Source organism: Electrophorus electricus, chromosome 10, assembly GCF_041902795.1.
Source record: "Electrophorus electricus isolate QZ-2024a chromosome 10, ASM4190279v1, whole genome shotgun sequence".
Taxonomy (NCBI): Eukaryota; Metazoa; Chordata; class Actinopteri; order Gymnotiformes; family Gymnotidae; genus Electrophorus; species Electrophorus electricus.
In genome coordinates this window covers 11898919-12043097 of record NC_137506.1, presented here as the reverse complement: position 1 = coordinate 12043097, position 144179 = coordinate 11898919, and the positions used below count along the sequence as shown (strand labels likewise).

The following is a 144179-nucleotide window of genomic DNA, read 5'->3' as shown; positions in this document are numbered from 1 at the left end:
TCAAAAATATGTGTATTTAACTGTCAATCCCCAAGAGCAGGATTTTTCTTAATTAATAGCATAAAACTTAGCCATAGAGTGTTAGATTATCACCAAACTTCAATGGTGTATATGAACATACTGTGAATGCAAGTACATTTGGGGTGAACTGACCTTCTGGGGGAACTATATTTCTTACTCATGTCAAATCAGAAAAAAATATATTTATATAAAGCAATTCAGCAGAGAAAATTGAGAGATTAGATTTAAACTACAACATTCCTGGGAACAAAACCTCAAAACCAACCACAGAGGCTGGTGAACTTAATGTGGGATGTGATCAGCAACCAAGTTGTGCAGCTGTGATAAAATGATTGGACCCCTTAATTGCCACCTGCAGCTATAATAAATGTAATTCTAATGTATGTTATGAATTCAACAGATAAAGGAAATTAGACATTTCAATAGCAACACACCTCCCTTGATGGAATGACTGGGTACAGAAACTAGTTGGAAGGGCAGAAAGGCCAGAAAAATAGCACAACCACCGCCTTCAAACCAGACAACAAATCTGTTTAGTTCTGACAAAGTTTTATTTTTTTCAATTAAAAAATACAGACTCACTCTCAATAAATAACCATTTGATGAACTAATGCAGAATATAAATTAAGACAGTGACACAAGCTTTACTGTAGTTACTAAGCATTTAGGTTTCAGTGTTTTTAGGACTTGGTGGGATGGTTACGAGAAAATATTGGCATATTAGATAAGCAGAAAAATACTACGAATGGGTTCAACACCTGATGTGCGGACTCGTTTGACTTTGGATCTTGAGTATATGGCACAGTAGATTTCACGCCAATAACTGTTGCAAAGAAAAACAACCACCTGAATGCTAAAACATTTAATGGAAATAAATGTTTTATGCAATACGAGAATTATGGAAATCGGATCATCTTTGGAATAGAGAGGAGCGTTAGGCACATACTGATAATACATTTTCAGAGACAAACATTATCCCTCATGTAGATAATACAAACTCGCTAGACCTAATGGTACAGAACCTATTATTAATACAAACCCACTAGACCTAATGGTACAGAACCTATTATTAATACAAACCCACTAGACCTAATGGTATAGAACCTATTATTAATACAAACCCTCAGCAAAATGCCATCAGAGGCACAGACCAAAAGGGTCAGGAAATAATTGGAGACAGCAACAGTACTAAAATGAAGCAAGTCTAAAATCAAAAGCAGACAGAGACAAAAAAAACAGGTAGCAAACAAAACACCGGGAAAAAAAGTTTCAGAAATGCCCACAATGAAAGGATGGCAAGACTCCACAAAGATAGGGGTTTAGGCCTGGGTAATGACTGTAGACTAATAGGTAGACTCACCTCTGAACCAGTTCTGGAAACGGTTAGAATTCAGAGGATCTTTGGCGGTTATAGCTGGTGGTGCATCCAGGTTGATGAATGAGGGCAGACCTGACACTGAAAAACTGTCAAATGGCTAAAACAAAACAAAAAGTTTTAACTCATCTTAAGTGTGCAGCACCAAACAACAATCACTTTCCTTCTATAAGCCGATTTATCATTATTCAGGGGTGACAAGCTACAGAAACCTCAATATAGTTTCATCACATCAAATTCATGTTACCTATCCTGCTTACACTACATGATTATCACTGTGTTAACTATCTGCTAGATAAAGTAAATTAATTCACCTGGTCACCAATTTAACTTGGGCTGATAAATGACATTATTGAATATTGTCATAATTTTTAAATTTGTGACAATATAATGCAAATGATTGTTCTGTTGATTTGTGTCACATATCAAGACCACTTTTTAAAGATTTTGCTTTTATTTAATCATTTTCTTGTACAAGCTTTTTCATCTGTGGCTAGTTAACATGTATACAGTAGAAAAGATTGCATTTGAATATAGCCCACACCAACACAAAATTGATACATTTCTTAAAAAGAAACTTAAAGACATAACAGATTTTTCAGTCTGGCAAAGCATGCTGCAGTCTGTGCAGATGAAGCAGAGACTCTGGTACCAGTGACCTCCTCTCCAGTAGACAGTGAGAATGGACGAGCTTGATCAGAAAAAGGGGATCAATATGCCAGTTAGACAGTGTTTTGGTTTCCAACCAAATGGACAACACGGCAAACTTGTTTAATTATCAAACTTGTTTAGTGTTACATAAAAAAAATAAAATAAAATCTCAACTCGGTGTAACTTCTTTCATTTAAATTCACTGGGCTTCCTGCTTATTTTCAGCCATTTTTTGGTAACTGCATTTATATTATGTCAAATGAGATTTTAATGCTTTAATTTCTGTGTATTAAGAAATGGTGCTTGATCAATTTATGTTATTTATCCTCATATGGAAAGATTTGCTTCCATATTTTCCATATTTCAAATTTTGTGGGAAAAAGATGTCTGGAGATTTTACACTCTCTTATAGCTTGCAAGTTATAGGACAGTGCCAGACCTGTGAAACAGTGCCACTTCATCCAGTGTTTAGATGACGTTTGATGCTTAGACCTCATTAGTCATATGCTAATAGTAACTTTGATACAATCTTCAATACAGTGTTGAATAAATGTGCTTTGCAATAGTGAGCTTTGATGCCTCAGTATCTAACATCCCATCACTACATTGGAGTTCTACCATATGTATTCTTGCTCTGCCTGTTCGTTTTCCATATTGTTCTCCGTTCCCGTGTTCTTAATATCTGTGTTATCTGACTTTTACCTCTGTGTTTTCTTCTTCCTGGTTAGCCTCTCTTTGTTTTTGTTTCTCATGTATTCTGGTAACCTGCTCTTGGATAATGTTTCTGCTCCTCCTAATAAACAAAGTTCGACAACACGCTTGTGTCTTGCCCTGCCTGTCTCAGCATTACAGCTAATCTAAAGGTCAAAGGATAAACTTCACTGGCAGATACACCTATTTTTAAGCATAACCACGTATGTACACAGTTTTCTAAATACATTTACATATTAACAAATAAGCAGACATCTAGCTTCTGGACATCTGAATATTTTCAAAAATTAGATTATTTAAAAGGTGGGTTTAAATGATACAGCACTACAAAAAGCACGCCAACCATAGGCAACAAGCAATCCTTGAATTAGAATAACTTAATATTTCTGTACGTGGGCAAAATAATAATATGATTCTTAGTCCACGTTATATTTAGGCTCCATGCATGTAAATATATCTTTTATTTAAAAATGAACACATTGTCTTTTTTTACCACTAGTCACTTTGAAACCATTTAAGCCCACTACACTCCATTTAAGATGACCTTAGAGTGTTTTAATGAGGAGTTCCTTCAAGTACAAACTTGCATCAGTTTTCACTGTACTGGCTGCAAATAAGAAATTATGATATGCAAAATAATTGCTGTTTGATGGAATAAATGAATAACAAATATGAAGTTACAATGTGATCATAAAATGGCTTAGGCTAATGTGTCCATGTGTTCTTACAATCCTGGCAGGTGATGTGTGACTTGTGGTTGGAGCTTCACTGAAACAGATGTTTTACATCTTGTTCTGGATTAGAATTTGGCTAGTGGAATTCAGAGCCCTTTCCCCAATGGGAGAAAATGATTTTATTGTTTTATGTGAGATCATCCTGAGCAGACCATTCACAAATCAGAACAGTTTCCTGTGGCTACAGTGAGGACCTCAGCTGATACTGGAATATTCACCCACTGCTTTGATATGCTTATCTCACAGATTTCACAACAAAATCCCAGAATATCTACAATGTAGATGAGACAGGATTTGTCACTGGTCCATGACAAATCCTGTAAGATTATGTACCAGACTACAGGTGGAAGTGGGAGGGAACAGATAACAGTCCACATCACTGGGAATGTTGTTGGGCAGATTCATCATCTACAAAGGGAAACGGTTGTACAATTCTTGGTGTCAAGGAGGTCCAGACCGCAACCCCATTTTTGGATGGAACATGGATGGTTGGACAAATCTCTTCCTTAAACTATTCACTCAGATCTCAGACTGAACATTTCTCAGGGTTTTAATATTTGATGGTTAAACCTCGCATGTGACTCTGGGACTGGGGGACTAGGGGGCTTCTTAACATTTTTTCTACTCCTGAACCTCTTACTGAATAAATGTTGGGCTGTTAATTCTTTCAAAACTATACATTTTTTTAATATTTTGTCAATACATCATGACATGATCTTACTTGGAACACTTAAATGGACTTAAATGGTCCAACTGTACCTATTAAGCTGATGCCAGACTTTTCACTTATTTAATAAAATATCTTTATTTATATTATAAAACAGACATGAACTAATGAGCACATTTTGAAATAAGACATTCATATTTAAATCAATTCAAAATCTATGAAAAATGCCTGGAAAATTATTTTGGCAGGCTTATTGCATAAAGGAAAAGAGTAAAGTTATGTTAATATGGAAAGGACATGAAATTCTAAACCACACAGCTATTTTTGAAAGAAAGACTTAATTCCTTTAAATCCTTTCCATACAATCGTAATACGAAATCTCTTCTTCTCACATTTTCTTGCTTCCGTGGCTCCATTCGCTTCTTTCGTTGTCTGCTCTATGTCTTTTTGCTGACGTTTCAGTTTCTTCTTCTCATGTGTCTCCTTGAACAGCTTCTTCTCTGCATTTGGTGCTGCCCTCACATCTGAGTGATAGGACAGGGGAGGCAGTAGTGGACGGCTAGGTCTGTAGGGTCTGGATGATGGGGCTTCTTGGAGCCAGTGGGGCTCACAAGGTGCAAATCTGGTAGGCTGTCTGAGGGAGAGTGAGGGAAACCTGTTGTCTCGTGGTTTGGGAGACTCCAGGGGGAAACTGGGCCTTGGGCTTTCCAACTGTGAAAAAGCATTTAATTTAGCATCACTATTAAATACATGCATGTGCACACACTTTGATATACTATCAAAAATATAATATAAGTTAGACTGTGATATTGTAGTGTCATAGGCAATCCATTTGTTGATTTGCCCTAACACATTTATGCTCACTATTTACCTGGATTTTAATTATAGTTCCTTATTTCAATCTAAAATCATCTCCTGTGTATAGCAGAACATTGCTTCATTGGATGTGCACTGCAGTGTAACTAAGTGTTTCACTTTTCCTACTTTCTCAAGCTGTGCTCTCAGCCTGCTCAATTCAGCTTTGATCATCACATTCTCCCTCTGCAGTTCTTGCACTGCTAGCTCGAGGTCTAGACCTCCAAGATACCGCCCAACACGTGCAGCCTTCCGTCGGTTGTCCTCCCTTGTCTTCCTCCGACATTCACCCAGGGTCTCTTCCTCCTCCACCTTATGGTTTCCCATTTGAAACATGCAGAGACATATGACTCAGCAACGTGTATTCGGTCCCTAGAGATCTTCGGCCATCAAAGATTCTATATATATATTTTTCAATCTGAGATGCTGCAGAGCCTCATTCTAATCCCTAACAGGCAATCTCTATCTAAAAAGGGCCTCATATCAAAATTTAAAGTGGTGTGTTAGTTGTAACAGTCGCCAGCTGTGTTGATAACTCACTCTACGATGCGCTGACACGGTGGAATCTTCCAGCTGCTTACCGTCCTCCTACAAAACAGAAACCTGCTTAACACACTGATATCCAGCTCAACAGGAGGATGTCTTACAATGTAGGTCGGAGAATTGTGTGAATTGCTGCAACTAACTTCAAAAGGATGAACGCTGTTCTGCCAAAAATGCATCTCACTTTTGTAATCTTATCTTTTTTAAATGTTTGTACTACTGCTTGTCTTCTGTTTATTCTGACTAGCAGTTGCTATCACACCACGCGACTAGAATGTTATACGTATGACGCCGCATGGTTACAGAATTCAAAAGATTACAGCTCGGACGATATTGAACGCGCGTTAAAATACGCTCATGAATGAGTTTAACAGACACCTGTTCATTTCAACACAAAGGGAGAAATTACTCAGCTCACAGAGCTTAGTAACGCGTTAGAGGAAAATTCGCTGCTGCTCTTTAAAACACACCAAGTCACTGCACTATATTGCACTATATTGGACTGTTTGCACTTGTGTAGCATGTTGTCTGTTGCACTGTTGTTTTTCTGTTGCACCATGGCCCTGGAGGAACATTGTCTCGTTTTTGTTGTGTACTAGTATATAGCTGAAATGACAATAAAACCTCTTGAACTTGAACTCGAACTTGATGATGACTTGCCAAAATTGCTTGATAGGTGTGCTCTGCCACGTGGCGTGAATGTAATCGTCAACTGTGATTTGAGTAAAGTATGTACAGATTGCTGAGCTTGTGAAACCAATTTTAAACATCCAATGTGTAGTATAATGTACTCTGTATTATTTTGTACTGAATGCATTGTAGGTTAGTGTTGCTGTCATGTGGTAATGATTATTACACATTTTAATCCAAACTGCGGCGTCGGGGGCTGGTAATAAATCTTCTTCCCATTGTCTCGATGGGAGGGTAACTGAGATTTGATTTCACTATTATTTTGTATATCTTAGATAATAGGTTTTTTGTATTAAGAATGTTTGTTTATAAATTCTGATATGGATGTAGGTATCGGAGTTGATTTTTGAACACAGGTGATCTTAGCTGATGGTATTGTAGGAGCTGTAGGAACAGACACCTAACTTGCTATAATTTGATGGGGAGGATGCAGGTCATCTGCATGCCTCTGGAATGGCTTCCTTGACCAATTCACACAGCGATCGAGAGCCTTACACTAATGCCAGAGTCCCTCTGATTTCATACTTTTCTCCGCAATATCCAAAATTTGTAAATAAGCACAAATCCATGGGTAAAGTTGTGTAATCAAGAACATACTCTCAATTTCCTGTACTTGGAACATGTCTTAGCAGATTGTGGTTTACAAGCAATGTTATAAGCAACACAAGTTCAAACAGGTGCCCTTTTTGCAACAGGTGGTTTGTTGACAAGGGGTCGTTCATCAGCCAAAACTCACATGGCCTATATGGGGATCGAACCCATGACCTTGGCGTTATTAGCACCACGCTCTGACCAACTGAGCTAATCGGCCTTTCGCAGGTAGCTTCACAGTTCTTGGTGCAGCAGTGAAGGGAACCTTTCCATAAAATTGTAGACTTGGTATCAACAAGATTTTCGACCGAGCATAGGTGAAAGTTGACACATATTGTTCCCTCTGACAAATGGTTATTCTGCAGCCAACTTTTGAATTAAACTTCAAAAGCAAATGTGCAGAAGCTTTTGTTAAAGAGCAATTCAGTGCAGTTGTACACAGTGAGAAAATCATCAATTGCAAAGTCCACCTAGCTTTATTGCTGTGAGTTACATAGTGCTGTCTATTACACCATGAAATCTGCCTTAACAACAAAAATGTCATGTCTGATTCTGTGAGCCAAGGAATATAAACCTTTTAGGGACATATTTGATGTATGGCTCACATTGCACAACTCTATGTCTTGGAATCTGGAGTCCTTAATTTGTGGTATCTCAGTGGCAGACATAATCAGTGATAAACCACTGATATGTCAACTGGTCTTAACGCAAACCAGATTTAACTTTCTCTGTGGAGACTGTGTCTAACTTAAACCTTTCCTTCAAATAGAAGAGATCCTTGTTGCAGAGGTAATGTTTTTACCTTTATATGGTTTTCCCACTCATAGTCAGGCAACACACACAAATGCAAACCTCTCACAGACTCTCTCACACACATCCAGAGCAGACATTAATATCTGACAATGTATATTTTACAGCACACTGCTGGCCATCTGAACACATGATGGATAGATATGGTATAGACTGTAGATATGGTATTATACAAAATGGATCTGTACATTCTGTAGATTGTGTACATATATACCCAACCATATACATTGTACATTGTGAATATAATCATAATATACATATATTGTACATACATTGTTAATATATTTTTGTACATACTTAGAATATATATATTTATCTGTATATATATATATATATATATATATATATATATATATATATATATATATATATATCTATATATATATATATATATATATATATATATATATTTTTTTTTTTTTTTTTTTTTTTTTCTCTATGCACCCCTGGTTGTCTTCCTCAGTTTGGATAGAGCACTCTCCACCATTTCACTGCGTGTTATACTGTGTATGACTATGTATGTGACGAATAAACTGAACTTGAACTTGAACTTGATATGATTCTAATCTGCACTATTCATCTAACACATTCATAGTTATTCATCTGAACACATGATGTTTCTGTCTCTGTACCGCTATTAGTTATGCAATGGTGCCTCAATACTAGCAGTAACTGAACAGGGTTCTGTATAAATATGATCTTTATAACAGCTGCCATAACAGCAAAAATGTAATGTCTGATTCTGTGAGCCAAGGAATTATTATTGATATTGTGAATATTTAATAACCTCCAATGCCAGCAGATTAAATTTTCACAATATTGTGAAAATTGTAAAGGATACTTTATTCATGTCCTCATTGCTAAAGATTGTATCGCTTTATCACAGAGATAAGCTAGTTAGCTAGCTAACAGTTGGGGTCAGCAAGTGTCAAACTCGGGGCTAGAAACCATTCCTTGTGGAACCATTTCATTGTTCAGCTTTAAACTTTGATCATTTAGGTGCTGGTAGTTTGTTAGCTAGCTAACTGTTCAGCAATAGAAAACCTACTTTTGTATGATTTAGAGACCCAAATTTACAAACCTGTGGGTTTTCAGATTTATCGTTCTCTCTAAATAAGCAAAATGAGTTATGCCATTACTACAGCTATTGGACTGTTTGAACTACAATATTCGACTGTTCATTTATTGTTAATTAGATTAAATTAACTTTCATAAACATTCTGTATTAATAGAATGTAGTTTTTGGCTGTGATTCATTACATTTTGGCAATTGTGAAAACAAACTGGATGATACTTCTAAAAGTAATTGTGTTTGCAGTTTATTTGCACAGGTACATGAACAACACTGGTAGCATAGTCAACAGGCTTGATGGTTTTCCAGTGCATGACACTGTGATACCAGGGCTGGCCCAATCCTGTGTGGGGCCCTATGAAGAAATTTGAGCTGCCACTGACATAACATAGGTAAAAAACCAAATAGAAATAAATACATGGTCTTTGGCACCCTCTTGGTGGCCTTAGCAGGCTCTCATTTTGCTTATATGGTGGGACAATTGTTCTGCTGTTATCCTATCTATCGAGCAGTCCTACCTAGATTTAATGCACTTATGTACATTAGCCTTAGTCCAGGTTTCTGGTGTTTATTTTAGATGCATTTTTGGTTGTATATATTATAATTAGGCTACTGTGAACAATTGTATACCATATAGCTACAGCACCTGTACTTCACACACATGTAGTAATCGGATCTAGAAAGTTGCCAACCCTATTAAAATATTAGGTTTATAGTATAATATTTGAATTAAACAGACAAAGCGTTAATCACAATCATTTGCATGATGATTAAATCTTGAAACAAAAATGTATCAGAGAGCTCTAGTGTTTTTTAGAGACACACACCCAATAAAACTGTGCTTGACCATTTCTTGCCCTCTATATCATTCTCTGCAGTTTACTGAGAAAGACCTGACACTGGGTAATGCCATTGTCTATTCGAAGGCCAAAACAACAACAATCTTGGTTATCAAAGACTCACTCCACCCTGACCACAGCCTCTTGTTTTAGAAGCCATGATAAAGCCACCATTGCAGCTTGAGAGCACAAATCTAGCCTCTTAAGAGGTGTTATGTTCCACAGGCAGTTCGATATCTCAATGCGGTCCACATGAAAGCAATTTTCTTTCCATGAGTGCAAATTGCACTTTTAATGCCTGATATTTCAGCCGCTCATTTCTCTCACTACATGACAAAACTCTCGAAACTTTTCTCCAAAAGCACTGAATGTTATTCTAACCATTTATGGCCTTTCTCCATTCATGTACACAAAGTCCAGTATGATTCCAAATGTCATCAAAAGGTATATCTGTTTGTAGCTGAACAACTTATACAATGTGATCTTTCTTCTTTCTATCAAATGAACTTAACAATTGAAACATACAAAACTGGCTGTGTTTCTTGCCAACATACTTGTGTTTGGACATGTGGGATCACTTGCATGACACTTTCAATAGCTCAGTTGGTAGAGTAGAAGTTAAAACTGTCATCCTTAGGCTGTCGGTTCAACTCCGACTCCCACAAACTTTATGTTTTAATGCAGAATCTGTCATTTTATATGAGCAAAAAAAGAGATTTTCCCTGACCGGGAATCGTACCCGGGCCGCAGCGGTGAAAGCGCCAAATCCTAACCACTAGACAACCAGGGACAAAGCTGCAAAGTCTGCACTGCATACTGGAATTGGTATGCATGAGTGGAAAAAGGCCATAAAGTGAGTTATTAATCTTTCTCTTTGTTCTACAAAAAAATGAAGTTTGCAAGAGTCAGGGCTCTTTTTTACCATCTGGGAAAAGAGGGAACGCTGGTGTCACTAACACATGGAAAGAGCTGTTATAGTATTCCCCATTTGTCCCCTTAATGTTTCTGACATTTTAGCCACTCATTTCTCTCTCTACATGAAAACACTCTAGAAAATTTTCTCCAAAAAGTACGGAATGTTATTCTAAGTACTCGGAAAATAGTCTTTTCCTCCCCCTTCTGACGCGTGAACTTATAGACGCCCTTGATTGCACGGTGTCTCTGTAATTGACAGGGGAGAGAGCGTATGCCACTCTCTCTCTCCCTAAGAGTACAGCCAATTATGCTCTTTTAGACTCCTGGCCACAAATGGCTGTGACACCATCAGTTTCAAAGTTAAACACAACTCCTATAGTACTAATAAAAGCTTCACACTCACCTCAGCTGGGACATGGCAGACACTGAAGGAAACTCCTCACTTCACTCTCTTTATCTGACCAGTCATTAAGCTCCACTGGTTTCTTCACTGTTTGGAGTTTCAGCACTTCTAGGAAGAGGGAGGTCTTTCTCTCTGAGGTCTATGTACCAGACTGCAGAAGCTAACTGGTAAACTGGCTGTAATGCTGGAAGGACACTCCTGCCTGTCTGAGTCTCAGAGTCCTTCATATGAGATTACAGATCCAGCAGGAAAACTTGTTCATCATATGCATATGACATCAGTTTCTTTATAGGTCTGTTAATAGTCTCTCTCTGATGAATAGCTGGTTGCAGACTCAGGTTCAGCAGAAATTAAAAAAAATAATAATTTTCCCACTTATAGGAACCTGTCTGATCCTGTGTTGAATCAAACCTGCAAACACAACAACCCATTTATTACATTTTTTTTCATTTAAGTTTGATTCAAAATAGCTTTATAGTCAAGACTATCCTGTATAATATTATGGAATAATTAAAAGGCAGGTTTAAAGTTTAATGCAAAGAAACAGCAAAGATCATTTGAAGATGTCATTTATCAGAACACTGGACATAGTGATTTGTAATATTAGAATAGAATCCCTTTATTTACTAAAGGTACACAGAAATGTACACAGGTACACAGAAACTTACTGTATGTAAGAGTGCAAGAGTTCAAAGCAGTATAAGTGCAGATAAAAACCACTACAGTGCCATTGCAGCTTTTAATGCTGTTTCAGTATCAGGGTCTTCAGGAAGGCTCCACCTGGCAACTCTGAAGTGCCTTGCTATGCTTAAAACTGCACACACACACACACACACACACACACACACACACACACACACACACACACACACACACACACAAACAAACACTCAACAAGGTGAGTTCTGCTTATTTGTTATTGGAGATTTGTTAAGAAGGCTGATCGCCATTTAAAATTAGATTTCACACACTGTAATTGTTACACTGGTGAGTTTGAGGTAGAGATGCACTTTCATTAATACTGCTTACACTGTGTTTCTTTACAACACGCATGGACGTGTTGAAGCACCTCATATGCATGGAACACTACTACTCAGAGCATTGGATGAATGAAAACAGAAGCTATCTGGCTCACACAATGTTTTAAATGTGCCAAGGGAAAGTCCAAGTGTGGCCATCCTTGAGTGGAGTGGAAGATAAATACGTTTTTTGTCTTTCAAAGCAGCTGTAAGAGTTAGTGGGTCTCATGCAAGAATATTTTCATTATGCTACATTTATTTTGAATTCTTATAACTGTGCCACATCAGATTAATCTTTTAAATTCACCAAATGATAATAATGTTTGTCCATTTGTTCAAAGTTTGCATATAATACTGTGTATCTATAAATTATTGTATTTGATAATTGCCCCCAAAATGCCCTATAAGGCTAAGTGCCTTCCCTGTTTTCATCTCTGGGTAAAAGGAGCCAATTTCCTAATCTGAGGGATTAATAAATGAAAACTTCACTATGACATCATTAGTAGTGGAATTAAGAGCTGTTAAAGGCAAGAAACAGAAAACCATGTTACTCTATTTGTTCATGTTGTCACATAAGATCCCCACTGTCACGTAGATAAATAAGATATGGTCTGATAATTATATTAAAACACATAAATAAGATATGGGGTGATAATTATAGTAAAACACATAAATAAAATATGGTCTGATAGTTAGATTTTCAAAAAGCTCTATAAACCTTGATAATTATATTCATAAAGAAAAAAGGTGTGTAGTTGCGCTCAATCCAGGAAAAAAAAAAGAAAACATATCCTGTAGGTGCATAAAGTAAATAGTAGAATGTAGCTTGCACATTACCAGAAGGAGAATCAAGAGGTTTTGTTAAGTTTTATTGCATTAGTGTGTTAGCTGTTGTGTGTGATATCAGCCAGTGAAACAAGAGCAAGTGTTTCATATTTCAAGATGTCGCCAGCGCTCAGAGCTAGTTTAAAACACATAAATAAGATATGGTTTGATAGATTCAAATACAGTCTCACTAAAGAATGGCCATAAATGACTATAATGAGGTGAAGGGGAGGACAGATGAGAGAACATTTGTCCTGACAGGTGATGTTACACTGACAAGTGCTGGAATGGAGCCTGTTAATTTGAACATTGGCTGTCAATATCAACATCACAAAGTATTAATATTGCAGTGTTTTGGGATTTTAAATAGCATTGACATATGGAGGCCCATGTATAATAATAATAATAATAATAATAATTAGAAACTGGATCAAAGTGACCAGTCCCTCAGGTTCGATCTCGTCCAAGTTACCCTCTGCCCTCTGTCCTCTGTAGCCGGATCCGGGGAAGTAAAGAGACACTGACACCAAGGTAGTGAATGAAGAGAGTTCAACTTTATTGAGGAAAGCACAGAGTATATATGTGTCCTATATCTACAATCTAAATCTACAGGATGACAGGGAAAAGTGAGGCAAGTTCTAAGGGTCTATGTAGAAAGGAAAGAGACAAGGTTAGTAAAAATTAGATGTTCTTTGCATGAACGACCCACGAGCTGTTCCCGTACCCGCCAAGAGGTACTCCTGTGCTTAAAGAGAGACAGGGTGAGAAAGAGAAAGGGAGGGGTAAAGCAGACAAGAAGAAGGAGTGGAAGACCTCGGGCGACCAGCTCGCGGTCAAGACGCCATGTCATGGCTGATAGGCAGAGACCTTGCGTTGGGTGCCTGAATAGAGAAAGGCTCCAGTATCTAACACTTCTAGGCATCAGCAGTAATCCCTGTATTTCTACAGTATTCTAGATCATTGCTATATTGGACTCTAACCTATTGGACTGGCTAGGATGTATTCTATGAATAAATAACAAAGAACTTTTGTAAGTCGCTCTGGATAAGAGTGTCTGCTAAATGCAATAAATGTAAACGTCCAAGGAAAGCCGCCACTAGCAGGCAAACCGAGCATTGCACAGGCCATACTTGAAATTCCCACAATGCTTTTCTCACCGGGCGTATGTCGGGGCAATAACGTCAGTTGGTCCTACCAGACAATTATCAGCATGACGAGAGTCTTTCATATCAATAAATTCTGACAACACTTTGAAAGTGATAAGCAGTGGTTAGCTCGAAAGTTATTCATAAACAAGCACATTGAAAATTACGAAGCAAGAGACTTAGATCAGTTGTCTCTATCGATAGTATGGGTGACCCATGTGTTCTTAGGATGCAGGTAGGGTCTAACGCCTTCTGTGCTGAGTTGCTGTTTCCAGATTTTAAAAATAGAACATTGTTAAACAGCATCTGTAATATTTAAGGAACATGTGTTATAAGTATAAAGTGTTAGAGTAAGTGTTTTGGCCCCTGACTGCCATTAGGATAAGCCAAGACAACCGCTCACTACATTAGCTTATCTACTTGTTAAATCAGCCTGAAATTAAGATACAGCTAAAAGTGTAGATTTTTGTACTAACATTTTAACAACTTCAGCCAAAGTATTCAGAATGTAAATGTTTGGTCTAGCAGGTATGGCCCACAACTGATGCAGAGAGTGCATGACATGGCAGAGGGGATTCATGTTGGCAAAATGCCCTCCTACAAATTAGTCTCAAATACTGAAGCAAAAAAGAGGCCGAATTAATCTGATGGAAGTAAGTCTAAAAGGGCTTCTTGATGATGTTACCCTGGTGACTTGCATTCTTTTCAGATGCTCAACAACCACTAAAAGTAGTGCATTGCTAAAAACTACTACTTGTTGTGCTGGAGGTGTTGAAAATATGGTTTCCTTGTCATTGTCAGTTTGATTTTATAAGGTTCTACGTGGGTATCGATAGGAGCTGAAACTGTGCATGTGTTGCCTCTCTGAGGAGATGAGCCAATGAGGAAGATGCCCGTGTTCAAATTTGGCTCTAGACCACGCTTTGAGCCGGTGCACTTTGTCAGCGGTTGAAGTTGCAGCAGCATTGGCGGAGTGGGACGCAATGGTGAGAAGGAGAACGAGAAGGATCTCAGGAGTGAGAAGCTGAACAGCGGCAAGCAGCGGGAGGCTGGAGACAAAGCCTCTCCTCTCCCTTCTCTGACACAAACACAGTCACGTGTTATATACTCACAAAATCCAGCATCTTTTATTTGCTGTTAGCTGGCAAAGAGTAATCAGTATAGTCAGATTCCTTTAATGTAAACACTTGGGAAAATTCCTGCCATGATATCACTTTGGACACAGGGAAGATCTGATAGTAAATATTCTGGCAGGGACGGGCCATGACGGCTAAGGAAAGTTTATAATGAAGGTTAATTACACAATTCCATAAAATATAGATTCAGTTAAAATGATCAAACTTTTAAGTCATTCATTTTTATTTTTATGTAGTTAACCCTTTCTTACCGACTTAGTACAATGACAGGAGTTCATCAGAAACGCTCTCAGTGGCATTTCTGCTTGAATTGGCTTGACTTAGAAATGGTTGGCTAGAAGATTCCTGCCATAAGATCACTTTGGACACAGGGAAGATCTGATAGTAAATATTATGACAGGGTGAGGTCATGACTGCTTAGAAAAGTTTATAATGAAGGTCATGAAAGGTCAGTTTTGACTAATTGCAAAAAACGCCATGTAAACTTTAGAATGGGAAAGTCAAGTGGTCTGAGCGAAGCGAACTGCGAACGAGGCATGGACCAGACTAACCAGGACCAATATTTTGAAAGGGATCAGAGGAGGATGACATCAAGAATCATTATGATGATCAAGTGGCGCACGGTCAAGCAAATTGCAACCAGATACAATGCTGTTGCTCCAACTAACATGTCTGAATGCACAGGTCATCGTCCCTTAGCACATTTGGATGACCTGTTCAGATGACCTGTTCGAGTGTCATTGCTGTCTGAGGCAAACAGAATGGCAAGGCTCCAGTGGGCAGAAGAGCAGAAAACTAAACAGGGGAACATCATCTTGTCAGATGAATCCAAAATTCTGTTGCACTATGATGATGGGAGGGTAAGAATTTGGCATAAGCAGCATGAATTAACGAGTCCTTCCTGTCAGATGTCAGCAGTTCAAGCTGGTAGAGATGGCATAAAGGTGTGAGGAATGTTTTCTTGGCACACCATGGGTCCTCTGAAATCAGTAGATGTTTGAAAAGAAGGGCTTACCTATGTATTGCGACCGAGTGCATCCCTTCATGCAGCTGCTTAAACTATGGCAGAAGGACACTTTCAACAAGACAAGAAACCCTGCCGCAAGGGTTGTATAATCACGGATTTGTTCCAGTATCAAGACAGCAAATTTTCAATGTTTCCCTGGCCTTCACAGTCCCCCAATCTTAATCCTATAGAACATCCCTGGGTAAAGGTATAACAGGCAGTTTAGAACATGTCAGTCCCTCCATGTAATTTGAGAGAAAATATCCTATGAAGATTGGACCAGGATTCCTGCAGGGTATTTTCAGCATATAGTGGAAACTATGCCAGAAAGAATTGCTGCAGTTCTGGAGGCGAAAGAAGGTCCAACATGCTATTAAATGGGTGTACTTAAGCCAGATACACTGTGTCCTATAATAGGATGTTGCTGGAATGTATGTGGATGTTGTTGGAATGGCCGCAGAGTTGCAGCAGCAGTACAGGTAGTCTGTGATCCTTTCCCCCATCCGAGTGAGTTTGCCCTATTACACGGGGTCGAGTTATGATGTGAATGTTTAATTACACAGGATGGATTGTGGGCGACGGAACCGAACAGCCTTCAGGATTCAAATAGAAAAAGGTGAAACTTCTCCAGCCTTTGAGTTAATCACAGGACTATTGCATAGCAATTAGGGATAACAGAACAGCTTTCGGGGGGTTTGGGTGGGTTGCCTTATCCGCCCCTTTAACAGAGTAGTCACAGTTCAAATTTCCCTTCTTCCATTGTTTACAAGGCAATATACATGTGTTTTATTTATAGTGCACGGAGTAATAAGCAGCAAGTCTGGTCTGTCTGCTTTGGAAGAGAAACATTTGGCCAAAAGAGCAAGACACAGCCAGGAGGATGATTGGTAAGAGCAGATTAGTATATGCACCTTAAAGCTGTGCTCTACGGCTAGGTCCTGTTCCATGACTGCATATATACATTTACTACTGACATTGCCATTTGTATCTGGCCATTTACAGTGCACTCTTGCTCAATGGAGCACTTGAAGCTGATTTTCCATTGTGTCGTTATTATGTTCAAGAGATGTTTGACCCGGTCAGGGTGACACACTTTAGTGAGGGCAGCAGTATCCTAGAGGACAGGACACTACAGACAGTGACGAGGTGAGAGGTTGAGTTTTTTGTTACTCTCTCTATGACATACTTTTCATGCCAGGTACTATTGTCCAGTTCAGCCCAATTTAATTTACTGCCTTGTATTATCATATATAAATTGCTGAACATCTTATCACTCAGTTTCAAACATCCCCTCAGCTGTTTTAATCCATTTCGGTTATTCAGAAGTACTGCTAAATGGATGTGGTGGGAAAATGAGAGCACATCAAACACAGACAGCTTTATGCATTGAGTAGTAAAGAGTAAAAGTTTATTGAGTTCTGTCCCCTGTATAACAGAGTAAGAGGACTGAACCGCAGTACGGTCCCCCTCCCCTTATAAACAGAACAGAAGAAAGAGAAAAAAAAGAAAAACGACTCCTACAGAGTATCTGCTAATTCATGTTTTGGTTAGCCTGAGCGCTGAAGGCTTCTCCTATCTCTATGGTTAGAACGGTATGTGAGCAGCTGGTGTCCCTGACTCACATGCTTATCTGCAGACTGTTATGCTGTGACTATAGAAACATAAAGCAAAGTAAAATAAAGCAAAGTAAATTTCCACAAAATGAAGCAAAGTAAATTTCCACAACATTTCCCCCCTTTATTCTAGATCACACATTATCACACATTTATTCAGCAAATAGCACTACGATGTCTTCATGTGGATCACCAGCACAGCCCATCTTGGGGAGCAGAATGTCTTCAAAGAGCTGGCGTTGGTCATTGGCATGGCCGCTGAGCGCTGGCATGGTGAACACACTAGAAAGACGTCTGACACGCAATGACAAAAAAGGAGGTAAACACAGAAGAAGAAGAAAAAGAAGAAGAATGGGTAGCAGAATGGGCAACGCTACAGCCGCTACTGGAACTGTAGGCTGCGGAGTGAAGGCAGATCACATATGATTCATATAATCAGTAATATTAGCGCTGAGATCTGGAATGTAAAAACAGCAGGAAGTGTTAATCATTTTGCACACTCCTCCTTCCTTCATGGTTAGGAGATCTAATACCATTCTATGTTGAAGCACTGCTGCCCTTATCGCTTGTTGTTCTATCTTTAAGGCACTTGCTGCTGAGGTGTCATTAACAACTTGCAGTAACTGATAAGCTAAGCCATTGATCTTTTGCAGGTCTGCTACTGTGCCACCGCCCAGGAAAAGGGACCAACCAATGGTTTCACCCGGAGTGGTCCATGGGTCCCTCAGAATTCTACCGCAAAAGTCTGTGCTGGTTATGTCTCTCCTCACCCTGTGCTGCTTGGCATGGGGAAGTGTATACACCTGCGTCCTTGGGCGCACTACAGCTGGATAACAACAACCAGTCCAGTTCTGTGGCAATTCACCATAGGCCACCGAACCACAGACCCACATTACATTCCAATACCCCTGCAGGGTTGTCATGGAGCAATTCCACAGGGAACTGCTATTGGAGTCACTGCAAGTGCCATTGCTGTGCACCTGCACATAGTCGACGCATCTGGACCAGCCTTCCGGCACCTGCTGCTTCATCTACTATACAAATATCTCACCCTTTCTAGCTGCCACATGCAGCATCATTTTTGGTGGTGCGGGGTTAGTGGGACTGGGACAGTTTGAGGTCTGGTTAATAACCTGGCACATAGAGATTGTCATATTCACTTCTCCTACGTCTGCGTTTTTCAGAGGGATTACAGTCCTTGGAACACTGGTGTGCTGGCACACCAGGCACTCTTGCTTGATATGTTGGGCATGCACAATGGCTGACATACACGCTGTATTTTGTTGGCATTTAGCTGCTAATCGTTCTGCCTCAGTGGCGTTGGGACCCTGAAATGGTAACAAGTCTTCTGATAAGTCATGGGATTCTTCATCCATATTAATATGCAGTCTATGTTCTGACTGTGTTAGCTGTGTCTGATTTTCTCTACCGTCTCTTGACGGTTCCGAGTGTCGAAAGGGTAGGCCTTGCCTTTAACACCCTACTCAACACAGTTCCGACCTAGTCTGTTGGGGTGCTGCTGCTTGGATTTGGTGCTGGTGTCGGAGCCTTCTTACAGTGTGTGTGATGTACCCAGGTTCCTCGTCCTTCTATTTTGACAGCAGTGTGGGTTGTTAACAGGAGGTTCTAGTTGTCTCCACCTGGTGCCTTCAGTGGCGGTAGCCCCTGACTGAATTTCCCGTAATGTGGCCTGCGGGGTAGCAGCGGTTTCCTTTATAGCTTGCACAGCGGTTTTAGTTGCAGCTGCCTTTGCTACTCTATCTGCAAAATTATTCCCCTTGCTGATTTGGTCTTCTGTAGTCCTGTGAGCTGCACACTTAACAACTGCAATTGGCTTTGGCAGCGAAATGGCTTCTAGCAAGATGGTGATGTCTAATATATTTACCCGAGCTTGTCAGGAATTGCCTATGTTTCCATATGGCTCCAAAATCAACAGTTTTGTCTGCAGCTAGTTTGCATGCTTCCGTCAGTGCTACTAGTTCAGCAGCCTGCGCTGAATAGGAGGATGGTAATACTTCTGTTTTAAGTATTTCATGATCTGTTACTACCGCGTATGCTGCCCTATTGACCCCTGTGTCGTCCCTGCTTGCTGACCCATCCACATAGAGGCATAGGTCTGGGTTACTTATGGCTTCTTCAAAGAGATCAACCCGCGGTATATATACTTCAGCTAAGACTGCTGTGCAGTCTTGTGGATCTCCATCCTCCTTCGTAGGAAGGAGTCTTGCTCGGTTCAGTGTTATACACCTTTTGACAGTTATATTAGGCATATCTAAGAGGGTGGTGTGGTATCTCAGCTACCACAGGGCTGATAAGTGTGACACTCTTTGGTCCTGCAGTATTCGGTGTACTGCGTGTGGGACTAAAACAGTAAGAGGGGAGTATGCCACTATGGTTTAGGTAGCGACATTATGGCTTGTGGTCAGTTTTGAGACAGCTTGTGTGTATTTCCCTTAATGATATGCCCCAAGAACGTCACTTCCTCCTTACAATTCTGTAATTTTGCTCTACTAGGTCAGTTACATGTATGTTACATCTGAAATATTTCCATGAGCTTTTACGCAACATACTAAACAAAGGTTAGGAACAGGCTAAATCAAATCAGGCTAACTCTCAGCAGGTCAAAAGTACTTCAGACTGCAAACTATGATCCAGTATTTTATCAAATTTTATCATAATTGTAACGCAGGGAGGCTTGGCAGGATACAAAAGAGGAGCAGTGATGCATAGAACGATGTTTATTTAGAGACATGGAAGACAACGTAGCACTAAGGCTATCGTGGGATCAAACACTGACAATGTTAACGTTTACGCAAATGACTTATATGTGCAAACAATAACAACACAACGAAGAGCAGGCATGAAACACAAGGGAGCGTGGCCACACGGAACACACACATAAGCAAACACACACACGGGGAGACGTTTGGGGGGGGGCGTACTGTGTTCACACATGCTCTCTCTCTCTCTCTCTCTCTCTCTCTCTCTCTCTCTTTCTCTTTCTCTCTCTCTCTGTCTCTCTCTCTCTCTCTCTCTCTCTCTCTCTCTCTCTCTCTCTCTCTCTCTCTCTCTCTCTCCATCCTTTGGGTTTCAATAATACCCCCAGGGCAGACAGAGCCACTATTCAAGCAATGTAATATTCTGTTCTGGCTCCTCCTACCTCTGCAATGACATCCTCAGCTTTTATTTCAGTGGGTGTTGCATAGCCACTCATAAGTATAAATATGCCCCTGCCTGAGCTCCTGAAATTACTACAGCCTATTAAAAAAAACCCTAATGAAATATGCAATTGCTTATAGTAGATTGTTCAGCCTTTTATATTCAGTTATTCATGACTATAGCTAGGCACCCCTGTGTGCAATTATATCCGCATTTCAATGATTGTGCTCATTTTTGAGTATCGTGTGAGCTAGTAACATCTCAGCAAAAGAAAGGATTTCAAATGTGCATTAGTCTTTACAGCAACCTAAGATAATCCTTTTGCAGGAAAGGAACTGGTAACTATGCACACCCTCCATAATGTTCAGAAGATATTTAAAGTGCTGGACAGTCGAAGCATTATGTGTGCGCGTGCGTGATGTTATTAACGTGACAGTAAAAGCTCACCATTTTTAAACGGGGGCTGATCGACTTTCCACTTATGCAAGACTTATGTCAAGAGTACATGTCAAAAATTAGAGATGGAATGAGGGGCTAAATGCAACAGTCATACAAGGCATACAACAGTCAAAGGTAATGTGGAAACACACTTAAAAACAAACTATAAGATCATGATTGTCAATTACATTAAGAAAACAAACAAACAAAAAAAATATATAACTGTCATATAGAAACAGAATACAAACTGTCTTCCAAGATTGCAACATATTTACATAATTAACAAAATATTAATTAATTAAAATTCTAATTATTCACACCAATAATGCTCGGTGACTAGAAATCGTTTTTGGTTGTAGCTTCATGTAATCCTGTAGCTACCAGTCTCTTTCAGTGAAAATGGTCAGGTACATGTATGTTACATCTGAAATAATTCCATGAGCTTTTACGTAACATACTAAACAAAGGTTAAGAACAAGCTAAATCAAATCAGGCTAACTCTCAGCAGGTCAGAAGTACTTCAGACTGCAAACCATGACCTAGTATTTTGTCAAACATGTTTGTTATTACATTATCAGTGACTTAGCCTTGTTAAAGTAGATGAGGGCTTGTGCTGGTGAGAGAGTGACAATAAGCAGCAGCATAACCTTGTAGAGCAGCACCTGCTCCGAGTTATGCATACGCACCAACGGGTCCGTGCATCTCTGACTACAGGTGAACAAACCGGTACAGTGTGCTAGCGTAAGAGCCATTAACCACTCTAAACTGGAGTTTTGAGTGTATATACGTGGAGGAAGGACAAGTAGTTAAAGAGGATTACGTCTCCACGTGTTGTGGTTGCTGGCGGTACTGGTCAGCGCAGGGCACGTGTGTCAAAGCTGGACATACTCCTGTCCAGCGATCTGGCAATGCAAAACAGAAAGAGTGAGCTGCAACAGAGTTCCAGAGTTTTAACAAGAATTTTGAATTATTGACAACTGGCATATAAGAACAAAGTGAAAGATTTAGGGTCATGCTTTTATGTTTCCAGGAGATTAACTCACCTGCCTTTCAGAGACGTGCAGAGCGGAACTTTCAAAAAGCTTATCAAGGTGACGAGAATGTGAGGTTTAGGTTCATCTATAGTGTTACATTAACAATGTGAAATATGGATATTGAGGTCAGCATCACTTAAGAGTGTATGTGTGAAACATCCTTGTCACCATAAATGTTGTGTTGTTACAAAATTAAGCAGTCCATCCAGTTTCATTTCCCTGATTTATTGGCAGCCTGTGCCCACGGTCTGACTCAAGTATTTTTATTTTTATTTCCTCCATGTTGTTTATAATAGGCCTACAGTAAGAAATCCTTTTAAAGGTGATCGCCATTTCTCCCACTGTATACTGTTGAAGCATACAAGTTTTTATTCAGTGAGAGATATGTCATTTATGGGGATTAGGTAAAGCGCGTTTTGTTCAGGACATTCGCGACGATATATGTGCTAAATGGGATTGTAAAATAACTAGCTAGCTAGCCATGTATTTAGACAGAACCTGAATTGTGTTACATGGGGATTTTTATCCCATGTTTTTAAGGCTGCGTTATGTACAGCCTAGCATAAGTAAATACGCAAGAATGCAGAGCACGAATAGTCATTGCTTGCAATCATTAGACAATCACTAGCAACTACATTTGCTAATCATTTTCTCTTTAAAGTTGGTGTAAATTGAAAACTATTGCAGACGTGACTTGTGATGTCATAATGCAGCCGCATCAATTAAGCGATTATGATGTAGTCAAAGAACAGATTTTTCAAATGAACAATTTCTGTGAACCATTTTTAGTCTACAGATCACAGATAACGGGTACACTTGGATTTTTAAAACTAAATTTATTATGGGTCAGTGCGGTAGTTACGATTGCAATCCAAGACGCAAGGAACATGTTCCTTCTGAGAAATATGAAAAGGAAAAGCACGGGATATTTGGTAAATATGGGAAAAAGAAGAAAGAAAAGACTCGAGCCCAGATCCCTGCCAGAATATTCACGCAGCTTGTGCTGTTGTTCACTTGCTGTTGTCGGAAGGGTGTTAAGAGAAGGAACACGACCTCAGATAATGACTTCTTTAAGGGTACGTTCTGACCACAGCCACCACTTGGATGAACTGTGTGTGTGTGTGTGTCTGAGAGAGAGAGATCTACGTAGAAGTGTTCTAAGTATCTATACAACGCTAATAAGACATTTTCTGTTACTTTTTAAACAGATACTAGAACAAAGTATTTAATGAAGAATGACTTGCCAACTCAGAGAACTGAATCAGCCATGGTAAGTAAAGTAGAACCAAGACAAATGATTTAAAGCCATACTGAGGCAAGGGACAAAAGCCACAAAAAAGGGAAAAACAGCTATGGTGAACAGTGATGCTAATTTAATGCTTGTACTTAAGTACACTGAAATGTCTCTGAATATAAATTACAAATGCATTTCAACAAATGTTCGAGAAATTAATTAAAAACACTAATGTAAATGTATTTAGAATATATTTAGGACACATACATTTAGCATATGCAATCTTTGTCAGTTACAGGAAAAAAAAATACTGTTGGTGGGTTTTTTGTTTGTTTGTTTTACATTCTCCTTACTATAGAATTAACAGTTGACTGTTCGGTGACTTTGCATGCTGAGTTGTAACACTGATTATTAGTATAATTGTGGCGAAAAACAAAATCAACACTAGCTAAAATGACTGAACGCATTGGAATTTATTATTCCACTAGCACAATTTGAATGGGTCTACGGTACCATAGTGTGTCAGGTCCTGTTATTTCTGTTGAACATTTGATGTTTGGGGGCACATTTTTACATCATTAGGCCTGCAGGCTATGTGATAACGGCTATGCGATAAAAATTGTATTTGTTTCCTTTCCAGTCCAATACAAATTATAAATTACAAATGTATCAAAATGAAATTAAAGTCATATTTCAATTAAATGTATTTAAATACTGTTCAACAATATTTCTACTCATATCTACAGGTGGAACCTAAAGATAGGAATTTCAATGAGAGGGATGAATGTATTGAGGACCTGGAAGCCATGTTTGCTAAAGTGAGAAAGTCTGCAGTGGAGCAGAGCAATCCTAACGCTTGTTTTCCATAAATTCTCACAATGCTATGAACTATGCATTTCAAGTAGATGTAATTAAATATTGCTTAACACTTTTTCTCTTCATAGTTGGAATTGAAACTGAATTCTATCATAAAGATACAACATGATTCCTGTGAACATGATATGGACCAATTGATTGAGGAGATGGAATCCACAGTTGTTAGAGTGAGAAAGTCTGCAATGGAGCAGAGCAATCCTAACACTTGTTTTCCATAAATACTAACAATGCAATTAAATATGCATTTCAAGTAGATGTAATTAAATATTGCTCAACACGGTATTTGTGTCTGCAGGTATTAGATGCCGTACTTGCTAGGGAGGATATGGCTGCATAACCTCTGACGACAGCAATAAACAGCATTAAAAATACTCTGACATTTTTCAGTCTAACCTTGCCTATGTTGTCTGCAACACAGTCAATTAAACCATGGATAGTAGTTATATCTTATTTTTTTTGTCTCACAAACATTCTGAATGTAACATTTCCTAGAGCTATTAAGATACAATCACCATACTTGGCACCCACACTATTTTTTCCCTTGATGTCCACTTACATCTATGTGGCTTAACAATCACTATTCATTTTTACACAACCAATTTCCAACCTCTATATATATCGTTTGGAATTCAATAGACACCTGTTGCTACTGCACCTTTAAGACGGATGTAAGATAAATGAGCTCCTTTATGATTGGCTGCCCTGTATTGTGCTTCATTCAAAAGGTACTCAGAGCTGGAATGCCTGAGAAAGGCAATTTAAGTGGGTGTGCTAACCCTCTATAGGCTGAATAGGCAGAGATAGGTAAATAAAGTGTTCTTGTGACATTAGAAATAAAAATTTCAATATGGGGGCATTTTTGCAGCTAACTAAAACACTGACCTAGTTAAGAATTTTAACATGTAAAATAAATAAATAAATATATATATATATATATATATATATATATATATATATATATATATATATATATATATATATATATATAATATTGTGTGTTAAATGGGATTTCCATCCCATGTTTTTAAGGCTGCCTTATGTATAAATAAATATGCAAGAATGCAGAGCATGAATAGGTCAGTCTTCCATTCTGTCTCACATACCTACCCTTGATAACACTGTGGTAACTGGAAAAAAAACAACCCTTTTTACTCAGTTGTCACTACTTCCAATAGACTTCACGCTAATCTCATAGAAGTCCACCCCTTTCCGTGTCCTCCGGAAACAGCACTTTCGTTGTGTTGTGACAGGATTTGTTGGGGCTGGTGTCGGAGTCTTCTTACAGTGTGTGTGATGTACCCAGGTTCCTCGTCCTTCTTTTTTGACAGCAGTGTGGGTTGTTAACAGGACTTGGTGTGGTCCTGTCCACCGTGCTTGGTTCCCTTTGGGGAGTGCTGTGCACAAACAAGACAGCTGGAACAAAAGTTTTGCGTAAGTATTATGAGTTCTGGCACAAACCAGTACTTTAATATGCTGTCCACGATTCCCCTTTGCTCATATGGCTACGCCCATGAGCAATTCTGATTAGGCCCTGCATGTATGATTCGGGTAGGCAAGGTTTGCACGTAGGTGTGTGCGTCCAAGCACCATCGTACACTGTGCAGTCTAGTGTCACACTGATAAGTGTGACACTCTTTGGTCCTGCAGTATTCGGTGTACTGCATGTGGGACTAAAACAGTAAGAGGGGAGTATGCCACTATGGTTTAGTTAGCGAAATTATGGCTTGTGCTTGGTTTTGAGACAGCCTGTGTGTATTTCCCTTAATGATATGCCCCAAGAACGTCACTTCCTCCTTACAAAAATTAAAGTTCAGTGTCAGTCAATTTAGCCAAAGAGGAACAGATTTTGTCGCATTTTGTGACTGGCTCTTTAGACATTAATGTGGCAGACTACCTGAACGTCAGCCCTCATTTGTTCTATTAGTTCAACCCTTTTAACAAGTGCCGTCAAACAAGAGAATGGGTGCATTTTAAAGTGGTCAGCATTGCTATCCATTGGAGCCTGCTGTTTGATTAGAAAACCAGCACACACATTGTCATGTATGACATATTTAACATATTTGTCCCAAAGGCATTGATCCACGGAATGCAAGGATCAGCATCGCATGTTCTAAACTATGCTTACTCCTTGCTCCACTGGAACGTTTAAGTGCGCGCGTGCCGGTAAAGGGGAAAAGACAGCGCGTGGATTGCGTTTGGGGTGACTGTTATATAACATCTGTAGCCAGTGTTGAATACATAATGGAATTTAAATGGAATTTAATTAAATGGAATTTAATAAGCCATGGATGTGATGGAATTTAATTAAATGGAATTTAATAAGCCATGGATGTAATAATATCGATATACCGTTTTTCTCCGCAAATACTAATTCCACCTTACTCTCTTCTGTTCACATTCCACTTGATCCATACAACATGGGTAGTGCATTGTCCATTCCAATCTGTGTTAAGGATTATGGTATCTTGGATTTGACAGCATCTCAGATAGAAAAGAAAAAGAAAACCAGAGTCAAGAAATGCCAGTTCTTTACCCTGCTCTTCCGAGGACATTCTGGCAAAGCTCTGTCACCCAAGGCAAAGCGGTCCATGAAGATTGCCTCTGGCGAAGGCATGGATGGAGTTACTGTGAGTACCGTTATCAACCAACATGAGGACAAAAGACAGGAAGGTGTTGAGCCCACTGTTATCACTCATAATCCGGTTCCAGTTGTGAACTGTCTTTTGTGATGTTTCTTTAACCCAGTCCGCCACTGCGAGTAAGCCTGAAAGGCTGGGCCAGGCCAGCACTGAAAGCATGCCTAGACTGCTCATGCAGTCCTCCACCAGCGAGCTGCTCACATGCCTGGGTGCGTTCTTGTGCCGGCGTTGCTGCCTGCTGAAGGACCTGACTGCTGACGAGCCCGTGCAGTGGCTGCGCATTGTGGACCGCTACGTGACACTGACAGAATGGCAGGAGCAAAGCTTCCTCATTCCAGGCACCGTGGTCTTTCTCTTCATGCTGTGCCGTGACATCATTTCAGCTGAGGTGGCCACCAAGGAGGAGCTGCAGGCCGTGCTGCTCACATGCTTGTATGTGTCTTGCTCCTACATGTGTGAGGAGATCAGCTACCCAGCCAAAGCTTTCCTGGTGGAGGAAAACAAAGGGGCCTTCTGGGCCCGATCCCTGGACATTGCTAACCGCATGAGTGGCAAGATGCTGCAGATTAACAATGACCCGCAGTATTTTTGGCAGGTCTTCACTGACCTGAAGAACATGATGCTTCATTAAAGGATTAAAGAATAAAATTATTTATTAATTAAACATTTTGTTAAAATTTAATTTAATTTTAGTTATAAAAAAAACACATAACTGCAAAGTCAGTTGTTATAATGTGTGATGTAATTTCTCCCCACCTAGCGTTATTATATCTCCTAATCTTACCAAAAATGTGCCACTTGATTTAGTTATGTTAACTTGATATCAAAGATGTCAAAAGCAGCTTTTAATGTCAGCTGATGCTTTTTGGCATAAACATTTATGTATGTTTATGTCAATTGTCATTAAGGGCTTATGTGGGAGTCATCTAGCACTCTGAACAGTGCCCTTCAGTAATGTTACCCAAATGTCTTATCTGCACCATCAAATGAGCTCCACTAGACCTAATCTGCCATATGACAGCACTCAAACACTGCCAGTTTGAAGTGGTTCTGCTGTGCCCCACAACTCTAGATATGTCTCCCTATTCTGAGGGAAAACATTTATTTTCACAAAATGAATTCTATACTCAGCTCAGCAGTGAGAATACTGTGAAGTAAGAACTGAAGCCTGAACCAGGCCTAAAAGCTATTTAACTTTGTGGTTCAAGGTGAAGATGCACTGACATGCAAAACAGCTCTCTGATGTATTGTGGTTGGGTGGAATGAATCTTTGATAACTAAGATTGTAACTAAGATTGAAACTGCTCACTGCACTACAACAAGTACACAAGGTGTAATGAACTTGCTAAGAGAATGATCTCAGTAAGTAACTCAACAAGGATAGGCTCATCATGATGCATTAGCTAACATTCGGCACTCATACACAAGGGTGAATGTTCAATTTTCGTTCAAGCATCTCATGGTCACAGTCTGTAGTGTGTACAAAAGGAATCTAAAGGAAAGGTGTGAGCAAGTGCATCTTCCACTGATAAGAGATGTAAATTAAGACTCGAATTGTAACGTTAGAAAAAAGATGTCCAGTTCTATCAATTTATTTAAGATGCCACACCTTAAACATTTAAAGTTATTGTTATTTACAGTAAATTTATTATAATGCAAAATAATTTTAAAATGTTATTACAATGACACCTCATGTACTATTACACAATTATTTTACAAGGGACAGACTGATTGACTAAATTTAAAATTAAGAAAAGCTTAAACCAATTTTAAACTATACAGAAACTCTACATATAGAATATAAAAAGTTAATAACAACAATCACAATAATAAGAAGAATAATAGTAATAATACAAACGAGGATGACAATAACAGTCACAATAATAATAATAAAGTCAGTGTCTTCGGCTTTTCTTCTTAGGCTGTTCAGGCATGGGTTCTCCACTCACGTCCATTTCAAAGTGCGGCACGAAGCTGTTGAAAATTGGAGTAGAGATGGTCTCAGTCACGTCGAACTGTCCATCAGGCTTCACTTCCTCTCGCAGAGTCGGACAGAAGAGCGCTTCCCACAGGCGCTGCTTGATCCTGCGGCCCGGTACAAGGCTGTAGGGCTTGGCCTGTCCGGAGGGACTTCAAGTTCAAGTTCAAGTTCAAGAGGTTTTATTGTCATTTCAGCTATATACAAGTACACAACAAAAACGAGACAATGTTCCTCCAGGACCATGGTGCAACCTGAAAACAACAGTCCAACAGACAACATGCTACACAAGTGCAAACAGTCCAATATAGTGCAAAATGTCATTAAATAAACATTAAATAAACAATAATAAATACAGGACAGGACAAATACAAAATAGAAAATGAGTAGACAGTGCAATTTAGTACAGTACACAGTACTGGGCATATGTAAAGCGAGTTGTGCATAGCAATCAGTGATATGCTACCCTGAACATAGCAGTCACCGGTAGCAGCCAGAACAGTTCAGAGTACAGTGCTGGTTTAGTACAGTACTCTAGCAGCAAGTAGGATAATGTGCAAGACTGCAACAGGAGTGCATAGTTTATTTGTGTGATGTTTGACTTCAGCACTAGTCCAATGCAAAACAATGTGTGAGCGTGTGTATAGATATGTGTGTATGTATGTATGTACGTACGTGTGTGTGTGTGTGTGCGTGTGTGTGTGTGTGTGTGTGTGTGTGGGTGTGTGTGTGTGTGTGTGTGTGTGTGTGTGTGTGTGAGACTGTCTATAAGCATGTATAAAAGTGCCCATTTTGGAATCTGAATTGGAATTGGAGTTAGCCAGAGTTCAGGAGTCTAATGGCTTCTGGGAAGAAGCTGTTGCACAGTCTGGAGGTGCGGGACTGGATGCTGCGGTACCTTCTTCCAGATGGCAAAAGGGTGAACAGTTCATGTGAGGGGTGTGTGGGGTCTTTCACAATGTTGGTGGCTTTCCGGATGCAGCGTGTTAGGTAGATGTTCGTGATGGAGGGAAGAGAGACCTCAATGATCTTCTCAGCTGTTCTCACTATTCTTTGGAGGGTCTTGCGGTCAAAGGTGGTGCAGTTCCCAAACCAGGTAATGATGCAGCTGCTTTTGGCCAATGTTTTTTTAAAACAAGATAAGGAGATACCAGAACAAAATAGAAAAGCAAATAATAGAGGAAGATGGCATGGCATGGAGGGATGGAGGGATGATAAAAGACAGGGGTAGCAACGGATAATTTATTCTATTCCCTCAGCTATTTAACTAATTCTGAAGTCTGCATTTTTATTTTCTATTTGAATGTTAACTTCACGACTAGCTGATTGGGGATTTAGGAATGACACTAGCGTTGATTTTGATTCTAGCCACAGTTCTAGTAATAAGCAGAGTTACAACTCTGCATGCAAAGTCACTGAACTTTTGACTGTTAATTCTGTAGTAAGCATAATGCAAAAAATACAACAACATATTTTGTTGTGATTGAAAAACTTACATGTCCTAAATGCATGTGTCGTAAATACATTGACATTAGTATTTTTAATTAATTTCTAACATTCGGAGACATTCAGAGGTGTTTCTATTAGGCCCAGAGTCAGCTAGGTCCCCACTCTCTAATTACTCAATGAACCTCAATGGTCTCCCAATCACATCTTATCTAACGGTTAAAGATCTTGGAGTTATGGATCCCACCCTCTCGTTCGAAACTCACGTAAATAAATTATGTTTCTAGGACCGCTTTTCTCCATTTTTAAATAGACTTTATTAAGAAAATTCAATTCAATTCAATACAAACACTCCATCACAAAAACCTCACAAACAATATCTATCAGAGGACACAGACTACCTTCATTCTATACATTAATAATTAACAATACAATTTACATCTGTAAATTAGGTATACATCATCCATTTATATGTCCAAAAGAGTCCAGGGAATTTTTCCTCTCATATCAAACGTCTTCAACCTTTTTACCTCACACACAATCTGTTTAAAAACTATTTCTGCAGGTATTATACATTGCTCAATAACCATCTTACATCGTGTTTCCAAATCTTCGAATTTGTCACACAAACAATCATCCAACAAAGGTCCTTCACATTCTCAGTCAAATTCTCATTAAACACTCCATACCTAATACTTTTCCCGTTACGATCCCATTTAAACCCGATACCTTTCATCTTCTCCCAAATTTCAATAGTCCTTGTGCACTGCAGTAATAAATGTTCTATCGTTTCATCGGCTATGCAATTATACATCGGACATTCCTTTGTTGTAAAAAAACAACTCCATTTGACAATACATCGTACAGGCAGTCTTCCAACAGATATAAGCCATGCAGTATCTCGAACATTTTCCGAGATACTTTTAGACTGTACATTTTTAACACAGGTTTCACATTCTGTCACTGTCAGACCCTTATAATTGACATTCCCCCAAAATCACAGTCTTGTATTGTTTTATCTATCATTTTATTTGGGGACTTATTCCAATCAATATTAAGCTGCCTATATTTAAACAAAAAATCTCCATATACTAATTTAAAATAAGCAACGTTTCCTTGACTTGCCGCTTTTCTTTCCACTGATTTACATCTCCTACCCAAATTGCTTTCCGAAATATAGCTTTCGTTACATTTTTGCAAAAGGCATTTTCTAATTTCCGAGCTACCTCAACTCCCTCTAATCCACCTTTATCTTTCGACTTGTACATAATTTCCCGTTTTGTCACTTCTCTGTTATTTCCCCAAATAAAACGAACACACATTTTATTCAACCTCTCAATACATTTCTCATCCAGAGGGAAAACCGTAGCCAAAAGCAACAATTTCAACAAAACAAAGGTCTTAACCTCCTGTATTCTAGTCTTATAGTTTGACACCCTCCATTTTCCCAATTCTAGTTGAATTTCACACTCCTTCTTCTCCCAATTCCGTTCGCTACATCTACCATTTACTACCATCAAACCTAATATTTTAATTTCATTTTTTATTTCTACATTTATTGGTACAGGTTGTCCAGCTCCTATCCATACCCCTTCACTTTTACTTTCATTTAATTTCGCTCCAGCCACAACTTCATACATTTCAAAGTGTCTCTTAACTATATGAAACTCATTTTGATTCTTGACATAAGCCATCACATCATCTGCGTACGCAGATATTTTCCATCTTTCCATAACTAACATTTGAACACCTTGTAATCGCTGATCATTTTTAATTTTATATAATAGTGGGCTAATAGCGATGACATATAATGCAGCACTCAATGGGCATCCTTGTTTAACCCCTCTATGTATTTTAAAATCTTCAGTTAACACACCATTAACATTAATTTGTACTTTTGATTTACTATACAATAATTTAATCATATTTACAAACCTCTCTGGAAAACCATAATGTTCCAATGTACACCATAAGTAGTCTCTAGAAATATAATCGAAGGTCTTTTTCTGATCCAGTCCTATTATATAAAAATCCCTCTCAGACCCTTCAGTAACCAAACTCCTTATTACTCCTAAACTATCCCACATGTATCTTCCTCTTATCGCACATATCTATTCCAACTCTATGATATCATTCAATATTTCTGACATCCTATTAACAATTATTTTTGCACAAATTTTGTACTCCAAGTTCAATAGGGTTAACCTGTCTCCAATTATCCAACTTACAAGGATCTCCTTTTTTATATATTAATGATATCACACTATGATAAAATGAATCATGCAATTGCCCCCCATCTAATGCTTCATTAAAAACATCAGCTAGAAGATCAGAAATTTCACTAACGCACACCTTATGAAATTCAGCAGGTAAACCATCGGCTCCTGGAGTCTTGCGTCTGTTTAATTCCTCTATTGCTCTGATAACTTCTTTTTTCCTAATTAATTCTTCCAACTCCTGCAGCTCCTCCCCTTGAATTCTAAAATAATAACCTGGAATGTAAACCTAGCCGAGGTCCACAACGAGGCGCAATTTGTAAAGGTACATATATTAATTTATGACCCCCCATCAGAGAACCTTTAGAGCTTTATTATTAAAAATAAGACAGACAGATGAACAGACAAACCCAAAATGTATATAGAATATTTTTAAGTATTCGCCATCTGCACCATTACAGGAATGATGTGTGTGTGTGTGTGTGTGTGTGGTTATGTGCGAGTACATGTATGTTGGATTGTATATGTACATGTATTAGAGTGTGATATTTATCATTTATGGATTGGCTCTGTATGGATTTTATCAAAGGTGTCCAGTCTAGATTATTTGTCTACAGGAGGATCTGGTCCAACTAGAAAACATTTCACAGGTTTCACAGGGGTGGTGAATCATGCTAGTCGAACGGTTTGGGCTTCTTGTTATTTTATTACTAGTGGTAACTATTAGTTATACAACAACCTGACCATCCTCATACTGCATTGAGGGGTGATGGGGTGAGAGTACCAGATGATGTTTGGGTATGTGGCCATCACGAGCTGTATGTAACTTTTTGGTAGTGGGATGGATATTGATTACTGATTCCCTTTTCTGTGGTTTCTGTCCCTGAGTTTGCATTAAAAGGACACAATATTCATCCTATTCATAAGCATGCTACAGTATTGGGTAGCTTTGATGATGAGGTATACATACATGCCACTGGGGTTGCTAGGGGAGTATCAGATCAATTTAAAGCCAGAAATCAAATTGAAGCAGGTTTTGAGTCTTGCTTGTTTTGTTTGGTAAATAAGAATGTTAACTGGATTAACTATATTTATTACAATCAACAACAATTTATTAAGTACAGCCATGATGCTTTGTCAGCTATTGCTGAACAATTACAAGCCTGCTCATTAATGACTTGGCTAAATCGTGTGGCTTTGGATATGTTTGAGGTGGTGTTTGTGTTTGGTGAATTATGTTGTGCATTTATTCCAAATAATACTGTTCCTGATGGTTCTATTGCAAGAGCATTGTCCAAGGTAGAGTCATTACACAATGAATTAGCCAAGAGCTCTGGTGTTGATATCAGCATTATCAGATGGTTTCATTCAATGCTTGGAAAATGGAAACATACATATTTTTTGTCCAGTGTATCGATAGGGATAGCTCTGCTTGCATTATGCAGTTGGCGTGTTATTCCGTGTATCAGAGGTCTAATGGGGAGAGCAGTTGATAAATCAGTATCACCTCAGATGTTTGTTGCTTGTCAAGGTCTAGTGATGCCACCAGTTTATGATACACAGATACCCTGCTACATCATACCTGCATCTGAATATCTATTTCAGATTGGCAGAGATCTTGATACGCTTGATGACTGTAATTTTGACCCACTTTGTACTATGAATTATGCTGTTTATGATCAGAAATTTAGTATTATCCTTTGTGTTTTAGTTTTGATGATTTCCCTTCTTCACTTGATATGGTTCATACGTTTACCACCTTGTTCCACATTGCATATGACAGACTGCAGGTTTAATGATTGGATCAAGGAGACTGGATGGGTGATTGTCATTAGTGACTGGTGGATGGACTGGAAGGGAGAGTGCTTTCTTGGTGGGCAAACTGGTATGGAAGATCTAGGCACCGGACTGACATCGCCTGAGTGATGAGTGAGTGAGTGACGATGGTCAGCTGAGGAAAACGTGACCGAGGACGGGTAGGATCCTGGGTGTACACTGGGATGACCTAAGGCAGGCACTGCCGCGGTACTGGCTTGAGCTCCTTGTGGCAGCCTAGGTCCACGTATCCCTTGATGTATGGCCAGAACAAATGATTTGTCTGAGGGCTCGTCCTTTGTGCCTCAGTTTTGAAGGTATGGCCTACGTGTTCAGCAGTCTCATGAATGCAATGGATGGGTTTTGATAAAGAGGAGCAAGGGGAAATGATGCATAAGCTTTATCAAGCTCAAACTTGCGTTTGAGCTCTGTCTGCCTCTCGCCTTTCTTCTGGGCACGACCCACATACACCTGCTTCCCATTCAGCTGCTTCCTATTCATCTCATCCACAGCCCTTTTGGCGTCCTCGTGCCTCTCCAAGCTCACAAAGACAAAGCCCTTGGATTTGCCACTCTCATCTATCATGACGCAAATGCTCAGCGTTGGGCCGAACTTGCTGAAGAGCTCCTTCAGCTTCTTGTCGTCCATGTCCTCTCTAAGGTTCTTGATGTACACATTGGGGAACTCCATGACCCTGGCTCCCATCTCAGCCTCACACTCCTTGCGAGACCTGAAGCAGCCAATGAACACTTTGCGGTCATTGAGCAACATGCCATTAAGTTTCTCAATGGCTCTCTCCGAAGCCTCGCCGCTCTCACAGTGTACAAAGCCGTAGACCTTAGAGCCGCTGTCATCACACACCACCTTGCGGGAAAGGAATGGCAAAGTTGGAGAATGTGTCATAAAGGGTTCCGTAGTCAATAGACTTGTCCAGGTTTTTGAGGAAGATGTTGCCAATTCTGCTCTTCCTCAGAGAGGGGTCTCTTTTTTCCAAAAAGCAACAACAATTCAACAGAGCCAGGCAAGTGTCGACTGACCAAAGCGATCAAAGTAACACTTTAGCTTTAGAATTCAGATGACAGATGACAACTTAGTTGTTACGTAAGAGTTATTTTACGTAAATGTTTATTTTTTAATATTATCCAAATGCCATTTATTTATTTATTTTTATCGTTAATGATTAATTATTCAATTATTTAAACTGACAGCCTTAATAACATGAATGAGAGGCTTGTTTCTCTACTAGCCTATTAACTGTACTAGGCTTTAACAATAACAATGCCTTACATTTCAAAATATTACCCAGTTAAAGTATTTTCCAAAAATTGTCCATATGCTGGTCACACTGGATCATTTACCACATGGCTCAAAATAAATACTTTTACATTGATAAACGTAGCAACATTCATTTTCTTTAGCCTAATGCTAGGCAACAAAAATCTATCACATTAAAGATAGTTAATGGGATTAAATCAGTTTGCCTTGGAGAAGGCATTTGTTCTTTGACGTTAAAAATACTCGCCTGGAATTAAACCTAGTAGAGTTCCACAACGAGGTGCAATTTGTAAAAGGACGTCTTTTTCTCTCCGAGTAAGAAATCTGCAGAAATAAATACATCAGTTAAATTTTTAAATATGTAAGTTAGAAATGCAAGTATAAAGAGCAGATATATTATCTGTGCTAATTAATGAATGTATTTAAAGTATACATTTAGTAGGCCTAAAAATATAACTCGTATGTAAATCATATCTAAATATTTTTATTTAGAGTAAATTACATGCGACATATTGAAGATTTTGATTTCTTTGGCCCGCTACCACCATATCGCCTCATCAGGAACTTTTACACTTTATTTTTTATTTATTTTTATTTATAACTTGTATTATATACAAGTATATAGAATAAGTATTCGCCATCTGCACCATTACATGAAATGATGTGTGTGTGTGTGTGTGTGTGTGTGTGTGTGTGTATGTATGTATGTATGTATATGGTTATGTGCGAGTACATGTATGTTGGATTGTATATGTACACGTATTAGAGTGTGATATTTATCGTTTATGGATTGGCTCTGTATGGATTTTATCAAAGGTGTCCAGTCTAGATTATTGGTTCTGTTATTGATTAATTCTGAGAATTATTCTATTGATCTATATAGTCTATCAACAGATTTTTCTATTGGGTGACACTAATATTATTTTTTGTTTTCCAGTTCATGAGTATGTTGGGTTTTTTTGTTGTTGTTTTTTTTGCAATAATATTTTTATTATATCAATATAATAATGTTATACATAGTATCCTGTCATATTGGTTGATGATATGTCACCTAGGAGACATAAAGATGGTGTTGGAAGGATATGGTTATTTAAAGCATGGGATATGATGGTGATGACGACTTGCCAAAATTGCTTGATAGGTGTGCTCTGCCATGTGGCGTGAATGTAATCGTCAGCTGTGTTTTGAGTAAAGTATGTACAGATTGCTGAGCTTGTGAAACCAATTTTAAACATCCAATGTGTAGTATAATGTACTCTGTATTATTTTGTACTGAATGCATTGTAGGTTAGTGTTGCTGTCATGTGGTAATGATTATTACACATTTTAATCCAAACTGCGGCGTCGGGGGCTGGTAATAAATCTTCCTCCCATTGTCTCGATGGGAGAGTAACTGTGAGATTTGATTTCACTATTATTTTGTGTATCTTAGATAATAGGTTTTTTGTATTAGGAATGTTTAGAAATTCTGATATGGATGTAGGTATCGGAATTGATTTTTGAACACATAGGTGATCTTAGCTGATGGTATTGTAGGAATTGGGGGCTTTCTATACCATATTTTGGGGCTAGTTGTGGGCATGACATGAAAGAAGTCTTATGATAAATATGTTTAAGGTGTGTAATGCCTTTTTCTATCCAAGATGTAAAGTTTAATATTTTTTTCATGGTAAATTCTGGATTGTTCCAAATGGGAGAATGACTAGTTTGTGTGAGTGTGGAGTTTGATATCTTGTGGAATTTCCACCAGACTGTTAGTGTCATGGCCACCCTCAAACTGTTGAAACATGGATATTTTTTAATATAAGTCTGGGCACATTTGAAACACCTGCCGCAAACATTACTGACATTATATCTTGTTTATTTGATTGACTGTGTTTCTCTAGCCACAAGTACTTTTTTATTTATTTATTTTTTAATTTGGTAATTTTATATATAACAGCAACAACTGACATCTTAAGTTTTATGACAAAATGTGCAAACAAGCTGGCCTGAGAGGTGTGTAGCGGGATATGACTCAGTGCATCTCTGGTGCTGCTTTTGATGAGTACAGTGTCATGAGTGTGTCTGTCCAGCAGTGCAAAGAGGAGATACAGCTTCTTCTCCCGGAGGTTTCCGATAAATATGTAGATATGTTAGCACGATATAGAAAGACAGCTGCCCATCCTCATAGTCTAGGTACATGCCCACATTCCTGGGCAATTGTGTCAGTGCCAGAGGGGTCTCAGGCTTGGTGCAGGTGTACAACTTCTGGATGCTCCTCCAGAGCACCCAGAAACCCTCACAGTGGCTTTCTCAACTTGCTCAGACTCAAATCTGAATATCGGCGTCCGAAAGGTCTTAGAGAGGAACAAAAAACACAACACATTTGATTAATTGTTCCAGTATAAATATGGTTATCAAACATGCTTTTAAAAATATACTTCCATGGAGATGGTGCCCTACAGGGTAGTGTTGGAACAGTGTGTATAGGCTTAGTGTCATGTTGTGGCCCCGCCCCCTCCTCAAACATCTTGGTGTGTGTGTGTTCGTCTGTGTTGCCACACCCTCTCGTGTCGTTCACCTGTTCTCTGTTATGTGTAATCGGCTTGGGTGTATATATGTCTCGTGTGTCATAGTACGTGTGTTGGTGTTTGAGATGTGCATAGTGTTTGAGCTTTGTTGTATGTTTTGCATGTTTGCAAAAATAAAAGTGCGTTTCATCGTGCCTCGTCCCCGCATCCTGCTTATCCTCGCAACGTCACAACTAGACCACTTTAGATGTAACTTAGAACCTCCAGTGACCTCTGTATGTGTTTCTTTAGTTGTATGAGCTCCACTGGAGGAATCTGAATAGTTGACAATGGAAGAGGGGTATATCAGATTCACCCCTTCTGCCTCGGTGTGACAGATTAACACACTGCATTAACGTTTAGAAATAAAAACATATGGTAAACACAGTCTAGAAAATATTACCTTGTAACAATTCATTCAGTATATGAACTGTTTTCTCTGTCCTTATGTCTATAAACTAAAAGTAATAAAACATTTAAATGATAAATAAATTACATTTTAAATAAATTGTATAAATGTTCACAAATAAGAAACTACATTGGTCTGCACTTTTCTCCACAGATTCAAGGAACTCATGAAAGTTGGAAGCTATAGAAACACATAATACAGAATTATAGACTGACTGATGTGTGAGCAGAAAGATCACTGTGATGTTCTCATATCTAAAGCACTCAAAGCATTGATGTTATGTAAATGAACTGTGATCTGATTGGTTTAAGGAAATAGATTCACCTACTTTGAAGTTCAAGTTTTTATCAAAAGGTTAGAACTGGTTGACTATACTTTGTCTGTTCTGCAACAGGAAATGTAAACATTTATATCCAAAGTATTACGCGATAGAAATCAATTCAAGACTACCCGTTATTGACCGCTAGATGGGGGAAGATACGAAGAAATAAATGAGTCCAGATCCTCATGCCCGACTTTACGGTGAGACTCTGCTTTTACGTCATTAAAACGCTAAAGAAAAAAGGCCGCCATATTTGTAGTTCCACAACGTGAAAAGGCGTCATTTTGTATGCCAACGAATGAATAAACACCATGCCATGCCTTGAAGACGACGAAATTGCAATCTATTTAGCTATCCATAAGAATAAGAATAGCTGTATGATTTACACAATCACAAATATATTACATGTACATACATCTACATTTCAGTCGATCAAAATGTTTCACGCACTTATAACCGCAACTTTATGTTACAGCGGTCATATCAGAGATTTACCAATATAAAACAACAGGTGTCGTGTTCTGTAATAGAACATTTTAACATTTATATCCATATTACACTGCAGAAATCAATTCAAGACTGTAGAGTTGTCGTACCAAATGACGTAAACTCAATATAAACCGCTGACTTAATTTAATGAACAGTATTAAGATAATGAGTGAGTACAGCGAGTCTTGTCTTACTGATGCCTGTTCTAACTGAACATAGGCAGACTCCTGCATGCTGACTGGTCTAGTCACCAAACACCTGCAGCTATGGCAGCTCGTAGCAGACAAACAGGACAGTCGTTTATTCAAATGATCTACACTGACAACAGTTCTGAAATGTTACCCCTGCTGACATCAGAATGAATAAGATTCAAGTTCAGCAAATGTTAGCGCATTTGACAATGGGACAGAGACAGAGCAGGACGAAAATCCACCCTCTGCCGACTGAACAAGAGCGGCGGAGGATGAGCAATGACTGGCCCATTAGACCAATCTTGAAGCGGATAGATTTCTGGGCAGAACGTGACCAAAGCTGGAGGTTCGCAGCACGAAGATCAGGCACTTCTACAATTAATTATCCAAGAGGCCTAATAAGAACACCTGTGGAGGAAAACGCCATTATTCCGGGTGCCATGTTGACCTTTCCATCAGTACCGTCAAAAACCAACAACTTCACGGTATCTTCAACCACGTATTTTGACTGGTACCTACCTGGTGCAGTGATTTGTGAGCAGAACCGCACCCTGGTCGCCTGGAACAACGGAGGAAATTCGAGTCCCGCACCTGATTTTAAAACGGACACCTCTCCATGAAGATTATTTAAAACGCCCGCATGTACAGTTCTTTAAAAAATAAACAACACACGACCCATTGTGTTTGATTTTATGATGTATATGTACTGAACAGATATAAACAGCCTGTGTATTGTGAAAATACATGCATGTGTCTTCTACAGCAATTACTGTGCCGTGCACACTACGTTTGGCATGAAGTGTTTGCTTTTTCCAAAGCAAGTAGTATTAAATTATTCTCATAGAATAAATTTCACAAAGACATGGACTTTTCGGTTGACCGTAGAAAGATGTTTTTTTTTTTTGTCATTTCTTTAATGTGAATCGTATGTAGGTTACCACTGCTAAGCTTCACCAATGCCAAGGTAAGACCTCGAAAGGACGCAGAAAATTATTTTAATAACAGCTTCTGCTGATTTATTCAATAACTGTATGACACCGTTTGAGTGTACGTACCGACTGAAAACAAACTCAAATTATTAGAGACACTCTTACTGCGTCTCCACATTGAAACATATCAGTTAGTTAGCTAGGCTGGCTAACTAGCTTACCTTTATTAGCTAACTAAGATAATGGCGAAGAGGATTACGTTAAATCGGCGTTAAAACAAAAAAAATGCTCAGATTAACTTGTGTCTCATGGCACGCAGTTGAGTTTAAAATGAAACACAATGAAATCAAATTAAATTGACCCAGCTGCAACAAGCTCAGCAACCACATTTAATTTCACTGATTGGTCAGTTAGCCAGGCTATACAAAACAGGCTATTGTTTTGTACACATTGTACACATGTGAAATATCTGCCTTGAAATTACAATGAAATGACTTCCGGGCGCACTGAAAAGTGTTATATACACAGACACCCCCATACCAACATAAGCATAGTGCAACTCTATGTTTACGCACCAGAGATTGAGTGGGCAAGTGCGTATATATGCACGTTTAAATTATTATACACAAATGTAAGTAGTAGGCTATTTATGTGAAAATGTTTCATATGTATGTACAAGTAGTGTTTCCCTGATTTCTCCCTAAATGGCCCCTCATAGTTCAGCAGTAATGAGGCTAGTTAGATTTTGCTCAGAATTAAGTACACTTTGGGATGTTATATGTATCACAGTCTCCGGTGAGCCGTACATGGTTAATCAATCCAGGTTGAGGTAGAGTCACTGCATTAATGACACATCTGTTTGCATTGCCAGTTGTTGCTATGGCAGCAATGAAATTAGGAAATTCAAAGAAAAACAACTCATCTACACTCTTGGAACTTTAGAACCCCATATGTCCTGTGGCCCAATGTCACACGTGAGGGGAATCCCATCAACACCTCTACAGATCAGTCTGTGGAAAGACACTGAAGAGGACAGAGGAAAAATGAGGCGTTTCTGGAGATGGTGTGCTGGACGCATCGAGGACGAATACACAGACACAAAGGATGTGGAGGGTAAATGTAAATATAATGCCAGTCACACCTGCGGTTGCTGCTGCTGCCACTCATACCTGTGGTTAAAATTCCTTTTTTGTCTTTAGCGCTGCATTGTCGCCTCTATCTCCCAATAATTCATAGTCGAGGCTTTAGAAATCTAATTTTTTGGGGGGTATATGCCATTTCCTGTTATTTGTGCAGAATACACACACTTTCACTTAGGAATCCACAAAGTGTTATAAATGAGGTCCCTGAATAACATCAATCTATTTCTACACTATATGGCTTTCTAATTTCATATGTCTGTCTGTCTTTCTGTTTGTCTGTGTGTGTGTGTGTGTGTGTGTGTGTGTGTGTGTGTGTGTGTGTGGTTCTGTGTCAGTAGTGGGGCCTGTGGCCCGATTGGAGTGTTTGCGGTGTGAGAAGGAGGAGTTGGAGAACAGTTTGTTGGAGCAGCTGAAGGAGTTCAGGTGGCAGAAGCAGAAGGAGCTGCAGGTTCTTCAGGAGATGCTAAAACACAAGCAGCAGGAGGAGACAGAGCTCCTGCAGAAACAGCAGGAGGAGGAGGAGCATAACAGGTCCATCAAGAGTAAGTACTATGAAAATGCAATAATACTAACATAACTAATAATGAATGTTAGCCTTTAGGCTCCAATAAAAGTGATACTAATATATGTATAGTACTATATATATTATATTTTATAGATCCTGTAGGAATTATGTGGTATATAGAATCTGTGTTCTATATATATATATATATATATATATATATCCAGCAGTAATGATACTTGCTCTGGCAGATATGAAAATGGCCTGTGAACAGGAGAAGAAATCTCTGGAGGAAGAACTTGAGAAGCTCAGACTGTCACTGCAGGTAGAGATCCCTTATAGTGTCAGTACACATCCACCAGTACCTCCACCTTTCACTTATAGCAGCAGTACACATTCAGTACACATTCCCACCTTTCCATTGTACTGGCTCTAGTGATGATTCGTGTGTGTGCGTGTGTGTGTGTGTGTGTGTGTGTGTGTGTGTGTGTGTGTGTGTGTGTGTTATACCAGCCCATAGAGGAGGACATTATGAGTCTGAAAGTGGCTCTGGAGATAAAGAACCAGGATATCAAAGATCAGCACGATCATCTGGTAAAACTATATACTCTGTTTATATACTATATACTCTGTATGTAGTACCTGGTTTAACACAATATCCTCTGTATATATACTATATACTGTTTATGTAGTACCTGATTTAACACTATATCCTCAGCTTACTCTAGTCTGCAGATGTGAAGAAATTAAACAGAATGTGTATCTGTGTATATGTGCGCACCTGTATGTGTGCCCCTGTGTGTGTGTGTGTGTGGAGAAGCATGTTCTGGTTCTCCTGCAGCAGAATGCAGCACTAATTGCCAGGAAAGACCTGCATGTCGCCAAGTCCAGGTCTCTACACCTCTGCACTGTTTCACTCACACATCAGCATGTGGTGTTAGCAGGACTAAGACCTTTAAGGGAGACTCCTTTAAACCTTTAAGGGACTAACCTAGTACTTGTTTTCTTCATATGGCTGGGTTTGACACCTTTCATCACAAGAATCTGTAGCACTCAATCTGGTAAAACAATGCGCTCTCTATGTATACTATATACTCTTTACGTGTCAAGTTGAAATCAGCTCATAATCAAACTCATAAACATATATATCAACTTATGCTAGTGTATCTACAGATGTGAAGAAATTAAACAGTATCTGTATGTCTGTATGTGTGCCCGTGTGTGTGCGTGTGCATGTGTGTGTGCGTTGTCATCAGGCCCAGAAGAACGTGCTGTTGGAGAAGCGTGTTCAGGTCCTCTAGTAACAGAATAGCACCAAAATGCGAGGATAGGCCTGCATCTCGCCAAGTCCAGGTCTCTACACCTATGCACTGTTTTACTCACACATCAGCATGTGGGATGAGCAGGACTAAGACCTGCAAGGGATTTAACCTTTAAGAGATAATCTGTTCAGAACATCCTAAAACATTTTAAGAAAGTTCTTAAGGGCTATGGAAGTGTTATTCAAATGAGTTCATGAAAGTTTGTAAGGGTTACATTAGGGTTGATCGAATGAGATAATTCCATATGACCTCTATAAGGCTTCATATAATAAGCGCTGTTAGCCTCACAGATGTACTATATCTGTAGCCTTTAACAGCAGGCTACGCTTCACACCACGTCTCTTCTACCCTCAGGCGGTTGGCAGAGAAGATGCCTAACCTGCAGAAGTACCTGGACAAAGAGGACATCGAAAAGAAGCTTCTGAGCCGAACCAATGAGGAGCTGCCCTGTAAAGAAAATATAAATATCTGTATAATATGTAAATAAAAGGAAGATGTGGTTGTATAGTGTAGTCGTTTGATTATAAATAATCTCATAATAATCTTATCTACAAATTCTGCAGGAGTACCTGGACAAAGAGGACATCGAAAGAAGGTTCTGAGCCAAACCAATGAGGAGCTGCCCTGTAAATAAAATATAAATATCTGTATAATATGTAAATAAAAGGAAGATGTGGTTGTATAGTGTAGTCGTTTGATTATAAATAATCTCATAATAATCTTATCTACAAATTCTGCAGGAGTACCTGGACAAAGAGGACATCGAAAGAAGCTTCTGAGCCGAACCAATGAGGAGCTGCCCTGTAAATAAAATATAAATATCTGTATATGTAAATAAAAGGAAGATTTGGTTGTATAGTGTAGTCGTTTGATTATAAATAATCTCATAATAATCTTATCCACAAATTCTATTACATTTACATAGTAACATTCACTCATATACTCAAATTCCATATGATACATAGAAAACGTCCACCTCATCTATTTTAGTTTTTTCCTGATCAATAATACAAAAAAAGAGAAGAAAAAAATGAACAGCGCCCTCTAGCGATGAACCTCAATTATTTCAAGATAACTTTAAAACATGGCTAGGTTAAGTCGGCGTTAAAACAAAAAATGCTCAGATTAACTTGTGTCTCATGGCACGCAGCTGAGTTTAAAATGAAACACAATGAAATCAAATTAAATTGACCCAGCTGCAACAAGCTCAGCAACCACATTTAATTTCACTGATTGGTCAGTTAGCCAGGCTATACAAAACAGGCTATTGTTAGAAATTCTGCACGTGCTTCGCTTAGCTTCACAGCTCACACTGCTTATAATTAGAAGATAACGTATCCACGTTCGTAATAACGTGGTGAAATCTGCCAAAAATGGTGAGACTGAGCATAATAAATAAGACAATCTGAGCACTTAGTCCACATATTTCTAAATGAGACGAAAAAGTTCTTCCAAACAATATAAAGCACACAATTCTATATGGGAAAACAGTTACATTTGTCATTAAGACAAGCACTACTTATTACACAAATGTCAATAACTGTCCTAATATTAATAGTTCAACAGTCTTCCTCTGTCTATTATACGCACTGTACACATGTGAAATATCTGCCTTGAAATTACAATGAAATGACTTCCGGGCGCACTGAAAATTGTTATATACACACAGACACCCCCATACCAACATAAGCATAGTGCAACTCTATGTTTACGCACCAGAGATTGAGTGGGCAAGTGCGTATATATGCACGTTTAAATTATTATACACAAATGTAAGTAGTAGGCTATTTATGTGAAAATGTTTCATATGTATGTACAAGTAGTGTTTCCCTGATTTCTCCCTAAATGGCCCCTCATAGTTCAGCAGTAATGAGGCTAGTTAGATTTTGCTCAGAATTAAGTACACTTTGGGATGTTATATGTATCACAGTCTCCGGTGAGCCGTACATGGTTAATCAATCCAGGTTGAGGTAGAGTCACTGCATTAATGACACATCTGTTTGCATTGCCAGTTGTTGCTATGGCAGCAATGAAATTAGGAAATTCAAAGAAAAACAACTCATCTACACTCTTGGAACTTTAGAACCCCATATGTCCTGTGGCCCAATGTCACACGTGAGGGGAATCCCATCAACACCTCTACAGATCAGTCTGTGGAAAGACACTGAAGAGGACAGAGCAAAAATGAGGCGTTTCTGGAGATGGTGTGCTGGACGCATCGAGGACGAATACACAGACACAAAGGATGTGGAGGGTAAATGTAAATATAATGCCACTCACACCTGCGGTTGCTGCTGCTACCACTCATACCTGTGGTTAAAATTCCTTTTTTGTCTTTAGCGCTGCATTGTCGCCTCTATCTCCCAATAATTCATAGTCGAGGCTTTAGAAATCTAATTTTTTGGGAGGTATATGCCATTTCCTGTTATTTGTGCAGAATACACACACTTTCACTTAGGAATCCACAAAGTTTTATAAATGAGGTCCCTGAATAACATCAATCTATTTCTACACTATATGGCTTTCTAATTTCATATGTCTGTCTGTCTTTCTGTTTGTCTGTGTGTGTGTGTGTGTGTGTGTGTGTGTGTGTGTGTGTGTGTGTGTGGTTCTGTGTCAGTAGTGGGGCCTGTGGCCCGATTGGAGTGTTTGCGGTGTGAGAAGGAGGAGTTGGAGAACAGTTTGTTGGAGCAGCTGAAGGAGTTCAGGTGGCAGAAGCAGAAGGAGCTGCAGGTTCTTCAGGAGATGCTAAAACACAAGCAGCAGGAGGAGACAGAGCTCCTGGAGAAACAGCAGGAGGAGGAGGAGCATAACAGGTCCATCAAGAGTAAGTACTATGAAAATGCAATAATACTAACATAACTAATAATGAATGTTAGCCTTTAGGCTCCAATAAAAGTGATACTAATATATGTATAGTACTATATATATTATATTTTATAGATCCTGTAGGAATTATGTGGTATATAGAATCTGTGTTCTATATATATATAGAATATATATATATATAGAATATATATATATAGAATCTGTGTTCTATATATATATATATATATATATATATATATATATATATATATATATATATCCAGCAGTAATGATACTTGCTCTGGCAGATATGAAAATGGCCTGTGAACAGGAGAAGAAATCTCTGGAGGAAGAACTTGAGAAGCTCAGACTGTCACTGCAGGTAGAGATCCCTTATAGTGTCAGTACACATCCACCAGTACCTCCACCTTTCACTTATAGCAGCAGTACACATTCAGTACACATTCCCACCTTTCCATTGTACTGACTCTAGTGATGATTCGTGTGTGTGCGTGTGCGCGTGTGCACGTGTGTGTGCGTGTGTGTGTGTGTGTGTGTGTGTGTTATACCAGCCCATAGAGGAGGACATTATGAGTCTGAAAGTGGCTCTGGAGATAAAGAACCAGGAGATCAAAGATCAGCACGATCATCTGGTAAAACTATATACTCTGTTTATATACTATATACTCTGTATGTAGTACCTGGTTTAACACAATATCCTCTGTATATATACTATATACTGTTTATGTAGTACCTGATTTAACACTATATCCTCAGCTTACTCTAGTCTGCAGATGTGAAGAAATTAAACAGAATGTGTATCTGTGTATATGTGCACACCTGTATGTGTGCCCCTGTGTGTGTGTGTGTGGAGAAGCATGTTCTGGTTCTCCTGCAGCAGAATGCAGCACTAATTGCCAGGAAAGACCTGCATGTCGCCAAGTCCAGGTCTCTACACCTCTGCACTGTTTCACTCACACATCAGCATGTGGTGTTAGCAGGACTAAGACCTTTAAGGGAGACTCCTTTAAACCTTTAAGGGACTAACCTAGTACTTGTTTTCTTCATATGGCTGGGTTTGACACCTTTCATCACAAGAATCTGTAGCACTCAATCTGGTAAAACAATGCGCTCTCTATGTATACTTTATACTCTTTACGTGTCAAGTTGAAATCAGCTCATAATCAAACTCATAAACATATATATCAACTTATGCTAGTGTATCTACAGATGTGAAGAAATTAAACAGTATCTGTATGTCTGTATGTGTGCCCGTGTGTGTGCGTGTGCATGTGTGTGTGCGTTGTCATCAGGCCCAGAAGAACGTGCTGTTGGAGAAGCGTGTTCAGGTCCTCTAGTAACAGAATAGCACCAAAATGCGAGGATAGGCCTGCATCTCGCCAAGTCCAGGTCTCTACACCTATGCACTGTTTTACTCACACATCAGCATGTGGGATGAGCAGGACTAAGACCTGCAAGGGATTTAACCTTTAAGAGATAATCTGTTCAGAACATCCTAAAACATTTTAAGAAAGTTCTTAAGGGCTATGGAAGTGTTATTCAAATGAGTTCATGAAAGTTTGTAAGGGTTACATTAGGGTTGATCGAATGAGATAATTCCATATGACCTCTATAAGGCTTCATATAATAAGCGCTGTTAGCCTCACAGATGTACTATATCTGTAGCCTTTAACAGCAGGCTACGCTTCACACCACGTCTCTTCTACCCTCAGGCGGTTGGCAGAGGAGATGCCTAACCTGCAGAAGTACCTGGAGAAAGAGGACATCGAAAGAAGCTTCTGAGCCGAACCAATGAGGAGCTGCCCTGTAAATAAAATATAAATATCTGTATATGTAAATAAAAGGAAGATTTGGTTGTATAGTGTAGTCGTTTGATTATAAATAATCTCATAATAATCTTATCCACAAATTCTATTACATTTACATAGTAACATTCACTCATATACTCAAATTCCATATGATACATAGAAAACGTCCACCTCATCTATTTTAGTTTTTTCCTGATCAATAATACAAAAAAAAGAAAAGAAAAAAAATGAACAGCGCCCTCTAGCGATGAACCTCAATTATTTCAAGATAACTTTAAAACATGGCTAGGTTAAGTCGGCGTTAAAACAAAAAATGCTCAGATTAACTTGTGTCTCATGGCACGCAGCTGAGTTTAAAATGAAACACAATGAAATCAAACTAAATTGACCCAGCTGCAACAAGCTCAGCAACCACATTTAATTTCACTGATTGGTCAGTTAGCCAGGCTATACAAAACAGGCTATTGTTAGAAATTCTGCACATGTGCTTCGCTTAGCTTCACAGCTCACACTGCTTATAATTAGAAGATAACGTATCCACGTTCGTAATAACGTGGTGAAATCTGCCAAAAATGGTGAGACTGAGCATAATAAATAAGACAATCTGAGCACTTAGTCCACATATTTCTAAATGAGACGAAAAAGTTCTTCCAAACAATATAAAGCACACAATTCTATATGGGAAAACAGTTACATTTGTCATTAAGACAAGCACTACTTATTACACAAATGTCAATAACTGTCCTAATATTAATAGTTCAACAGTCTTCCTCTGTCTATTATACGCACTGTACACATGTGAAATATCTGCCTTGAAATTACAATGAAATGACTTCCGGGCGCACTGAAAATTGTTATATACACACAGACACCCCCATACCAACATAAGCATAGTGCAACTCTATGTTTACGCACCAGAGATTGAGTGGGCAAGTGCGTATATATGCACGTTTAAATTATTATACACAAATGTAAGTAGTAGGCTATTTATGTGAAAATGTTTCATATGTATGTACAAGTAGTGTTTCCCTGATTTCTCCCTAAATGGCCCCTCATAGTTCAGCAGTAATGAGGCTAGTTAGATTTTGCTCAGAATTAAGTACACTTTGGGATGTTATATGTATCACAGTCTCCGGTGAGCCGTACATGGTTAATCAATCCAGGTTGAGGTAGAGTCACTGCATTAATGACACATCTGTTTGCATTGCCAGTTGTTGCTATGGCAGCAATGAAATTAGGAAATTCAAAGAAAAACAACTCATCTACACTCTTGGAACTTTAGAACCCCATATGTCCTGTGGCCCAATGTCACACGTGAGGGGAATCCCATCAACACCTCTACAGATCAGTCTGTGGAAAGACACTGAAGAGGACAGAGGAAAAATGAGGCGTTTCTGGAGATGGTGTGCTGGACGCATCGAGGACGAATACACAGACACAAAGGATGTGGAGGGTAAATGTAAATATAATGCCACTCACACCTGCGGTTGCTGCTGCTACCACTCATACCTGTGGTTAAAATTCCTTTTTTGTCTTTAGCGCTGCATTGTCGCCTCTATCTCCCAATAATTCATAGTCGAGGCTTTAGAAATCTAATTTTTTGGGGGGTATATGCCATTTCCTGTTATTTGTGCAGAATACACACACTTTCACTTAGGAATCCACAAAGTTTTATAAATGAGGTCCCTGAATAACATCAATCTAATTCTACACTATATGGCTTTCTAATTTCATATGTCTGTCTGTCTTTCTGTTTGTCTGTGTGTGTGTGTGTGTGTGTGTGTGTGTGTGTGTGTGTGTGTGTGTGGTTCTGTGTCAGTAGTGGGGCCTGTGGCCCGATTGGAGTGTTTGCGGTGTGAGAAGGAGGAGTTGGAGAACAGTTTGTTGGAGCAGCTGAAGGAGTTCAGGTGGCAGAAGCAGAAGGAGCTGCAGGTTCTTCAGGAGATGCTAAAACACAAGCAGCAGGAGGAGACAGAGCTCCTGCAGAAACAGCAGGAGGAGGAGGAGTATAACAGGTCCATCAAGAGTAAGTACTATGAAAATGCAATAATACTAACATAACTAATAATGAATGTTAGCCTTTAGGCTCCAATAAAAGTGATACTAATATATGTATAGTACTATATATATTATATTTTATAGATCCTGTAGGAATTATGTGGTATATAGAATCTGTGTTCTATATATATATATATATATATATATATATATATATATATATATATATATATATATATATATATATATATATATATATATATATATATATCCAGCAGTAATGATACTTGCTCTGGCAGATATGAAAATGGCCTGTGAACAGGAGAAGAAATCTCTGGAGGAAGAACTTGAGAAGCTCAGACTGTCACTGCAGGTAGAGATCCCTTATAGTGTCAGTACACATCCACCAGTACCTCCACCTTTCACTTATAGCAGCAGTACACATTCAGTACACATTCCCACCTTTCCATTGTACTGGCTCTAGTGATGATTCGTGTGTGCGTGTGTGTGTGTGTGTGTGTGTGTGTGTGTGTGTGTGTGTGTGTGTGTGTGTGTGTGTGTGTGTGTGTGTGTGTGTGTGTGTGTGTGTGTGTGTTATACCAGCCCATAGAGGAGGACATTATGAGTCTGAAAGTGGCTCTGGAGATAAAGAACCAGGAGATCAAAGATCAGCACGATCATCTGGTAAAACTATATACTCTGTTTATATACTATATACTCTGTATGTAGTACCTGGTTTAACACAATATCCTCTGTATATATACTATATACTGTTTATGTAGTACCTGATTTAACACTATATCCTCAGCTTACTCTAGTCTGCAGATGTGAAGAAATTAAACAGAATGTGTATCTGTGTATATGTGCGCACCTGTATGTGTGCCCCTGTGTGTGTGTGTGTGGAGAAGCATGTTCTGGTTCTCCTGCAGCAGAATGCAGCACTAATTGCCAGGAAAGACCTGCATGTCGCCAAGTCCAGGTCTCTACACCTCTGCACTGTTTCACTCACACATCAGCATGTGGTGTTAGCAGGACTAAGACCTTTAAGGGAGACTCCTTTAAACCTTTAAGGGACTAACCTAGTACTTGTTTTCTTCATATGGCTGGGTTTGACACCTTTCATCACAAGAATCTGTAGCACTCAATCTGGTAAAACAATGCGCTCTCTATGTATACTATATACTCTTTACGTGTCAAGTTGAAATCAGCTCATAATCAAACTCATAAACATATATATCAACTTATGCTAGTGTATCTACAGATGTGAAGAAATTAAACAGTATCTGTATGTCTGTATGTGTGCCCGTGTGTGTGCGTGTGCATGTGTGTGTGCGTTGTCATCAGGCCCAGAAGAACGTGCTGTTGGAGAAGCGTGTTCAGGTCCTCTAGTAACAGAATAGCACCAAAATGCGAGGATAGGCCTGCATCTCGCCAAGTCCAGGTCTCTACACCTATGCACTGTTTTACTCACACATCAGCATGTGGGATGAGCAGGACTAAGACCTGCAAGGGATTTAACCTTTAAGAGATAATCTGTTCAGAACATCCTAAAACATTTTAAGAAAGTTCTTAAGGGCTATGGAAGTGTTATTCAAATGAGTTCATGAAAGTTTGTAAGGGTTACATTAGGGTTGATCGAATGAGATAATTCCATATGACCTCTATAAGGCTTCATATAATAAGCGCTGTTAGCCTCACAGATGTACTATATCTGTAGCCTTTAACAGCAGGCTACGCTTCACACCACGTCTCTTCTACCCTCAGGCGGTTGGCAGAGAAGATGCCTAACCTGCAGAAGTACCTGGACAAAGAGGACATCGAAAAGAAGCTTCTGAGCCGAACCAATGAGGAGCTGCCCTGTAAAGAAAATATAAATATCTGTATAATATGTAAATAAAAGGAAGATGTGGTTGTATAGTGTAGTCGTTTGATTATAAATAATCTCATAATAATCTTATCTACACATTCTGCAGGAGTACCTGGACAAAGAGGACATCGAAAGAAGCTTCTGAGCCGAACCAATGAGGAGCTGCCCTGTAAATAAAATATAAATATCTGTATATGTAAATAAAAGGAAGATTTGGTTGTATAGTGTAGTCATTTGATTATAAATAATCTCATAATAATCTTATCCACAAATTCTATTACATTTACATAGTAACATTCACTCATATACTCAAATTCCATATGATACATAGAAAACGTCCACCTCATCTATTTTAGTTTTTTCCTGATCAATAATACAAAAAAAAGAAAAGAAAAAAAATGAACAGCGCCCTCTAGCGATGAACCTCAATTATTTCAAGATAACTTTAAAACATGGCTAGGTTAAGTCGGCGTTAAAACAAAAAATGCTCAGATTAACTTGTGTCTCATGGCACGCAGCTGAGTTTAAAATGAAACACAATGAAATCAAATTAAATTGACCCAGCTGCAACAAGCTCAGCAACCACATTTAATTTCACTGATTGGTCAGTTAGCCAGGCTATACAAAACAGGCTATTGTTAGAAATTCTGCACATGTGCTTCGCTTAGCTTCACAGCTCACACTGCTTATAATTAGAAGATAACGTATCCACGTTCGTAATAACGTGGTGAAATCTGCCAAAAATGGTGAGACTGAGCATAATAAATAAGACAATCTGAGCACTTAGTCCACATATTTCTAAATGAGACGAAAAAGTTCTTCCAAACAATATAAAGCACACAATTCTATATGGGAAAACAGTTACATTTGTCATTAAGACAAGCACTACTTATTACACAAATGTCAATAACTGTCCTAATATTAATAGTTCAACAGTCTTCCTCTGTCTATTATACGCACTGTACACGTGTGAAATATCTGCCTTGAAATTACAATGAAATGACTTCCGGGCGCACTGAAAATTGTTATATACACACAGACACCCCCATACCAACATAAGCATAGTGCAACTCTATGTTTACGCACCAGAGATTGAGTGGGCAAGTGCGTATATATGCACGTTTAAATTATTATACACAAATGTAAGTAGTAGGCTATTTATGTGAAAATGTTTCATATGTATGTACAAGTAGTGTTTCCCTGATTTCTCCCTAAATGGCCCCTCATAGTTCAGCAGTAATGAGGCTAGTTAGATTTTGCTCAGAATTAAGTACACTTTGGGATGTTATATGTATCACAGTCTCCGGTGAGCCGTACATGGTTAATCAATCCAGGTTGAGGTAGAGTCACTGCATTAATGACACATCTGTTTGCATTGCCAGTTGTTGCTATGGCAGCAATGAAATTAGGAAATTCAAAGAAAAACAACTCATCTACACTCTTGGAACTTTAGAACCCCATATGTCCTGTGGCCCAATGTCACACGTGAGGGGAATCCCATCAACACCTTTACAGATCAGTCTGTGGAAAGACACTGAAGAGGACAGAGGAAAAATGAGGCGTTTCTGGAGATGGTGTGCTGGACGCATCGAGGACGAATACACAGACACAAAGGATGTGGAGGGTAAATGTAAATATAATGCCACTCACACCTGCGGTTGCTGCTGCTACCACTCATACCTGTGGTTAAAATTCCTTTTTTGTCTTTAGCGCTGCATTGTCGCCTCTATCTCCCAATAATTCATAGTCGAGGCTTTAGAAATCTAATTTTTTGGGAGGTATATGCCATTTCCTGTTATTTGTGCAGAATACACACACTTTCACTTAGGAATCCACAAAGTTTTATAAATGAGGTCCCTGAATAACATCAATCTATTTCTACACTATATGGCTTTCTAATTTCATATGTCTGTCTGTCTTTCTGTTTGTCTGTGTGTGTGTGTGTGTGTGTGTGTGTGTGTGTGTGTGTGTGTGTGTGTGTGGTTCTGTGTCAGTAGTGGGGCCTGTGGCCCGATTGGAGTGTTTGCGGTGTGAGAAGGAGGAGTTGGAGAACAGTTTGTTGGAGCAGCTGAAGGAGTTCAGGTGGCAGAAGCAGAAGGAGCTGCAGGTTCTTCAGGAGATGCTAAAACACAAGCAGCAGGAGGAGACAGAGCTCCTGCAGAAACAGCAGGAGGAGGAGGAGCATAACAGGTCCATCAAGAGTAAGTACTATGAAAATGCAATAATACTAACATAACTAATAATGAATGTTAGCCTTTAGGCTCCAATAAAAGTGATACTAATATATGTATAGTACTATATATATTATATTTTATAGATCCTGTAGGAATTATGTGGTATATAGAATCTGTGTTCTATATATATATATATATATATATATATATATATATATATATATATATATATCCAGCAGTAATGATACTTGCTCTGGCAGATATGAAAATGGCCTGTGAACAGGAGAAGAAATCTCTGGAGGAAGAACTTGAGAAGCTCAGACTGTCACTGCAGGTATAGATCCCTTATAGTGTCAGTACACATCCACCAGTACCTCCACCTTTCACTTATAGCAGCAGTACACATTCACTACACATTCCCACCTTTCCATTGTACTGGCTCTAGTGATGATTCGTGTGTGTGCGTGTGCGCGTGTGCACGTGTGTGTGCGTGTGTGTGTGTGTGTGTGTGTGTGTGTGTGTGTGTTATACCAGCCCATAGAGGAGGACATTATGAGTCTGAAAGTGGCTCTGGAGATAAAGAACCAGGAGATCAAAGATCAGCACGATCATCTGGTAAAACTATATACTCTGTTTATATACTATATACTCTGTATGTAGTACCTGGTTTAACACAATATCCTCTGTATATATACTATATACTGTTTATGTAGTACCTGATTTAACACTATATCCTCAGCTTACTCTAGTCTGCAGATGTGAAGAAATTAAACAGAATGTGTATCTGTGTATATGTGCGCACCTGTATGTGTGCCCCTGTGTGTGTGTGTGTGGAGAAGCATGTTCTGGTTCTCCTGCAGCAGAATGCAGCACTAATTGCCAGGAAAGACCTGCATGTCGCCAAGTCCAGGTCTCTACACCTCTGCACTGTTTCACTCACACATCAGCATGTGGTGTTAGCAGGACTAAGACCTTTAAGGGAGACTCCTTTAAACCTTTAAGGGACTAACCTAGTACTTGTTTTCTTCATATGGCTGGGTTTGACACCTTTCATCACAAGAATCTGTAGCACTCAATCTGGTAAAACAATGCGCTCTCTATGTATACTATATACTCTTTACGTGTCAAGTTGAAATCAGCTCATAATCAAACTCATAAACATATATATCAACTTATGCTAGTGTATCTACAGATGTGAAGAAATTAAACAGTATCTGTATGTCTGTATGTGTGCCCGTGTGTGTGCGTGTGCATGTGTGTGTGCGTTGTCATCAGGCCCAGAAGAACGTGCTGTTGGAGAAGCGTGTTCAGGTCCTCTAGTAACAGAATAGCACCAAAATGCGAGGATAGGCCTGCATCTCGCCAAGTCCAGGTCTCTACACCTATGCACTGTTTTACTCACACATCAGCATGTGGGATGAGCAGGACTAAGACCTGCAAGGGATTTAACCTTTAAGAGATAATCTGTTCAGAACATCCTAAAACATTTTAAGAAAGTTCTTAAGGGCTATGGAAGTGTTATTCAAATGAGTTCATGAAAGTTTGTAAGGGTTACATTAGGGTTGATCGAATGAGATAATTCCATATGACCTCTATAAGGCTTCATATAATAAGCGCTGTTAGCCTCACAGATGTACTATATCTGTAGCCTTTAACAGCAGGCTACGCTTCACACCACGTCTCTTCTACCCTCAGGCGGTTGGCAGAGAAGATGCCTAACCTGCAGAAGTACCTGGACAAAGAGGACATCGAAAAGAAGCTTCTGAGCCGAACCAATGAGGAGCTGCCCTGTAAAGAAAATATAAATATCTGTATAATATGTAAATAAAAGGAAGATGTGGTTGTATAGTGTAGTCGTTTGATTATAAATAATCTCATAATAATCTTATCTACACATTCTGCAGGAGTACCTGGACAAAGAGGACATCGAAAGAAGCTTCTGAGCCGAACCAATGAGGAGCTGCCCTGTAAATAAAATATAAATATCTGTATATGTAAATAAAAGGAAGATTTGGTTGTATAGTGTAGTCATTTGATTATAAATAATCTCATAATAATCTTATCCACAAATTCTATTACATTTACATAGTAACATTCACTCATATACTCAAATTCCATATGATACATAGAAAACGTCCACCTCATCTATTTTAGTTTTTTCCTGATCAATAATACAAAAAAAAGAAAAGAAAAAAAATGAACAGCGCCCTCTAGCGATGAACCTCAATTATTTCAAGATAACTTTAAAACATGGCTAGGTTAAGTCGGCGTTAAAACAAAAAATGCTCAGATTAACTTGTGTCTCATGGCACGCAGCTGAGTTTAAAATGAAACACAATGAAATCAAATTAAATTGACCCAGCTGCAACAAGCTCAGCAACCACATTTAATTTCACTGATTGGTCAGTTAGCCAGGCTATACAAAACAGGCTATTGTTAGAAATTCTGCACATGTGCTTCGCTTAGCTTCACAGCTCACACTGCTTATAATTAGAAGATAACGTATCCACGTTCGTAATAACGTGGTGAACTCTGCCAAAAATGGTGAGACTGAGCATAATAAATAAGACAATCTGAGCACTTAGTCCACATATTTCTAAATGAGACGAAAAAGTTCTTCCAAACAATATAAAGCACACAATTCTATATGGGAAAACAGTTACATTTGTCATTAAGACAAGCACTACTTATTACACAAATGTCAATAACTGTCCTAATATTAATAGTTCAACAGTCTTCCTCTGTCTATTATACGCACTGTACACGTGTGAAATATCTGCCTTGAAATTACAATGAAATGACTTCCGGGCGCACTGAAAATTGTTATATACACACAGACACCCCCATACCAACATAAGCATAGTGCAACTCTATGTTTACGCACCAGAGATTGAGTGGGCAAGTGCGTATATATGCACGTTTAAATTATTATACACAAATGTAAGTAGTAGGCTATTTATGTGAAAATGTTTCATATGTATGTACAAGTAGTGTTTCCCTGATTTCTCCCTAAATGGCCCCTCATAGTTCAGCAGTAATGAGGCTAGTTAGATTTTGCTCAGAATTAAGTACACTTTGGGATGTTATATGTATCACAGTCTCCGGTGAGCCGTACATGGTTAATCAATCCAGGTTGAGGTAGAGTCACTGCATTAATGACACATCTGTTTGCATTGCCAGTTGTTGCTATGGCAGCAATGAAATTAGGAAATTCAAAGAAAAACAACTCATCTACACTCTTGGAACTTTAGAACCCCATATGTCCTGTGGCCCAATGTCACACGTGAGGGGAATCCCATCAACACCTCTACAGATCAGTCTGTGGAAAGACACTGAAGAGGACAGAGGAAAAATGAGGCGTTTCTGGAGATGGTGTGCTGGACGCATCGAGGACGAATACACAGACACAAAGGATGTGGAGGGTAAATGTAAATATAATGCCACTCACACCTGCGGTTGCTGCTGCTACCACTCATACCTGTGGTTAAAATTCCTTTTTTGTCTTTAGCGCTGCATTGTCGCCTCTATCTCCCAATAATTCATAGTCGAGGCTTTAGAAATCTAATTTTTTGGGAGGTATATGCCATTTCCTGTTATTTGTGAAGAATACACACACTTTCACTTAGGAATCCACAAAGTTTTATAAATGAGGTCCCTGAATAACATCAATCTATTTCTACACTATATGGCTTTCTAATTTCATATGTCTGTCTGTCTTTCTGTTTGTCTGTGTGTGTGTGTGTGTGTGTGTGTGTGTGTGTGTGTGTGTGTGTGTGTGTGTGTGTGTGTGTGTGTGTGTGTGTGTGTGTGTGTGTGGTTCTGTGTCAGTAGTGGGGCCTGTGGCCCGATTGGAGTGTTTGCGGTGTGAGAAGGAGGAGTTGGAGAACAGTTTGTTGGAGCAGCTGAAGGAGTTCAGGTGGCAGAAGCAGAAGGAGCTGCAGGTTCTTCAGGAGATGCTAAAACACAAGCAGCAGGAGGAGACAGAGCTCCTGCAGAAACAGCAGGAGGAGGAGGAGCATAACAGGTCCATCAAGAGTAAGTACTATGAAAATGCAATAATACTAACATAACTAATAATGAATGTTAGCCTTTAGGCTCCAATAAAAGTGATACTAATATATGTATAGTACTATATATATTATATTTTATAGATCCTGTAGGAATTATGTGGTATAAAGAATCTGTGTTCTATATATATATATATATATATATATATATATATATATATATCCAGCAGTAATGATACTTGCTCTGGCAGATATGAAAATGGCCTGTGAACAGGAGAAGAAATCTCTGGAGGAAGAACTTGAGAAGCTCAGACTGTCACTGCAGGTAGAGATCCCTTATAGTGTCAGTACACATCCACCAGTACCTCCACCTTTCACTTATAGCAGCAGTACACATTCACTACACATTCCCACCTTTCCATTGTACTGGCTCTAGTGATGATTCGTGTGTGTGCGTGTGCGCGTGTGCACGTGTGTGTGCGTGTGTGTGTGTGTGTGTGTGTGTGTGTGTTATACCAGCCCATAGAGGAGGACATTATGAGTCTGAAAGTGGCTCTGGAGATAAAGAACCAGGAGATCAAAGATCAGCACGATCATCTGGTAAAACTATATACTCTGTTTATATACTATATACTCTGTATGTAGTACCTGGTTTAACACAATATCCTCTGTATATATACTATATACTGTTTATGTAGTACCTGATTTAACACTATATCCTCAGCTTACTCTAGTCTGCAGATGTGAAGAAATTAAACAGAATGTGTATCTGTGTATATGTGCGCACCTGTATGTGTGCCCCTGTGTGTGTGTGTGTGGAGAAGCATGTTCTGGTTCTCCTGCAGCAGAATGCAGCACTAATTGCCAGGAAAGACCTGCATGTCGCCAAGTCCAGGTCTCTACACCTCTGCACTGTTTCACTCACACATCAGCATGTGGTGTTAGCAGGACTAAGACCTTTAAGGGAGACTCCTTTAAACCTTTAAGGGACTAACCTAGTACTTGTTTTCTTCATATGGCTGGGTTTGACACCTTTCATCACAAGAATCTGTAGCACTCAATCTGGTAAAACAATGCGCTCTCTATGTATACTATATACTCTTTACGTGTCAAGTTGAAATCAGCTCATAATCAAACTCATAAACATATATATCAACTTATGCTAGTGTATCTACAGATGTGAAGAAATTAAACAGTATCTGTATGTCTGTATGTGTGCCCGTGTGTGTGCGTGTGCATGTGTGTGTGCGTTGTCATCAGGCCCAGAAGAACGTGCTGTTGGAGAAGCGTGTTCAGGTCCTCTAGTAACAGAATAGCACCAAAATGCGAGGATAGGCCTGCATCTCGCCAAGTCCAGGTCTCTACACCTATGCACTGTTTTACTCACACATCAGCATGTGGGATGAGCAGGACTAAGACCTGCAAGGGATTTAACCTTTAAGAGATAATCTGTTCAGAACATCCTAAAACATTTTAAGAAAGTTCTTAAGGGCTATGGAAGTGTTATTCAAATGAGTTCATGAAAGTTTGTAAGGGTTACATTAGGGTTGATCGAATGAGATAATTCCATATGACCTCTATAAGGCTTCATATAATAAGCGCTGTTAGCCTCACAGATGTACTATATCTGTAGCCTTTAACAGCAGGCTACGCTTCACACCACGTCTCTTCTACCCTCAGGCGGTTGGCAGAGGAGATGCCTAACCTGCAGAAGTACCTGGACAAAGAGGACATCGAAAAGAAGCTTCTGAGCCGAACCAATGAGGAGCTGCCCTGTAAAGAAAATATAAATATCTGTATAATATGTAAATAAAAGGAAGATGTGGTTGTATAGTGTAGTCGTTTGATTATAAATAATCTCATAATAATCTTATCTACAAATTCTGCAGGAGTACCTGGACAAAGAGGACATCGAAAGAAGCTTCTGAGCCAAACCAATGAGGAGCTGCCCTGTAAATAAAATATAAATATCTGTATAATATGTAAATAAAAGGAAGATGTGGTTGTATAGTGTAGTCGTTTGATTATAAATAATCTCATAATAATCTTATCTACAAATTCTGCAGGAGTACCTGGACAAAGAGGACATCGAAAGAAGCTTCTGAGCCGAACCAATGAGGAGCTGCCCTGTAAATAAAATATAAATATCTGTATATGTAAATAAAAGGAAGATTTGGTTGTATAGTGTAGTCGTTTGATTATAAATAATCTCATAATAATCTTATCCACAAATTCTATTACATTTACATAGTAACATTCACTCATATACTCAAATTCCATATGATACATAGAAAACGTCCACCTCATCTATTTTAGTTTTTTCCTGATCAATAATACAAAAAAAAGAAAAGAAAAAAAATGAACAGCGCCCTCTAGCGATGAACCTCAATTATTTCAAGATAACTTTAAAACATGGCTAGGTTAAGTCGGCGTTAAAACAAAAAATGCTCAGATTAACTTGTGTCTCATGGCACGCAGCTGAGTTTAAAATGAAACACAATGAAATCAAATTAAATTGACCCAGCTGCAACAAGCTCAGCAACCACATTTAATTTCACTGATTGGTCAGTTAGCCAGGCTATACAAAACAGGCTATTGTTAGAAATTCTGCACGTGCTTCGCTTAGCTTCACAGCTCACACTGCTTATAATTAGAAGATAACGTATCCACGTTCGTAATAACGTGGTGAAATCTGCCAAAAATGGTGAGACTGAGCATAATAAATAAGACAATCTGAGCACTTAGTCCACATATTTCTAAATGAGACGAAAAAGTTCTTCCAAACAATATAAAGCACACAATTCTATATGGGAAAACAGTTACATTTGTCATTAAGACAAGCACTACTTATTACACAAATGTCAATAACTGTCCTAATATTAATAGTTCAACAGTCTTCCTCTGTCTATTATACGCACTGTACACGTGTGAAATATCTGCCTTGAAATTACAATGAAATGACTTCCGGGCGCACTGAAAATTGTTATATACACACAGACACCCCCATACCAACATAAGCATAGTGCAACTCTATGTTTACGCACCAGAGATTGAGTGGGCAAGTGCGTATATATGCACGTTTAAATTATTATACACAAATGTAAGTAGTAGGCTATTTATGTGAAAATGTTTCATATGTATGTACAAGTAGTGTTTCCCTGATTTCTCCCTAAATGGCCCCTCATAGTTCAGCAGTAATGAGGCTAGTTAGATTTTGCTCAGAATTAAGTACACTTTGGGATGTTATATGTATCACAGTCTCCGGTGAGCCGTACATGGTTAATCAATCCAGGTTGAGGTAGAGTCACTGCATTAATGACACATCTGTTTGCATTGCCAGTTGTTGCTATGGCAGCAATGAAATTAGGAAATTCAAAGAAAAACAACTCATCTACACTCTTGGAACTTTAGAACCCCATATGTCCTGTGGCCCAATGTCACACGTGAGGGGAATCCCATCAACACCTTTACAGATCAGTCTGTGGAAAGACACTGAAGAGGACAGAGCAAAAATGAGGCGTTTCTGGAGATGGTGTGCTGGACGCATCGAGGACGAATACACAGACACAAAGGATGTGGAGGGTAAATGTAAATATAATGCCACTCACACCTGCGGTTGCTGCTGCTACCACTCATACCTGTGGTTAAAATTCCTTTTTTGTCTTTAGCGCTGCATTGTCGCCTCTATCTCCCAATAATTCATAGTCGAGGCTTTAGAAATCTAATTTTTTGGGAGGTATATGCCATTTCCTGTTATTTGTGCAGAATACACACACTTTCACTTAGGAATCCACAAAGTTTTATAAATGAGGTCCCTGAATAACATCAATCTATTTCTACACTATATGGCTTTCTAATTTCATATGTCTGTCTGTCTTTCTGTTTGTCTGTGTGTGTGTGTGTGTGTGTGTGTGTGTGTGTGTGTGTGTGTGTGTGTGTGTGTGTGGTTCTGTGTCAGTAGTGGGGCCTGTGGCCCGATTGGAGTGTTTGCGGTGTGAGAAGGAGGAGTTGGAGAACAGTTTGTTGGAGCAGCTGAAGGAGTTCAGGTGGCAGAAGCAGAAGGAGCTGCAGGTTCTTCAGGAGATGCTAAAACACAAGCAGCAGGAGGAGACAGAGCTCCTGCAGAAACAGCAGGAGGAGGAGGAGTATAACAGGTCCATCAAGAGTAAGTACTATGAAAATGCAATAATACTAACATAACTAATAATGAATGTTAGCCTTTAGGCTCCAATAAAAGTGATACTAATATATGTATAGTACTATATATATTATATTTTATAGATCCTGTAGGAATTATGTGGTATATAGAATCTGTGTTCTATATATATATATATATATATATATATATATATATATATATATATATATATATATATATATCCAGCAGTAATGATACTTGCTCTGGCAGATATGAAAATGGCCTGTGAACAGGAGAAGAAATCTCTGGAGGAAGAACTTGAGAAGCTCAGACTGTCACTGCAGGTAGAGATCCCTTATAGTGTCAGTACACATCCACCAGTACCTCCACCTTTCACTTATAGCAGCAGTACACATTCAGTACACATTCCCACCTTTCCATTGTACTGACTCTAGTGATGATTCGTGTGTGTGCGTGTGCGCGTGTGCACGTGTGTGTGCGTGTGTGTGTGTGTGTGTTATACCAGCCCATAAAGGAGGACATTATGAGTCTGAAAGTGGCTCTGGAGATAAAGAACCAGGAGATCAAAGATCAGCACGATCATCTGGTAAAACTATATACTCTGTTTATATACTATATACTCTGTATGTAGTACCTGGTTTAACACAATATCCTCTGTATATATACTATATACTGTTTATGTAGTACCTGATTTAACACTATATCCTCAGCTTACTCTAGTCTGCAGATGTGAAGAAATTAAACAGAATGTGTATCTGTGTATATGTGCGCACCTGTATGTGTGCCCCTGTGTGTGTGTGTGTGGAGAAGCATGTTCTGGTTCTCCTGCAGCAGAATGCAGCACTAATTGCCAGGAAAGACCTGCATGTCGCCAAGTCCAGGTCTCTACACCTCTGCACTGTTTCACTCACACATCAGCATGTGGTGTTAGCAGGACTAAGACCTTTAAGGGAGACTCCTTTAAACCTTTAAGGGACTAACCTAGTACTTGTTTTCTTCATATGGCTGGGTTTGACACCTTTCATCACAAGAATCTGTAGCACTCAATCTGGTAAAACAATGCGCTCTCTATGTATACTTTATACTCTTTACGTGTCAAGTTGAAATCAGCTCATAATCAAACTCATAAACATATATATCAACTTATGCTAGTGTATCTACAGATGTGAAGAAATTAAACAGTATCTGTATGTCTGTATGTGTGCCCGTGTGTGTGCGTGTGCATGTGTGTGTGCGTTGTCATCAGGCCCAGAAGAACGTGCTGTTGGAGAAGCGTGTTCAGGTCCTCTAGTAACAGAATAGCACCAAAATGCGAGGATAGGCCTGCATCTCGCCAAGTCCAGGTCTCTACACCTATGCACTGTTTTACTCACACATCAGCATGTGGGATGAGCAGGACTAAGACCTGCAAGGGATTTAACCTTTAAGAGATAATCTGTTCAGAACATCCTAAAACATTTTAAGAAAGTTCTTAAGGGCTATGGAAGTGTTATTCAAATGAGTTCATGAAAGTTTGTAAGGGTTACATTAGGGTTGATCGAATGAGATAATTCCATATGACCTCTATAAGGCTTCATATAATAAGCGCTGTTAGCCTCACAGATGTACTATATCTGTAGCCTTTAACAGCAGGCTACGCTTCACACCACGTCTCTTCTACCCTCAGGCGGTTGGCAGAGGAGATGCCTAACCTGCAGAAGTACCTGGACAAAGAGGACATCGAAAAGAAGCTTCTGAGCCGAACCAATGAGGAGCTGCCCTGTAAAGAAAATATAAATATCTGTATAATATGTAAATAAAAGGAAGATGTGGTTGTATAGTGTAGTCGTTTGATTATAAATAATCTCATAATAATCTTATCTACAAATTCTGCAGGAGTACCTGGACAAAGAGGACATCGAAAGAAGCTTCTGAGCCAAACCAATGAGGAGCTGCCCTGTAAATAAAATATAAATATCTGTATAATATGTAAATAAAAGGAAGATGTGGTTGTATAGTGTAGTCGTTTGATTATAAATAATCTCATAATAATCTTATCTACAAATTCTGCAGGAGTACCTGGACAAAGAGGACATCGAAAGAAGCTTCTGAGCCGAACCAATGAGGAGCTGCCCTGTAAATAAAATATAAATATCTGTATATGTAAATAAAAGGAAGATTTGGTTGTATAGTGTAGTCGTTTGATTATAAATAATCTCATAATAATCTTATCCACAAATTCTATTACATTTACATAGTAACATTCACTCATATACTCAAATTCCATATGATACATAGAAAACGTCCACCTCATCTATTTTAGTTTTTTCCTGATCAATAATACAAAAAAAAGAGAAGAAAAAAAATGAACAGCGCCCTCTAGCGATGAACCTCAATTATTTCAAGATAACTTTAAAACATGGCTAGGTTAAGTCGGCGTTAAAACAAAAAATGCTCAGATTAACTTGTGTCTCATGGCACGCAGCTGAGTTTAAAATGAAACACAATGAAATCAAATTAAATTGACCCAGCTGCAACAAGCTCAGCAACCACATTTAATTTCACTGATTGGTCAGTTAGCCAGGCTATACAAAACAGGCTATTGTTAGAAATTCTGCACATGTGCTTCGCTTAGCTTCACAGCTCACACTGCTTATAATTAGAAGATAACGTATCCACGTTCGTAATAACGTGGTGAAATCTGCCAAAAATGGTGAGACTGAGCATAATAAATAAGACAATCTGAGCACTTAGTCCACATATTTCTAAATGAGACGAAAAAGTTCTTCCAAACAATATAAAGCACACAATTCTATATGGGAAAACAGTTACATTTGTCATTAAGACAAGCACTACTTATTACACAAATGTCAATAACTGTCCTAATATTAATAGTTCAACAGTCTTCCTCTGTCTATTATACGCACTGTACACGTGTGAAATATCTGCCTTCAAATTACAATGAAATGACATCCGGGCGCACTGAAAATTGTTATATACACACAGACACCCCCATACCAACATAAGCATAGTGCAACTCTATGTTTACGCACCAGAGATTGAGTGGGCAAGTGCGTATATATGCACGTTTAAATTATTATACACAAATGTAAGTAGTAGGCTATTTATGTGAAAATGTTTCATATGTATGTACAAGTAGTGTTTCCCTGATTTCTCCCTAAATGGCCCCTCATAGTTCAGCAGTAATGAGGCTAGTTAGATTTTGCTCAGAATTAAGTACACTTTGGGATGTTATATGTATCACAGTCTCCGGTGAGCCATACATGGTTAATCAATCCAGGTTGAGGTAGAGTCACTGCATTAATGACACATCTGTTTGCATTGCCAGTTGTTGCTATGGCAGCAATGAAATTAGGAAATTCAAAGAAAAACAACTCATCTACACTCTTGGAACTTTAGAACCCCATATGTCCTGTGGCCCAATGTCACACGTGAGGGGAATCCCATCAACACCTTTACAGATCAGTCTGTGGAAAGACACTGAAGAGGACAGAGCAAAAATGAGGCATTTCTGGAGATGGTGTGCTGGACGCATCGAGGACGAATACACAGACACAAAGGATGTGGAGGGTAAATGTAAATATAATGCCACTCACACCTGCGGTTGCTGCTGCTACCACTCATACCTGTGGTTAAAATTCCTTTTTTGTCTTTAGCGCTGCATTGTCGCCTCTATCTCCCAATAATTCATAGTCGAGGCTTTAGAAATCTAATTTTTTGGGAGGTATATGCCATTTCCTGTTATTTGTGCAGAATACACACACTTTCACTTAGGAATCCACAAAGTTTTATAAATGAGGTCCCTGAATAACATCAATCTATTTCTACACTATATGGCTTTCTAATTTCATATGTCTGTCTGTCTTTCTGTTTGTCTGTGTGTGTGTGTGTGTGTGTGTGTGTGTGTGTGTGTGTGTGTGTGTGTGTGTGGTTCTGTGTCAGTAGTGGGGCCTGTGGCCCGATTGGAGTGTTTGCGGTGTGAGAAGGAGGAGTTGGAGAACAGTTTGTTGGAGCAGCTGAAGGAGTTCAGGTGGCAGAAGCAGAAGGAGCTGCAGGTTCTTCAGGAGATGCTAAAACACAAGCAGCAGGAGGAGACAGAGCTCCTGCAGAAACAGCAGGAGGAGGAGGAGCATAACAGGTCCATCAAGAGTAAGTACTATGAAAATGCAATAAAACTAACATAACTAATAATGAATGTTAGCCTTTAGGCTCCAATAAAAGTGATACTAATATATGTATAGTACTATATATATTATATTTTATAGATCCTGTAGGAATTATGTGGTATATAGAATCTGTGTTCTATATATATATATATATATATATATATATATATATATATATATATATATATATATATATATATATATATATATATATATATATCCAGCAGTAATGATACTTGCTCTGGCAGATATGAAAATGGCCTGTGAACAGGAGAAGAAATCTCTGGAGGAAGAACTTGAGAAGCTCAGACTGTCACTGCAGGTAGAGATCCCTTATAGTGTCAGTACACATCCACCAGTACCTCCACCTTTCACTTATAGCAGCAGTACACATTCAGTACACATTCCCACCTTTCCATTGTACTGACTCTAGTGATGATTCGTGTGTGTGCGTGTGCGCGTGTGCACGTGTGTGTGCGTGTGTGTGTGTGTGTGTGTGTGTGTGTGTGTGTGTTATACCAGCCCATAGAGGAGGACATTATGAGTCTGAAAGTGGCTCTGGAGATAAAGAACCAGGAGATCAAAGATCAGCACGATCATCTGGTAAAACTATATACTCTGTTTATATACTATATACTCTGTATGTAGTACCTGGTTTAACACAATATCCTCTGTATATATACTATATACTGTTTATGTAGTACCTGATTTAACACTATATCCTCAGCTTACTCTAGTCTGCAGATGTGAAGAAATTAAACAGAATGTGTATCTGTGTATATGTGCGCACCTGTATGTGTGCCCCTGTGTGTGTGTGTGTGGAGAAGCATGTTCTGGTTCTCCTGCAGCAGAATGCAGCACTAATTGCCAGGAAAGACCTGCATGTCGCCAAGTCCAGGTCTCTACACCTCTGCACTGTTTCACTCACACATCAGCATGTGGTGTTAGCAGGACTAAGACCTTTAAGGGAGACTCCTTTAAACCTTTAAGGGACTAACCTAGTACTTGTTTTCTTCATATGGCTGGGTTTGACACCTTTCATCACAAGAATCTGTAGCACTCAATCTGGTAAAACAATGCGCTCTCTATGTATACTATATACTCTTTACGTGTCAAGTTGAAATCAGCTCATAATCAAACTCATAAACATATATATCAACTTATGCTAGTGTATCTACAGATGTGAAGAAATTAAACAGTATCTGTATGTCTGTATGTGTGCCCGTGTGTGTGCGTGTGCATGTGTGTGTGCGTTGTCATCAGGCCCAGAAGAACGTGCTGTTGGAGAAGCGTGTTCAGGTCCTCTAGTAACAGAATAGCACCAAAATGCGAGGATAGGCCTGCATCTCGCCAAGTCCAGGTCTCTACACCTATGCACTGTTTTACTCACACATCAGCATGTGGGATGAGCAGGACTAAGACCTGCAAGGGATTTAACCTTTAAGAGATAATCTGTTCAGAACATCCTAAAACATTTTAAGAAAGTTCTTAAGGGCTATGGAAGTGTTATTCAAATGAGTTCATGAAAGTTTGTAAGGGTTACATTAGGGTTGATCGAATGAGATAATTCCATATGACCTCTATAAGGCTTCATATAATAAGCGCTGTTAGCCTCACAGATGTACTATATCTGTAGCCTTTAACAGCAGGCTACGCTTCACACCACGTCTCTTCTACCCTCAGGCGGTTGGCAGAGGAGATGCCTAACCTGCAGAAGTACCTGGACAAAGAGGACATCGAAAAGAAGCTTCTGAGCCGAACCAATGAGGAGCTGCCCTGTAAAGAAAATATAAATATCTGTATAATATGTAAATAAAAGGAAGATGTGGTTGTATAGTGTAGTCGTTTGATTATAAATAATCTCATAATAATCTTATCTACAAATTCTGCAGGAGTACCTGGACAAAGAGGACATCGAAAGAAGCTTCTGAGCCAAACCAATGAGGAGCTGCCCTGTAAATAAAATATAAATATCTGTATAATATGTAAATAAAAGGAAGATGTGGTTGTATAGTGTAGTCGTTTGATTATAAATAATCTCATAATAATCTTATCTACAAATTCTGCAGGAGTACCTGGACAAAGAGGACATCGAAAGAAGCTTCTGAGCCGAACCAATGAGGAGCTGCCCTGTAAATAAAATATAAATATCTGTATATGTAAATAAAAGGAAGATTTGGTTGTATAGTGTAGTCGTTTGATTATAAATAATCTCATAATAATCTTATCCACAAATTCTATTACATTTACATAGTAACATTCACTCATATACTCAAATTCCATATGATACATAGAAAACGTCCACCTCATCTATTTTAGTTTTTTCCTGATCAATAATACAAAAAAAAGAGAAGAAAAAAAATGAACAGCGCCCTCTAGCGATGAACCTCAATTATTTCAAGATAACTTTAAAACATGGCTAGGTTAAGTCGGCGTTAAAACAAAAAATGCTCAGATTAACTTGTGTCTCATGGCACGCAGCTGAGTTTAAAATGAAACACAATGAAATCAAATTAAATTGACCCAGCTGCAACAAGCTCAGCAACCACATTTAATTTCACTGATTGGTCAGTTAGCCAGGCTATACAAAACAGGCTATTGTTAGAAATTCTGCACATGTGCTTCGCTTAGCTTCACAGCTCACACTGCTTATAATTAGAAGATAACGTATCCACGTTCGTAATAACGTGGTGAAATCTGCCAAAAATGGTGAGACTGAGCATAATAAATAAGACAATCTGAGCACTTAGTCCACATATTTCTAAATGAGACGAAAAAGTTCTTCCAAACAATATAAAGCACACAATTCTATATGGGAAAACAGTTACATTTGTCATTAAGACAAGCACTACTTATTACACAAATGTCAATAACTGTCCTAATATTAATAGTTCAACAGTCTTCCTCTGTCTATTATACGCACTGTACACGTGTGAAATATCTGCCTTCAAATTACAATGAAATGACATCCGGGCGCACTGAAAATTGTTATATACACACAGACACCCCCATACCAACATAAGCATAGTGCAACTCTATGTTTACGCACCAGAGATTGAGTGGGCAAGTGCGTATATATGCACGTTTAAATTATTATACACAAATGTAAGTAGTAGGCTATTTATGTGAAAATGTTTCATATGTATGTACAAGTAGTGTTTCCCTGATTTCTCCCTAAATGGCCCCTCATAGTTCAGCAGTAATGAGGCTAGTTAGATTTTGCTCAGAATTAAGTACACTTTGGGATGTTATATGTATCACAGTCTCCGGTGAGCCATACATGGTTAATCAATCCAGGTTGAGGTAGAGTCACTGCATTAATGACACATCTGTTTGCATTGCCAGTTGTTGCTATGGCAGCAATGAAATTAGGAAATTCAAAGAAAAACAACTCATCTACACTCTTGGAACTTTAGAACCCCATATGTCCTGTGGCCCAATGTCACACGTGAGGGGAATCCCATCAACACCTTTACAGATCAGTCTGTGGAAAGACACTGAAGAGGACAGAGCAAAAATGAGGCATTTCTGGAGATGGTGTGCTGGACGCATCGAGGACGAATACACAGACACAAAGGATGTGGAGGGTAAATGTAAATATAATGCCACTCACACCTGCGGTTGCTGCTGCTACCACTCATACCTGTGGTTAAAATTCCTTTTTTGTCTTTAGCGCTGCATTGTCGCCTCTATCTCCCAATAATTCATAGTCGAGGCTTTAGAAATCTAATTTTTTGGGAGGTATATGCCATTTCCTGTTATTTGTGCAGAATACACACACTTTCACTTAGGAATCCACAAAGTTTTATAAATGAGGTCCCTGAATAACATCAATCTATTTCTACACTATATGGCTTTCTAATTTCATATGTCTGTCTGTCTTTCTGTTTGTCTGTGTGTGTGTGTGTGTGTGTGTGTGTGTGTGTGTGTGTGTGTGTGTGTGTGGTTCTGTGTCAGTAGTGGGGCCTGTGGCCCGATTGGAGTGTTTGCGGTGTGAGAAGGAGGAGTTGGAGAACAGTTTGTTGGAGCAGCTGAAGGAGTTCAGGTGGCAGAAGCAGAAGGAGCTGCAGGTTCTTCAGGAGATGCTAAAACACAAGCAGCAGGAGGAGACAGAGCTCCTGCAGAAACAGCAGGAGGAGGAGGAGTATAACAGGTCCATCAAGAGTAAGTACTATGAAAATGCAATAATACTAACATAACTAATAATGAATGTTAGCCTTTAGGCTCCAATAAAAGTGATACTAATATATGTATAGTACTATATATATTATATTTTATAGATCCTGTAGGAATTATGTGGTATATAGAATCTGTGTTCTATATATATATATATATATATATATATATATATATATATATATATATATATATCCAGCAGTAATGATACTTGCTCTGGCAGATATGAAAATGGCCTGTGAACAGGAGAAGAAATCTCTGGAGGAAGAACTTGAGAAGCTCAGACTGTCACTGCAGGTAGAGATCCCTTATAGTGTCAGTACACATCCACCAGTACCTCCACCTTTCACTTATAGCAGCAGTACACATTCAGTACACATTCCCACCTTTCCATTGTACTGACTCTAGTGATGATTCGTGTGTGTGCGTGTGCGCGTGTGCACGTGTGTGTGCGTGTGTGTGTGTGTGTGTTATACCAGCCCATAAAGGAGGACATTATGAGTCTGAAAGTGGCTCTGGAGATAAAGAACCAGGAGATCAAAGATCAGCACGATCATCTGGTAAAACTATATACTCTGTTTATATACTATATACTCTGTATGTAGTACCTGGTTTAACACAATATCCTCTGTATATATACTATATACTGTTTATGTAGTACCTGATTTAACACTATATCCTCAGCTTACTCTAGTCTGCAGATGTGAAGAATTTAAACAGAATGTGTATCTGTGTATATGTGCGCACCTGTATGTGTGCCCCTGTGTGTGTGTGTGTGGAGAAGCATGTTCTGGTTCTCCTGCAGCAGAATGCAGCACTAATTGCCAGGAAAGACCTGCATGTCGCCAAGTCCAGGTCTCTACACCTCTGCACTGTTTCACTCACACATCAGCATGTGGTGTTAGCAGGACTAAGACCTTTAAGGGAGACTCCTTTAAACCTTTAAGGGACTAACCTAGTACTTGTTTTCTTCATATGGCTGGGTTTGACACCTTTCATCACAAGAATCTGTAGCACTCAATCTGGTAAAACAATGCGCTCTCTATGTATACTTTATACTCTTTACGTGTCAAGTTGAAATCAGCTCATAATCAAACTCATAAACATATATATCAACTTATGCTAGTGTATCTACAGATGTGAAGAAATTAAACAGTATCTGTATGTCTGTATGTGTGCCCGTGTGTGTGCGTGTGCATGTGTGTGTGCGTTGTCATCAGGCCCAGAAGAACGTGCTGTTGGAGAAGCGTGTTCAGGTCCTCTAGTAACAGAATAGCACCAAAATGCGAGGATAGGCCTGCATCTCGCCAAGTCCAGGTCTCTACACCTATGCACTGTTTTACTCACACATCAGCATGTGGGATGAGCAGGACTAAGACCTGCAAGGGATTTAACCTTTAAGAGATAATCTGTTCAGAACATCCTAAAACATTTTAAGAAAGTTCTTAAGGGCTATGGAAGTGTTATTCAAATGAGTTCATGAAAGTTTGTAAGGGTTACATTAGGGTTGATCGAATGAGATAATTCCATATGACCTCTATAAGGCTTCATATAATAAGCGCTGTTAGCCTCACAGATGTACTATATCTGTAGCCTTTAACAGCAGGCTACGCTTCACACCACGTCTCTTCTACCCTCAGGCGGTTGGCAGAGAAGATGCCTAACCTGCAGAAGTACCTGGACAAAGAGGACATCGAAAAGAAGCTTCTGAGCTGAACCAATGAGGAGCTGCCCTGTAAAGAAAATATAAATATCTGTATAATATGTAAATAAAAGGAAGATGTGGTTGTATAGTGTAGTCGTTTGATTATAAATAATCTCATAATAATCTTATCTACACATTCTGCAGGAGTACCTGGACAAAGAGGACATCGAAAGAAGCTTCTGAGCCGAACCAATGAGGAGCTGCCCTGTAAATAAAATATAAATATCTGTATATGTAAATAAAAGGAAGATTTGGTTGTATAGTGTAGTCATTTGATTATAAATAATCTCATAATAATCTTATCCACAAATTCTATTACATTTACATAGTAACATTCACTCATATACTCAAATTCCATATGATACATAGAAAACGTCCACCTCATCTATTTTAGTTTTTTCCTGATCAATAATACAAAAAAAAGAAAAGAAAAAAAATGAACAGCGCCCTCTAGCGATGAACCTCAATTATTTCAAGATAACTTTAAAACATGGCTAGGTTAAGTCGGCGTTAAAACAAAAAATGCTCAGATTAACTTGTGTCTCATGGCACGCAGCTGAGTTTAAAATGAAACACAATGAAATCAAATTAAATTGACCCAGCTGCAACAAGCTCAGCAACCACATTTAATTTCACTGATTGGTCAGTTAGCCAGGCTATACAAAACAGGCTATTGTTAGAAATTCTGCACATGTGCTTCGCTTAGCTTCACAGCTCACACTGCTTATAATTAGAAGATAACGTATCCACGTTCGTAATAACGTGGTGAACTCTGCCAAAAATGGTGAGACTGAGCATAATAAATAAGACAATCTGAGCACTTAGTCCACATATTTCTAAATGAGACGAAAAAGTTCTTCCAAACAATATAAAGCACACAATTCTATATGGGAAAACAGTTAGTCATTAAGACAAGCACTACTTATTACACAAATGTCAATAACTGTCCTAATATTAATAGTTCAACAGTCTTCCTCTGTCTATTATACGCACTGTACACGTGTGAAATATCTGCCTTGAAATTACAATGAAATGACTTCCGGGCGCACTGAAAATTGTTATATACACACAGACACCCCCATACCAACATAAGCATAGTGCAACTCTATGTTTACGCACCAGAGATTGAGTGGGCAAGTGCGTATATATGCACGTTTAAATTATTATACACAAATGTAAGTAGTAGGCTATTTATGTGAAAATGTTTCATATGTATGTACAAGTAGTGTTTCCCTGATTTCTCCCTAAATGGCCCCTCATAGTTCAGCAGTAATGAGGCTAGTTAGATTTTGCTCAGAATTAAGTACACTTTGGGATGTTATATGTATCACAGTCTCCGGTGAGCCGTACATGGTTAATCAATCCAGGTTGAGGTAGAGTCACTGCATTAATGACACATCTGTTTGCATTGCCAGTTGTTGCTATGGCAGCAATGAAATTAGGAAATTCAAAGAAAAACAACTCATCTACACTCTTGGAACTTTAGAACCCCATATGTCCTGTGGCCCAATGTCACACGTGAGGGGAATCCCATCAACACCTTTACAGATCAGTCTGTGGAAAGACACTGAAGAGGACAGAGGAAAAATGAGGCGTTTCTGGAGATGGTGTGCTGGACGCATCGAGGACGAATACACAGACACAAAGGATGTGGAGGGTAAATGTAAATATAATGCCACTCACACCTGCGGTTGCTGCTGCTACCACTCATACCTGTGGTTAAAATTCCTTTTTTGTCTTTAGCGCTGCATTGTCGCCTCTATCTCCCAATAATTCATAGTCGAGGCTTTAGAAATCTAATTTTTTGGGAGGTATATGCCATTTCCTGTTATTTGTGAAGAATACACACACTTTCACTTAGGAATCCACAAAGTTTTATAAATGAGGTCCCTGAATAACATCAATCTATTTCTACACTATATGGCTTTCTAATTTCATATGTCTGTCTGTCTTTCTGTTTGTCTGTGTGTGTGTGTGTGTGTGTGTGTGTGTGTGTGTGTGTGTGTGTGTGTGTGTGTGTGTGTGGTTCTGTGTCAGTAGTGGGGCCTGTGGCCCGATTGGAGTGTTTGCGGTGTGAGAAGGAGGAGTTGGAGAACAGTTTGTTGGAGCAGCTGAAGGAGTTCAGGTGGCAGAAGCAGAAGGAGCTGCAGGTTCTTCAGGAGATGCTAAAACACAAGCAGCAGGAGGAGACAGAGCTCCTGCAGAAACAGCAGGAGGAGGAGGAGCATAACAGGTCCATCAAGAGTAAGTACTATGAAAATGCAATAATACTAACATAACTAATAATGAATGTTAGCCTTTAGGCTCCAATAAAAGTGATACTAATATATGTATAGTACTATATATATTATATTTTATAGATCCTGTAGGAATTATGTGGTATATAGAATCTGTGTTCTATATATATATATATATATATATATATATATATATATATATATATATATATATATATATATATATATATATATATCCAGCAGTAATGATACTTGCTCTGGCAGATATGAAAATGGCCTGTGAACAGGAGAAGAAATCTCTGGAGGAAGAACTTGAGAAGCTCAGACTGTCACTGCAGGTAGAGATCCCTTATAGTGTCAGTACACATCCACCAGTACCTCCACCTTTCACTTATAGCAGCAGTACACATTCACTACACATTCCCACCTTTCCATTGTACTGGCTCTAGTGATGATTCGTGTGTGTGCGTGTGCGCGTGTGCACGTGTGTGTGCGTGTGTGTGTGTGTGTGTGTGTGTGTGTGTTATACCAGCCCATAGAGGAGGACATTATGAGTCTGAAAGTGGCTCTGGAGATAAAGAACCAGGAGATCAAAGATCAGCACGATCATCTGGTAAAACTATATACTCTGTTTATATACTATATACTCTGTATGTAGTACCTGGTTTAACACAATATCCTCTGTATATATACTATATACTGTTTATGTAGTACCTGATTTAACACTATATCCTCAGCTTACTCTAGTCTGCAGATGTGAAGAAATTAAACAGAATGTGTATCTGTGTATATGTGCGCACCTGTATGTGTGCCCCTGTGTGTGTGTGTGTGTGGAGAAGCATGTTCTGGTTCTCCTGCAGCAGAATGCAGCACTAATTGCCAGGAAAGACCTGCATGTCGCCAAGTCCAGGTCTCTACACCTCTGCACTGTTTCACTCACACATCAGCATGTGGTGTTAGCAGGACTAAGACCTTTAAGGGAGACTCCTTTAAACCTTTAAGGGACTAACCTAGTACTTGTTTTCTTCATATGGCTGGGTTTGACACCTTTCATCACAAGAATCTGTAGCACTCAATCTGGTAAAACAATGCGCTCTCTATGTATACTATATACTCTTTACGTGTCAAGTTGAAATCAGCTCATAATCAAACTCATAAACATATATATCAACTTATACTAGTGTATCTACAGATGTGAAGAAATTAAACAGTATCTGTATGTCTGTATGTGTGCCCGTGTGTGTGCGTGTGCATGTGTGTGTGCGTTGTCATCAGGCCCAGAAGAACGTGCTGTTGGAGAAGCGTGTTCAGGTCCTCTAGTAACAGAATAGCACCAAAATGCGAGGATAGGCCTGCATCTCGCCAAGTCCAGGTCTCTACACCTATGCACTGTTTTACTCACACATCAGCATGTGGGATGAGCAGGACTAAGACCTGCAAGGGATTTAACCTTTAAGAGATAATCTGTTCAGAACATCCTAAAACATTTTAAGAAAGTTCTTAAGGGCTATGGAAGTGTTATTCAAATGAGTTCATGAAAGTTTGTAAGGGTTACATTAGGGTTGATCGAATGAGATAATTCCATATGACCTCTATAAGGCTTCATATAATAAGCGCTGTTAGCCTCACAGATGTACTATATCTGTAGCCTTTAACAGCAGGCTACGCTTCACACCACGTCTCTTCTACCCTCAGGCGGTTGGCAGAGGAGATGCCTAACCTGCAGAAGTACCTGGACAAAGAGGACATCGAAAAGAAGCTTCTGAGCCGAACCAATGAGGAGCTGCCCTGTAAAGAAAATATAAATATCTGTATAATATGTAAATAAAAGGAAGATGTGGTTGTATAGTGTAGTCGTTTGATTATAAATAATCTCACAATAATCTTATCTACAAATTCTGCAGGAGTACCTGGACAAAGAGGACATCGAAAGAAGCTTCTGAGCCAAACCAATGAGGAGCTGCCCTGTAAATAAAATATAAATATCTGTATAATATGTAAATAAAAGGAAGATGTGGTTGTATAGTGTAGTCGTTTGATTATAAATAATCTCATAATAATCTTATCTACACATTCTGCAGGAGTACCTGGACAAAGAGGACATCGAAAGAAGCTTCTGAGCCGAACCAATGAGGAGCTGCCCTGTAAATAAAATATAAATATCTGTATATGTAAATAAAAGGAAGATTTGGTTGTATAGTGTAGTCGTTTGATTATAAATAATCTCATAATAATCTTATCCACAAATTCTATTACATTTACATAGTAACATTCACTCATATACTCAAATTCCATATGATACATAGAAAACGTCCACCTCATCTATTTTAGTTTTTTCCTGATCAATAATACAAAAAAAAGAAAAGAAAAAAAATGAACAGCGCCCTCTAGCGATGAACCTCAATTATTTCAAGATAACTTTAAAACATGGCTAGGTTAAGTCGGCGTTAAAACAAAAAATGCTCAGATTAACTTGTGTCTCATGGCACGCAGCTGAGTTTAAAATGAAACACAATGAAATCAAACTAAATTGACCCAGCTGCAACAAGCTCAGCAACCACATTTAATTTCACTGATTGGTCAGTTAGCCAGGCTATACAAAACAGGCTATTGTTAGAAATTCTGCACATGTGCTTCGCTTAGCTTCACAGCTCACACTGCTTATAATTAGAAGATAACGTATCCACGTTCGTAATAACGTGGTGAAATCTGCCAAAAATGGTGAGACTGAGCATAATAAATAAGACAATCTGAGCACTTAGTCCACATATTTCTAAATGAGACGAAAAAGTTCTTCCAAACAATATAAAGCACACAATTCTATATGGGAAAACAGTTACATTTGTCATTAAGACAAGCACTACTTATTACACAAATGTCAATAACTGTCCTAATATTAATAGTTCAACAGTCTTCCTCTGTCTATTATACGCACTGTACACATGTGAAATATCTGCCTTGAAATTACAATGAAATGACTTCCGGGCGCACTGAAAATTGTTATATACACACAGACACCCCCATACCAACATAAGCATAGTGCAACTCTATGTTTACGCACCAGAGATTGAGTGGGCAAGTGCGTATATATGCACGTTTAAATTATTATACACAAATGTAAGTAGTAGGCTATTTATGTGAAAATGTTTCATATGTATGTACAAGTAGTGTTTCCCTGATTTCTCCCTAAATGGCCCCTCATAGTTCAGCAGTAATGAGGCTAGTTAGATTTTGCTCAGAATTAAGTACACTTTGGGATGTTATATGTATCACAGTCTCCGGTGAGCCGTACATGGTTAATCAATCCAGGTTGAGGTAGAGTCACTGCATTAATGACACATCTGTTTGCATTGCCAGTTGTTGCTATGGCAGCAATGAAATTAGGAAATTCAAAGAAAAACAACTCATCTACACTCTTGGAACTTTAGAACCCCATATGTCCTGTGGCCCAATGTCACACGTGAGGGGAATCCCATCAACACCTTTACAGATCAGTCTGTGGAAAGACACTGAAGAGGACAGAGGAAAAATGAGGCGTTTCTGGAGATGGTGTGCTGGACGCATCGAGGACGAATACACAGACACAAAGGATGTGGAGGGTAAATGTAAATATAATGCCACTCACACCTGCGGTTGCTGCTGCTACCACTCATACCTGTGGTTAAAATTCCTTTTTTGTCTTTAGCGCTGCATTGTCGCCTCTATCTCCCAATAATTCATAGTCGAGGCTTTAGAAATCTAATTTTTTGGGAGGTATATGCCATTTCCTGTTATTTGTGCAGAATACACACACTTTCACTTAGGAATCCACAAAGTTTTATAAATGAGGTCCCTGAATAACATCAATCTATTTCTACACTATATGGCTTTCTAATTTCATATGTCTGTCTGTCTTTCTGTTTGTCTGTGTGTGTGTGTGTGTGTGTGTGTGTGTGTGTGTGTGTGTGTGTGTGTGTGTGTGTGTGTGTGTGTGTGTGTGGTTCTGTGTCAGTAGTGGGGCCTGTGGCCCGATTGGAGTGTTTGCGGTGTGAGAAGGAGGAGTTGGAGAACAGTTTGTTGGAGCAGCTGAAGGAGTTCAGGTGGCAGAAGCAGAAGGAGCTGCAGGTTCTTCAGGAGATGCTAAAACACAAGCAGCAGGAGGAGACAGAGCTCCTGCAGAAACAGCAGGAGGAGGAGGAGCATAACAGGTCCATCAAGAGTAAGTACTATGAAAATGCAATAATACTAACATAACTAATAATGAATGTTAGCCTTTAGGCTCCAATAAAAGTGATACTAATATATGTATAGTACTATATATATTATATTTTATAGATCCTGTAGGAATTATGTGGTATATAGAATCTGTGTTCTATATATATATATATATATATATATATATATATATATATATATATATATATATATATATATATATATATATATATATCCAGCAGTAATGATACTTGCTCTGGCAGATATGAAAATGGCCTGTGAACAGGAGAAGAAATCTCTGGAGGAAGAACTTGAGAAGCTCAGACTGTCACTGCAGGTAGAGATCCCTTATAGTGTCAGTACACATCCACCAGTACCTCCACCTTTCACTTATAGCAGCAGTACACATTCACTACACATTCCCACCTTTCCATTGTACTGGCTCTAGTGATGATTCGTGTGTGTGCGTGTGCGCGTGTGCACGTGTGTGTGCGTGTGTGTGTGTGTGTGTGTGTGTGTGTGTTATATCAGCCCATAGAGGAGGACATTATGAGTCTGAAAGTGGCTCTGGAGATAAAGAACCAGGAGATCAAAGATCAGCACGATCATCTGGTAAAACTATATACTCTGTTTATATACTATATACTCTGTATGTAGTACCTGGTTTAACACAATATCCTCTGTATATATACTATATACTGTTTATGTAGTACCTGATTTAACACTATATCCTCAGCTTACTCTAGTCTGCAGATGTGAAGAAATTAAACAGAATGTGTATCTGTGTATATGTGCGCACCTGTATGTGTGCCCCTGTGTGTGTGTGTGTGTGGAGAAGCATGTTCTGGTTCTCCTGCAGCAGAATGCAGCACTAATTGCCAGGAAAGACCTGCATGTCGCCAAGTCCAGGTCTCTACACCTCTGCACTGTTTCACTCACACATCAGCATGTGGTGTTAGCAGGACTAAGACCTTTAAGGGAGACTCCTTTAAACCTTTAAGGGACTAACCTAGTACTTGTTTTCTTCATATGGCTGGGTTTGACACCTTTCATCACAAGAATCTGTAGCACTCAATCTGGTAAAACAATGCGCTCTCTATGTATACTATATACTCTTTACGTGTCAAGTTGAAATCAGCTCATAATCAAACTCATAAACATATATATCAACTTATACTAGTGTATCTACAGATGTGAAGAAATTAAACAGTATCTGTATGTCTGTATGTGTGCCCGTGTGTGTGCGTGTGCATGTGTGTGTGCGTTGTCATCAGGCCCAGAAGAACGTGCTGTTGGAGAAGCGTGTTCAGGTCCTCTAGTAACAGAATAGCACCAAAATGCGAGGATAGGCCTGCATCTCGCCAAGTCCAGGTCTCTACACCTATGCACTGTTTTACTCACACATCAGCATGTGGGATGAGCAGGACTAAGACCTGCAAGGGATTTAACCTTTAAGAGATAATCTGTTCAGAACATCCTAAAACATTTTAAGAAAGTTCTTAAGGGCTATGGAAGTGTTATTCAAATGAGTTCATGAAAGTTTGTAAGGGTTACATTAGGGTTGATCGAATGAGATAATTCCATATGACCTCTATAAGGCTTCATATAATAAGCGCTGTTAGCCTCACAGATGTACTATATCTGTAGCCTTTAACAGCAGGCTACGCTTCACACCACGTCTCTTCTACCCTCAGGCGGTTGGCAGAGGAGATGCCTAACCTGCAGAAGTACCTGGACAAAGAGGACATCGAAAAGAAGCTTCTGAGCCGAACCAATGAGGAGCTGCCCTGTAAAGAAAATATAAATATCTGTATAATATGTAAATAAAAGGAAGATGTGGTTGTATAGTGTAGTCGTTTGATTATAAATAATCTCACAATAATCTTATCTACAAATTCTGCAGGAGTACCTGGACAAAGAGGACATCGAAAGAAGCTTCTGAGCCAAACCAATGAGGAGCTGCCCTGTAAATAAAATATAAATATCTGTATAATATGTAAATAAAAGGAAGATGTGGTTGTATAGTGTAGTCGTTTGATTATAAATAATCTCATAATAATCTTATCTACACATTCTGCAGGAGTACCTGGACAAAGAGGACATCGAAAGAAGCTTCTGAGCCGAACCAATGAGGAGCTGCCCTGTAAATAAAATATAAATATCTGTATATGTAAATAAAAGGAAGATTTGGTTGTATAGTGTAGTCGTTTGATTATAAATAATCTCATAATAATCTTATCCACAAATTCTATTACATTTACATAGTAACATTCACTCATATACTCAAATTCCATATGATACATAGAAAACGTCCACCTCATCTATTTTAGTTTTTTCCTGATCAATAATACAAAAAAAAGAAAAGAAAAAAAATGAACAGCGCCCTCTAGCGATGAACCTCAATTATTTCAAGATAACTTTAAAACATGGCTAGGTTAAGTCGGCGTTAAAACAAAAAATGCTCAGATTAACTTGTGTCTCATGGCACGCAGCTGAGTTTAAAATGAAACACAATGAAATCAAACTAAATTGACCCAGCTGCAACAAGCTCAGCAACCACATTTAATTTCACTGATTGGTCAGTTAGCCAGGCTATACAAAACAGGCTATTGTTAGAAATTCTGCACATGTGCTTCGCTTAGCTTCACAGCTCACACTGCTTATAATTAGAAGATAACGTATCCACGTTCGTAATAACGTGGTGAAATCTGCCAAAAATGGTGAGACTGAGCATAATAAATAAGACAATCTGAGCACTTAGTCCACATATTTCTAAATGAGACGAAAAAGTTCTTCCAAACAATATAAAGCACACAATTCTATATGGGAAAACAGTTACATTTGTCATTAAGACAAGCACTACTTATTACACAAATGTCAATAACTGTCCTAATATTAATAGTTCAACAGTCTTCCTCTGTCTATTATACGCACTGTACACATGTGAAATATCTGCCTTGAAATTACAATGAAATGACTTCCGGGCGCACTGAAAATTGTTATATACACACAGACACCCCCATACCAACATAAGCATAGTGCAACTCTATGTTTACGCACCAGAGATTGAGTGGGCAAGTGCGTATATATGCACGTTTAAATTATTATACACAAATGTAAGTAGTAGGCTATTTATGTGAAAATGTTTCATATGTATGTACAAGTAGTGTTTCCCTGATTTCTCCCTAAATGGCCCCTCATAGTTCAGCAGTAATGAGGCTAGTTAGATTTTGCTCAGAATTAAGTACACTTTGGGATGTTATATGTATCACAGTCTCCGGTGAGCCGTACATGGTTAATCAATCCAGGTTGAGGTAGAGTCACTGCATTAATGACACATCTGTTTGCATTGCCAGTTGTTGCTATGGCAGCAATGAAATTAGGAAATTCAAAGAAAAACAACTCATCTACACTCTTGGAACTTTAGAACCCCATATGTCCTGTGGCCCAATGTCACACGTGAGGGGAATCCCATCAACACCTTTACAGATCAGTCTGTGGAAAGACACTGAAGAGGACAGAGGAAAAATGAGGCGTTTCTGGAGATGGTGTGCTGGACGCATCGAGGACGAATACACAGACACAAAGGATGTGGAGGGTAAATGTAAATATAATGCCACTCACACCTGCGGTTGCTGCTGCTACCACTCATACCTGTGGTTAAAATTCCTTTTTTGTCTTTAGCGCTGCATTGTCGCCTCTATCTCCCAATAATTCATAGTCGAGGCTTTAGAAATCTAATTTTTTGGGGGGTATATGCCATTTCCTGTTATTTGTGCAGAATACACACACTTTCACTTAGGAATCCACAAAGTTTTATAAATGAGGTCCCTGAATAACATCAATCTAATTCTACACTATATGGCTTTCTAATTTCATATGTCTGTCTGTCTTTCTGTTTGTCTGTGTGTGTGTGTGTGTGTGTATGTGTGTGTGTGTGTGTGTGTGTGTGTGTGTGTGTGTGTGTGTGGTTCTGTGTCAGTAGTGGGGCCTGTGGCCCGATTGGAGTGTTTGCGGTGTGAGAAGGAGGAGTTGGAGAACAGTTTGTTGGAGCAGCTGAAGGAGTTCAGGTGGCAGAAGCAGAAGGAGCTGCAGGTTCTTCAGGAGATGCTAAAACACAAGCAGCAGGAGGAGACAGAGCTCCTGCAGAAACAGCAGGAGGAGGAGGAGTATAACAGGTCCATCAAGAGTAAGTACTATGAAAATGCAATAATACTAACATAACTAATAATGAATGTTAGCCTTTAGGCTCCAATAAAAGTGATACTAATATATGTATAGTACTATATATATTATATTTTATAGATCCTGTAGGAATTATGTGGTATATAGAATCTGTGTTCTATATATATATATATATATATATATATATATATATATATATATATATATATATATATATATATATATATATATATATATATATATATATCCAGCAGTAATGATACTTGCTCTGGCAGATATGAAAATGGCCTGTGAACAGGAGAAGAAATCTCTGGAGGAAGAACTTGAGAAGCTCAGACTGTCACTGCAGGTAGAGATCCCTTATAGTGTCAGTACACATCCACCAGTAGCTCCACCTTTCACTTATAGCAGCAGTACACATTCAGTACACATTCCCACCTTTCCATTGTACTGGCTCTAGTGATGATTCGTGTGTGTGCGTGTGCGCGTGTGCACGTGTGTGTGCGTGTGTGTGTGTGTGTGTGTGTGTGTGTTATACCAGCCCATAGAGGAGGACATTATGAGTCTGAAAGTGGCTCTGGAGATAAAGAACCAGGAGATCAAAGATCAGCACGATCATCTGGTAAAACTATATACTCTGTTTATATACTATATACTCTGTATGTAGTACCTGGTTTAACACAATATCCTCTGTGTATATACTATATACTGTTTATGTAGTACCTGATTTAACACTATATCCTCAGCTTACTCTAGTCTGCAGATGTGAAGAAATTAAACAGAATGTGTATCTGTGTATATGTGCGCACCTGTATGTGTGCCCCTGTGTGTGTGTGTGTGTGGAGAAGCATGTTCTGGTTCTCCTGCAGCAGAATGCAGCACTAATTGCCAGGAAAGACCTGCATGTCGCCAAGTCCAGGTCTCTACACCTCTGCACTGTTTCACTCACACATCAGCATGTGGTGTTAGCAGGACTAAGACCTTTAAGGGAGACTCCTTTAAACCTTTACGGGACTAACCTAGTACTTGTTTTCTTCATATGGCTGGGTTTGACACCTTTCATCACAAGAATCTGTAGCACTCAATCTGGTAAAACAATGCGCTCTCTATGTATACTATATACTCTTTACGTGTCAAGTTGAAATCAGCTCATAATCAAACTCATAAACATATATATCAACTTATGCTAGTGTATCTACAGATGTGAAGAAATTAAACAGTATCTGTATGTCTGTATGTGTGCCCGTGTGTGTGCGTGTGCATGTGTGTGTGCGTTGTCATCAGGCCCAGAAGAACGTGCTGTTGGAGAAGCGTGTTCAGGTCCTCTAGTAACAGAATAGCACCAAAATGCGAGGATAGGCCTGCATCTCGCCAAGTCCAGGTCTCTACACCTATGCACTGTTTTACTCACACATCAGCATGTGGGATGAGCAGGACTAAGACCTGCAAGGGATTTAACCTTTAAGAGATAATCTGTTCAGAACATCCTAAAACATTTTAAGAAAGTTCTTAAGGGCTATGGAAGTGTTATTCAAATGAGTTCATGAAAGTTTGTAAGGGTTACATTAGGGTTGATCGAATGAGATAATTCCATATGACCTCTATAAGGCTTCATATAATAAGCGCTGTTAGCCTCACAGATGTACTATATCTGTAGCCTTTAACAGCAGGCTACGCTTCACACCACGTCTCTTCTACCCTCAGGCGGTTGGCAGAGGAGATGCCTAACCTGCAGAAGTACCTGGACAAAGAGGACATCGAAAAGAAGCTTCTGAGCCGAACCAATGAGGAGCTGCCCTGTAAAGAAAATATAAATATCTGTATAATATGTAAATAAAAGGAAGATGTGGTTGTATAGTGTAGTCGTTTGATTATAAATAATCTCACAATAATCTTATCTACAAATTCTGCAGGAGTACCTGGACAAAGAGGACATCGAAAGAAGCTTCTGAGCCAAACCAATGAGGAGCTGCCCTGTAAATAAAATATAAATATTTGTATAATATGTAAATAAAAGGAAGATGTGGTTGTATAGTGTAGTCGTTTGATTATAAATAATCTCATAATAATCTTATCTACAAATTCTGCAGGAGTACCTGGACAAAGAGGACATCGAAAGAAGCTTCTGAGCCGAACCAATGAGGAGCTGCCCTGTAAATAAAATATAAATATCTGTATATGTAAATAAAAGGAAGATTTGGTTGTATAGTGTAGTCGTTTGATTATAAATAATCTCATAATAATCTTATCCACAAATTCTATTACATTTACATAGTAACATTCACTCATATACTCAAATTCCATATGATATATAGAAAACGTCCACCTCATCTATTTTAGTTTTTTCCTGATCAATAATACAAAAAAAAAGAAAAGAAAAAAAATGAACAGCGCCCTCTAGCGATGAACCTCAATTATTTCAAGATAACTTTAAAACATGGCTAGGTTAAGTCGGCGTTAAAACAAAAAATGCTCAGATTAACTTGTGTCTCATGGCACGCAGCTGAGTTTAAAATGAAACACAATGAAATCAAATTAAATTGACCCAGCTGCAACAAGCTCAGCAACCACATTTAATTTCACTGATTGGTCAGTTAGCCAGGCTATACAAAACAGGCTATTGTTAGAAATTCTGCACATGTGCTTCGCTTAGCTTCACAGCTCACACTGCTTATAATTAGAAGATAACGTATCCACGTTCGTAATAACGTGGTGAAATCTGCCAAAAATGGTGAGACTGAGCATAATAAATAAGACAATCTGAGCACTTAGTCCACATATTTCTAAATGAGACGAAAAAGTTCTTCCAAACAATATAAAGCACACAATTCTATATGGGAAAACAGTTACATTTGTCATTAAGACAAGCACTACTTATTACACAAATGTCAATAACTGTCCTAATATTAATAGTTCAACAGTCTTCCTCTGTCTATTATACGCACTGTACACGTGAAATATCTGCCTTGAAATTACAATGAAATGACTTCCGGGCGCACTGAAAATTGTTATATACACACAGACACCCCCATACCAACATAAGCATAGTGCAACTCTATGTTTACGCACCAGAGATTGAGTGGGCAAGTGCGTATATATGCACGTTTAAATTATTATACACAAATGTAAGTAGTAGGCTATTTATGTGAAAATGTTTCATATGTATGTACAAGTAGTGTTTCCCTGATTTCTCCCTAAATGGCCCCTCATAGTTCAGCAGTAATGAGGCTAGTTAGATTTTGCTCAGAATTAAGTACACTTTGGGATGTTATATGTATCACAGTCTCCGGTGAGCCGTACATGGTTAATCAATCCAGGTTGAGGTAGAGTCACTGCATTAATGACACATCTGTTTGCATTGCCAGTTGTTGCTATGGCAGCAATGAAATTAGGAAATTCAAAGAAAAACAACTCATCTACACTCTTGGAACTTTAGAACCCCATATGTCCTGTGGCCCAATGTCACACGTGAGGGGAATCCCATCAACACCTTTACAGATCAGTCTGTGGAAAGACACTGAAGAGGACAGAGGAAAAATGAGGCGTTTCTGGAGATGGTGTGCTGGACGCATCGAGGACGAATACACAGACACAAAGGATGTGGAGGGTAAATGTAAATATAATGCCACTCACACCTGCGGTTGCTGCTGCTACCACTCATACCTGTGGTTAAAATTCCTTTTTTGTCTTTAGCGCTGCATTGTCGCCTCTATCTCCCAATAATTCATAGTCGAGGCTTTAGAAATCTAATTTTTTGGGGGGTATATGCCATTTCCTGTTATTTGTGCAGAATACACACACTTTCACTTAGGAATCCACAAAGTGTTATAAATGAGGTCCCTGAATAACATCAATCTATTTCTACACTATATGGCTTTCTAATTTCATATGTCTGTCTGTCTTTCTGTTTGTCTGTGTGTGTGTGTGTGTGTGTGTGTGTGTGTGTGTGTGTGTGTGTGTGTGTGTGTGTGTGTGTGGTTCTGTGTCAGTAGTGGGGCCTGTGGCCCGATTGGAGTGTTTGCGGTGTGAGAAGGAGGAGTTGGAGAACAGTTTGTTGGAGCAGCTGAAGGAGTTCAGGTGGCAGAAGCAGAAGGAGCTGCAGGTTCTTCAGGAGATGCTAAAACACAAGCAGCAGGAGGAGACAGAGCTCCTGCAGAAACAGCAGGAGGAGGAGGAGTATAACAGGTCCATCAAGAGTAAGTACTATGAAAATGCAATAATACTAACATAACTAATAATGAATGTTAGCCTTTAGGCTCCAATAAAAGTGATACTAATATATGTATAGTACTATATATATTATATTTTATAGATCCTGTAGGAATTATGTGGTATATAGAATCTGTGTTCTATATATATATATATATATATATATATATATATATATATATATATATATATATATATCCAGCAGTAATGATACTTGCTCTGGCAGATATGAAAATGGCCTGTGAACAGGAGAAGAAATCTCTGGAGGAAGAACTTGAGAAGCTCAGACTGTCACTGCAGGTAGAGATCCCTTATAGTGTCAGTACACATCCACCAGTAGCTCCACCTTTCACTTATAGCAGCAGTACACATTCAGTACACATTCCCACCTTTCCATTGTACTGGCTCTAGTGATGATTCGTGTGTGTGCGTGTGCGCGTGTGCACGTGTGTGTGCGTGTGTGTGTGTGTGTGTGTGTGTGTGTGTGTGTTATACCAGCCCATAGAGGAGGACATTATGAGTCTGAAAGTGGCTCTGGAGATAAAGAACCAGGAGATCAAAGATCAGCACGATCATCTGGTAAAACTATATACTCTGTTTATATACTATATACTCTGTATGTAGTACCTGGTTTAACACAATATCCTCTGTATATATACTATATACTGTTTATGTAGTACCTGATTTAACACTATATCCTCAGCTTACTCTAGTCTGCAGATGTGAAGAAATTAAACAGAATGTGTATCTGTGTATATGTGTGCACCTGTATGTGTGCCCCTGTGTGTGTGTGTGTGGAGAAGCATGTTCTGGTTCTCCTGCAGCAGAATGCAGCACTAATTGCCAGGAAAGACCTGCATGTCGCCAAGTCCAGGTCTCTACACCTCTGCACTGTTTCACTCACACATCAGCATGTGGTGTTAGCAGGACTAAGACCTTTAAGGGAGACTCCTTTAAACCTTTAAGGGACTAACCTAGTACTTGTTTTCTTCATATGGCTGGGTTTGACACCTTTCATCACAAGAATCTGTAGCACTCAATCTGGTAAAACAATGCGCTCTCTATGTATACTATATACTCTTTACGTGTCAAGTTGAAATCAGCTCATAATCAAACTCATAAACATATATATCAACTTATACTAGTGTATCTACATATGTGAAGAAATTAAACAGTATCTGTATGTCTGTATGTGTGCCCGTGTGTGTGCGTGTGCATGTGTGTGTGCGTTGTCATCAGGCCCAGAAGAACGTGCTGTTGGAGAAGCGTGTTCAGGTCCTCTAGTAACAGAATAGCACGAAAATGCGAGGATAGGCCTGCATCTCGCCAAGTCCAGGTCTCTACACCTATGCACTGTTTTACTCACACATCAGCATGTGGGATGAGCAGGACTAAGACCTGCAAGGGATTTAACCTTTAAGAGATAATCTGTTCAGAACATCCTAAAACATTTTAAGAAAGTTCTTAAGGGCTATGGAAGTGTTATTCAAATGAGTTCATGAAAGTTTGTAAGGGTTACATTAGGGTTGATCGAATGAGATAATTCCATATGACCTCTATAAGGCTTCATATAATAAGCGCTGTTAGCCTCACAGATGTACTATATCTGTAGCCTTTAACAGCAGGCTACGCTTCACACCACGTCTCTTCTACCCTCAGGCGGTTGGCAGAGGAGATGCCTAACCTGCAGAAGTACCTGGACAAAGAGGACATCGAAAAGAAGCTTCTGAGCCGAACCAATGAGGAGCTGCCCTGTAAAGAAAATATAAATATCTGTATAATATGTAAATAAAAGGAAGATGTGGTTGTATAGTGTAGTCGTTTGATTATAAATAATCTCATAATAATCTTATCTACAAATTCTGCAGGAGTACCTGGACAAAGAGGACATCGAAAGAAGCTTCTGAGCCAAACCAATGAGGAGCTGCCCTGTAAATAAAATATAAATATCTGTATAATATGTAAATAAAAGGAAGATGTGGTTGTATAGTGTAGTCGTTTGATTATAAATAATCTCATAATAATCTTATCCACAAATTCTATTACATTTACATAGTAACATTCACTCATATACTCAAATTCCATATGATACATAGAAAACGTCCACCTCATCTATTTTAGTTTTTTCCTGATCAATAATACAAAAAAAAGAAAAGAAAAAAAATGAACAGCGCCCTCTAGCGATGAACCTCAATTATTTCAAGATAACTTTAAAACATGGCTAGGTTAAGTCGGCGTTAAAACAAAAAATGCTCAGATTAACTTGTGTCTCATGGCACGCAGCTGAGTTTAAAATGAAACACAATGAAATCAAATTAAATTGACCCAGCTGCAACAAGCTCAGCAACCACATTTAATTTCACTGATTGGTCAGTTAGCCAGGCTATACAAAACAGGCTATTGTTAGAAATTCTGCACATGTGCTTCGCTTAGCTTCACAGCTCACACTGCTTATAATTAGAAGATAACGTATCCACGTTCGTAATAACGTGGTGAAATCTGCCAAAAATGGTGAGACTGAGCATAATAAATAAGACAATCTGAGCACTTAGTCCACATATTTCTAAATGAGACGAAAAAGTTCTTCCAAACAATATAAAGCACACAATTCTATATGGGAAAACAGTTACATTTGTCATTAAGACAAGCACTACTTATTACACAAATGTCAATAACTGTCCTAATATTAATAGTTCAACAGTCTTCCTCTGTCTATTATACGCACTGTACACATGTGAAATATCTGCCTTGAAATTACAATGAAATGACTTCCGGGCGCACTGAAAATTGTTATATACACACAGACACCCCCATACCAACATAAGCATAGTGCAACTCTATGTTTACGCACCAGAGATTGAGTGGGCAAGTGCGTATATATGCACGTTTAAATTATTATACACAAATGTAAGTAGTAGGCTATTTATGTGAAAATGTTTCATATGTATGTACAAGTAGTGTTTCCCTGATTTCTCCCTAAATGGCCCCTCATAGTTCAGCAGTAATGAGGCTAGTTAGATTTTGCTCAGAATTAAGTACACTTTGGGATGTTATATGTATCACAGTCTCCGGTGAGCCGTACATGGTTAATCAATCCAGGTTGAGGTAGAGTCACTGCATTAATGACACATCTGTTTGCATTGCCAGTTGTTGCTATGGCAGCAATGAAATTAGGAAATTCAGAGAAAAACAACTCATCTACACTCTTGGAACTTTAGAACCCCATATGTCCTGTGGCCCAATGTCACACGTGAGGGGAATCCCATCAACACCTTTACAGATCAGTCTGTGGAAAGACACTGAAGAGGACAGAGGAAAAATGAGGCGTTTCTGGAGATGGTGTGCTGGACGCATCGAGGACGAATACACAGACACAAAGGATGTGGAGGGTAAATGTAAATATAATGCCACTCACACCTGCGGTTGCTGCTGCTACCACTCATACCTGTGGTTAAAATTCCTTTTTTGTCTTTAGCGCTGCATTGTCGCCTCTATCTCCCAATAATTCATAGTCGAGGCTTTAGAAATCTAATTTTTTGGGGGGTATATGCCATTTCCTGTTATTTGTGCAGAATACACACACTTTCACTTAGGAATCCACAAAGTTTTATAAATGAGGTCCCTGAATAACATCAATCTATTTCTACACTATATGGCTTTCTAATTTCATATGTCTGTCTGTCTTTCTGTTTGTCTGTGTGTGTGTGTGTGTGTGTGTGTGTGTGTGTGTGTGTGTGTGTGTGTGTGTGTGTTTGTGTGTGTGTGTGTGGTTCTGTGTCAATAGTGGGGCCTGTGGCCCGATTGGAGTGTTTGCGGTGTGACAAGGAGGAGTTGGAGAACAGTTTGTTGGAGCAGCTGAAGGAGTTCAGGTGGCAGAAGCAGAAGGAGCTGCAGGTTCTTCAGGAGATGCTAAAACACAAGCAGCAGGAGGAGACAGAGCTCCTGCAGAAACAGCAGGAGGAGGAGGAGCATAACAGGTCCATCAAGAGTAAGTACTATGAAAATGCAATAATACTAACATAACTAATAATGAATGTTAGCCTTTAGGCTCAAATAAAAGTGATACTAATATATGTATAGTACTATATATATTATATTTTATAGATCCTGTAGGAATTATGTGGTATATAGAATCTGTGTTATATATATATATATATATATATATATATATATATATATATATATATATATATATATATATATATATATATATATATATAAATATATATATATATATATATATATATATATCCAGCAGTAATGATACTTGCTCTGGCAGATATGAAAATGGCCTGTGAACAGGAGAAGAAATCTCTGGAGGAAGAACTTGAGAAGCTCAGACTGTCACTGCAGGTAGAGATCCCTTATAGTGTCAGTACACATCCACCAGTACCTCCACCTTTCACTTATAGCAGCAGTACACATTCAGTACACATTCCCACCTTTCCATTGTACTGGCTGTAGTGATGATTCGTGTGTGTGTGTGTGTGTGCGTGTGTGTGCGTGTGCGCGTGTGTGTGTGTGTGTGTGTGTGTGTGTTATACCAGCCCATAGAGGAGGACATTATGAGTCTGAAAGTGGCTCTGGAGATAAAGAACCAGGAGATCAAAGATCAGCACGATCATCTGGTAAAACTATATACTCTGTTTATATACTATATACTCTGTATGTAGTACCTGGTTTAACACAATATCCTCTGTATATATACTATATACTGTTTATGTAGTACCTGATTTAACACTATATCCTCAGCTTACTCTAGTCTGCAGATGTGAAGAAATTAAACAGAATGTGTATCTGTGTATATGTGCGCACCTGTATGTGTGCCCCTGTGTGTGTGTGTGTGGAGAAGCATGTTCTGGTTCTCCTGCAGCAGAATGCAGCACTAATTGCCAGGAAAGACCTGCATGTCGCCAAGTCCAGGTCTCTACACCTCTGCACTGTTGCACTCACACATCAGCATGTGGTGTTAGCAGGACTAAGACCTTTAAGGGAGACTCCTTTAAACCTTTAAGGGACTAACCTAGTACTTGTTTTCTTCATATGGCTGGGTTTGACACCTTTCATCACAAGAATCTGTAGCACTCAATCTGGTAAAACAATGCGCTCTCTATGTATACTATATACTCTTTACGTGTCAAGTTGAAATCAGCTCATAATCAAACTCATAAACATATATATCAACTTATGCTAGTGTATCTACAGATGTGAAGAAATTAAACAGTATCTGTATGTCTGTATGTGTGCCCGTGTGTGTGCGTGTGCATGTGTGTGTGCGTTGTCATCAGGCCCAGAAGAACGTGCTGTTGGAGAAGCGTGTTCAGGTCCTCTAGTAACAGAATAGCACCAAAATGCGAGGATAGGCCTGCATCTCGCCAAGTCCAGGTCTCTACACCTATGCACTGTTTTACTCACACATCAGCATGTGGGATGAGCAGGACTAAGACCTGCAAGGGATTTAACCTTTAAGAGATAATCTGTTCAGAACATCCTAAAACATTTTAAGAAAGTTCTTAAGGGCTATGGAAGTGTTATTCAAATGAGTTCATGAAAGTTTGTAAGGGTTACATTAGGGTTGATCGAATGAGATAATTCCATATGACCTCTATAAGGCTTCATATAATAAGCGCTGTTAGCCTCACAGATGTACTATATCTGTAGCCTTTAACAGCAGGCTACGCTTCACACCACGTCTCTTCTACCCTCAGGCGGTTGGCAGAGGAGATGCCTAACCTGCAGAAGTACCTGGACAAAGAGGACATCGAAAAGAAGCTTCTGAGCCGAACCAATGAGGAGCTGCCCTGTAAAGAAAATATAAATATCTGTATAATATGTAAATAAAAGGAAGATGTGGTTGTATAGTGTAGTCGTTTGATTATAAATAATCTCATAATAATCTTATCTACAAATTCTGCAGGAGTACCTGGACAAAGAGGACATCGAAAGAAGCTTCTGAGCCAAACCAATGAGGAGCTGCCCTGTAAATAAAATATAAATATCTGTATAATATGTAAATAAAAGGAAGATGTGGTTGTATAGTGTAGTCGTTTGATTATAAATAATCTCATAATAATCTTATCTACAAATTCTGCAGGAGTACCTGGACAAAGAGGACATCGAAAGAAGCTTCTGAGCCGAACCAATGAGGAGCTGCCCTGTAAATAAAATATAAATATCTGTATATGTAAATAAAAGGAAGATTTGGTTGTATAGTGTAGTCGTTTGATTATAAATAATCTCATAATAATCTTATCCACAAATTCTATTACATTTACATAGTAACATTCACTCATATACTCAAATTCCATATGATACATAGAAAACGTCCACCTCATCTATTTTAGTTTTTTCCTGATCAATAATAAAAAAAAAAGAAAAGAAAAAAAATGAACAGCGCCCTCTAGCGATGAACCTCAATTATTTCAAGATAACTTTAAAACATGGCTAGGTTAAGTCGGCGTTAAAACAAAAAATGCTCATATTAACTTGTGTCTCATGGCACGCAGCTGAGTTTAAAATGAAACACAATGAAATCAAATTAAATTGACCCAGCTGCAACAAGCTCAGCAACCACATTTAATTTCACTGATTGGTCAGTTAGCCAGGCTATACAAAACAGGCTATTGTTAGAAATTCTGCACATGTGCTTCGCTTAGCTTCACAGCTCACACTGCTTATAATTAGAAGATAACGTATCCACGTTCGTAATAACGTGGTGAAATCTGCCAAAAATGGTGAGACTGAGCATAATAAATAAGACAATCTGAGCACTTAGTCCACATATTTCTAAATGAGACGAAAAAGTTCTTCCAAACAATATAAAGCACACAATTCTATATGGGAAAACAGTTACATTTGTCATTAAGACAAGCACTACTTATTACACAAATGTCAATAACTGTCCTAATATTAATAGTTCAACAGTCTTCCTCTGTCTATTATACGCACTGTACACATGTGAAATATCTGCCTTGAAATTACAATGAAATGACTTCCGGGCGCACTGAAAATTGTTATATACACACAGACACCCCCATACCAACATAAGCATAGCGCAACTCTATGTTTACGCACCAGAGATTGAGTGGGCAAGTGCGTATATATGCACGTTTAAATTATTATACACAAATGTAAGTAGTAGGCTATTTATGTGAAAATGTTTCATATGTATGTACAAGTAGTGTTTCCCTGATTTCTCCCTAAATGGCCCCTCATAGTTCAGCAGTAATGAGGCTAGTTAGATTTTGCTCAGAATTAAGTACACTTTGGGATGTTATATGTATCACAGTCTCCGGTGAGCCGTACATGGTTAATCAATCCAGGTTGAGGTAGAGTCACTGCATTAATGACACATCTGTTTGCATTGCCAGTTGTTGCTATGGCAGCAATGAAATTAGGAAATTCAAAGAAAAACAACTCATCTACACTCTTGGAACTTTAGAACCCCATATGTCCTGTGGCCCAATGTCACACGTGAGGGGAATCCCATCAACACCTTTACAGATCAGTCTGTGGAAAGACACTGAAGAGGACAGAGGAAAAATGAGGCGTTTCTGGAGATGGTGTGCTGGACGCATCGAGGACGAATACACAGACACAAAGGATGTGGAGGGTAAATGTAAATATAATGCCACTCACACCTGCGGTTGCTGCTGCTACCACTCATACCTGTGGTTAAAATTCCTTTTTTGTCTTTAGCGCTGCATTGTCGCCTCTATCTCCCAATAATTCATAGTCGAGGCTTTAGAAATCTAATTTTTTGGGGGGTATATGCCATTTCCTGTTATTTGTGCAGAATACACACACTTTCACTTTGGAATCCACAAAGTGTTATAAATGAGGTCCCTGAATAACATCAATCTATTTCTACACTATATGGCTTTCTAATTTCATATGTCTGTCTGTCTTTCTGTTTGTCTGTGTGTGTGTGTGTGTGTGTGTGTGTGTGTGTGTGTGTGTGTGTGTGTGTGTGTGTGGTTCTGTGTCAATAGTGGGGCCTGTGGCCCGATTGGAGTGTTTGCGGTGTGAGAAGGAGGAGTTGGAGAACAGTTTGTTGGAGCAGCTGAAGGAGTTCAGGTGGCAGAAGCAGAAGCAGCTGCAGGTTCTTCAGGAGATGCTGAAACACAAGCAGCAGGAGGAGACAGAGCTCCTGCAGAAACAGCAGGAGGAGGAGGAGCATAACAGGTCCATCAAGAGTAAGTACTATGAAAATGCAATAATACTAACATAAGTAATAATGAATGTTAGCCTTTAGGCTCCAATAAAAGTGATACTAATATATGTATAGTACTATATATATTATATTTTATAGATCCTGTAGGAATTATGTGGTATATAGAATCTGTGTTCTATATATATATATATATATATATATATATATATATATATATATATATATATATATATATATATCCAGCAGTAATGATACTTGCTCTGGCAGATATGAAAATGGCCTGTGAACAGGAGAAGAAATCTCTGGAGGAAGAACTTGAGAAGCTCAGACTGTCACTGCAGGTAGAGATCCCTTATAGTGTCAGTACACATCCACCAGTACCTCCACCTTTCACTTATAGCAGCAGTACACATTCAGTACACATTCCCACCTTTCCATTGTACTGGCTCTAGTGATGATTCGTGTGTGCGCGTGTGCACGTGTGTGTGCGTGTGTGTGTGTGTGTGTGTGTGTGTGTGTGTGTGTGTGTGTGTGTGTGTGTGTGTTATACCAGCCCATAGAGGAGGACATTATGAGTCTGAAAGTGGCTCTGGAGATAAAGAACCAGGAGATCAAAGATCAGCACGATCATCTGGTAAAACTATATACTCTGTTTATATACTATATACTCTGTATGTAGTACCTGGTTTAACACAATATCCTCTGTATATATACTATATACTGTTTATGTAGTACCTGATTTAACACTATATCCTCAGCTTACTCTAGTCTGCAGATGTGAAGAAATTAAACAGAATGTGTATCTGTGTATATGTGCGCACCTGTATGTGTGCCCCTGTGTGTGTGTGTGTGTGGAGAAGCATGTTCTGGTTCTCCTGCAGCAGAATGCAGCACTAATTGCCAGGAAAGACCTGCACGTCGCCAAGTCCAGGTCTCTACACCTCTGCACTGTTTCACTCACACATCAGCATGTGGTGTTAGCAGGACTAAGACCTTTAAGGGAGACTCCTTTAAACCTTTAAGGGACTAACCTAGTACTTGTTTTCTTCATATGGCTGGGTTTGACACCTTTCATCACAAGAATCTGTAGCACTCAATCTGGTAAAACAATGCGCTCTCTATGTATACTATATACTCTTTACGTGTCAAGTTGAAATCAGCTCATAATCAAACTCATAAACATATATATCAACTTATGCTAGTGTATCTACAGATGTGAAGAAATTAAACAGTATCTGTATGTCTGTATGTGTGCCCGTGTGTGTGCGTGTGCATGTGTGTGTGCGTTGTCATCAGGCCCAGAAGAACGTGCTGTTGGAGAAGCGTGTTCAGGTCCTCTAGTAACAGAATAGCACCAAAATGCGAGGATAGGCCTGCATCTCGCCAAGTCCAGGTCTCTACACCTATGCACTGTTTTACTCACACATCAGCATGTGGGATGAGCAGGACTAAGACCTGCAAGGGATTTAACCTTTAAGAGATAATCTGTTCAGAACATCCTAAAACATTTTAAGAAAGTTCTTAAGGGCTATGGAAGTGTTATTCAAATGAGTTCATGAAAGTTTGTAAGGGTTACATTAGGGTTGATCGAATGAGATAATTCCATATGACCTCTATAAGGCTTCATATAATAAGCGCTGTTAGCCTCACAGATGTACTATATCTGTAGCCTTTAACAGCAGGCTACGCTTCACACCACGTCTCTTCTACCCTCAGGCGGTTGGCAGAGGAGATGCCTAACCTGCAGAAGTACCTGGACAAAGAGGACATTGAAAAGAAGCTTCTGAGCCGAACCAATGAGGAGCTGCCCTGTAAAGAAAATATAAATATCTGTATAATATGTAAATAAAAGGAAGATGTGGTTGTATAGTGTAGTCGTTTGATTATAAATAATCTCATAATAATCTTATCTACAAATTCTGCAGGAGTACCTGGACAAAGAGGACATCGAAAGAAGCTTCTGAGCCAAACCAATGAGGAGCTGCCCTGTAAAGAAAATATAAATATCTGTATAATATGTAAATAAAAGGAAGATGTGGTTGTATAGTGTAGTCGTTTGATTATAAATAATCTCATAATAATTTTATCTACAAATTCTGCAGGAGTACCTGGACAAAGAGGACATCGAAAGAAGCTTCTGAGCCAAACCAATGAGGAGCTGCCCTGTAAAGAAAATATAAATATCTGTATAATATGTAAATAAAAGGAAGATGTGGTTGTATAGTGTAGTCGTTTGATTATAAATAATCTCATAATAATCTTATCTACAAATTCTGCAGGAGTACCTGGACAAAGAGGACATCGAAAGAAGCTTCTGAGCCGAACCAATGAGGAGCTGCCCTGTAAATAAAATATAAATATCTGTATATGTAAATAAAAGGAAGATTTGGTTGTATAGTGTAGTCGTTTGATTATAAATAATCTCATAATAATCTTATCCACAAATTCTATTACATTTACATAGTAACATTCACTCATATACTCAAATTCCATATGATACATAGAAAACGTCCACCTCATCTATTTTAGTTTTTTCCTGATCAATAATACAAAAAAAAGAAAAGAAAAAAAATGAACAGCGCCCTCTAGCGATGAACCTCAATTATTTCAAGATAACTTTAAAACATGGCTAGGTTAAGTCGGCGTTAAAACAAAAAATGCTCAGATTAACTTGTGTCTCATGGCACGCAGCTGAGTTTAAAATGAAACACAATGAAATCAAATTAAATTGACCCAGCTGCAACAAGCTCAGCAACCACATTTAATTTCACTGATTGGTCAGTTAGCCAGGCTATACAAAACAGGCTATTGTTAGAAATTCTGCACATGTGCTTCGCTTAGCTTCACAGCTCACACTGCTTATAATTAGAAGATAACGTATCCACGTTCGTAATAACGTGGTGAAATCTGCCAAAAATGGTGAGACTGAGCATAATAAATAAGACAATCTGAGCACTTAGTCCACATATTTCTAAATGAGACGAAAAAGTTCTTCCAAACAATATAAAGCACACAATTCTATATGGGAAAACAGTTACATTTGTCATTAAGACAAGCACTACTTATTACACAAATGTCAATAACTGTCCTAATATTAATAGTTCAACAGTCTTCCTCTGTCTATTATACGCACTGTACACGTGTGAAATATCTGCCTTGAAATTACAATGAAATGACTTCCGGGCGCACTGAAAATTGTTATATACACACAGACACCCCCATACCAACATAAGCATAGCGCAACTCTATGTTTACGCACCAGAGATTGAGTGGGCAAGTGCGTATATATGCACGTTTAAATTATTATACACAAATGTAAGTAGTAGGCTATTTATGTGAAAATGTTTCATATGTATGTACAAGTAGTGTTTCCCTGATTTCTCCCTAAATGGCCCCTCATAGTTCAGCAGTAATGAGGCTAGTTAGATTTTGCTCAGAATTAAGTACACTTTGGGATGTTATATGTATCACAGTCTCCGGTGAGCCGTACATGGTTAATCAATCCAGGTTGAGGTAGAGTCACTGCATTAATGACACATCTGTTTGCATTGCCAGTTGTTGCTATGGCAGCAATGAAATTAGGAAATTCAAAGAAAAACAACTCATCTACACTCTTGGAACTTTAGAACCCCATATGTCCTGTGGCCCAATGTCACACGTGAGGGGAATCCCATCAACACCTCTACAGATCAGTCTGTGGAAAGACACTGAAGAGGACAGAGGAAAAATGAGGCGTTTCTGGAGATGGTGTGCTGGACGCATCGAGGACGACTACACAGACACAAAGGATGTGGAGGGTAAATGTAAATATAATGCCAGTCACACCTGCGGTTGCTGCTGCTGCCACTCATACCTGTGGTTAAAATTCCTTTTTTGTCTTTAGCGCTGCAATGTCGCCTCTATCTCCCAATAATTCATAGTCGAGGCTTTAGAAATCTAATTTTTGGGGAGGTATATGCCATTTCCTGTTATTTGTGCAGAATACACACACTTTCACTTTGGAATCCACAAAGTGTTATAAATGAGGTCCCTGAATAACATCAATCTATTTCTACACTATATGGCTTTCTAATTTCATATGTCTGTCTGTCTTTCTGTTTGTCTGTGTGTGTGTGTGTGTGTGTGTGTGTGTGTGTGTGTGTGTGTGTGTGTGTGTGTGTGTGTGTGGTTCTGTGTCAATAGTGGGGCCTGTGGCCCGATTGGAGTGTTTGCGGTGTGAGAAGGAGGAGTTGGAGAATAGTTTTTTGGAGCAGCTGAAGGAGTTCAGGTGGCAGAAGCAGAAGCAGCTGCAGGTTCTTCAGGAGATGCTGAAACACAAGCAGCAGGAGGAGACAGAGCTCCTGCAGAAACAGCAGGAGGAGGAGGAGCATAACAGGTCCATCAAGAGTAAGTACTATGAAAATGCAATAATACTAACATAACTAATAATGAATGTTAGCCTTTAGGCTCCAATAAAAGTGATACTAATATATGTATAGTACTATATATATTATATTTTATAGATCCTGTAGGAATTATGTGGTATATAGAATCTGTGTTCTATATATATATATATATATATATATATATATATATATATATATATATATATATATATATATATATATATATATATATATATATATATATATCCAGCAGTAATGATACTTGCTCTGGCAGATATGAAAATGGCCTGTGAACAGGAGAAGAAATCTCTGGAGGAAGAACTTGAGAAGCTCAGACTGTCACTGCAGGTAGAGATCCCTTATAGTGTCAGTACACATCCACCAGTACCTCCACCTTTCACTTATAGCAGCAGTACACATTCAGTACACATTCCCACCTTTCCATTGTACTGGCTGTAGTGATGATTCGTGTGTGTGTGTGTGTGCGTGTGTGTGCGTGTGCGCGTGTGTGTGTGTGTGTGTGTGTGTGTGTGTGTGTGTTATACCAGCCCATAGAGGAGGACATTATGAGTCTGAAAGTGGCTCTGGAGATAAAGAACCAGGAGATCAAAGATCAGCACGATCATCTGGTAAAACTATATACTCTGTTTATATACTATATACTCTGTATGTAGTACCTGGTTTAACACAATATCCTCTGTATATATACTATATACTGTTTATGTAGTACCTGATTTAACACTATATCCTCAGCTTACTCTAGTCTGCAGATGTGAAGAAATTAAACAGAATGTGTATCTGTGTATATGTGCGCACCTGTATGTGTGCCCCTGTGTGTGTGTGTGTGGAGAAGCATGTTCTGGTTCTCCTGCAGCAGAATGCAGCACTAATTGCCAGGAAAGACCTGCATGTCGCCAAGTCCAGGTCTCTACACCTCTGCACTGTTTCACTCACACATCAGCATGTGGTGTTAGCAGGACTAAGACCTTTAAGGGAGACTCCTTTAAACCTTTACGGGACTAACCTAGTACTTGTTTTCTTCATATGGCTGGGTTTGACACCTTTCATCACAAGAATCTGTAGCACTCAATCTGGTAAAACAATGCGCTCTCTATGTATGCTATATACTCTTTACGTGTCAAGTTGAAATCAGCTCATAATCAAACTCATAAACATATATATCAACTTATGCTAGTGTATCTACAGATGTGAAGAAATTAAACAGTATCTGTATGTCTGTATGTGTGCCCGTGTGTGTGCGTGTGCATGTGTGTGTGCGTTGTCATCAGGCCCAGAAGAACGTGCTGTTGGAGAAGCGTGTTCAGGTCCTCTAGTAACAGAATAGCACCAAAATGCGAGGATAGGCCTGCATCTCGCCAAGTCCAGGTCTCTACACCTATGCACTGTTTTACTCACACATCAGCATGTGGGATGAGCAGGACTAAGACCTGCAAGGGATTTAACCTTTAAGAGATAATCTGTTCAGAACATCCTAAAACATTTTAAGAAAGTTCTTAAGGGCTATGGAAGTGTTATTCAAATGAGTTCATGAAAGTTTGTAAGGGTTACATTAGGGTTGATCGAATGAGATAATTCCATATGACCTCTATAAGGCTTCATATAATAAGCGCTGTTAGCCTCACAGATGTACTATATCTGTAGCCTTTAACAGCAGGCTACGCTTCACACCACGTCTCTTCTACCCTCAGGCGGTTGGCAGAGGAGATGCCTAACCTGCAGAAGTACCTGGACAAAGAGGACATCGAAAAGAAGCTTCTGAGCCGAACCAATGAGGAGCTGCCCTGTAAAGAAAATATAAATATCTGTATAATATGTAAATAAAAGGAAGATGTGGTTGTATAGTGTAGTCGTTTGATTATAAATAATCTCATAATAATCTTATCTACAAATTCTGCAGGAGTACCTGGACAAAGAGGACATCGAAAGAAGCTTCTGAGCCAAACCAATGAGGAGCTGCCCTGTAAAGAAAATATAAATATCTGTATAATATGTAAATAAAAGGAAGATGTGGTTGTATAGTGTAGTCGTTTGATTATAAATAATCTCATAATAATCTTATCTACAAATTCTGCAGGAGTACCTGGACAAAGAGGACATCGAAAAGAAGCTTCTGAGCCGAACCAATGAGGAGCTGCCCTGTAAAGAAAATATAAATATCTGTATAATATGTAAATAAAAGGAAGATGTGGTTGTATAGTGTAGTCGTTTGATTATAAATAATCTCATAATAATCTTATCTACAAATTCTGCAGGAGTACCTGGACAAAGAGGACATCGAAAGAAGCTTCTGAGCCAAACCAATGAGGAGCTGCCCTGTAAAGAAAATATAAATATCTGTATAATATGTAAATAAAAGGAAGATGTGGTTGTATAGTGTAGTCGTTTGATTATAAATAATCTCATAATAATCTTATCCACAAATTCTATTACATTTACATAATAACATTCATTCATATACTCAAATTCCATATGATACATAGAAAACGTCCACCTCATCTATTTTAGTTTTTTCCTGATCAATAATACAAAAAAAAAGAAAAGAAAAAAAAAAGAACAGCGCCCTCTAGCGATGAACCTCAATTATTTCAAGATAACTTTAAAAAACGGCTAGGTTAAGTCGGCGTTAAAACAAAAAATGCTCAGATTAACTTGTGTCTCATGGCACGCAGCTGAGTTTAAAATGAAACACAATGAAATCAAATTAAATTGACCCAGCTGCAACAAGCTCAGCAACCACATTTAATTTCACTGATTGGTCAGTTAGCCAGGCTATACAAAACAGGCTATTGTTAGAAATTCTGCACATGTGCTTCGCTTAGCTTCACAGCTCACACTGCTTATAATTAGAAGATAACGTATCCACGTTCGTAATAACGTGGTGAAATCTGCCAAAAATGGTGAGACTGAGCATAATAAATAATAAGACAATCTGAGCACTTAGTCCACATATTTCTAAATGAGAAGAAAAAGTTCTTCCAAACAATATAAAGCACACAATTCTATATGGGAAAACAGTTACATTTGTCATTGAGACAAGCACTACTTATTACACAAATGTCAATAACTGTCCTAATATTAATAGTTCAACAGTCTTCCTCTGTCTATTATACGCACTGTACACATGGGAAATATCTGCCTTCAAATTACAATGAAATGACTTCCGGGCGCACTGAAAATTGTTATATACACACAGACACCCCCATACCAACATAAGCATAGTGCAACTTTATGTTTACGCACCAGAGATTGAGTGGGCAAGTGCGTATATATGCACGTTTAAATTATTATACACAAATGTAAGTAGTAGGCTATTTATGTGAAAATGTTTCATATGTATGTACAAGTAGTGTTTCCCTGATTTCTCCCTAAATGGCCCCTCATAGTTCAGCAGTAATGAGGCTAGTTAGATTTTGCTCAGAATTAAGTACACTTTGAGATGTTATATGTATCACAGTCTCCGGTGAGCCGTACATGGTTAATCAATCCAGGTTGAGGTAGAGTCACTGCATTAATGACACATCTGTTTGCATTGCCAGTTGTTGCTATGGCAGCAATGAAATTAGGAAATTCAAAGAAAAACAACTCATCTACACTCTTGGAACTTTAGAACCCCATATGTCCTGTGGCCCAATGTCACACGTGAGGGGAATCCCATCAACACCTTTACAGATCAGTCTGTGGAAAGACACTGAAGAGGACAGAGGAAAAATGAGGCGTTTCTGGAGATGGTGTGCTGGACGCATCGAGGACGAATACACAGACACAAAGGATGTGGAGGGTAAATGTAAATATAATGCCACTCACACCTGCGGTTGCTGCTGCTACCACTCATACCTGCGGTTAAAATTCCTTTTTTGTCTTTAGCGCTGCATTGTTGCCTCTATCTCCCAATAATTCATAGTCGAGGCTTTAGAAATCTAATTTTTGGGGGGGTATATGCCATTTCCTGTTATTTGTGCAGAATACACACACTTTCACTTAGGAATCCACAAAGTTTTATAAATGAGGTCCCTGAATAACATCAATCTATTTCTACACTATATGGCTTTCTAATTTCATATGTCTGTCTGTCTTTCTGTTTGTCTGTGTGTGTGTGTGTGTGTGTGTGTGTGGTTCTGTGTCAGTAGTGGGGCCTGTGGCCCGATTGGAGTGTTTGCGGTGTGAGAAGGAGGAGTTGGAGAACAGTTTGTTGGAGCAGCTGAAGGAGTTCAGGTGGCAGAAGCAGAAGGAGCTGCAGGTTCTTCAGGAGATGCTAAAACACAAGCAGCAGGAGGAGACAGAGCTCCTGCAGAAACAGCAGGAGGAGGAGGAGCATAACAGGTCCATCAAGAGTAAGTACTATGAAAATGCAATAATACTAACATAACTAATAATGAATGTTAGCCTTTAGGCTCCAATAAAAGTGATACTAATATATGTATAGTACTATATATATTATATTTTATAGATCCTGTAGGAATTATGTGGTATAAAGAATCTGTGTTCTATATATATATATATATATCCAGCAGTAATGATACTTGCTCTGGCAGATATGAAAATGGCTTGTGAACAGGAGAAGAAATCTCTGGAGGAAGAACTTGAGAAGCTCAGACTGTCACTGCAGGTAGAGATCCCTTATAGTGTCAGTACACATCCACCAGTACCTCCACCTTTCACTTATAGCAGCAGTACACATTCAGTACACATTCCCACCTTTCCATGGTACTGGCTCTAGTGATGATTCGTGTGTGTGCATGTGCGCGTGTGCGCATGTGTGTGCGTGTGTGTGTGTGTGTGTGTGTGTGTGTGTGTGTTATACCAGCCCATAGAGGAGGACATTATGAGTCTGAAAGTGGCTCTGGAGATAAAGAACCAGGAGATCAAAGATCAGCACGATCATCTGGTAAAACTATATACTCTGTTTATATACTATATACTCTGTATGTAGTACCTGGTTTAACACAATATCCTCTGTATATATACTATATACTGTTTATGTAGTACCTGATTTAACACTATATCCTCAGCTTACTCTAGTCTGCAGATGTGAAGAAATTAAACAGAATGTGTATCTGTGTATATGTGCGCACCTGTATGTGTGCCCCTGTGTGTGTGTGTGTGGAGAAGCATGTTCTGGTTCTCCTGCAGCAGAATGCAGCACTAATTGCCAGGAAAGACCTGCATGTCGTCAAGTCCAGGTCTCTACACCTCTGCACTGTTTCACTCACACATCAGCATGTGGTGTTAGCAGGACTAAGACCTTTAAGGGAGACTCCTTTAAACCTTTACGGGACTAACCTAGTACTTGTTTTCTTCATATGGCTGGGTTTGACACCTTTCATCACAAGAATCTGTAGCACTCAATCTGGTAAAACAATGCGCTCTCTATGTATAGTATATACTCTTTACGTGTCAAGTTGAAATCAGCTCATAATCAAACTCATAAACATATATATCAACTTATGCTAGTGTATCTACAGATGTGAAGAAATTAAACAGTATCTGTATGTCTGTATGTGTGCCCGTGTGTGTGCGTGTGCATGTGTGTGTGCGTTGTCATCAGGCCCAGAAGAACGTGCTGTTGGAGAAGCGTGTTCAGGTCCTCTAGTAACAGAATAGCACCAAAATGCGAGGATAGGCCTGCATCTCGCCAAGTCCAGGTCTCTACACCTATGCACTGTTTTACTCACACATCAGCATGTGGGATGAGCAGGACTAAGACCTGCAAGGGATTTAACCTTTAAGAGATAATCTGTTCAGAACATCCTAAAACATTTTAAGAAAGTTCTTAAGGGCTATGGAAGTGTTATTCAAATGAGTTCATGAAAGTTTGTAAGGGTTACATTAGGGTTGATCGAATGAGATAATTCCATATGACCTCTATAAGGCTTCATATAATAAGCGCTGTTAGCCTCACAGATGTACTATATCTGTAGCCTTTAACAGCAAGCTACGCTTCACACCACGTCTCTTCTACCCTCAGGCGGTTGGCAGAGGAGATGCCTAACCTGCAGAAGTACCTGGACAAAGAGGACATCGAAAAGAAGCTTCTGAGCCGAACCAATGAGGAGCTGCCCTGTAAAGAAAATATAAATATCTGTATAATATGTAAATAAAAGGAAGATGTGGTTGTATAGTGTAGTCGTTTGATTATAAATAATCTCATAATAATCTTATCTACAAATTCTGCAGGAGTACCTGGACAAAGAGGACATCGAAAGAAGCTTCTGAGCCAAACCAATGAGGAGCTGCCCTGTAAAGAAAATATAAATATCTGTATAATATGTAAATAAAAGGAAGATGTGGTTGTATAGTGTAGTCGTTTGATTATAAATAATCTCATAATAATCTTATCTACAAATTCTGCAGGAGTACCTGGACAAAGAGGACATCGAAAGAAGCTTCTGAGCCAAACCAATGAGGAGCTGCCCTGTAAATAAAATATAAATATCTGTATAATATGTAAATAAAAGGAAGATGTGGTTGTATAGTGTAGTCGTTTGATTATAAATAATCTCATAATAATCTTATCTACAAATTCTGCAGGAGTACCTGGACAAAGAGGACATCGAAAGAAGCTTCTGAGCTGAACCAATGAGGAGCTGCCCTGTAAATAAAATATAAATATCTGTATATGTAAATAAAAGGAAGATTTGGTTGTATAGTGTAGTCGTTTGATTATAAATAATCTCATAATAATCTTATCCACAAATTCTATTACATTTACATAATAACATTCACTCATATACTCAAATTCCATATGATACATAGAAAACGTCCACCTCATCTATTTTAGTTTTTTCCTGATCAATAATACAAAAAAAAGAAAAGAAAAAAAAGAACAGCGCCCTCTAGCGATGAACCTCAATTATTTCAAGATAACTTTAAAAAATGGCTAGGTTAAGTCGGCGTTAAAACAAAAAATGCTCAGATTAACTTGTGTCTCATGGCACGCAGCTGAGTTTAAAATGAAACACAATGAAATCAAATTAAATTGACCCAGCTGCAACAAGCTCAGCAACCACATTTAATTTCACTGATTGGTCAGTTAGCCAGGCTATACAAAACAGGCTATTGTTAGAAATTCTGCACATGTGCTTCGCTTAGCTTCACAGCTCACACTGCTTATAATTAGAAGATAACGTATCCACGTTCGTAATAACGTGGTGAAATCTGCCAAAAATGGTGAGACTGAGCATAATAAATAATAAGACAATCTGAGCACTTAGTCCACATATTTCTAAATGAGAAGAAAAAGTTCTTCCAAACAATATAAAGCACACAATTCTATATGGGAAAACAGATACATTTGTCATTGAGACAAGCACTACTTATTACACAAATGTCAATAACTGTCCTAATATTAATAGTTCAACAGTCTTCCTCTGTCTATTATACGCACTGTACACATGGGAAATATCTGCCTTGAAATTACAATGAAATGACTTCCGGGCGCACTGAAAATTGTTATATACACACAGACACCCCCATACCAACATAAGCATAGTGCAACTTTATGTTTACGCACCAGAGATTGAGTGGGCAAGTGCGTATATATGCACGTTTAAATTATTATACACAAATGTAAGTAGTAGGCTATTTATGTGAAAATGTTTCATATGTATGTACAAGTAGTGTTTCCCTGATTTCTCCCTAAATGGCCCCTCATAGTTCAGCAGTAATGAGGCTAGTTAGATTTTGCTCAGAATTAAGTACACTTTGAGATGTTATATGTATCAGTCTCCGGTGAGCCGTACATGGTTAATCAATCCAGGTTGAGGTAGAGTCACTGCATTAATGACACATCTGTTTGCATTGCCAGTTGTTGCTATGGCAGCAATGAAATTAGGAAATTCAAAGAAAAACAACTCATCTACACTCTTGGAACTTTAGAACTCCATATGTCCTGTGGCCCAATGTCACACGTGAGGGGAATCCCATCAACACCTTTACAGATCAGTCTGTGGAAAGACACTGAAGAGGACAGAGGAAAAATGAGGCGTTTCTGGAGATGGTGTGTTGGACGCATCGAGGACGAATACACAGACACAAAGGATGTGGAGGGTAAATGTAAATATAATGCCACTCACACCTGCGGTTGCTGCTGCTACCACTCATACCTGTGGTTAAAATTCCTTTTTTGTCTTTAGCGCTGCATTGTTGCCTCTATCTCCCAATAATTCATAGTCGAGGCTTTAGAAATCTAATTTTTGGGGGGGTATATGCCATTTCCTGTTATTTGTGCAGAATACACACACTTTCACTTAGGAATCCACAAAATTTTATAAATGAGGTCCCTGAATAACATCAATCTATTTCTACACTATATGGCTTTCTAATTTCATATGTCTGTCTGTCTTTCTGTTTGTCTGTGTGTGTGTGTGTGTGTGTGTGTGTGTGTGTGTGTGTGTGTGGTTCTGTGTCAGTAGTGGGGCCTGTGGCCCGATTGGAGTGTTTGCGGTGTGAGAAGGAGGAGTTGGAGAACAGTTTGTTGGAGCAGCTGAAGGAGTTCAGGTGGCAGAAGCAGAAGGAGCTGCAGGTTCTTCAGGAGATGCTAAAACACAAGCAGCAGGAGGAGACAGAGCTCCTGCAGAAACAGCAGGAGGAGGAGGAGCATAACAGGTCCATCAAGAGTAAGTACTATGAAAATGCAATAATACTAACATAACTAATAATGAATGTTAGCCTTTAGGCTCCAATAAAAGTGATACTAATATATGTATAGTACTATATATATTATATTTTATAGATCCTGTAGGAATTATGTGGTATAAAGAATCTGTGTTCTATATATATATATATATATATATATATATATATATATATATATATATATATATATATATCCAGCAGTAATGATACTTGCTCTGGCAGATATGAAAATGGCTTGTGAACAGGAGAAGAAATCTCTGGAGGAAGAACTTGAGAAGCTCAGACTGTCACTGCAGGTAGAGATCCCTTATAGTGTCAGTACACATCCACCAGTACCTCCACCTTTCACTTATAGCAGCAGTACACATTCAGTACACATTCCCACCTTTCCATGGTACTGGCTCTAGTGATGATTCGTGTGTGTGCGTGTGCGCGTGTGCGCGTGTGTGTGTGTGTGTGTGTGTGTGTGTGTTATACCAGCCCATAGAGGAGGACATTATGAGTCTGAAAGTGGCTCTGGAGATAAAGAACCAGGAGATCAAAGATCAGCACGATCATCTGGTAAAACTATATACTCTGTTTATATACTATATACTCTGTATGTAGTACCTGGTTTAACACAATATCCTCTGTATATATACTATATACTGTTTATGTAGTACCTGATTTAACACTATATCCTCAGCTTACTCTAGTCTGCAGATGTGAAGAAATTAAACAGAATGTGTATCTGTGTATATGTGCGCACCTGTATGTGTGCCCCTGTGTGTGTGTGTGTGGAGAAGCATGTTCTGGTTCTCCTGCAGCAGAATGCAGCACTAATTGCCAGGAAAGACCTGCATGTCGCCAAGTCCAGGTCTCTACACCTCTGCACTGTTTCACTCACACATCAGCATGTGGTGTTAGCAGGACTAAGACCTTTAAGGGAGACTCCTTTAAACCTTTACGGGACTAACCTAGTACTTGTTTTCTTCATATGGCTGGGTTTGACACCTTTCATCACAAGAATCTGTAGCACTCAATCTGGTAAAACAATGCGCTCTCTATGTATACTATATACTCTTTACGTGTCAAGTTGAAATCAGCTCATAATCAAACTCATAAACATATATATCAACTTATGCTAGTGTATCTACAGATGTGAAGAAATTAAACAGTATCTGTATGTCTGTATGTGTGCCCGTGTGTGTGCGTGTGCATGAGTGTGTGCGTTGTCATCAGGCCCAGAAGAACGTGCTGTTGGAGAAGCGTGTTCAGGTCCTCTAGTAACAGAATAGCACCAAAATGCGAGGATAGGCCTGCATCTCGCCAAGTCCAGGTCTCTACACCTATGCACTGTTTTACTCACACATCAGCATGTGGGATGAGCAGGACTAAGACCTGCAAGGGATTTAACCTTTAAGAGATAATCTGTTCAGAACATCCTAAAACATTTTAAGAAAGTTCTTAAGGGCTATGGAAATGTTATTCAAATGAGTTCATGAAAGTTTGTAAGGGTTACATTAGGGTTGATCGAATGAGATAATTCCATATGACCTCTATAAGGCTTCATATAATAAGCGCTGTTAGCCTCACAGATGTACTATATCTGTAGCCTTTAACAGCAGGCTACGCTTCACACCACGTCTCTTCTACCCTCAGGCGGTTGGCAGAGGAGATGCCTAACCTGCAGAAGTACCTGGACAAAGAGGACATCGAAAAGAAGCTTCTGAGCCGAACCAATGAGGAGCTGCCCTGTAAAGAAAATATAAATATCTGTATAATATGTAAATAAAAGGAAGATGTGGTTGTATAGTGTAGTCGTTTGATTATAAATAATCTCATAATAATCTTATCTACAAATTCTGCAGGAGTACCTGGACAAAGAGGACATCGAAAGAAGCTTCTGAGCCAAACCAATGAGGAGCTGCCCTGTAAAGAAAATATAAATATCTGTATAATATGTAAATAAAAGGAAGATGTGGTTGTATAGTGTAGTCGTTTGATTATAAATAATCTCATAATAATCTTATCTACAAATTCTGCAGGAGTACCTGGACAAAGAGGACATCAAAAGAAGCTTCTGAGCCAAACCAATGAGGAGCTGCCCTGTAAATAAAATATAAATATCTGTATAATATGTAAATAAAAGGAAGATGTGGTTGTATAGTGTAGTCGTTTGATTATAAATAATCTCATAATAATCTTATCTACAAATTCTGCAGGAGTACCTGGACAAAGAGGACATCGAAAGAAGCTTCTGAGCCGAACCAATGAGGAGCTGCCCTGTAAATAAAATATAAATATCTGTATATGTAAATAAAAGGAAGATTTGGTTGTATAGTGTAGTCGTTTGATTATAAATAATCTCATAATAATCTTATCCACAAATTCTATTACATTTACATAGTAACATTCACTCATATACTCAAATTCCATATGATACATAGAAAACGTCCACCTCATCTATTTTAGTTTTTTCCTGATCAATAATACAAAAAAAAGAAAAGAAAAAAAATGAACAGCGCCCTCTAGCGATGAACCTCAATTATTTCAAGATAACTTTAAAACATGGCTAGGTTAAGTCGGCGTTAAAACAAAAAATGCTCAGATTAACTTGTGTCTCATGGCACGCAGCTGAGTTTAAAATGAAACACAATGAAATCAAATTAAATTGACCCACCTGCAACAAGCTCAGCAACCACATTTAATTTCACTGATTGGTCAGTTAGCCAGGCTATACAAAACAGGCTATTGTTAGAAATTCTGCACATGTGCTTCGCTTAGCTTCACAGCTCACACTGCTTATAATTAGAAGATAACGTATCCACGTTCGTAATAACGTGGTGAAATCTGCCAAAAATGGTGAGACTGAGCATAATAAATAATAAGACAATCTGAGCACTTAGTCCACATATTTCTAAATGAGAAGAAAAAGTTCTTCCAAACAATATAAAGCACACAATTCTATATGGGAAAACAGTTACATTTGTCATTAAGACAAGCACTACTTATTACACAAATGTCAATAACTGTCCTAATATTAATAGTTCAACAGTCTTCCTCTGTCTATTATACGCACTGTACACGTGTGAAATATCTGCCTTGAAATTACAATGAAATGACTTCCGGGCGCACTGAAAATTGTTATATACACACAGACACCCCCATACCAACATAAGCATAGTGCAACTCTATGTTTACGCACCAGAGATTGAGTGGGCAAGTGCGTATATATGCACGTTTAAATTATTATACACAAATGTAAGTAGTAGGCTATTTATGTGAAAATGTTTCATATGTATGTACAAGTAGTGTTTCCCTGATTTCTCCCTAAATGGCCCCTCATAGTGTAGCAGTAATGAGGCTAGTTAGATTTTGCTCAGAATTAAGTACACTTTGGGATGTTATATGTATCACAGTCTCCGGTGAGCCGTACATGGTTAATCAATCCAGGTTGAGGTAGAGTCACTGCATTAATGACACATCTGTTTGCATTGCCAGTTGTTGCTATGGCAGCAATGAAATTAGGAAATTCAAAGAAAAACAACTCATCTACACTCTTGGAACTTTAGAACCCCATATGTCCTGTGGCCCAATGTCACACGTGAGGGGAATCCCATCAACACCTCTACAGATCAGTCTGTGGAAAGACACTGAAGAGGACAGAGGAAAAATGAGGCGTTTCTGGAGATGGTGTGCTGGACGCATCGAGGACGAATACACAGACACAAAGGATGTGGAGGGTAAATGTAAATATAATGCCAGTCACACCTGCGGTTGCTGCTGCTGCCACTCATACCTGTGGTTAAAATTCCTTTTTTGTCTTTAGCGCTGCATTGTCGCCTCTATCTCCCAATAATTCATAGTCGAGGCTTTAGAAATCTAATTTTTTGGGGGGTATATGCCATTTCCTGTTATTTGTGCAGAATACACACACTTTCACTTTGGAATCCACAAAGTGTTATAAATGAGGTCCCTGAATAACATCAATCTATTTCTACACTATATGGCTTTCTAATTTCATATGTCTGTCTGTCTTTCTGTTTGTCTGTGTGTGTGTGTGTGTGTGTGTGTGTGTGTGTGTGGTTCTGTGTCAGTAGTGGGGCCTGTGGCCCGATTGGAGTGTTTGCGGTGTGAGAAGGAGGAGTTGGAGAACAGTTTGTTGGAGCAGCTGAAGGAGTTCAGGTGGCAGAAGCAGAAGGAGCTGCAGGTTCTTCAGGAGATGCTAAAACACAAGCAGCAGGAGGAGACAGAGCTCCTGCAGAAACAGCAGGAGGAGGAGGAGCATAACAGGTCCATCAAGAGTAAGTACTATGAAAATGCAATAATACTAACATAACTAATAATGAATGTTAGCCTTTAGGCTCCAATAAAAGTGATACTAATATATGTATAGTACTATATATATTATATTTTATAGATCCTGTAGGAATTATGTGGTATAAAGAATCTGTGTTCTATATATATATATATATATATATCCAGCAGTAATGATACTTGCTCTGGCAGATATGAAAATGGCTTGTGAACAGAAGAAATCTCTGGAGGAAGAACTTGAGAAGCTCAGACTGTCACTGCAGGTAGAGATCCCTTATAGTGTCAGTACACATCCACCAGTACCTCCACCTTTCACTTATAGCAGCAGTACACATTCAGTACACATTCCCACCTTTCCATGGTACTGGCTCTAGTGATGATTCGTGTGTGTGCGTGTGCGCGTGTGCGCGTGTGTGTGTGTGTGTGTGTGTGTTATACCAGCCCATAGAGGAGGACATTATGAGTCTGAAAGTGGCTCTGGAGATAAAGAACCAGGAGATCAAAGATCAGCACGATCATCTGGTAAAACTATATACTCTGTTTATATACTATATACTCTGTATGTAGTACCTGGTTTAACACAATATCCTCTGTATATATACTATATACTGTTTATGTAGTACCTGATTTAACACTATATCCTCAGCTTACTCTAGTCTGCAGATGTGAAGAAATTAAACAGAATGTGTATCTGTGTATATGTGCGCACCTGTATGTGTGCCCCTGTGTGTGTGTGTGTGTGGAGAAGCATGTTCTGGTTCTCCTGCAGCAGAATGCAGCACTAATTGCCAGGAAAGACCTGCATGTCGCCAAGTCCAGGTCTCTACACCTCTGCACTGTTTCACTCACACATCAGCATGTGGTGTTAGCAGGACTAAGACCTTTAAGGGAGACTCCTTTAAACCTTTAAGGGACTAACCTAGTACTTGTTTTCTTCATATGGCTGGGTTTGACACCTTTCATCACAAGAATCTGTAGCACTCAATCTGGTAAAACAATGCGCTCTCTATGTATACTATATACTCTTTACGTGTCAAGTTGAAATCAGCTCATAATCAAACTCATAAACATATATATCAACTTATGCTAGTGTATCTACAGATGTGAAGAAATTAAACAGTATCTGTATGTATGTGTGCCCGTGTGTGTGCGTGTGCATGTGTGTGTGCGTTGTCATCAGGCCCAGAAGAACGTGCTGTTGGAGAAGCGTGTTCAGGTCCTCTAGTAACAGAATAGCACCAAATTGCGAGGATAGGCCTGCATCTCGCCAAGTCCAGGTCTCTACACCTATGCACTGTTTTACTCACACATCAGCATGTGGGATGAGCAGGACTAAGACCTGCAAGGGATTTAACCTTTAAGAGATAATCTGTTCAGAACATCCTAAAACATTTTAAGAAAGTTCTTAAGGGCTATGGAAGTGTTATTCAAATGAGTTCATGAAAGTTTGTAAGGGTTACATTAGGGTTGATCGAATGAGATAATTCCATATGACCTCTATAAGGCTTCATAAAATAAGCGCTGTTAGCCTCACAGATGTACTATATCTGTAGCCTTTAACAGCAGGCTACGCTTCACACCACGTCTCTTCTACCCTCAGGCGGTTGGCAGAGGAGATGCCTAACCTGCAGAAGTACCTGGACAAAGAGGACATCGAAAAGAAGCTTCTGAGCCAAACCGATGAGGAGCTGCCCTGTAAAGAAAATATAAATATCTGTATAATATGTAAATAAAAGGAAGATGTGGTTGTATAGTGTAGTCGTTTGATTATAAATAATCTCATAATAATCTTATCTACAAATTCTGCAGGAGTACCTGGACAAAGAGGACATCGAAAGAAGCTTCTGAGCCAAACCAATGAGGAGCTGCCCTGTAAAGAAAATATAAATATCTGTATAATATGTAAATAAAAGGAAGATGTGGTTGTATAGTGTAGTCGTTTGATTATAAATAATCTCATAATAATCTTATCTACAAATTCTGCAGGAGTACCTGGACAAAGAGGACATCGAAAGAAGCTTCTGAGCCAAACCAATGAGGAGCTGCCCTGTAAATAAAATATAAATATCTGTATAATATGTAAATAAAAGGAAGATGTGGTTGTATAGTGTAGTCGTTTGATTATAAATAATCTCATAATAATCTTATCTACAAATTCTGCAGGAGTACCTGGACAAAGAGGACATCGAAAGAAGCTTCTGAGCCGAACCAATGAGGAGCTGCCCTGTAAATAAAATATAAATATCTGTATATGTAAATAAAAGGAAGATTTGGTTGTATAGTGTAGTCGTTTGATTATAAATAATCTCATAATAATCTTACCCACAAATTCTATTACATTTACATAGTAACATTCACTCATATACTCAAATTCCATATGATACATAGAAAACGTCCACCTCATCTATTTTAGTTTTTTCCTGATCAATAATACAAAAAAAAAGAAAAGAAAAAAAAAATGAACAGCGCCCTCTAGCGATGAACCTCAATTATTTCAAGATAACTTTAAAACATGGCTAGGTTAAGTCGGCGTTAAAACAAAAAATGCTCAGATTAACTTGTGTCTCATGGCACGCAGCTGAGTTTAAAATGAAACACAATGAAATCAAATTAAATTGACCCAGCTGCAACAAGCTCAGCAACCACATTTAATTTCACTGATTGGTCAGTTAGCCAGGCTATACAAAACAGGCTATTGTTAGAAATTCTGCACATGTGCTTCGCTTAGCTTCACAGCTCACACTGCTTATAATTAGAAGATAACGTATCCACGTTCGTAATAACGTGGTGAAATCTGCCAAAAATGGTGAGACTGAGCATAATAAATAAGACAATCTGAGCACTTAGTCCACATATTTCTAAATGAGACGAAAAAGTTCTTCCAAACAATATAAAGCACACAATTCTATATGGGAAAACAGTTACATTTGTCATTAAGACAAGCACTACTAATTACACAAATGTCAATAACTGTCCTAATATTAATAGTTCAACAGTCTTCCTCTGTCTATTATACGCACTGTACACGTGTGAAATATCTGCCTTGAAATTACAATGAAATGACTTCCGGGCGCACTGAAAATTGTTATGTACACACAGACACCCCCATACCAACATAAGCATAGTGCAACTCTATGTTTACGCACCAGAGATTGAGTGGGCAAGTGCGTATATATGCACGTTTAAATTATTATACACAAATGTAAGTAGTAGGCTATTTATGTGAAAATGTTTCATATGTATGTTCAAGTAGTGTTTCCCTGATTTCTCCCTAAATGGCCCCTCATAGTTCAGCAGTAATGAGGCTAGTTAGATTTTGCTCAGAATTAAGTGCACTTTGGGATGTTATATGTATCACAGTCTCCGGTGAGCCGTACATGGTTAATCAATCCAGGTTGAGGTAGAGTCACTGCATTAATGACACATCTGTTTGCATTGCCAGTTGTTGCTATGGCAGCAATGAAATTAGGAAATTCAAAGAAAAACAACTCATCTACACTCTTGGAACTTTAGAACCCCATATGTCCTGTGGCCCAATGTCACACGTGAGGGGAATCCCATCAACACCTCTACAGATCAGTCTGTGGAAAGACACTGAAGAGGACAGAGGAAAAATGAGGCGTTTCTGGAGATGGTGTGCTGGACGCATCGAGGACGAATACACAGACACAAAGGATGTGGAGGGTAAATGTAAATATAATGCCAGTCACACCTGCGGTTGCTGCTGCTGCCACTCATACCTGTGGTTAAAATTCCTTTTTTGTCTTTAGCGCTGCATTGTCGCCTCTATCTCCCAATAATTCATAGTCGAGGCTTTAGAAATCTAATTTTTGGGGGGGTATATGCCATTTCCTGTTATTTGTGCAGAATACACACACTTTCACTTTGGAATCCACAAAGTGTTATAAATGAGGTCCCTGAATAACATCAATCTATTTCTACACTATATGGCTTTCTAATTTCATATGTCTGTCTGTCTTTCTGTTTGTCTGTGTGTGTGTGTGTGTGTGTGTGTGTGTGTGTGTGTGTGTGGTTCTGTGTCAATAGTGGGGCCTGTGGCCCGATTGGAGTGTTTGCGGTGTGAGAAGGAGGAGTTGGAGAACAGTTTGTTGGAGCAGCTGAAGGAGTTCAGGTGGCAGAAGCAGAAGCAGCTGCAGGTTCTTCAGGAGATGCTGAAACACAAGCAGCAGGAGGAGACAGAGCTCCTGCAGAAACAGCAGGAGGAGGAGGAGCATAACAGGTCCATCAAGAGTAAGTACTATGAAAATGCAATAATACTAACATAACTAATAATGAATGTTAGCCTTTAGGCTCCAATAAAAGTGATACTAATATATGTATAGTACTATATATATTATATTTTATAGATCCTGTAGGAATTATGTGGTATATAGAATCTGTGTTCTATATATATATATATATATATTTATATATATATATCCAGCAGTAATGATACTTGCTCTGGCAGATATGAAAATGGCCTGTGAACAGGAGAAGAAATCTCTGGAGGAAGAACTTGAGAAGCTCACACTGTCACTGCAGGTAGAGATCCCTTATAGTGTCAGTACACATCCACCAGTACCTCCACCTTTCACTTATAGCAGCAGTACACATTCAGTACACATTCCCACCTTTCCATTGTACTGGCTCTAGTGATGATTCGTGTGTGCGCGTGTGCACGTGTGTGTGCGTGTGTGTGTGTGTGTGTGTGTGTGTGTGTTATACCAGCCCATAGAGGAGGACATTATGAGTCTGAAAGTGGCTCTGGAGATAAAGAACCAGGAGATCAAAGATCAGCACGATCATCTGGTAAAACTATATACTCTGTTTATATACTATATACTCTGTATGTAGTACCTGGTTTAACACAATATCCTCTGTATATATACTATATACTGTTTATGTAGTACCTGATTTAACACTATATCCTCAGCTTACTCTAGTCTGCAGATGTGAAGAAATTAAACAGAATGTGTATCTGTGTATATGTGCGCACCTGTATGTGTGCCCCTGTGTGTGTGTGTGTGTGGAGAAGCATGTTCTGGTTCTCCTGCAGCAGAATGCAGCACTAATTGCCAGGAAAGACCTGCATGTCGCCAAGTCCAGGTCTCTACACCTCTGCACTGTTTCACTCACACATCAGCATGTGGTGTTAGCAGGACTAAGACCTTTAAGGGAGACTCCTTTAAACCTTTAAGGGACTAACCTAGTACTTGTTTTCTTCATATGGCTGGGTTTGACACCTTTCATCACAAGAATCTGTAGCACTCAATCTGGTAAAACAATGCGCTCTCTATGTATACTATATACTCTTTACGTGTCAAGTTGAAATCAGCTCATAATCAAACTCATAAACATATATATCAACTTATGCTAGTGTATCTACAGATGTGAAGAAATTAAACAGTATCTGTATGTCTGTATGTGTGCCCGTGTGTGTGCGTGTGCATGTGTGTGTGCGTTGTCATCAGGCCCAGAAGAACGTGCTGTTGGAGAAGCGTGTTCAGGTCCTCTAGTAACAGAATAGCACCAAAATGCGAGGATAGGCCTGCATCTCGCCAAGTCCAGGTCTCTACACCTATGCACTGTTTTACTCACACATCAGCATGTGGGATGAGCAGGACTAAGACCTGCAAGGGATTTAACCTTTAAGAGATAATCTGTTCAGAACATCCTAAAACATTTTAAGAAAGTTCTTAAGGGCTATGGAAGTGTTATTCAAATGAGTTCATGAAAGTTTGTAAGGGTTACATTAGGGTTGATCGAATGAGATAATTCCATATGACCTCTATAAGGCTTCATAAAATAAGCGCTGTTAGCCTCACAGATGTACTATATCTGTAGCCTTTAACAGCAGGCTACGCTTCACACCACGTCTCTTCTACCCTCAGGCGGTTGGCAGAGGAGATGCCTAACCTGCAGAAGTACCTGGACAAAGAGGACATCGAAAAGAAGCTTCTGAGCCAAACCGATGAGGAGCTGCCCTGTAAAGAAAATATAAATATCTGTATAATATGTAAATAAAAGGAAGATGTGGTTGTATAGTGTAGTCGTTTGATTATAAATAATCTCATAATAATCTTATCTACAAATTCTGCAGGAGTACCTGGACAAAGAGGACATCGAAAGAAGCTTCTGAGCCAAACCAATGAGGAGCTGCCCTGTAAAGAAAATATAAATATCTGTATAATATGTAAATAAAAGGAAGATGTGGTTGTATAGTGTAGTCGTTTGATTATAAATAATCTCATAATAATCTTATCTACAAATTCTGCAGGAGTACCTGGACAAAGAGGACATCGAAAGAAGCTTCTGAGCCAAACCAATGAGGAGCTGCCCTGTAAATAAAATATAAATATCTGTATAATATGTAAATAAAAGGAAGATGTGGTTGTATAGTGTAGTCGTTTGATTATAAATAATCTCATAATAATCTTATCTACAAATTCTGCAGGAGTACCTGGACAAAGAGGACATCGAAAGAAGCTTCTGAGCCGAACCAATGAGGAGCTGCCCTGTAAATAAAATATAAATATCTGTATATGTAAATAAAAGGAAGATTTGGTTGTATAGTGTAGTCGTTTGATTATAAATAATCTCATAATAATCTTACCCACAAATTCTATTACATTTACATAGTAACATTCACTCATATACTCAAATTCCATATGATACATAGAAAACGTCCACCTCATCTATTTTAGTTTTTTCCTGATCAATAATACAAAAAAAAAGAAAAGAAAAAAAAAATGAACAGCGCCCTCTAGCGATGAACCTCAATTATTTCAAGATAACTTTAAAACATGGCTAGGTTAAGTCGGCGTTAAAACAAAAAATGCTCAGATTAACTTGTGTCTCATGGCACGCAGCTGAGTTTAAAATGAAACACAATGAAATCAAATTAAATTGACCCAGCTGCAACAAGCTCAGCAACCACATTTAATTTCACTGATTGGTCAGTTAGCCAGGCTATACAAAACAGGCTATTGTTAGAAATTCTGCACATGTGCTTCGCTTAGCTTCACAGCTCACACTGCTTATAATTAGAAGATAACGTATCCACGTTCGTAATAACGTGGTGAAATCTGCCAAAAATGGTGAGACTGAGCATAATAAATAAGACAATCTGAGCACTTAGTCCACATATTTCTAAATGAGACGAAAAAGTTCTTCCAAACAATATAAAGCACACAATTCTATATGGGAAAACAGTTACATTTGTCATTAAGACAAGCACTACTAATTACACAAATGTCAATAACTGTCCTAATATTAATAGTTCAACAGTCTTCCTCTGTCTATTATACGCACTGTACACGTGTGAAATATCTGCCTTGAAATTACAATGAAATGACTTCCGGGCGCACTGAAAATTGTTATGTACACACAGACACCCCCATACCAACATAAGCATAGTGCAACTCTATGTTTACGCACCAGAGATTGAGTGGGCAAGTGCGTATATATGCACGTTTAAATTATTATACACAAATGTAAGTAGTAGGCTATTTATGTGAAAATGTTTCATATGTATGTTCAAGTAGTGTTTCCCTGATTTCTCCCTAAATGGCCCCTCATAGTTCAGCAGTAATGAGGCTAGTTAGATTTTGCTCAGAATTAAGTACACTTTGGGATGTTATATGTATCACAGTCTCCGGTGAGCCGTACATGGTTAATCAATCCAGGTTGAGGTAGAGTCACTGCATTAATGACACATCTGTTTGCATTGCCAGTTGTTGCTATGGCAGCAATGAAATTAGGAAATTCAAAGAAAAACAACTCACCTACACTCTTGGAACTTTAGAACCCCATATGTCCTGTGGCCCAATGTCACACGTGAGGGGAATCCCATCAACACCTCTACAGATCAGTCTGTGGAAAGACACTGAAGAGGACAGAGGAAAAATGAGGCGTTTCTGGAGATGGTGTGCTGGACGCATCGAGGACGAATACACAGACACAAAGGATGTGGAGGGTAAATGTAAATATAATGCCAGTCACACCTGCGGTTGCTGCTGCTGCCACTCATACCTGTGGTTAAAATTCCTTTTTTGTCTTTAGCGCTGCATTGTCGCCTCTATCTCCCAATAATTCATAGTCGAGGCTTTAGAAATCTAATTTTTGGGGGGGTATATGCCATTTCCTGTTATTTGTGCAGAATACACACACTTTCACTTTGGAATCCACAAAGTGTTATAAATGAGGTCCCTGAATAACATCAATCTATTTCTACACTATATGGCTTTCTAATTTCATATGTCTGTCTGTCTTTCTGTTTGTCTGTGTGTGTGTGTGTGTGTGTGTGTGTGTGTGTGTGTGTGTGGTTCTGTGTCAATAGTGGGGCCTGTGGCCCGATTGGAGTGTTTGCGGTGTGAGAAGGAGGAGTTGGAGAACAGTTTGTTGGAGCAGCTGAAGGAGTTCAGGTGGCAGAAGCAGAAGCAGCTGCAGGTTCTTCAGGAGATGCTGAAACACAAGCAGCAGGAGGAGACAGAGCTCCTGCAGAAACAGCAGGAGGAGGAGGAGCATAACAGGTCCATCAAGAGTAAGTACTATGAAAATGCAATAATACTAACATAACTAATAATGAATGTTAGCCTTTAGGCTCCAATAAAAGTGATACTAATATATGTATAGTACTATATATATTATATTTTATAGATCCTGTAGGAATTATGTGGTATATAGAATCTGTGTTCTATATATATATATATATATATATATATATATATATATATATATCCAGCAGTAATGATACTTGCTCTGGCAGATATGAAAATGGCCTGTGAACAGGAGAAGAAATCTCTGGAGGAAGAACTTGAGAAGCTCACACTGTCACTGCAGGTAGAGATCCCTTATAGTGTCAGTACACATCCACCAGTACCTCCACCTTTCACTTATAGCAGCAGTACACATTCAGTACACATTCCCACCTTTCCATTGTACTGGCTCTAGTGATGATTCGTGTGTGCGCGTGTGCACGTGTGTGTGCGTGTGTGTGTGTGTGTGTGTGTGTGTGTGTTATACCAGCCCATAGAGGAGGACATTATGAGTCTGAAAGTGGCTCTGGAGATAAAGAACCAGGAGATCAAAGATCAGCACGATCATCTGGTAAAACTATATACTCTGTTTATATACTATATACTCTGTATGTAGTACCTGGTTTAACACAATATCCTCTGTATATATACTATATACTGTTTATGTAGTACCTGATTTAACACTATATCCTCAGCTTACTCTAGTCTGCAGATGTGAAGAAATTAAACAGAATGTGTATCTGTGTATATGTGCGCACCTGTATGTGTGCCCCTGTGTGTGTGTGTGTGTGGAGAAGCATGTTCTGGTTCTCCTGCAGCAGAATGCAGCACTAATTGCCAGGAAAGACCTGCATGTCGCCAAGTCCAGGTCTCTACACCTCTGCACTGTTTCACTCACACATCAGCATGTGGTGTTAGCAGGACTAAGACCTTTAAGGGAGACTCCTTTAAACCTTTAAGGGACTAACCTAGTACTTGTTTTCTTCATATGGCTGGGTTTGACACCTTTCATCACAAGAATCTGTAGCACTCAATCTGGTAAAACAATGTGCTCTCTATGTATACTATATACTCTTTACGTGTCAAGTTGAAATCAGCTCATAATCAAACTCATAAACATATATATCAACTTATGCTAGTGTATCTACAGATGTGAAGAAATTAAACAGTATCTGTATGTCTGTATGTGTGCCCGTGTGTGTGCGTGTGCATGTGTGTGTGCGTTGTCATCAGGCCCAGAAGAACGTGCTGTTGGAGAAGCGTGTTCAGGTCCTCTAGTAACAGAATAGCACCAAAATGCGAGGATAGGCCTGCATCTCGCCAAGTCCAGGTCTCTACACCTATGCACTGTTTTACTCACACATCAGCATGTGGGATGAGCAGGACTAAGACCTGCAAGGGATTTAACCTTTAAGAGATAATCTGTTCAGAACATCCTAAAACATTTTAAGAAAGTTCTTAAGGGCTATGGAAGTGTTATTCAAATGAGTTCATGAAAGTTTGTAAGGGTTACATTAGGGTTGATCGAATGAGATAATTCCATATGACCTCTATAAGGCTTCATATAATAAGCGCTGTTAGCCTCACAGATGTAATATATCTGTAGCCTTTAACAGCAGGCTACGCTTCACACCACGTCTCTTCTACCCTCAGGCGGTTGGCAGAGGAGATGCCTAACCTGCAGAAGTACCTGGACAAAGAGGACATCGAAAAGAAGCTTCTGAGCCGAACCGATGAGGAGCTGCCCTGTAAAGAAAATATAAATATCTGTATAATATGTAAATAAAAGGAAGATGTGGTTGTATAGTGTAGTCGTTTGATTATAAATAATCTCATAATAATCTTATCTACAAATTCTGCAGGAGTACCTGGACAAAGAGGACATCGAAAGAAGCTTCTGAGCCAAACCAATGAGGAGCTGCCCTGTAAAGAAAATATAAATATCTGTATAATATGTAAATAAAAGGAAGATGTGGTTGTATAGTGTAGTCGTTTGATTATAAATAATCTCATAATAATCTTATCTACAAATTCTGCAGGAGTACCTGGACAAAGAGGACATCGAAAGAAGCTTCTGAGCCAAACCAATGAGGAGCTGCCCTGTAAATAAAATATAAATATCTGTATAATATGTAAATAAAAGGAAGATGTGGTTGTATAGTGTAGTCGTTTGATTATAAATAATCTCATAATAATCTTATCTACAAATTCTGCAGGAGTACCTGGACAAAGAGGACATCGAAAGAAGCTTCTGAGCCGAACCAATGAGGAGCTGCCCTGTAAATAAAATATAAATATCTGTATATGTAAATAAAAGGAAGATTTGGTTGTATAGTGTAGTCGTTTGATTATAAATAATCTCATAATAATCTTATCCACAAATTCTATTACATTTACATAGTAACATTCACTCATATACTCAAATTCCATATGATACATAGAAAACGTCCACCTCTTCTATTTTTTTTTCCTGATCAATAATACAAAAAAAAGAAAAGAAAAAAAATGAACAGCGCCCTCTAGCGATGAACCTCAATTATTTCAAGATAACTTTAAAACATGGCTAGGTTAAGTCGGCGTTAAAACAAAAAATGCTCAGATTAACTTGTGTCTCATGGCACGCAGCTGAGTTTAAAATGAAACACAATGAAATCAAATTAAATTGACCCAGCTGCAACAAGCTCAGCAACCACATTTAATTTCACTGATTGGTCAGTTAGCCAGGCTATACAAAACAGGCTATTGTTAGAAATTCTGCGCATGTGCTTCGCTTAGCTTCACAGCTCACACTGCTTATAATTAGAAGATAAGGTATCCACGTTCGTAATAACGTGGTGAAATCTGCCAAAAATGGTGAGACTGAGCATAATAAATAAGACAATCTGAGCACTTAGTCCACATATTTCTAAATGAGACGAAAAAGTTCTTCCAAACAATATAAAGCACACAATTCTATATGGGAAAACAGTTACATTTGTCATTAAGACAAGCACTACTTATTACACAAATGTCAATAACTGTCCTAATATTAATAGTTCAACAGTCTTCCTCTGTCTATTATACGCACTGTACACATGTGAAATATCTGCCTTGAAATTACAATGAAATGACTTCCGGGCGCACTGAAAATTGTTATATACACATAGACACCCCCATACCAACATAAGCATAGTGCAACTCTATGTTTACGCACCAGAGATTGAGTGGGCAAGTGCGTATATATGCACGTTTAAATTATTATACACAAATGTAAGTAGTAGGCTATTTATGTGAAAATGTTTCATATGTATGTACAAGTAGTGTTTCCCTGATTTCTCCCTAAATGGCCCCTCATAGTTCAGCAGTAATGAGGCTAGTTAGATTTTGCTCAGAATTAAGTACACTTTGGGATGTTATATGTATCACAGTCTCCGGTGAGCCGTACATGGTTAATCAATCCAGGTTGAGGTAGAGTCACTGCATTAATGACACATCTGTTTGCATTGCCAGTTGTTGCTATGGCAGCAATGAAATTAGGAAATTCAAAGAAAAACAACTCATCTACACTCTTGGAACTTTAGAACCCCATATGTCCTGTGGCCCAATGTCACACGTGAGGGGAATCCCATCAACACCTCTACAGATCAGTCTGTGGAAAGACACTGAAGAGGACAGAGGAAAAATGAGGCGTTTCTGGAGATGGTGTGCTGGACGCATCGAGGACGAATACACAGACACAAAGGATGTGGAGGGTAAATGTAAATATAATGCCAGTCACACCTGCGGTTGCTGCTGCTGCCACTCATACCTGTGGTTAAAATTCCTTTTTTGTCTTTAGCGCTGCATTGTCGCCTCTATCTCCCAATAATTCATAGTCGAGGCTTTAGAAATCTAATTTTTGGGGGGGGTCTATGCCATTTCCTGTTATTTGTGCAGAATACACACACTTTCACTTTGGAATCCACAAAGTGTTATAAATGAGGTCCCTGAATAACATCAATCTATTTCTACACTATATGGCTTTCTAATTTCATATGTCTGTCTGTCTTTCTGTTTGTCTGTGTGTGTGTGTGTGTGTGTGTGTGTGTGTGGTTCTGTGTCAGTAGTGGGGCCTGTGGCCCGATTGGAGTGTTTGCGGTGTGAGAAGGAGGAGTTGGAGAACAGTTTGTTGGAGCAGCTGAAGGAGTTCAGGTGGCAGAAGCAGAAGGAGCTGCAGGTTCTTCAGGAGATGCTAAAACACAAGCAGCAGGAGGAGACAGAGCTCCTGCAGAAACAGCAGGAGGAGGAGGAGCATAACAGGTCCATCAAGAGTAAGTACTATGAAAATGCAATAATACTAACATAACTAATAATGAATGTTAGCCATTAGGCTCCAATAAAAGTGATACTAATATATGTATAGTACTATATATATTATATTTTATAGATCCTGTAGGAATTATGTGGTATATAGAATCTGTGTTCTATATATATATATATATATATATATATATCCAGCAGTAATGATACTTGCTCTGGCAGATATGAAAATGGCCTGTGAACAGGAGAAGAAATCTCTGGAGGAAGAACTTGAGAAGCTCACACTGTCACTGCAGGTAGAGATCCCTTATAGTGTCAGTACACATCCACCAGTACCTCCACCTTTCACTTATAGCAGCAGTACACATTCAGTACACATTCCCACCTTTCCATTGTACTGGCTCTAGTGATGATTCGTGTGTGCGCGTGTGCACGTGTGTGTGCGTGTGTGTGTGTGTGTGTGTGTGTGTGTGTGTTATACCAGCCCATAGAGGAGGACATTATGAGTCTGAAAGTGGCTCTGGAGATAAAGAACCAGGAGATCAAAGATCAGCACGATCATCTGGTAAAACTATATACTCTGTTTATATACTATATACTCTGTATGTAGTACCTGGTTTAACACAATATCCTCTGTATATATACTATATACTGTTTATGTAGTACCTGATTTAACACTATATCCTCAGCTTACTCTAGTCTGCAGATGTGAAGAAATTAAACAGAATGTGTATCTGTGTATATGTGCGCACCTGTATGTGTGCCCCTGTGTGTGTGTGTGTGTGGAGAAGCATGTTCTGGTTCTCCTGCAGCAGAATGCAGCACTAATTGCCAGGAAAGACCTGCATGTCGCCAAGTCCAGGTCTCTACACCTCTGCACTGTTTCACTCACACATCAGCATGTGGTGTTAGCAGGACTAAGACCTTTAAGGGAGACTCCTTTAAACCTTTAAGGGACTAACCTAGTACTTGTTTTCTTCATATGGCTGGGTTTGACACCTTTCATCACAAGAATCTGTAGCACTCAATCTGGTAAAACAATGTGCTCTCTATGTATACTATATACTCTTTACGTGTCAAGTTGAAATCAGCTCATAATCAAACTCATAAACATATATATCAACTTATGCTAGTGTATCTACAGATGTGAAGAAATTAAACAGTATCTGTATGTCTGTATGTGTGCCCGTGTGTGTGCGTGTGCATGTGTGTGTGCGTTGTCATCAGGCCCAGAAGAACGTGCTGTTGGAGAAGCGTGTTCAGGTCCTCTAGTAACAGAATAGCACCAAATTGCGAGGATAGGCCTGCATCTCGCCAAGTCCAGGTCTCTACACCTATGCACTGTTTTACTCACACATCAGCATGTGGGATGAGCAGGACTAAGACCTGCAAGGGATTTAACCTTTAAGAGATAATCTGTTCAGAACATCCTAAAACATTTTAAGAAAGTTCTTAAGGGCTATGGAAGTGTTATTCAAATGAGTTCATGAAAGTTTGTAAGGGTTACATTAGGGTTGATCGAATGAGATAATTCCATATGACCTCTATAAGGCTTCATAAAATAAGCGCTGTTAGCCTCACAGATGTACTATATCTGTAGCCTTTAACAGCAGGCTACGCTTCACACCACGTCTCTTCTACCCTCAGGCGGTTGGCAGAGGAGATGCCTAACCTGCAGAAGTACCTGGACAAAGAGGACATCGAAAAGAAGCTTCTGAGCCAAACCGATGAGGAGCTGCCCTGTAAAGAAAATATAAATATCTGTATAATATGTAAATAAAAGGAAGATGTGGTTGTATAGTGTAGTCGTTTGATTATAAATAATCTCATAATAATCTTATCTACAAATTCTGCAGGAGTACCTGGACAAAGAGGACATCGAAAGAAGCTTCTGAGCCAAACCAATGAGGAGCTGCCCTGTAAAGAAAATATAAATATCTGTATAATATGTAAATAAAAGGAAGATGTGGTTGTATAGTGTAGTCGTTTGATTATAAATAATCTCATAATAATCTTATCTACAAATTCTGCAGGAGTACCTGGACAAAGAGGACATCGAAAGAAGCTTCTGAGCCAAACCAATGAGGAGCTGCCCTGTAAATAAAATATAAATATCTGTATAATATGTAAATAAAAGGAAGATGTGGTTGTATAGTGTAGTCGTTTGATTATAAATAATCTCATAATAATCTTATCTACAAATTCTGCAGGAGTACCTGGACAAAGAGGACATCGAAAGAAGCTTCTGAGCCGAACCAATGAGGAGCTGCCCTGTAAATAAAATATAAATATCTGTATATGTAAATAAAAGGAAGATTTGGTTGTATAGTGTAGTCGTTTGATTATAAATAATCTCATAATAATCTTACCCACAAATTCTATTACATTTACATAGTAACATTCACTCATATACTCAAATTCCATATGATACATAGAAAACGTCCACCTCATCTATTTTAGTTTTTTCCTGATCAATAATACAAAAAAAAAGAAAAGAAAAAAAAAATGAACAGCGCCCTCTAGCGATGAACCTCAATTATTTCAAGATAACTTTAAAACATGGCTAGGTTAAGTCGGCGTTAAAACAAAAAATGCTCAGATTAACTTGTGTCTCATGGCACGCAGCTGAGTTTAAAATGAAACACAATGAAATCAAATTAAATTGACCCAGCTGCAACAAGCTCAGCAACCACATTTAATTTCACTGATTGGTCAGTTAGCCAGGCTATACAAAACAGGCTATTGTTAGAAATTCTGCACATGTGCTTCGCTTAGCTTCACAGCTCACACTGCTTATAATTAGAAGATAACGTATCCACGTTCGTAATAACGTGGTGAAATCTGCCAAAAATGGTGAGACTGAGCATAATAAATAAGACAATCTGAGCACTTAGTCCACATATTTCTAAATGAGACGAAAAAGTTCTTCCAAACAATATAAAGCACACAATTCTATATGGGAAAACAGTTACATTTGTCATTAAGACAAGCACTACTAATTACACAAATGTCAATAACTGTCCTAATATTAATAGTTCAACAGTCTTCCTCTGTCTATTATACGCACTGTACACGTGTGAAATATCTGCCTTGAAATTACAATGAAATGACTTCCGGGCGCACTGAAAATTGTTATGTACACACAGACACCCCCATACCAACATAAGCATAGTGCAACTCTATGTTTACGCACCAGAGATTGAGTGGGCAAGTGCGTATATATGCACGTTTAAATTATTATACACAAATGTAAGTAGTAGGCTATTTATGTGAAAATGTTTCATATGTATGTTCAAGTAGTGTTTCCCTGATTTCTCCCTAAATGGCCCCTCATAGTTCAGCAGTAATGAGGCTAGTTAGATTTTGCTCAGAATTAAGTACACTTTGGGATGTTATATGTATCACAGTCTCCGGTGAGCCGTACATGGTTAATCAATCCAGGTTGAGGTAGAGTCACTGCATTAATGACACATCTGTTTGCATTGCCAGTTGTTGCTATGGCAGCAATGAAATTAGGAAATTCAAAGAAAAACAACTCATCTACACTCTTGGAACTTTAGAACCCCATATGTCCTGTGGCCCAATGTCACACGTGAGGGGAATCCCATCAACACCTCTACAGATCAGTCTGTGGAAAGACACTGAAGAGGACAGAGGAAAAATGAGGCGTTTCTGGAGATGGTGTGCTGGACGCATCGAGGACGAATACACAGACACAAAGGATGTGGAGGGTAAATGTAAATATAATGCCAGTCACACCTGCGGTTGCTGCTGCTGCCACTCATACCTGTGGTTAAAATTCCTTTTTTGTCTTTAGCGCTGCATTGTCGCCTCTATCTCCCAATAATTCATAGTCGAGGCTTTAGAAATCTAATTTTTGGGGGGGTATATGCCATTTCCTGTTATTTGTGCAGAATACACACACTTTCACTTTGGAATCCACAAAGTGTTATAAATGAGGTCCCTGAATAACATCAATCTATTTCTACACTATATGGCTTTCTAATTTCATATGTCTGTCTGTCTTTCTGTTTGTCTGTGTGTGTGTGTGTGTGTGTGTGTGTGTGTGTGTGTGTGTGTGTGGTTCTGTGTCAATAGTGGGGCCTGTGGCCCGATTGGAGTGTTTGCGGTGTGAGAAGGAGGAGTTGGAGAACAGTTTGTTGGAGCAGCTGAAGGAGTTCAGGTGGCAGAAGCAGAAGCAGCTGCAGGTTCTTCAGGAGATGCTGAAACACAAGCAGCAGGAGGAGACAGAGCTCCTGCAGAAACAGCAGGAGGAGGAGGAGCATAACAGGTCCATCAAGAGTAAGTACTATGAAAATGCAATAATACTAACATAACTAATAATGAATGTTAGCCTTTAGGCTCCAATAAAAGTGATACTAATATATGTATAGTACTATATATATTATATTTTATAGATCCTGTAGGAATTATGTGGTATATAGAATCTGTGTTCTATATATATATATATATATATATATATATATATATATATATATATCCAGCAGTAATGATACTTGCTCTGGCAGATATGAAAATGGCCTGTGAACAGGAGAAGAAATCTCTGGAGGAAGAACTTGAGAAGCTCACACTGTCACTGCAGGTAGAGATCCCTTATAGTGTCAGTACACATCCACCAGTACCTCCACCTTTCACTTATAGCAGCAGTACACATTCAGTACACATTCCCACCTTTCCATTGTACTGGCTCTAGTGATGATTCGTGTGTGCGCGTGTGCACGTGTGTGTGCGTGTGTGTGTGTGTGTGTGTGTGTGTGTGTGTTATACCAGCCCATAGAGGAGGACATTATGAGTCTGAAAGTGGCTCTGGAGATAAAGAACCAGGAGATCAAAGATCAGCACGATCATCTGGTAAAACTATATACTCTGTTTATATACTATATACTCTGTATGTAGTACCTGGTTTAACACAATATCCTCTGTATATATACTATATACTGTTTATGTAGTACCTGATTTAACACTATATCCTCAGCTTACTCTAGTCTGCAGATGTGAAGAAATTAAACAGAATGTGTATCTGTGTATATGTGCGCACCTGTATGTGTGCCCCTGTGTGTGTGTGTGTGTGGAGAAGCATGTTCTGGTTCTCCTGCAGCAGAATGCAGCACTAATTGCCAGGAAAGACCTGCATGTCGCCAAGTCCAGGTCTCTACACCTCTGCACTGTTTCACTCACACATCAGCATGTGGTGTTAGCAGGACTAAGACCTTTAAGGGAGACTCCTTTAAACCTTTAAGGGACTAACCTAGTACTTGTTTTCTTCATATGGCTGGGTTTGACACCTTTCATCACAAGAATCTGTAGCACTCAATCTGGTAAAACAATGTGCTCTCTATGTATACTATATACTCTTTACGTGTCAAGTTGAAATCAGCTCATAATCAAACTCATAAACATATATATCAACTTATGCTAGTGTATCTACAGATGTGAAGAAATTAAACAGTATCTGTATGTCTGTATGTGTGCCCGTGTGTGTGCGTGTGCATGTGTGTGTGCGTTGTCATCAGGCCCAGAAGAACGTGCTGTTGGAGAAGCGTGTTCAGGTCCTCTAGTAACAGAATAGCACCAAATTGCGAGGATAGGCCTGCATCTCGCCAAGTCCAGGTCTCTACACCTATGCACTGTTTTACTCACACATCAGCATGTGGGATGAGCAGGACTAAGACCTGCAAGGGATTTAACCTTTAAGAGATAATCTGTTCAGAACATCCTAAAACATTTTAAGAAAGTTCTTAAGGGCTATGGAAGTGTTATTCAAATGAGTTCATGAAAGTTTGTAAGGGTTACATTAGGGTTGATCGAATGAGATAATTCCATATGACCTCTATAAGGCTTCATAAAATAAGCGCTGTTAGCCTCACAGATGTACTATATCTGTAGCCTTTAACAGCAGGCTACGCTTCACACCACGTCTCTTCTACCCTCAGGCGGTTGGCAGAGGAGATGCCTAACCTGCAGAAGTACCTGGACAAAGAGGACATCGAAAAGAAGCTTCTGAGCCAAACCGATGAGGAGCTGCCCTGTAAAGAAAATATAAATATCTGTATAATATGTAAATAAAAGGAAGATGTGGTTGTATAGTGTAGTCGTTTGATTATAAATAATCTCATAATAATCTTATCTACAAATTCTGCAGGAGTACCTGGACAAAGAGGACATCGAAAGAAGCTTCTGAGCCAAACCAATGAGGAGCTGCCCTGTAAAGAAAATATAAATATCTGTATAATATGTAAATAAAAGGAAGATGTGGTTGTATAGTGTAGTCGTTTGATTATAAATAATCTCATAATAATCTTATCTACAAATTCTGCAGGAGTACCTGGACAAAGAGGACATCGAAAGAAGCTTCTGAGCCAAACCAATGAGGAGCTGCCCTGTAAATAAAATATAAATATCTGTATAATATGTAAATAAAAGGAAGATGTGGTTGTATAGTGTAGTCGTTTGATTATAAATAATCTCATAATAATCTTATCTACAAATTCTGCAGGAGTACCTGGACAAAGAGGACATCGAAAGAAGCTTCTGAGCCGAACCAATGAGGAGCTGCCCTGTAAATAAAATATAAATATCTGTATATGTAAATAAAAGGAAGATTTGGTTGTATAGTGTAGTCGTTTGATTATAAATAATCTCATAATAATCTTACCCACAAATTCTATTACATTTACATAGTAACATTCACTCATATACTCAAATTCCATATGATACATAGAAAACGTCCACCTCATCTATTTTAGTTTTTTCCTGATCAATAATACAAAAAAAAAGAAAAGAAAAAAAAAATGAACAGCGCCCTCTAGCGATGAACCTCAATTATTTCAAGATAACTTTAAAACATGGCTAGGTTAAGTCGGCGTTAAAACAAAAAATGCTCAGATTAACTTGTGTCTCATGGCACGCAGCTGAGTTTAAAATGAAACACAATGAAATCAAATTAAATTGACCCAGCTGCAACAAGCTCAGCAACCACATTTAATTTCACTGATTGGTCAGTTAGCCAGGCTATACAAAACAGGCTATTGTTAGAAATTCTGCACATGTGCTTCGCTTAGCTTCACAGCTCACACTGCTTATAATTAGAAGATAACGTATCCACGTTCGTAATAACGTGGTGAAATCTGCCAAAAATGGTGAGACTGAGCATAATAAATAAGACAATCTGAGCACTTAGTCCACATATTTCTAAATGAGACGAAAAAGTTCTTCCAAACAATATAAAGCACACAATTCTATATGGGAAAACAGTTACATTTGTCATTAAGACAAGCACTACTAATTACACAAATGTCAATAACTGTCCTAATATTAATAGTTCAACAGTCTTCCTCTGTCTATTATACGCACTGTACACGTGTGAAATATCTGCCTTGAAATTACAATGAAATGACTTCCGGGCGCACTGAAAATTGTTATGTACACACAGACACCCCCATACCAACATAAGCATAGTGCAACTCTATGTTTACGCACCAGAGATTGAGTGGGCAAGTGCGTATATATGCACGTTTAAATTATTATACACAAATGTAAGTAGTAGGCTATTTATGTGAAAATGTTTCATATGTATGTTCAAGTAGTGTTTCCCTGATTTCTCCCTAAATGGCCCCTCATAGTTCAGCAGTAATGAGGCTAGTTAGATTTTGCTCAGAATTAAGTACACTTTGGGATGTTATATGTATCACAGTCTCCGGTGAGCCGTACATGGTTAATCAATCCAGGTTGAGGTAGAGTCACTGCATTAATGACACATCTGTTTGCATTGCCAGTTGTTGCTATGGCAGCAATGAAATTAGGAAATTCAAAGAAAAACAACTCATCTACACTCTTGGAACTTTAGAACCCCATATGTCCTGTGGCCCAATGTCACACGTGAGGGGAATCCCATCAACACCTCTACAGATCAGTCTGTGGAAAGACACTGAAGAGGACAGAGGAAAAATGAGGCGTTTCTGGAGATGGTGTGCTGGACGCATCGAGGACGAATACACAGACACAAAGGATGTGGAGGGTAAATGTAAATATAATGCCAGTCACACCTGCGGTTGCTGCTGCTGCCACTCATACCTGTGGTTAAAATTCCTTTTTTGTCTTTAGCGCTGCATTGTCGCCTCTATCTCCCAATAATTCATAGTCGAGGCTTTAGAAATCTAATTTTTGGGGGGGTATATGCCATTTCCTGTTATTTGTGCAGAATACACACACTTTCACTTTGGAATCCACAAAGTGTTATAAATGAGGTCCCTGAATAACATCAATCTATTTCTACACTATATGGCTTTCTAATTTCATATGTCTGTCTGTCTTTCTGTTTGTCTGTGTGTGTGTGTGTGTGTGTGTGTGTGTGTGTGTGTGTGTGTGTGGTTCTGTGTCAATAGTGGGGCCTGTGGCCCGATTGGAGTGTTTGCGGTGTGAGAAGGAGGAGTTGGAGAACAGTTTGTTGGAGCAGCTGAAGGAGTTCAGGTGGCAGAAGCAGAAGCAGCTGCAGGTTCTTCAGGAGATGCTGAAACACAAGCAGCAGGAGGAGACAGAGCTCCTGCAGAAACAGCAGGAGGAGGAGGAGCATAACAGGTCCATCAAGAGTAAGTACTATGAAAATGCAATAATACTAACATAACTAATAATGAATGTTAGCCTTTAGGCTCCAATAAAAGTGATACTAATATATGTATAGTACTATATATATTATATTTTATAGATCCTGTAGGAATTATGTGGTATATAGAATCTGTGTTCTATATATATATATATATATATATATATATATATATATATATATATATCCAGCAGTAATGATACTTGCTCTGGCAGATATGAAAATGGCCTGTGAACAGGAGAAGAAATCTCTGGAGGAAGAACTTGAGAAGCTCACACTGTCACTGCAGGTAGAGATCCCTTATAGTGTCAGTACACATCCACCAGTACCTCCACCTTTCACTTATAGCAGCAGTACACATTCAGTACACATTCCCACCTTTCCATTGTACTGGCTCTAGTGATGATTCGTGTGTGCGCGTGTGCACGTGTGTGTGCGTGTGTGTGTGTGTGTGTGTGTGTGTGTGTGTTATACCAGCCCATAGAGGAGGACATTATGAGTCTGAAAGTGGCTCTGGAGATAAAGAACCAGGAGATCAAAGATCAGCACGATCATCTGGTAAAACTATATACTCTGTTTATATACTATATACTCTGTATGTAGTACCTGGTTTAACACAATATCCTCTGTATATATACTATATACTGTTTATGTAGTACCTGATTTAACACTATATCCTCAGCTTACTCTAGTCTGCAGATGTGAAGAAATTAAACAGAATGTGTATCTGTGTATATGTGCGCACCTGTATGTGTGCCCCTGTGTGTGTGTGTGTGTGGAGAAGCATGTTCTGGTTCTCCTGCAGCAGAATGCAGCACTAATTGCCAGGAAAGACCTGCATGTCGCCAAGTCCAGGTCTCTACACCTCTGCACTGTTTCACTCACACATCAGCATGTGGTGTTAGCAGGACTAAGACCTTTAAGGGAGACTCCTTTAAACCTTTAAGGGACTAACCTAGTACTTGTTTTCTTCATATGGCTGGGTTTGACACCTTTCATCACAAGAATCTGTAGCACTCAATCTGGTAAAACAATGCGCTCTCTATGTATACTATATACTCTTTACGTGTCAAGTTGAAATCAGCTCATAATCAAACTCATAAACATATATATCAACTTATGCTAGTGTATCTACAGATGTGAAGAAATTAAACAGTATCTGTATGTCTGTATGTGTGCCCGTGTGTGTGCGTGTGCATGTGTGTGTGCGTTGTCATCAGGCCCAGAAGAACGTGCTGTTGGAGAAGCGTGTTCAGGTCCTCTAGTAACAGAATAGCACCAAAATGCGAGGATAGGCCTGCATCTCGCCAAGTCCAGGTCTCTACACCTATGCACTGTTTTACTCACACATCAGCATGTGGGATGAGCAGGACTAAGACCTGCAAGGGATTTAACCTTTAAGAGATAATCTGTTCAGAACATCCTAAAACATTTTAAGAAAGTTCTTAAGGGCTATGGAAGTGTTATTCAAATGAGTTCATGAAAGTTTGTAAGGGTTACATTAGGGTTGATCGAATGAGATAATTCCATATGACCTCTATAAGGCTTCATATAATAAGCGCTGTTAGCCTCACAGATGTAATATATCTGTAGCCTTTAACAGCAGGCTACGCTTCACACCACGTCTCTTCTACCCTCAGGCGGTTGGCAGAGGAGATGCCTAACCTGCAGAAGTACCTGGACAAAGAGGACATCGAAAAGAAGCTTCTGAGCCGAACCAATGAGGAGCTGCCCTGTAAAGAAAATATAAATATCTGTATAATATGTAAATAAAAGGAAGATGTGGTTGTATAGTGTAGTCGTTTGATTATAAATAATCTCATAATAATCTTATCTACAAATTCTGCAGGAGTACCTGGACAAAGAGGACATCGAAAGAAGCTTCTGAGCCAAACCAATGAGGAGCTGCCCTGTAAAGAAAATATAAATATCTGTATAATATGTAAATAAAAGGAAGATGTGGTTGTATAGTGTAGTCGTTTGATTATAAATAATCTCATAATAATCTTATCTACAAATTCTGCAGGAGTACCTGGACAAAGAGGACATCGAAAGAAGCTTCTGAGCCAAACCAATGAGGAGCTGCCCTGTAAATAAAATATAAATATCTGAATAATATGTAAATAAAAGGAAGATGTGGTTGTATAGTGTAGTCGTTTGATTATAAATAATCTCATAATAATCTTATCTACAAATTCTGCAGGAGTACCTGGACAAAGAGGACATCGAAAGAAGCTTCTGAGCCGAACCAATGAGGAGCTGCTCTGTAAATAAAATATAAATATCTGTATATGTAAATAAAAGGAAGATTTGGTTGTATAGTGTAGTCGTTTGATTATAAATAATCTCATAATAATCTTATCCACAAATTCTATTACATTTACATAGTAACATTCACTCATATACTCAAATTCCATATGATACATAGAAAACGTCCACCTCATCTATTTTTTTTTCCTGATCAATAATACAAAAAAAAGAAAAGAAAAAAAATGAACAGCGCCCTCTAGCGATGAACCTCAATTATTTCAAGATAACTTTAAAACATGGCTAGGTTAAGTCGGCGTTAAAACAAAAAATGCTCAGATTAACTTGTGTCTCATGGCACGCAGCTGAGTTTAAAATGAAACACAATGAAATCAAATTAAATTGACCCAGCTGCAACAAGCTCAGCAACCACATTTAATTTCACTGATTGGTCAGTTAGCCAGGCTATACAAAACAGGCTATTGTTAGAAATTCTGCACATGTGCTTCGCTTAGCTTCACAGCTCACACTGCTTATAATTAGAAGATAAGGTATCCACGTTCGTAATAACGTGGTGAAATCTGCCAAAAATGGTGAGACTGAGCATAATAAATAAGACAATCTGAGCACTTAGTCCACATATTTCTAAATGAGACGAAAAAGTTCTTCCAAACAATATAAAGCACACAATTCTATATGGGAAAACAGTTACATTTGTCATTAAGACAAGCACTACTTATTACACAAATGTCAATAACTGTCCTAATATTAATAGTTCAACAGTCTTCCTCTGTCTATTATACGCACTGTACACATGTGAAATATCTGCCTTGAAATTACAATGAAATGACTTCCGGGCGCACTGAAAATTGTTATATACACACAGACACCCCCATACCAACATAAGCATAGTGCAACTCTATGTTTACGCACCAGAGATTGAGTGGGCAAGTGCGTATATATGCACGTTTAAATTATTATACACAAATGTAAGTAGTAGGCTATTTATGTGAAAATGTTTCATATGTATGTACAAGTAGTGTTTCCCTGATTTCTCCCTAAATGGCCCCTCATAGTTCAGCAGTAATGAGGCTAGTTAGATTTTGCTCAGAATTAAGTACACTTTGGGATGTTATATGTATCACAGTCTCCGGTGAGCCGTACATGGTTAATCAATCCAGGTTGAGGTAGAGTCACTGCATTAATGACACATCTGTTTGCATTGCCAGTTGTTGCTATGGCAGCAATGAAATTAGGAAATTCAAAGAAAAACAACTCATCTACACTCTTGGAACTTTAGAACCCCATATGTCCTGTGGCCCAATGTCACACGTGAGGGGAACCTCCAGTGACCTCTGTATGTGTTTCTTTAGTTGTATGAGCTCCACTGGAGGACTCTGAATAGTTGACAATGGAAGAGGGGTATATCAGATTCACCCCTTCTGCCTCGGTGTGACAGATTAACACACTGCATTAACGTTTAGAAATAAAAACATATGGTAGACACAGTATAGAAAATATTACCTTGTAACAATTCATTCAGTATATGAACTGTTTTCTGTGTCCTTATGTCTATAAATTAAAAGTAATAAAACATTTAAATGATAAATAAATTACATAAAATGTATAAACTTTTCTCCACAGATTCAAGGAACTCATGAAATTTGGAAGCTATAGAAACACATAATACAGAATTATACACTGACTGATGTGTGAGCAGAAAGATCACTGTGATGTTCTCATATCTAAAGCACTCAAAGCATTGATGTTATGTAAATGAACTGTGATCTGATTGGTTTAAGGAAATAGATTCACCTACTTTGAAGTTCAAGTTTTTATCAAAAGGTTAGAACTGGTTGACTATACTTTGTCTGTTCTGCAACAGGAAATGTAAACATTTATATCCAAAGTATTACGCGATAGAAATCAATTCAAGACTACCCGTTATTGACCGCTAGATGGGGGAAGATACGAAGAAATAAATGAGTCCAGATCCTCCTGCCCGACTTTACGGTGAGACTCTGCTTTTACTTCATTAAAACGCTAAAGAAAAAAGGCCGCCATATTTGTAGTTCCACAACGTGAAAAGGCGTCATTTTGTATGCCAAAGAATGAATAAACACCATGCCATGCCTTGAAGACCACGAAATTGCAATCTATTTAGCTATCCATAAGAATAAGAATAGCTGTATGATTTACATAATCACAAATATATTACTTGTACATACATCTACATTTCAGTCGATCAAAATGTTTCACGTACTTATAACCGCAACTTTATCTTACAGCGGTCATATCAGAGATTTACCAATAATCATCAGAATAAAGACATTTAACAGCTTTTCACAATAACCTTTCCTAGCTAGTTCACAAATAATAATTACGTTAGCTTGTTGCAATACAGAATACGTGCTGATTGTTGAAAAAAAAATACAATTAAGTTACTTGATATAAAACGCAACAGGCGTCGTGTTCTGTAATAGAAAATGTAAACATTTTCAATCTTCAGAGAACGAGTGAGCACAGCGAGTCTCATCTTACTGATGCCTGTTCTAACTGAACATAGGCAGACGCCTGCATGCTGACTGGTCTAGTCACCAAACACCTGCAGCTATGGCAGCTTCTAGCAGGCAAACAGAACAGTCATTTATTCAAATGATTTACATTGACAACAGTTATGTTACCCCTGCTGACATCAGAATTCCACAGAATTAAAAAGATTCAAGTTCATCAAATGTTTATTACCTCAAACTTATGCTTATTTTGCATCTCTTCTAGGTATTTTAGCAGTTTTCTAGTTCAGTGGTATCTTTGTCTCTAACCTACTGTACTTGCTAGGATACAGTAGATGACAAAGTATTTTTGTAAGTCACTCTGGATAAAAGCATCTGCTAAATGCCAAAAATGTAAATGTAAATGGAGGGTTGTATTAATACAGAATCCTGTTGTTGTGAAGCATACTGTCATAGCATTTAAATTGATACTGTATGTATATCAACTTGGCAGCTCAGCTCAGCCAATCAGATTTTAAGGCCAGATCTCTCTATGGCTTTTTATACTTCCAGCCAGCTGCTTCAGCAGTGCGCAGTGCTGTTGCACAAAGTCCAGGGAAGCGTCTCCGTTGCAGAGGATGTCTGCTCAGTCAGCTGTAGCAGGCAGTCTTCACGCAGGAGCACTCAGAGGCCTGGATCAGCTTCTTTGAAACCGACATCCCGAACCATGGAAAACTGTCCTATGAATACGGTTATCGATTTCAGCAAGAGTGCTGAACATGTGGAGACTCACTCAACCAGCCAAAGAAAGCACAGTGGACTAGCTAAAAAAGTGCAGAATCTGGTTACTGAAAATGAGCGTGATTCCTGGACAGCTATTTCCCAAACTCAGAGATTCCCGATATGGCAATCAAGAAATTCAGCAATGACTACACCAAGAAGCCTTATGATAACGCCTGTTGAGGAAATCTGTTTGAATCTGGACACCCTATTTGCCACTCCACGAGGTTCCAAGTGTTCATTTTCAACTAGAAACAGCCCTACTTCTTCACTGATGTGTTTTGACCTACCTGGTGTGCCCATTTATGAGCTGGACCACACTTTGACTGTCCGGGACAAAGCTAGAAGTTGCTCGCCTGATCTTAAAATGGACACAAATCCACAAAGCCGCAAGTGTGCATCTGCGCCTTCGGCTGGACGCGGAGCTGCTCTCTTGCCCTCTGCTTTGGATTTTCTGCCACACGATGTTCCTCCTTCTGAGCCAGCCCAATCTCGGACCTTCCTGGATGAAGCTAACAGTACAGCCCTCTTACTTGACCTGGATGAACTGAGTGTGAGGACACCTGAGCCGTTTGACCTGGAAGAGCAGGACAGCTGTTGTGGCAGTGTAGCCTCCTGGCCTGCACATCCGTGGTCTGAAGACAGCCCTTGTGCAATGCTGAAAACCAGCCTTAACCTTGACTGAACATTTCAGTTAGCCTGATATCGCAATAATATCCCAATATCTTATGATATTTCAAAAAAAGCATGAATAAAATCACAGCAAGCCTTATGGTTACTGTAGGACATATACATACACAGGGGCAGCTGTTATAAATGGGCTAGTGGGGCTAATTCCTAATCAGAATCATCAATACCATGTTCTTACCATTCAAACCTTCTTATATGTAGTTAAGAAATGCATTGAAGCAGATTATTTTAGACTTCTGTGGACCCAAGAACAATAGCATCACTTAAAGGTCATAATAAAAATACAAACTGGCTAAGATGGACTGATTTGATCTAGCCACAAGCTGCAGATTCACACAGCCTATCTAGCAAGCACATTCTGACATATTACACACACTGAAATCAGTGAAATACTCCACTGATTAGATCTTCTTGGGCTAATTTTTTTAGGCCCACAATGTCAAGCTCCACCTTCCTGATATCTACATTTCAGTACTGTTTGAAAAGGACTGGCTATAAAAAGCAAATCACTGACTATAAAAATGTAGAAATGTAAGAAAACACATGGAGGGCTTGGAGGGCTCATTAAGAGTGAGTACATTCATAACACGTGGTCAGTGTTTGTAGTCGTTTTTGTTTATCTAAATGTATCCTAGTCTGTTTATGCCTGGGAACAACCGCAAAGCATTAGTTATCTAGCTTTCATTGCTTAAAGCCAGAATATTTATATTTTTCTTTGGTTGCCTGTTTGTTTTGTTTAGTTGATGATGTTAAAAACATCTCTGCCACATATTTGCCATATAAAAAATAAGAGAAAATGTTTCAAATATGATGTGAGCATTCTACGACGTTAAAAGTCGCATCCGTTTTTCTTTGTTTCAATAGGCCTTTATTCTAACAGTCATATATGCTAGCATAAATAAATAAAATGCTGAATCGCATAGATCATTGATTTAAGGCTGCTGTCCTTCCTCTGAATGTTGTGGAGCCTTTTGGAAGTGCCTCATTATTGCTGAAGAAACCCTTGTCTCTACAATATAGCACATTTCCAAGCAGGAAATAAAATGTAGGAATATCAAATGTGCAATCATGAGGTTTATAATTTTTGGTTCCTATATAGATGCAAATGATTCTTAAGCCAAGCGGCCGAAACGGTGCTTGTCCAGTTTCTCTGTTCTCTCTGATTTCCAGACCTAAGAGGTTCAGTGTGAGAAAGGTGGATGTGTTCAACACTGCACTGAAACCTCAATGGTAGACATTTCCATCAGATACTCTTATATCAGCTTGTATTGAAACAAGGTGGTGATATGGAGCATGACATGATTTATAGGGGGCGTCGGGGTGGGCATTGACCATATGCCTGTCACATTTGGTCCTTTATATTGATTGGTTGTCCTTCCTGCAGCAGTGGTCTTTGGGCCACCTCTATTAATTCTTGAGTCTGCAGCTTTATTTTCTGTTTAAAGTGTACTTAATAAAATTATTGGAATGTGGGGAAAATCACAGTGTTGAGTCCGCTAAACGTAGGTCCCAGCCTTTTATATGGCCTCGTCCCTTTAATTCTACTGACTATAATGAATGTAATCCTTGTCGATTCTGGTGTTTATTGTATAGAGGTAGCTAACACTTTGTTAAAACCATGAAAAATATGTCATCCTGTCAAAAGATTATTGAACAATATAACACCATTCTTTGCCCAGAGCCATACCACATCATTGATGGAAATCAAACTGATGTGAGGGCAGTATGAGCCAACTCAACTGTATTTCCTGAGTATTTTGTCTACAGGAGGATCTGGTCTAACTAGAAAACATTTCACAGATTTCACAGGGGTGGTGAATCCTGCTAGTCGAACGGTTTGGGCTTCTTGTTATTTTAATACTAGTGGTAACTATTAGTTATACAACAACCTGACCATCCTCATACTGCATTGAGGGGTGATGGGGTGAGAGTACCAGATGATGTTTGGGTATGTGGTCATCACGAGCTGCATGTAACTTTGGTAGTGGGATGGATATTGATTATTGATTCCCTTTTCTGTGGTTTCTGTCCCTGAGTTTGCATTAAAAGGACACAATATTCATCCTATTTATAAGCATGCTACAGTATTGGGTAGCTTTGATGATAAGGTATACATACATGCCACTGGGGTTGCTAGGGGAGTACCAGATCAATTTAAAGCCAGAAATCAAATTGAAGCAGGTTTTGAGTCTTGCTTGTTTTGTTTGGTAAATAAGAATGTTAACTGGATTAACTATATTTATTACAATCAACAACAATTTATTAAGTACAGCCATGATGCTTTGTCAGCTATTGCTGAACAATTACAAGCCTGCTCATTAATGACTTGGCTAAATCGTGTGGCTTTGGATATGTTTGAGGTGGTGTTTGTGTTTGGTGAATTATGTTGTACATTTATTCCAAATAATACTGTTCCTGATGGTTCTATTGCAAGAGCATTGTCCAAGGTAGAGTCATTACACAATGAATTAGCCAAGAGCTCTGGTGTTGATATCAGCATTATCAGATGGTTTCATTCAATGTTTGGAAAATGGAAACATACAAATTTTTTGTCCAGTGTAGTGATAGGGATAGCTCTACTTGCATTATGCAGTTGGTGTGTTATTCCGTGTATCAGCGGTCTAATGGGGAAAGCAGTTGATAAATCAGTATCACCTCAGATGTTTGTTGTTCATCAAGGTCTAGTGATGCCACCAGTTTATGATACACAGATACCCTGCTACATCACACCTGCATCTGAATATCTGTTTCAGATTGGCAGAGATCTTGATACCCTTGATGACTGTGTAATTTTGACCCACTTTGTACTAAGAATTATGCTTTTTATAATCAGACATTTAGTATTATCCTTTGTGTTTTAGTTTTGATGATTTCCCTTCTTCACTTGATATGGTTCATATGTTTACCACCTTGTTCCACATTGCATATGACAGACTGCAGGTTTAATGATTGGGTCAAGGAGACTGGATGGGTGCATGTCATTAGTGACTGGTGGATGGACTGGAAGGGAGAGCGCTTTCTTGGTGGGCAAACTGGTATGGAAGATCTAGGCACCGGACTGACATCGCCTGAGTGATGAGTGACGATGGTCAGCCGAGGAAAACGTGACCGAGGACGGGTAGGATCCTGGGTGTACACTGGGATGACCAAAGGCAGGCACTGCCGCGGTACTGGCTTGAGCTCCTTGTGGCAGCCTAGGTCCACGTATCCCTTGATGTATGGCCAGAACAAATGATTTGTCTGAGGGCTCGTCCTTTGTGCCTCAGTTTCGAAGGTATGGCCTACGTGTTCAGCAGTCTCATGAATGCAGTGGATGGGTTTTGAAACAGAGGAGCAAGGGGAAATAATGCATGAGCTTTATCAAGCTCAAACTTGTGTTTGAGCTCTGTCTGCCTCTCGCCTTTCTTTTGGGCACTCATTATTAAGATAATGAGTGAGTACAGCGAGTCTTGTCTTACTGATGCCTGTTCTAACTGAACATAGGCAGACTCCTGCATCCTGACTGGTCTAGTCACCAAACACCTGCAGCTATGGCAGCTCGTAGCAGACAAACAGGACAGTCGTTTATTCAAATGATCTACACTGACAACAGTTCTGAAATGTTACCCCTGCTGACATCCGAATTAATAACATTCAAGTTCAGCAAATGTTAGCGCATTTGACAATGGGACAGAGACAGAGCAGGACGAAAATCCACCCTCTGCCGACTGAACAAGA

General features: G+C 38.9%; 1 non-coding gene and 1 pseudogene across 1 annotated transcript; both read right to left on the bottom strand.

Moving 5' to 3' along the window:
• Positions 1-6984: 6984 nt before the first annotated feature.
• On the bottom strand, positions 6985-7058 carry trnai-aau (transfer RNA isoleucine (anticodon AAU)). Its single transcript has one exon. It is a non-coding gene; the product is annotated as a tRNA-Ile (tRNA).
• Positions 7059-34764: 27706 nt separating this feature from the next.
• LOC145659401 (polyadenylate-binding protein 1A pseudogene) lies at positions 34765-139711 on the bottom strand (annotated as a pseudogene).
• Between the last annotated feature and the right edge of the window lie 4468 nt (positions 139712-144179).